Consider the following 144,179-nt stretch of genomic DNA (forward strand, 5'->3'; position numbering starts at 1 on the left):
TTGTGTTGTATTTTGTTGTGTTGTATTTTGTTTTGTTGTGTTGTATGGTGTTGTATTTTGTTGTGTTGTATTTTGTTTTGTTGTGTTGTATTTTGTTTTGTTGTGTTGTAGTGTTGTATTTAGTTGTATTGTGGTGTATTGTGTTGTATTTTGTGGTGTTGTATTTTTGTTGTATTGTGTTGTATTTTGTTTTGTTGTGTTGTATTTTGTTGTATTGTTTTGTGTTGTATTTTGTTGTGTTGTATTTTGTTTTGTTGTGTTGTATGGTGTTGTATTTTGTTGTGTTGTATTTTGTTTTGTTGTGTTGTATTTTGTTTTGTTGTGTTGTAGTGTTGTATTTAGTTGTATTGTGGTGTATTGTGTTGTATTTTGTGGTGTTGTATTTTTGTTGTATTGTGTTGTATTTTGTTTTGTTGTATTTTGTTGTATTTTGTTTTGTTGTATTTTGTTGTGTTGTATTGTGTCGTATTTTGTTGTGTTGTATTGTGTTGTATTTTGTTTTGTTGTATTTTGTTGTGTTGTATTGTGTCGTATTTTGTTGTGTTGTATTGTGTTGTATTTTGTTTTGTTGTATTTTGTTGTGTTGTATTGTGTTGTATTTTGTTTTGTTGTATTTTGTTGTGTTGTATTGTGTTGTATTTTGTTGTGCTGTATTGTGTTGTTGTTTTTTGTTGTATTGTGTTGTATTTTGGTGTGTTGTATTTTGTTTTGTTGTGTTTTGTTGTATTTTGTTTTGTTGTGTTGTAGTGTTGTATTTAGTTGTATTGTGTTGTATTGTGTTGTTTTTGTTGTATTGTGTTGCATTTTGTTGTGTTGTATTTTTTGTGTTGTATTGTGTTGTATTTTGTTGTGTTGTATTGTGTTGTATTTTGTTGTGCTGTATTGTGTTGTATTTTGTTGTGCTGTATTGTGTTGTATTTTGTTGTATTGTATTGTATTTTGTTGTCCTGTATTGTGTTGTATTTTGTTGTGCTGTATTGTGTTGTATTTTATTGTGTTGTGTTGTATTGTGTTGTATGGTGTTGTGTTGTATTGTGTTGTATTTTGTTGTGTTGTGTTCTATTTTGTTTTGTTGTGTTGTTGTATTTTGTAGTATTGTGTTGTATTTTGTTGTGTTTTATCGTATTGTGTTTTATGGTATTTTGTTTTGTTGTATTTTGTTGTATTGTATTGTGTTGTGCTGTATTGTGTTGTATTTTGTTGTGCTGTATTGTGTTGTTTTTTGTTGTGTTGTATTGTGTTGTGTTGTTTTTTGTTGTATTTTGTTTTGTTGTGTTGTATTTTGTTGTATTGTGTTGTATTTTGTTGTGTCGTATTGTTTTGTGCTTTTTGTTGTATTGTGTTGTATTTTGTTGTATTATGTTGTGTTGTTTTTTGTTGAAATGTGTTGTATTTTGTTTTCTTGTGTTGTGTTATGTTGTATTTTGTTGTGTTGTATTGTGTTGTTTTTTGTTGTATTGTGTTGTATTTTGATGTGTTGTGTTGTATTTTGTTGTATTGTGTTGTATTTTGTTTTGTTGTATTTTGTTGTATTTTGTTGTGTTGTATTGTTGTATTGTTTTGTGTTGTATATTGGCGTGTTGTATTTTGTTGTATTGTGTTGTATTTTGTTGTGTTGTATTTTGTTTTGTTCTATTGTATTGTGTTGTATTTTGTTGTATTGTATTTTTTGTTGTGTTGTATTGTGTTGTATTGTGTTGTGTTGTAATGTGTTGTGTTGTATTTTGTTGTATTGTATTGTATTTTGTGTTGTATTGTGTTGTATTTTTTGTATTGTGTTGTATTCTGTTGTGTTGTATTGTGTTGTATTTTGTTGTGTTGTATTGTGTTGTATTTTGTTGTATTGTGTTGTATTTTGTTGTATTGTGTTGTATTGTGTTCTATTTTGTTTTGTTGTGTTGTTGTATTTTGTTGTATTGTATTGTATTTTGTTGTCCTGTATTGTGTTGTATTTTGTTGTGTTGTATTGTGTTGTATTTTATTGTGTTGTGTTGTATTGTGTTGTATTTTGTTGTGTGGTATTGTGTTGTATTTTATTGTGTTGTGTTGTATTGTGTTGTATTTTGTTGTGTTGTATTGTGTTGTATTTTGTTGTGTTGTGTTCTATTTTGTTTTGTTGTGTTGTTGTATTTTGTTGTATTGTGTTGTATTTTGTTGTGTTTTATCGTATTGTGTTGCATGGTATTTTGTTTTGTTGTATTTTGTTGTATTGTATTGTATTTTGTTGTCCTGTATTGTGTTGTATTTTGTTGTGTTGTGTTGTATTTTGTTGTGCTGTGTTGTATTGTGTTGTATTTTGTTGTATTGTGTTGTATTTTGTTGTGTTTTATCGTATTGTGTTGTATTGTATTTTGTTTTGTTGTGTTGTATTTTGTTGGATTGTATTGTATTTTGTTGTCCTGTATTGTGTTGTGTTTTTGTTGTATTGTGTTGTATTTTGTTGTGTTGTATTGTGTTGCATTTTGTTGTGTTGTATTGTGTTGTATTTTATTGTGTTGTGTTGTATTTTTTGTGTTGTATTGTGTTGTATTTTGTTGTGTTGTATTGTGTTGTATTTTATTGTGTTGTGTTGTATTTTTTGTGTTGTATTGTGTTGTATTTTGTTGTGTTGTATTGTGTTGTATTTTGTTGTGCTGTATTGTGTTGTATTTTGTTGTGCTGTATTGTGTTGTATTTTATTGTGTTGTGTTGTATTTTTTGTGTTGTATTGTGTTGTATTTTGTTGTGTTGTATTGTGTTGTATTTTATTGTGTTGTGTTGTATTTTTTGTGTTGTATTGTGTTGTATTTTGTTGTGTTGTATTGTGTTGTATTTTGTTGTGTTGTATTGTGTTGTATTTTGTTGTGCTGTATTGTGTTGTATTTTGTTGTGCTGTATTGTGTTGTATTTTTGTTGTATTGTATTGTATTTTGTTGTCCTGTATTGTGTTGTATTTTGTTGTGTTGTATTGTGTTGTATTTTATTGTGTTGTGTTGTATTGTGTTGTATTTTGTTGTGTTGTATTGTGTTGTATTTTGTTGTGTTGTGTTCTATTTTGTTTTGTTGTGTTGTTGTATTTTGTAGTATTGTGTTGTATTTTGTTTTTTGTTGTGTTTTATCGTATTGTGTTTTATGGTATTTTGTTTTGTTGTATTTTGTTGTATTGTATTGTGTTGTATTTTGTTGTGCTGTATTGTGTTGTATTTTGTTGTGCTGTATTGTGTTGTGTTGTTTTTTGTTGTATTTTGTTTTGTTGTGTTGTATTGTTTTGTGCTTTTTGTTGTATTGTGTTGTATTTTGTTGTATTATGTTGTGTTGTTTTTTGTTGAAATGTGTTGTATTTTGTTTTCTTGTGTTGTGTTATGTTGTATTTTGTTGTGTTGTATTGTGTTGTGTTGTTTTTTGTTGTATTGTGTTGTATTTTGATGTGTTGTGTTGTATTTTGTTGTATTGTGTTGTATTTTGTTTTGTTGTATTTTGTTGTATTTTGTTGTGTTGTATTGTTGTATTGTTTTGTGTTGTATATTGGCGTGTTGTATTTTGTTGTATTGTGTTGTATTTTGTTGTATTGTGTTGTATTTTGTTGTGTTGTATTTTGTTGTATTGTATTCTGTTTTGTTGTGTTGTATTTTGTTGTATTTTGTTTTCTTGTGTTGTATTTTGTTTTGTTCTATTGTATTGTGTTGTATTTTGTTGTATTGTATTTTTTGTTGTGTTGTATTGTGTTGTAATGTGTTGTGTTGTATTTTGTTGTATTGTATTGTATTTTGTGTTGTATTGTGTTGTATTTTTTGTATTGTGTTGTATTCTGTTGTGTTGTATTGTGTTGTATTTTGTTGTGTTGTGTTGTATTTTGTTGTGCTGTGCTGTGTTGTATTGTGTTGTATTTTGTTGTATTGTGTTGTATTTTGTTGTATTGTGTTCTATTTTGTTTTGTTGTGTTGTTGTATTTTGTTGTATTGTCTTGTATTTTGTTGTGTTTTATCGTATTGTGTTGCATGGTATTTTGTTTAGTTGTATTTTGTTGTCCTGTATTGTGTTGTATTGTGTTGTATTTTGTTGTGTTGTATTGTGTTGTATTTTGTTGTGCTGTGTTGTATTGTGTTGTATTTTGTTGTATTGTGTTGTATTTTGTTGTGTTTTATCGTATTGTGTTGTATTGTATTTTGTTTTGTTGTGTTGTATTTTGTTATATTGTATTGTATTTAGTTGTCCTGTATTGTGTTCTATTGTGTTGTATTTTGTTGTGTTGTATTGTGTTGTCTTTTGTTGTATTTTGTTGTATTGTATTTTGTTGTGTTTTATTGTGTTCTATTTTGTTGTGTTGTATTGTGTTGTATTTTGTTGTGTTGTATTTTGTTGTGTTGTGTTTTGTTATGTTTTGTTATGTTGTGTTGTGTTTTGTTGTGTCGTGTTGTATTTTATAGTGTTGTATTCTGTTGTATTGTGTTGTATTTTGTTGTGTTGTGTTGTATTTTGTTGTTTTGTATTGTGTTGTATTTTGTTTTGTTGTGTTGTATTTTGTTGTGTTGTGTTGTATTTGTTGTATTTTATTGTGCTGTATTGTATTGTATTTTGTTGTCCTGTGTTGTATTTTGTAGTGTTGTATTGTGTTGTATTTTGTTTTGTTGTGTTGTATTTTGTTGTATTGTGTTGTATTTTGTTGTGTTGTATTTTGTTGTATTGTATTGTACTTTGTTGTCCTGTATTGTGTTGTATTTTGTTGTGTTGTATTGTGTTGTATTTTGTTGTGTTGCATTTTGTTGTGCTGTGTTGTATTTTGTTGTGTTGTATTTTGTTGTGCTGTGTTGTATTGTGTTGTGCTGTGTTCTATCATGTTGTATTTTGTTGTATTGTGTTGTATTTTGTTGTGTTTTATCGTATTGTGTTGTATTGTATTTTGTTTTGTTGTGTTGTATTTTGTTGTATTGTATTGTGTTGTATTTTGTTTTGTTGTATTGTATTTTGTTGTATTCTGTTGTATTGTGTTGTATTTTGTTGTGTTGTGTTGTATTTTGTTGTTTTGTATTGTGTTGTATTTTGTTTTGTTGTGTTGTATTTTGTTGTGTTGTGTTGTATTTGTTGTATTTTATTGTGCTGTATTGTATTGTATTTTGTTGTCCTGTGTTGTATTTTGTAGTGTTGTATTGTGTTGTATTTTGTTTTGTTGTGTTGTATTTTGTTGTATTGTGTTGTATTTTGTTGTGTTGTATTTTGTTGTATTGTATTGTACTTTGTTGTCCTGTATTGTGTTGTATTTTGTTGTGTTGTATTGTGTTGTATTTTGTTGTGTTGCATTTTGTTGTGCTGTGTTGTATTTTGTTGTGTTGTATTTTGTTGGGCTGTGTTGTATTGTGTTGTGCTGTGTTCTATCATGTTGTATTTTGTTGTATTGTGTTGTATTTTGTTGTGTTTTATCGTATTGTGTTGTATTGTATTTTGTTTTGTTGTGTTGTATTTTGTTGTATTGTATTGTATTTTGTTTTGTTGTATTTTGTTGTGTTGTATTGTTGTATTTTGTTGTGTTGTGTTGTATTTTGTTGTATTGTTTTGTGTTGTATATTGGTGTGTTGTATTTTGTTGTATTGTGTTGTATTGTGTTGTGTTGTATTTTGTTGTGTTGTATTTTGTTGTGTTGTATTCTGTTTTGTTGCGTTGTATTTTGTTTTGTTGTATTTTGTTTTCTTGTGTTGTATTTTGTTGTATTGTATTTTTTGTTGTGTTGTATTGTGTTGTGTTGTAATGTGTTGTGTTGTATTTTGTTGTATTGTATTGTATTTTGTGTTGTATTGTGTTGTATTTTTTGTATTGTGTTGTATTCTGTTGTGTTGTATTGTGTTGTATTTTATTGTGTTGTATTGTGTTGTATTTTGTTGTGTTGTGTTGTATTTTGTTGTGCTGTGCTGTGTTGTATTGTGTTGTATTTTGTTGTATTGTGTTGTATTTTGTTGTATTGTGTTCTATTTTGTTTTGTTGTGTTGTTGTATTTTGTTGTATTGTCTTGTATTTTGTTGTGTTTTATCGTATTGTGTTGTATGGTATTTTGTTTTGTTGTATTTTGTTGTATTGTATTGTATTTTGTTGTCCTGTATTGTGTTGTATTTTGTTGTGCTGTGTTGTATTGTGTTGTATTTTGTTGTATTGTATTGTATTTTGTTGTCCTGTATTGTGTTGTATTTTGTTGTGCTGTGTTGTATTGTGTTGTATTTTGTTGTGTTGTGTTGTATTTTGTTGTGTTGTATTTTGTTGTGTTGTGTTGTATTGTGTTTTGTTGTGTTGTGTTGTGTTTTGTTGTATTGTGTTTTGTTGTATTGTGTTATATTTTGTTGTGTTGTATTGTGTTGTGTTGTATTGTATTGTGTTGTGTTGTATTTTGTTGTTTTGTTGTGTTGTATTTTGTTGTGTTGTATTGTGTTGTGTTTTGTTGTGTTGTGTTGTATTGTGTTGTGTTGTGTTGTATTTTGTTGTTTTGTTGTGTTGTATTTTGTTGTGTTGTGTTGTATTTTGTTGTTTTGTTGTGTTGTATTGTGTTGTGTTGTATTTTGTTGTTTTGTTGTGTTGTATTTTGTTGTGTTGTGTTGTATTGTGTTGTATTTTGTTGTGTTGTGTTGTATTGTGTTGTGTTGTGTTGTATTTTGTTGTGTTGTGTTGTGTTGTGTTGTATTTTGTTGTGTTGTGTTGTATTGTGTTGTGTTGTGTTGTATTTTGTTGTGTTGTGTTGTATTGTGTTGTGTTTTGTTGTGTTGTGTGAGTGCTCGCTGTAAAATCTGTTCGCTTCAATCAACGCGTTGATTTCTGGCTGAGTCCCAAATAAAGTCTCTGTTCCGTATCCTCGTGCACTTCATCTCTCTCGCGCACTTGGTTCCTCTCGGGGCGGTTTAGTCTTCACCGTCTCGGACTTGAACGTTCTCGTGCTGTCACAATTGTGTGGATGGAACGCGCTCCTTTATAAGGCTAAATTCCAAATGCATTACTTATCCCTATGAAAGTGCACTACATAAATTATGGCATCCTGTCTTTTCTGCCCTATGTAGTGTACTCCTTCTTCGATTGGTTGTCATTTGGAACGTGGCCCAGCGCTTTGCATTGCTGTTGGAAAATGGCGGACAAAACGCCCGGCGGGACGCCGAAGGCCAGCTCAAAGGTGCGTTTATCACCATTTTCACTAAACTCACAGTAACTGTGTTACAGTTAGACAATGTGTGGGTTTAAAGCAGTAAACAAATGCCACTGTGGTGCTTTGGTTTTATTTAACTTTAGCTAACACAGCCTCTTAGTTAAAGGATAAAAATGACGTTGTTGTGGATAGCTGGTTAAAATTATCTTCCAAATACACAATATACTGTAAATAAAACCACACATTAGCATTATAGACTCTAACATTATACAAACGATAGCATAACAATTAAAAGGTTGTCTTAAAAGATCTATTTTAACTACAAAGCTGCACTGGAATTTGCCAGTTAGTTTGTTAGCATGCTAACGTTCCCCGTGTAGCTATGTTGCTAAATTTCACCTCCAATTTATTCATCTTTCTTTGAGTTATTACTCCTTTTAACTTATTTTACACAGTATTTACTTTATTTTAGGGCGTCCATGATTTAGGAAGTTACTAAAATAAGTTTGTAAATTTTACTGTCCATGTTTTAGCATAAACAGCATTGAATGTGCTAATTATTTATCTATCTTTGATTTTTATTTGGCAGTAAAAGTACATGTACATAAAACATACATTGCCGAGGATAGCACAATAAAGCACAAAACTTATTTCTATTGTGGTCCTCAAATTTCACATTTATTAAAAGTAAAGAATTTTGTGTAAATATGTGAAGTGAAAGTAGGGCTTTACTTTCTTCGTGTCGTGTTTACTCTGATTTTAGCATCCAGGCTGCAGCAGTGGGGAAGCGGTTCTCCTGTATTTCACTGACAACACTGTGTCTGTGTGTCTGTCTGTCTCCCCCAGACCTAGTTGACTGTGTTGTTTTTTTGTTTTTGTTTTTTCTCCTCAGGCTTTGTTGGAAAGTAAACTGAAGGCCTTCAGCATTGGGAAAATGGCTGTGGCTAAAAGAACTCTGAGTAAAAAGGAACAGGATGAGCTGAAGAAGAAGGTGTGTGTGCACGCCCGTGTGTGTGAGAGAGAGAGGGGGAAATTAAAAACTATTTATTCTTTCTGGCTTTCTTCCTCTGTGAATGTCTCTCTGTCCCACCTACAGTATGATTTTTATTAAAGTGTGTGTGATGAAATCTGTACTCCTGCTCACACTGTATTAACCCACCTGTCTCAGGTGATCAGCCCTCAGTACAGGTGTGAGTAAACTCTGTCTCCTGATCAGATCTCTTTGTACAGGATGTGTGAGACACGTGGACCTGTGACGTGTCTGTCGGATGAATGTTGTCTCTTAAGCTGGCTCATCTTCAGCTTGACGGTTTTCATGCTGAATACACTCTGGTCTAATTTTTTTTTTTATGTTGAATTATATTAATTCTGTTCGTACATGGCCTATACACACAACACACACACGCTCTGATGTGAACTGTGTGAGTGAAGTGGCTAATTGTAATGATGTTAATGTTGAGCGTGATCAGTGTAGGGTGTGTTGGATTCCCCCCGTGAGATAAAACTGTTAGAGGAAATGCGTCTTTTTATTAACATCTATATTGAAACAGCTGAGTGTGCAAATGGTCAGAAAGCAACAATTTTTCTGTGGAAAGCACATGGATTGTGAGATGAATAACTTCTGCACAGAGTGAGATGAGTTTATGAGAAAATGGTTTTACTCTGAGTGCTGAGTGTGTGTTTAGTGGTGTTGGGATTTGAAATGATGTCAAATTGCTTTGGTCAGCTTTATCAAAACTCCTGCTGAAATGTGATCATGTAATCACACGTCTGAGACACATGATCATATGGCATGTGAATGGTACTCCATCTCTGCTGTCATCACACGACCTGAGACACATGTCAATTGTGAGAGGGAGAGAGAGAGAGACTGACCTCTGTTTGATTATGTGGATTTTCTCCTGTTGTCACGTGTGTGGGCATGTGCATGTATTGAGAAGCGTATTATCTAGATTGTGTTGAATGTTTGGATCTGTAATAGTTGCTTTTTAAAAATGAGCAGTAAAGCATGCAAAAGCAGAAGGGAGCACATGGTGTTAAATTTCAGACTGTGACAACATATCAGGACGAATAAAATATCAGGTAAACATTCTGAATAAAGTCTCTGTCTTTCTGTCTGCTGAACAGGAGGATGAGAAAGCAGCAGCAGAAATCTATGAGGAATTCCTTGCTGCCTTTGAGGGAGGTGAAGGACGAGTGAAAACTTTTGTCCGAGGAGGAATTGCCAACGCTACTAAAGGTAATAAACACAAACTAACGCATGCCGACCCATGTCACAGCTGCCAGCATGTTTTGAAACCCTCCAGTGGCTCTAATGTTAATACAGTTCATCATTAAATTCAAGCTGTGCGGTGTCCATGTGTAACAGAATAAAGGACACATGGGCATTGAAGGTAAAAGCAAAGTGTGTGAGTGTGAAGCACACTGTACATGTTTTCATGCTTTTTTTTTTTTTAACAGAGGAAGCTGCAGCCGATGACAAAAGAGGAAAACTTTACAAACCTAAATCCAAAATTCCTGAAGCAAAAACTTTTTTACCTCTGGAAACTCCTCCCCAGTTTCTTGCTTTAGACAAACGTAATGTGAGTTTCACTCAGTTTCTGTCTTTTTTTTTTCTACTTTTCACTTCATGTGATTTGTACTGGAAAAAAGGTAATGATGTTCCTAAAATCTCGCAAGGCATTGAAGAAAGTGGAGAAGGAGAAGAAAAAGAGCAACCTGGAGCTTTTCAAAGAAGAGCTGAAGCAGTAAGTGTTGGTGTTTTACCTCAGTCTGTGTGCATTTTTATATATGAATGACACAAAATGTCCATTTGTTATATGTAACGGCACTCCGTTAGCTCTTCCTTGGTTACTGTACCATTTCTAGAGTCAGTCGAAACACTCTTTTTCCACGCGAGCAACGTGACATGACAACTTCCCTTGTCTTTCTAAAATGTTTACTTAAAAACAACAAGGTAAATCACAAGGTCTGGCGCACGGTCAAAAGACTGTGCTGCTTCCACTGTGTTCTGACTCGAAACTAAAGTATAGAGGGCTCCCGCGTGACGTCACCGTACCGCGTGATTTCGTTAGGGCGCCATATTGGAAGACCAAGTACATACATACATACATACAATACAAAACAAACTACGAGCGAGAGTGAAGTGATATTACAGCTGTTGTGAAGTGACACGATGAGTGAAGTGACACGATGGCTGATGATTCTGGTTATGTGAGTACATTACCAGCTGCAGAAAGAGCACGGTGTGTGGAGAAACTGGCTGTGATAGATGGGTTTGACCCATATGATAAGACTCGGGGCAAGGGAGAATGGAAACATAAGGAGGACCTGACACCAGTTCTGCCATCTGTTTGCTACCCAGACATTGTAAACTATTGCAATCTGTATTCATGCTGTTATGGATTTTTTTATTTCATAATTTATTTTTAATTTATTACTTATGTTTTTATTTTTATATATATATATATATATATATATATATATATATATATATATATATATATATATTTTTTTTTATATATTTGGACATGGGGAAAAACTATATTTAAAATCCAAAGAGGGATGGAGGAAGGAAAATTAAAACAAAAGAAATAAATGAAATATATAACATAAATGTGATAAAATTAAGGATGTTTTTATTCAGTAAACATTTAAAAAAATGTTCTACAACAATCTAGCCTAGTGACTTACCAGTAACAAAATGGTCTGAACATATTCTGTACTGTTGTAGACGAGAAGTATTCAGATCCGCTCTGCATAAAGCAGCTAAATCCTCTCTCTGTCTCCTGGCAGAAAGCTCCTTGGTTTGCTTGTGTCTCAATCACAGCTGGTGTTCTGTAGAAAGACTTCGTTTCACCTTTCCCATCAGCTTTGTTGGAACACCCTAACACAGCACAAAAGTTTACCATTGTAGGTTTTTGATGAACCAAGTGCCTCGTGGGTTCACGTACCGCGCGCTGCCGTTATTTCCCCCTAATCACGAGTTTGTTGGTCTTCCAATATGGCGCAGGGTTTGTTTACTTCCGGTTTCGGGTGACGTCAGTGCAAAGGGTCTATACACAGTCAGTTGCCATAGTTACCACTATAGTGATGTCACATCATAAGATTTAGAACATGGAACTCTTTTCTATGTTCTTAAGTTATCATCATTCATTTTTAACTGTTTTTAACTTAAATTATTATTGCTTAACTGGCCCTTACATTACCTGGCCCCTAATTGGTTAGGCAGGAAGACTAAGCAATTACAAACTTAAACATTCAAATTACTTTCAATATCTCTGAACAGTCCAACTGGCTTCTTATGATTTTTCCTTCTTTCACATCATCTCACTCAATCGTCTCTTCTGACGCTGCTTCTTCCAACAAGCACAGTTTGTTGACAGGTCTTTCCAAGATGTTGGTCTTGGTTTTTATCTTAACTCTTTGCACCATTCCGCTGGAATCCGGTAATGTTTCGACTACTTTTCCCATGAGCCAGGAATTGCGAGGAGAAGAGCTGTCCACTAATAACACGACATCTCCAGTAATAAAGTTTCTCCTTGGTCTCAACCATTTCTGCCGTTCTTGGAGGAGAGGAAGATACTCGCGCATCCATCTAGTCCAAAATAAATCTGCAAGATATTGGACTTGCTTCCATCGCTTTCTTGTATGTGTGTCATCTTTGTTGAAGATGCCTGGTGGCACGCTGGGTTGAGACTTCAGCAGCAATAAGTGATTAGGTGTTAGAGGCTCAAGGTCATTCACATCATCTGAGATACTTGTGAGCGGCCTGCCGTTGATGATACTCTCGACCTCATACATTTATTGTCTGAAGACAATCATCATTCACAGCTTGTTCTTTCAACAGGGAATTGAGGATTCTTCGCACTGTGCGAATCTGTCTTTCCCAGATCCCGCCCTGGTGGGAAGCTGCTGAACTGTTAAATATCCACTTTATTCCCTTTGGTTGCAAAGCTCTTTCAATCTTATTATCCAGGTGCTGTATGGCTTCTCTCATCTCCCTTTCAGCGCCCACAAAGTTTGTGCTGTTGTCAGAGCGCATGATGGTGACTTGACCCCTTCTGCTTACAAAACGTCAAATGGCATTAATACAGGAGTCTGTATCGAGGCTGTCTGCAACTTCAATATGCACAGCTCTGAGGGTGAGGCAGGTAAACATCACGCCATATCTCTTGACTGTACTCCGGCCCCGTTTGACATCAAATGGCCCACAGTAATCAACACCTGTGTTCGTAAAAGGTGGTTTGTTGGGCATAAGGCAGTCCTCAGGTATGTTGTCGGTGTGAACAGGTATGTTGTTGTGAGTGTACACCTTGGGTAACTGAATATACTTGTCTTCCAGTCCGCATACTTCCAGGTCTGATATCACATAACTGTTCATGAGTTTCTGTTCCCCAGGTTTGTTCTGACCCATGGTGCTGAGAAGTATTTGCGTTGGTTTCCCTTTAACGTTCAGTTTTCTTTGCAGGTCTCTAGTGCAGAATGTTGCTGTACTTCCTGGATCCATGAAAGCAAACGTTTCCACATACTTGTCACCCTTTTTTGACTTAATCTTCACTGGTACTATTGACAGCACACATTCAGGTTCTCCGGCCCCTGTGAGGCTACAAGATTCTTGAGCGATAGAAACCTGAGCACATGATACTTCTTCTTTGTGAGCACCACAAGCCTTCTCAGATGAAACAGAACTTACTTTATTTCCGTGGCCACCATCACTCTTGTCAGGTGAGACAGAAACTTCCCTTTTTGGTGTGTGTAGAATGTCTGGGTGCTTTAATGCACATTCTTTACACTCAATTCTTCTTTTGCAGAATTTGCTGAGATGGCCAGGGGTTAAGCATCCAAAACATAGGCCCTTTAGCTTCAAGAACTCCACGCGTTCTTTGTGTGGCTGCATTTTGATTTGGCTACATGTAGCTAGGGTGTGAGATTGCTGGCAGTACAAACATGGCTTCTCAAAGGCAATCCCTTTCTTGCTTGAGTTTGCTGGTTTCACATATGATCCTGGAGACCGTTGGTTTTCAGCTGAAACGTTTGTGGCAAAACTGCTTCCACGGATCTCTCTCTTTGCAGGATACCTTTCTTTGTGCTCAGTTTTTCCAGTTGTGACTGAACGGCTGTCTGGTATATTACCGAAGAGGGGATCAAGCATTATTTTAGCTTGGCAGCCTATGTAACTCAGTAAATCAGCAAACCTTGCTCTTATGCCTCTTCACTCTTTGATATCAAAAACTTCAGCACGCCAGCGTTCTTTCATTTTGTAAGGTAGTTTGGATACCACTGTTCGTAGGTTAGTAGGATTGTCTATCTCGTCTAAGAAGTCTATGTCCTCCATAGAGTTGCGACATCCAACCAAAAACATTGCGTAAGCACTCAATGCCTTTCCATCATCTGACTTGATCTGCGGCCATTTTAATGCCTTATCGATGTATGCACTGGCGATCTGTTGCTCATCCCCATAGCGTTTACAGTGGTGCTTGAAAGTTTGTGAACCCTTTAGAATAGTCTACATTTCTGCATAAATATGACCCAAAACATCATCAGATTTTCACACAAGTCCTAAAAGTAGAAAAAGAGAACCCAGTTAAACAAATGAGACAAAAATATTATACTTGGTCATTTATTTATTGAGGAAAATGATCCAATATTACATATCTGTGAGTGGCAAAAGTATGTGAACCTCTAGGATTAGCAGTTAATTTGAAGGTGAAATTAGTCAGGTGTTTTCAATCAATGGGATGACAATCAGGTGTGAGTGGGCACCCTGTTTTATTTAAAGAACAGGGATCTATCAAAGTCTGATCTTCACAACACGTTTGTGGAAGTGTATCATGGCACGAACAAAGGAGATTTCTGAGGACCTCAGAAAAAGCGTTGTTGATGCTCATCAGGCTGGAAAAGGTTCCAAAACCATCTCTAAAGAGTTTGGACTCCACCAATCCACAGACAGATTGTGTACAAATGGAGGAAATTCAAGACCATTGTTACCCTCCCCAGGAGTGGTTGACCAACAAAGATCACTCCAAGAGCAAGGTGTGTAATAGTTGGCGAGGTCACAAAGGACCCCAGGGTAACTTCTAAGCAACTGAAGGCCTGTCTCACATTGGCTAATGTTCATGAGTCCACCATCAGGAGAACACTGAACAACAATGGTGTGCATGGCAGGGTTGCAAGGAGAAAGCCACTGCTCTCCAAAAAGAACATTGCTGCTCATCTGCAGTTTGCTAAAGATCACGTGGACAAGCCAGAAGGCTATTGGAAAAATGTTTTATGGACAGATGAGACAAAAATAGAACTTTTTGGTTTAAATGAGAAGTGTTATGTTTGGAGAAAGGAAAACACTGCATTCCAGCATAAGAACCTTATCCCATCTGTGAAACATGGTGGTGTTAGCATCATGGTTTGGGCCTGTTTTGCTGCATCTGGGCCAGGACAGCTTGCCCTCATTGATGGGACAATGAACTCTGAATTATACCAGCGAATTCTAAAGGAAAATGTCAGGACATCTGTCCATGAACTGAATCTCAAGAGAAGGTGGGTCATGCAGCAAGACAACAACCCGAAGCACACAAGTCATTCTACCAAAGAATGGGTAAAGAAAAATAAAGTTAATGTTTTGGAATGGCCAATTCAAAGTCCTGACCTTAATCCAATCGAAATGTTGTGGAAGGACCTGAAGCGAGCAGTTCATATGAAGAAACCCACCAACATCCCAGAGTTGAAGCTGTTCTGTACGGAGGAACGGGCTAAAATTCCTCCAAGCCGGTGTGCAGGACTGATCAACAGTTACAAGAAACGTTTAGTTGCAGTTATTGCTGCACAAGGGGGTCACACCAGATACTGAAAGCAAAGGTTCACATACTTTTGCCACTCACAGATATGTAATATTGGATCATTTTCCTCAATAAATAAATGACCAAGTATAATATTTTTGTCTCATTTGTTTAACTGGGTTCTCTTTATCTACTTTTAGGACTTGTGTGAAAATCTGATGATGTTTTAGGTCATATTTACGCAGAAATATAGAAAATTCTAAAGGGTTCACAAACTTTCAAGCACCACTGTATGAAGCAGACACTTTGCTTCGTAGTAGCCTTTGCTGGGTGGCATGTGTGCACAGCTGCGGACTAACTCTTGGGGTTCACCGACTGTAAACTGTTCTAAAAAGTACAATTTGTCTTGATCATTGTCTGTCCTTTGTTCTACTGAGTGCTCAAATGCTCTTTTGAACGATTTGTATTGCAGTGCATCACCTCTGAAGACAGGAATTATCCTTCACGGGTAGCTGAGATTGCTTCTGTTTTTTAACTAGCAGTTCAGTAATTACATTCTGATTTTGCATGACCTTTATTACGTCCATCTCTGGTTGGCGCATTATAGTTCAAATCTTGTGGAACCACATTGCGCCGCGTTTGTGGTGGTGCATGAAAGTTCATGCTGCCTGGTTGAAGAGGAAAGCTGGTTCTTTCTTGCTTCACGTTCCCACCTCGTAGCTTTTGTGCTTGTCTGTGGCTACTCAAACCATCTTCTGAGTTCTCATATTCTTTGAGCACCTTTATTTTTGCACTACTTTCAATTAATGCAGCCTCCAGCTCAAGTTCTTCCTTTGTGACTTTAAGTCTGGTCATTTCAGTCTCCTTTTGAGCTTGAAATGCAGCCATTTCAAGCTGCTGCCTTTTCTTCTGTGCAGCCGCACGTTCAAGCAGGGCTGCATGTTCCACTTCTTGTTTAATGCGTGTTGCTGAGACTCGTGTTGTGGATGACGTGCGACTAACTTGAGATCCACATGGGCAGGTGTGCCCATCATCATTGACATCAACCTGAGAAATGCTGTCACTTGGTGTAACAGTATCTTGGAGGTCAATGTCCTCATCCTTCTCTCTTTGCAGTACGGATTCATGTACATCTGCAATCCATTTTTTAGTTTCTTTCATAAATTTTGTGACGGATGCCATTTTGGGTTCAAACCATTTTTCCTGGTCATATATTTTTTCATCTTCAGCCAAAAGATTTACGACTTCATTGTTGTGGCGACTAAGCCCCTGTAAATGAAGTGCAAAATCATTTTCCATCACTTCTTTGACTCTTTGTAAATTTTGAGCATCACTCTTCAATGTCTCCACATCCCTTATTTTACTTGTGAGAGCTCCTAAGTTGTGCTTCCTCAGTGCTATGTGCCTTTGTAATTTCTCCTGTAGTGCTTTCTCTGTCAGCTTGCGTGACCTTCCCTGTTCCACTGTATCCTCAAGACATCTTGGCTCCTTTTCATTAGCCATCTTATATTGCAGAGTAAAGGCTCAAGTAGTATGCAAAAGTTTAAAAGCACTTTCCTTCCAAGTCACTTTTCTTCATAAAACGAGTGCAATACAACCTTTCAAAATAATGCCAAACTCCACGTTGTTTGACTCAAGACTTGCATTACAATTCACAGAGGAAATCCCTAACTTGCATTTTTATTTGCAATCGTCCTTTAATTTCGGCTCGAGCTCCGTAATCATCCACTTCACGTCTGCTCGTCTTACTGCACTTGGATATTACGAGGATCTATCAGTACCTTGTCTTGGAGAATATTTCAAACAATGGTCCGTTTCTGCTTCAGCATCCTTGGGTGAGCTCTCTTTCTTTCCTTTCATGCAACAGGCCCCGTTCTCTCACGCATACACAGTGCAACTCCTGCTCCGCTCGTTAAGCTAGTCTTTTGAATAAATGTAATGGCACTCCGTTAGCTCTTCCTTGGTTACTGTACTGTTTCTAGAGTCAGTCAATAAAACCCACTCTTTTTCCACGCAAGCAACGAGACATGACAACTTCCCTTGTCTTTCTAAAATGTTTACTTAAAAACAACAAGGTAAATCACAAGGTCTGGCGCACGGTCAAAAGACTGTGTTGCTTCCACCGTGTTCTGACTCGAAACTAAGGCCCTGTTTACATTATTTCGAATCAGCGGACCATCAGATTAACGTTTTTAAAACGATTCGCGTACACACACAAATAGCAGGAAGTGAAGTCTGCGCCGTTTTTCAGCAGTCGCGTCACATGACCAACGTGGCATGACCAACGCCAGCGAATCAGGAAGGTGGATGTCAGTGACGTTGTCCAATGATGACGTCAGCTAGAGCTCAGCACTGCGTATCCTCGTTCCTCAATGTTTACACAGCACCGGATCAGATACGTACTGGGTTGAATACGTGGGCCCTGGCGGATTCAAATTGTTCCGCCTGTGGAGTCGTTTCCCGGCGTTTTAATGTGCATGGACAGTGCATCCGCAACGAAAATGATACGGATACGGTCTAATGTAAACACCACCTAAGGTATACACAGTCAGTGATGTCACATCATAAGATTTAGAACATGGAACTCTTTTCTATGTTCTAAACTCTTTTCTATGTTCTTAAAGTGCCATTCCACCATTGGATGTATTCTTTGGCATAAAATACAATATATTTTGACAACATATATAAATGGTATCACTAGATAGAGAAATCTTTTAGCTTCAAAATGATATATCAAACATAATTTTTTGACAACGACAAGTATATTAATTTTGCGACCAAAGTCACCTACCCTTTTAATTTCCGCGCGTGATGTCATCGGCAGGTTCCCCTTCTTGTGTACCGTGTGACGTGGCACATATCAGCAATGGCGGATAGAACGCGATAAAAATAATACCAATAAATCTAGCTAATACCAATAAATCTAGCTAACTGAAAGATTAACTCAATTTTTCGCAATTTTTTTTGGCCCCCATATACGAGGAGAAATGACTCTCTCACTTTGGGGGTTTCCTGGTCTAAAAATAGACCGACACGTGGTACACAAGAAGGGGAACCTGCCGATGACATCACGTTTCACTACCGCGCGGAAATTAAAAGGGTAGGTGACTTTGGTCGCAAAATTTAATATACTTGTCGTTGTCAAAAAATTATGTTTGATATATCATTTTGAAGCTAAAAGATTTCTCTGTCTAGTCATGTTGTCATAAAATATATTGTATTTTATGCCAAAGAATACATCCAATGGTGGAATGGCACTTTAAGTTATCATTCGTTTTTAACTTTAAATTATTGCTGCTTAACTGGCCCTTACAGTTATACCTGTACTTGCAGGATTCAGGAGGAGCGAGATGAGCGTCACAGGATGAAGGGGCGAGTCAGTAGATTTGAGCCTCTGCCTACTGTGGAAGGAAGACGATCTTGTGAGTTTTGTGTGTTTTGTATGTGCGCGTGCGCATGCGGGCAGCTATAGACTAAAGGTTAGAGAAGCAGCCTTGGGCCCGAAGGGTTGTTGGTTCAAGTCCCTGGACTGGCATGAGAATCCATGGCTGAAGTGTCTTTGAGCAAGGCACCTAACCCCCAACTGCTCCCCAGGTGCTGTGTGTGCGCGCGCGTATGCGTGCGTGCTTGTTGTACGTCGCTCTGAATAAGAGCGTCTGCCTGTAGTATGTGTGTGTGCACACCACGTTGATCAGTGATGGTGTTTGTGCCTTTTCAGTTTTAGATGAATCTGCTCCAGGCTCACATGATGTTGGAGATCCTACAACCACAAACCTGTACCTGGGCAACATAAACCCTCAGGTCATTTACAATTCTGATTTAATTTTATTAAAAGGAGTATATATGTTTCTAGTTTTATTTTGTGTTCGGTTAGATTTGGGTTTTGAAGATTAATTAAACTCTGTCCTTATACGACTGTGTCAAATCAGCGTTTGGTATTTTGCATTGTTTTATAAATTGGTGGCACAAACGTATAAAGATTTTAAAGTAGCAGTAGAAAGGGTCATTTGAGAGCAATGGACCGACAGCACATTTTTACATTTGCAACTACAAATTTAAATTCGGTTTCTCTAATTTATGTTGTACTTTGACTTGCCCTTAACAGTAACGTAAGCAGCAGCTGAGTTCAGTTTCAGTGTGTAGTGTCACTGGAACAAATGCACACACAGTTGTAATAATGAACACTGCGTGAAAGCTGACAGTGCTACATGACTGACACTGGAGTAATGAAGCTTCTTCAGGTTCTACTGCATGCTCACTTTACCACCAAATATCATGAGTGTCCCTTAGCACCGTCCACCATTCTGAATGATCTATTAATGCTCTTAAACTTCAGTAAGAGAGGAAAATTGTGTGTAAAGCATGAACAGTTGAGCATGGTCATGTGACCCTCAGTCAATGTGGTGTTTTTTTTTTTTTTTTCCTTCTTCCTCCTCTTTTGGGCCTTTTTATTTTAGACTCTGTTCTGTTTGTGTTGTAGATGAATGAGGAGATGTTGTGTCAGGAGTTTGGACGCTATGGGCCATTAGCAAGCGTGAAGATCATGTGGCCCCGGACTGATGAGGAGAGAGCCCGAGAGAGAAACTGTGGCTTTGTGGCCTTCATGACGAGGAGAGATGCAGAACGAGCGCTTAAACATTTAAATGGTGTGTGCATGTTAAACAACAGTGTAAAACTCTACAAATCTGTTTTTGTCACTCATTGCTTTCCATCACATTGCTCTTTGCCTTGCTGCTTTTTATCACATCAGTTTTCTCCACATGACGTTTACACTAGCGCTATTGTCATTGACTTATGGTAATGTTTTTTACGTTTGTTAGTGTTTTGTTTCAGATTGAGTTGTTAAAAGACCGCTCGGTTGACTTGCCTTCATGCCTGTGTGTGTGTGTGTGAGAGAGTCTGTTTCCCCTGAGCTGCAGCACATTGTATTAAACGGATTTCTGATAGTCTTTTCAGACGAGCGTATGGAAGACAAGTGTATGGAAGGGGGCATTTCAGCCCCCTGCAGTGTTTTAATGTTGGTTATGTCTTCCAGGAAAAATGATAATGAACTTTGAAATGAAGTTGGGATGGGGCAAAGGTGTGCCCATTCCCCCCCACCCCATCTACATCCCTCCATCCATGATGGAGCACACACTCCCTCCTCCACCCTCTGGTCTGCCCTTCAACGCTCAGCCCAAAGAGAGGCTGAAGAACCCCAACGCCCCCATGCCCCCTCCTCCCAAGAACAAAGACGAGTTTGAGAAGGTAACTCACTCCACACGGATGCCATGCAACCATAAAGCTGTAATTAGCTCTGTCAAGTTAGTTATGAGGAAAAGGGGTTCATTTATAACACTGGGATGAGTTCCTCACAGCTCCCTCACTTCATTCTGATCTCTGTGAGATTTAGCTGAGATTTGTGACTGAGGTCTGATCAGTATGGTTAATACTGAGTGTCTAAATACGATTAGCAGTAAAAAGCAGTAAACTCCCCAACACGTTTCTTCCGAGTGAAAGAAAATTGGATTCTCCTACTGACTTAATTCATCTGTCTGATTCCAGTCTGTGATGGAATTCACGAGGCTGCTGTGAGGAATAAAACCCTGTGACAGTGAAATTCCTATAACTGTAGAGTAGAATAAACACAATACGCTGATCCGGGTAAGTCATTTAGAATGAAAACTCACTCTTGCCATATTTGTAGGTCTTGATGTTATCTTCAGACCACGATGTTGTTGGTTTTGTTGTTAGAGATTAATTGCGTTAAGACTGTAGACAGTGTGGTGTAAAGTGTCAGTAGTTCAGTTATAAAGTTTTAAAACTGACCAGCGTAGACGTTTTATTGTTGTAGGTCAATGTTTCATATAGTATTATGCTTGTTTCCTTTTAACAATACTCACGTCTATTCTATGTTTATTATCTGATGTGACTTCATATCCAGACTCTGTCGCAAGCCATAGTCAAAGTGGTTATCCCAACAGAAAGGTACATGTTTCTCTTCTTCTCCAAGTTCTTATCCAATGTAGACAAAGTCTCTGTAGTTTAAACAATTGGACATGTGAGCACTACACAAGCTGTTCAGCTGAGCAACAGTTGAGGCAGTGCATGAAAACACACACACACACACACACACCCTCCAGAGTTGATGAAAGTGAACTTGAAATGCAGTAATAATAGTTTAGCTCCGTACCAGTTATAAAGTGTATTAAAGTTAAGTGTTTGGTCTTTGTGTGTATGTGTGCACATGAGCGTGTGTGTTTGTTTAGAAAAGTGTTTAAAAACAAAACCCAAAAGCATGTTATACACTTGCTGAATGTTTATAGCTTATGATTCAGATAGTTAAATTATGTATTTTGCGGATTAGACACATCTCCCCATAAGCAGAGGCAGAAAACACACAGACCTGAGGGTGATGTGATAATGGGATTGTTATTGATGTTATGAGGTTTACATGCGCACACGTATGTATACACAAACACACACACGTGCATACGCACACAATCAGAAATAAGTTGGGATGGTATGTTGAAATTAAAACTGAAAACAATGATTTGTAAATAAATCTTTGACATGCATTGCGCTCAATACAAGAGCACAGTTGATGTTTTACTTCATGAATTTAAATTTTTCTTTAATGGAAAAAAACACTTATTCCAGTTTTGATTCTTGCACCAGATTTTAAAAAGGGAGACCGTAGAGCAGTTCTCATTTTATAACGTTCCTGTTCCTTCTCCCAACACTTAAGATGTTTATGGACTGAAGACTCCAAGTGATGAAGTGTTTCAGGGGTTATTTTTGTCCCGTTCTTCCTGTAAACCGGTCTTAAGATGTGTAACAGTACGGGGTTGTCGCTGTCATATTTTTCATTTCTACATTCTCCACACATTCTCTATTGGGGACGGAGGGGACACGCCCTCCTCTTCCACAGCCACGCCTTTGTAATGTGAGCAGGATGTGGTTTTGCATCGTCTTGTTGAAATCTCCCTGGAAAAGACGTCGTCTTGAAGGCAGCAGATGTTGCTCCAAAATCTGTGTACTTTTCTGCATTAATGCTCCATCACAGAAGTGTAAGTTACCTTTGCCAAGGGCACTGACCCAACCCCATACCATGATACACGCTGACTTTTGGACTCGTTCCTGCTAACGGTCTGAATGGTCCTTTTCCTGTTTGGTCTGGAGCACACGGTGTCCATTTCTTCCAAAAAAGACCTGGAATACTGATTCGTCTGACCACAATACCCGTTCCCACTGTGTGATGGTCCATCCCAGACGCCTCCGAGCCCAGAGAAGTCGACGCTGCTTCTGGACACGGTTAACATAAGACTTCCCTTTTGCACAGGAAAGTTTTAACTGGTGTTTGTGGATGTAACTCCGTATTGTAGCTTGATAAAGGTTTTCCAAAATAATCTCGAGCCCATGTGGTTCTAACAGCTGTAGATGAATGAGTTCTTGATGCCATGCCATCTGAGGGATCGGAGATCATGGGGGTTCAGATTAGGCTTGAGCCCTTTACATACCGAAATTCTTCCAGATTTCTTGAATGGTTTAATGAGGATATATACCGTAGAGGGTGAAATATCCAAATCCCTTCCTATCATTGTTTCAGGAACATTGCTTTTAAAGGATATACGCAGAACCTTTATTTTTACATACATTTCTGAGTGGATAGTATCTTCATCCTTGACTCTTGTATGCTGCATAAATGGGAATTAAAAAAAATATTTTTGAGAGTTAAAATCGACCGCAAAGTTGTGATTGGAGCTGAGCCAGCCAGCCCTGAGTGCGTGACGTCACAGCGGTAACCGGTTTTAAGGCCAAAGCCTTTTACAGCTATAGACCAAAGTCATATAAATAATAATTTATGATGAAAGTAGGAAGTACTGTTACGACTTGCTCAACTAAGACTGATTTGACTCCATTGATTGTGGGTTGACTCTCATTAAAACAGGATGGGTGTTATAACTTATGCAATGTACATGCATGCAGGGGTGATAGCGTTCCGGCGCCGCGCCGGATTTCCGGCGTACCGTGGCTGGGGAAAAAAAAAAAAAATCTAGTTCGCCCATTGTCATTCTGAGATGCGCAGATAGACAGTAAAGGGAATTCGGAATTCCCTTTACTGTCTATCTGCGCATCTCAGAATGACAATGGGCAAACTAGATTTTTTTTTTTTCTTCCCCCAGCCACGGTACGCCGGAAATCCGGCGCGGCGCCGGAACGCTATCACCCCTGTGCATGCATTTTCACTGATAAAATGTAAATGGCTCATTAAATAATAAGATGAACTGAGACAATCACATTCTGAAGCAAATTAAATAATCGTATATCGCTAACTTAAACACACAATACTAGTTACATGTATTGAATCTAAATGCAGGAAAACGAGGTTTTTTTTTTTTGTTTTGTTTTTTTAATCCAAATGAGAGTCGGAGCTTACCCGTCTGTGTTCTCACTTCTTGAAGGCCGATCTTGTGGCTGATTGTTTCAAAAAAAAAAAAATCTGACTTTCAGTTGTTTGTTCAGTTCTCCAATCATTCGTTTCTTCCATGTAAGGGCAAGATGGCAGCAATATCCAGTTTAGAAATTAGACGGCTGCTTCAGTCATTCTCTCCATACTGAGTACTCCGCAATTACTGCTTGGCTGAGGCAATTACTAAAACCCGGGATGGAATGGGATGTCGCCGGTTTTAGCAACAACCGCGGGGATTGTGCCATTCTTGAGGTCTCGAGGCACTTATAAACGAAAGTGAGGCCATGGTTCTGCGTATATGCTTTAAACATTTCAATAATTTTCTCATGGACTTGTTGACAAACTGGAGAGCCTCAGCCCATCTTTACTCCTCAAAGACTCGGCCTTTCCTGGATACTGATTTTGTACCAAATCATGATTACAGTCACCTGTTGGCATCACCTGTTTCACATCATTATTTGTTTTACCTCGTTACTCGCCCTAAATTTCCCCACCCCAACTTTTTTTTGAACGTGTTGCAGGACTGAAGCTCAGGAATGGGTGGATATAAACAAAGGAAATGAAGTTGACCAACAAAACATGAAATATCTTGGGTTCATTCTGTCTGCAATGAAATACAAGTCAAAGTACATTTACAAATCACTGCTTTCTTTTTAGTTTGCTTTTTCCGCACTGTTCCAACTTTTTCTTATTTGTGATTGTAGGAGGAAGTTAATAAGCATCCAGTGTCTAATGTCCTTTACACATTCCTTAATTTTATTCAGCTGGTTTCTCTCGTCTGGTTTTGCTGAAACATACAACTGTGTCTCATCCAAACATACAACAGTGGAAGCTAATTCCATGCTTACAGATAATTTTACCCAGAGTAACATGTATTAGTTCATCTCAAACAATTACAATATTGTGAAAAAGTTGAATATTTTCCATCAGTTATTTAAGAAAGTGAAAATGTAATATAGTCAAGACTCACTACATGTAAACTAAAACTTTTCAAGCATTTGATTTTAATTTTGATAATTACGACCTACAGCAAAACAAATTTTTAAAAAATCTCAAAATATTAGCGTATTTTGTTTGAGTAAAACAGTATAAATCCCATGTATCTATTGGTCTAGTTCAGTACACACAACCACAATCATGGGGAGGACTGCTGACCTGACAGTTGTCCAGAAGGCGAACATCGACATCCCCTACAAAGTTAATAAAACAAAACCTAACCCCCCACCACCCCCGGGTTTTTTTTTTTAATAAATAAATAAGTGGGATGCATTGTCTAGGGCAGGGGTGTCCAAACTGATCCATAAAGGGCCGTGTGGCTGCAGGTTTTCATTCCAGCCATGCAGCAGCACACCTGACTTGGCTCAATCAATCAACTGAACTGTCCTCACACAGTCAAATACTTGCAGCCACACCCACCCTTGATTAAAGGGTGGGTGTGTCAGTTGATTGAATAAGCCAAATCAGGTGTGCTGCTGCATGGCTGGAATGAAAACCTGCAGCCACACGGCCCTTTATGGATCAGTTTGGACACCCCTGGTCTAGGGTATAGCAGAACATTGACTCTAAGTGTTCAGTTGCCACTTCAGTTTCTTTGTGGTCTGATGGTGATCCAATCAGGGTTCCCCCTGGGTTCTGAAAAATATTCACCACTTTTTTTTTTTTTTTTTTTCCTTGAAAGATAGTCAAAAAAGTATTCTTCACCTTTTCTTAGTTAGCGACTTATCAAAAGTGAACTTAATACAGTTTTATACAAACCAAACTGGCACAATTCAAATATTTGTACCGATACAGCTAGGCCTCTCCATTACAGATAAAATTTGGGCTCCACTCCAGCCTCTAAGAAGAAAGACTTGACTTTGGGCAGCCTGGGCACCATCAAGCTAAAATAAAAACCTATTTAGTTTGAGCTTACTGAAGGTTAATTTAACATGGAATTATTCTAGAGAGATATTAGGGCTCCCTTTAACCTTTTACTTCAACACAAAACTTGATTTACAATTGAACAGAGTCCAGAAGAATCTGGGAAGAGTGAAGGAATCTGAGTTTCCTGTTGATTTACAAACCGAGCACAGAATGACATGGTGTTCAAACAACAACAAATGTTTGACACGGACTCCACATGCCATGCCCCTGAAATGTAGCTCCCTTGTGAAGATCCTATTCTTGTCGAATAGGATCTTTTTTTTTTTTTTGGATAGCGTCATTGCTTATTCTGCATACGTGGGCTATATATTTCAAATGTTGTACTTGGCAAATGTCTGAAATTGACTGACTGGGTAATTTCATGCAACCAGGCATTAGTTATCTTATAGGCCCAATCAAGTTCCCCCTCTGAGGTTTTTGGCTCATTTCCCACCTTGTGTTTTCTAGATAGTGGTGGTACATTCTTACGAGCAAATCCACCTGCAACCATTTTCCTTAGAAAATTGTTCCAAACCACCTCAATCTTATTCAGTTCCACCTTGGTAAGATGCCATGCTTGCACACTATAAAGTAAGCGGACGGACACAGGCTGTCAGGATTTTCATTCGCATGTTAAGATAAATCTCACGATCAGTGAGGACGTGCTCAGGGACGGTCGGGGTTCTGTGTGTCTTACCGACCCCTGTATTACTGATGCTGTCCAATGTACTCAGGGGCAGTTAGGGTTCTGAGTGTGTTTTACCGACCCCTGTATTATTGACGCTGTCCGATATGCTTGGAGATGGTCGGGGTTCTGTGTGTCAAGTCAAATAAACTTGATTTGTGTGTCTTACTGACCCTGCATTACTGACGCTGTTTAACGTGCTCAGGGGCAGTCGGGGCTCTGAGTGTTTTTTACCGACCCCTGTATTACTGATGCTGTCAGATGTGCTCAGGGACGGTAGGGGCTCCTGTATTACCGATGCTGTCCGACATGCTCGGGGCGGTCGGGGCTGGGACTGTGTTTTACTGACCCCAGTATTACTGATGCTGTCCAATGTGCTCAGGGCTGTCGGGGCTCCGAGTGTCTCTCTCCCCGTGGCTGTTTGAGCCCTTAAATAATCTTCAGTGCTTGAAGAAGCCCGTCCAAAAAACTTTGCCAGCTTAGACTGTATCATTGTTTAGTTCACAGAGTTAATTACCCCACCACATCAGGCCAATTAAGATGCACTGCCATTGGTCAAAAACTCAGCGCTCATTTGGTCATTGTGTGGTTGATTTTTATTGGTCACAAGCATGTGTTTACACACCGGCTTCCTGCCGTCTCTTCACTGGGGTTGGATTTTGGCAAAAGGGGAGGGATTTGTATAAAAGGTGACTTGTGGTGGTGATAAAGATGAAAAAATATATTCATCACTGTGACAACTGCTAGTAATTTTGTTATCTGTTATCACCCAAATGAAGATGGGTTCCCTTTTGAGTCTGCTTCCTCTCGAGGTTTCTTCCTCATGTCGTCTGAGGGAGTTTTTCCTTGCCACCCTCGCTACAGGCTTGCTCATTGGGGATAGATTAGGGACAAAATTAGCTCAAGTTTAAAGTCATTCAAATTCTGTAAAGCTGCTTTGTGACTGTCTATTGTTAAAAGCGCTATTAAAAATAAGCTTAATTTTCTGTTCATCACTGACAAGCATGATGAGCGCCAGTGGGAACCCTATCCAATCAAAGGTGATATGTCTGGTAGACTATTGATGATAAATTTTGTGTAGTTGATGTGAATGTATGTTTGAGGTGATAATATGGCAAAGTGCATATATTATTGCCATGACATGCAGTACCAGTTAAGAGTGCGGACACACCTACTCATTCATCGGTGTTCATCACCTACTTGTTCATTCATGTGCACACGTACGTGCACTCATTGAGAAGTGTTTCAACACAGGCTTTGTGTCAGGGATGGCATGTTTATTCTCCGTAGTGTATATGCTATGGCATTTGATATAATCTCAGAAAAAGCAGTAAACACGCAGTGTCGGTGAGCTACAGTGTCTACTGGAGAACATACATTGTTGAATAACTAGTGGTACTGCACAGTGATGACAGACATACACGCGCACACACCCCTGCCTATGGCTGATGCTCACCTGAACCGCCGCAGTAGTGTGGGTAAAAAGTGCAGCACCCGATCCCATGTAGTGTCAGTGACCTTTGACCTTGGCCTTGGTGAGCAGCACCAGTTGAACTGCAGCAGCGAGGGACCAGGAAAACGTCACAGGACTGAGGATTGGGGAAAGTATACAGAATGACATTGGTATGATCGGCTCCAATGCTTTGTGACTGTGATTTTCTACATTCTGACCCAAAGCAATAAATCACCTTTACATGATGTGTTAGATTTAATGTCCTGCCCCTTTGGCCTGGTAATTAAACCATTAGCATGAACAGGTGACGTTAAAGGCAATGTGAGTGAGGGAGCAGTGCTGTTAGCAAATTGCCATTGTCCTCATCCTCACAGTGTGTGTGTTGTTACACTGCCAGTCAGTTTTAAACCTTACACACTGCACTGTTCACTATTCACTCACCACTCAATCTACACTAATATAGTAAAATGCGTGAGTGTGTGTGTGAGAGATATTTGAGATGATGTATTAATGTGAGTGAGAATCAGTGAGGGGTGTGTGTCAGAGATAAAGCAGTAGGGAATGTGTGGGTGTGTGTGTTTTGGTGATGGCTTTGAATCCATGTCTAATTGTGTTGCTTTTGTAGGAATTTGCTCTCTCTAATCCACCGGATGATAGAGTTTGTGGTGCGTGAAGGTCCTATGTTCGAGGCCATGATCATGAACAGAGAAATTAACAACCCCTTGTACAGGTGAGCTTTATTACATGTGTGCTGTTCACGAACCTCTATAAATCTGATAAAAATGTTTCATTCATTTTGAATTATATAGCTGTACATGGAGAGGGTCAAAATAAAACTGTCTTCCATGAATCAGTTATGAACCTCTCACAGCTGTGGCAATAAAAAGGCTTAAATCTTGAAAACATTTAAAATAAATTACCTGTGCATGTCAAGTCAGTGTATTTATATGCAATATAAATATATTTATATGTGCGCATGCAGGTTTTTATTTGAGAATCAAAGCCCGGCTCATGTGTATTACCGCTGGAAGTTGTACTCCATCCTACAGGTAAGTTTCAGCACGTGCACACACACCCTCTGTGCTGGGTTAGAAGCAGTAAGCTGAGACTGAACTCTAAAATTTCATGCGCAGGGAGATTCTCCAACAAAATGGAGGACGGAGGACTTCAGGTTGTTTAAGAACGGCTCGTTGTGGCGACCGCCTCCTCTGAACCCTTATCTGCATGGCACACCTCAGGAGGAGGAGATTGAGGAAGAGGAAGAGGAAGAAGGCATTAAGAAAGGATCTCTGAAAGACGAGTATGATACCTAATACACATGAAAGCAGGAAAAAATGGAAGGAAGAATTCTTCCATTAATAGTAATTTTTAGCACATGCACCTGTAAATCTGTGAGTAAAGCTTGTTTTTAATTCTGTGTACACGTGTGTTTACAGTGAGAGGGATAAACTCGAGGAGATTCTGCGAGGTCTCACCCCCAGGAGGAGTGACGTTGCTGAGGCCATGCTGTTCTGTCTCACTCATGCTGACGCTGCAGAAGAGATTGTCGAGTGCATCACAGAGTCTCTGTCCATCCTGAAAACACCACTTCCTAAAAAGGTCAGGACTCTTCACTTACCTGCATGGGGTTGATTGTGTGAACGTTACTGTATATGTACTGAATATAAAAGAAACATTTTGACAACACAAAGTAAAGATATTTAGTGGTGGTACTTTTTTGATTCATCATCGTCTCCTCCTGTCTCAAAAGACAGTGGACTGCACCGGAAATGTCAAATCACTGCATTGCAGCAGCGTCCACTGTGGCGCTAAAGTCCGATTCTTGAGTGGCAGTCTTTGCCACAGTTGCTGCATGTGTATGCTGTTGGTAGTGAGGGTGTGGAGGCTGCTCTCGCTCTTTGTCCTTCCCTTCTGTCGTGCCACAGCTGTTCTCTCCTGGCCTCAGCTCTCCTAACACCTGTCCAGACTAGGGATGTTAACCGATGACCGTTTGACCGGTGGTTGACTGAATCAACGTCAACCGGTTAATTTTTTTTTTTTGGTTGTCGGTGGAAAAAAAAAATCAATCGTTTTGAAGCTGCCGATTTTGGAGCGGAGAACCTGGAATTCTGTGTTTGTAAACGCTTGGGCATGCCATGCGGTGTAAGGACGACAGCTGACAAATCAGAAACACCCATTCAGTCATGTCCCGCCCCAGTTAAAGACAGCTGACAAATCAAAAACACCCATTCAGTCATGTCCCGCCCTCCCGCTGCCACTCGGCGAAAGAAAAAAGTGTAGACACAGGCTTTTTAGCTTACAAATTACTATTGTTTTTTTTGTTTTTGTTTTTTTTAAAATTATTATTAGAAGGCACATGGAGTTTAGTCCTGCCTTGGCCAGTGCATTCTGAAAGTATGTTTCGGTCTGTAGTCAACAATGCATGTTATTGCAGATCATATCTCTCCACACAAACTAAAAGCGCAGATGGCGACTTTTTCACGGCTTATTCATGGACTATAACGGCATTTGCTTATGTAGTAATTTTAATACAGAATTTACTCTGATGAAATTATTCAGACACTCCAACGCCCCCCCCCCCCAAAAAAAAATCGAATCTGCACGAGCCGTGAAAAAGGCGCGCCGTTTGCATCCCTGTTTAAACTCATAGGTTAACCGGCTAATGAGGCTCGGTGGTCGGTCAAGATTTTTTTTAGTTTTCGCCATCCCTAGTCCAGATGATACAATGTCAGTTGCTGCAATCAAATGCAGCTGTTTCCCATGAGTCGAGGTTTATTTCGGTGGACTTCATGCCCCTCTTGCGTATGTTCTTATAATGCACAGTTGGCCATCCAACGCATCTTGAGCCTGATGCAAGCTTGCTGTAGAGGACGTCCTTTGGGATGCGCCCATCCTCCGTGCGACTGACATGGCCGAGCCATCGCAGGCGTCTCTGGAACAGCAATACATACATGCTTGGAGTGTTTGCCCGCTTGAGGACATCCTTGTTGGGTGCTCTATCCTGCCAGGATATACCCAAGATGCGTTGCAGACAACGCAGATGGAAGCCTTTGAGGTGACGTTCCTGTCGGGTATAAGCCGTCCAGGTTTCTCTGCCATAGAATAGGGTGCTCAACACACAGGTGCTGTACACCAAGATCTTGGTGTTTGTGGTCAGCTTGTTGTTTTCCCACACCCTTTTGGACAGTCTTGATACTGCTTTGCCAATGCGCTTGCTGATCTCAGCTTCAAGGGATAGGTTGTTGGAGATTGTAGAACCAAGGTATGTGAAGTTCTTGACCACTTCCAAGGTGTAGTCCCCTATGGAGATGCCGGGCACGTTGCTGATATCTTGACCCATCGCGTTTGTTTTCTTCAGGCTGATTTTAAAGCCACATTCTTTGTAGGCATCAACAAGATGGTTGATGAGTCTCTGTAGTCACTTCCTGTGTGTGGGAGGCCAGGGCATCAGCAAAGGGCATTTCTTGGAGCATGACCTGGCGGACTTTGGACTTGGCTCGGAGGCTGAAGAGATTGAACAGCTTGCTGTCTGAACACGCTGCCATCTGGTGCACTAAAGGCATAAGACGGCAGCAGGGAGAAGATCCTGAAGAGGGTGGGGGCAAGGACACAGCCTAGCTTCACTCTGCTGTTGATGGGGAGGAAGAGGAACTGCTAAACAGCACTGTGCCCATCATGTCCTCATGGAATGGCAACATCACTTTCAGCAACTTCTGTGGGCATCTTATCTTCTCAAGGAGCTTGAAGAGGTCCTTTCTGCTCACAAGGTCAAACACCTTAGTCAAGTGTGTGTATATATAGTCAAGTTTATTTGTATAGCGCTTTTAACAATAAACATTGTCGCAAAGCAGCTTTACAGAATTTGAACGACTTAAAAACATGAGCTAATTTTATCCCTAATCTATCCCCAATGAGCAAGCCTGTGGCGACGGTGGCAAGGAAAAACTCCCTCAGATGACACGAGGAAGAAACCTTGAGAGGAACCAGACTCAAAAGGGAACCCATCCCAATTTGAGCAACAACAGACAGCAGGACTATAATAAGTTTTAACATGAAGTCAGTTTCGTTGATGATGTAACTCTTCATTGATGGAAACTTGAGTGCAAAACTGTTCATGACAACTGCAGTCCTAAAGTTAGCAAGTCAACTGTAGTCCTCAGCCATAAAAGCATTACTGTAAGTGTCCAGAGCGTCTTCCAGGTGTGACTTTCAACTGTCCTCATGGGGCCATCCTCCACAGGAGCGATGCAATGAGACTCCAACCAGACACAGGGCACCAGGATGGATCAAGCAGGTCTGAGGAGCAGAAGAGGTTCAGCATCTCGATCCCAGGACCGACATGTAACTCAGAGGGACAGATTGGGGGGGGGGGAGAGAAAACACAGGTTGTTGGGTATGCCCACTGTCACCTGAATAAGTGTAGGCAACAGGTGTCAATGTCAATTCCCTGCAGGCTACGAGAGCCAGTTGAGGTCTCCACCCTCTCCACCAAAAGATTTCCTGTTGACTCCATGTAACTCAGAGGAACAGATTTTGGGGGGAGAGGGAGAGAAAACGCAGGTTGTTAGGTATGCCCAATGTCACCTGAATAAGTAGGAACAGTATACACTTTGCGCTGAGTACAAGCAGGGACTCCGGCAACTAACTAGGACAGCATAACTAAAAGGGGAGAGCCAGAAGGTAACACAGGCATGAGGGGCCCCGGGACATAAAGCAGCAGCCACTACACCATCAACAAACTCGAGTGAGCAAGCAAGTGGGGACTGACAGCATCCGTACATCCCAGTTTACCAAAACACTCTGTCTGAGGACCCTCCAGATCTACACCTTTACCTCATAAACACCATTAACAAAAGGCTTGACTAAACAGATATGTTTTCAGCCTAGACTTAAACAGAGACTGTGTCTGATTCCTGAACACTACTTGGAAGGCTGTTCCATAACTGTGGGGCTTTGTAAGAAAAGGCTCCGCCCCCTGATGTAGCCTTCACTATACGAGGTACCAGCAGATAGCCTCCACCTTTTGATCCAAGTAGGTGTGGCAGGTCATAGAGGAGCAGAAGTTCACTCAGGTACTGTGGTGCGAGAACATTCAGTGCTTTAAAGGTCAATAGTAGTATTTTATAATCAGTACGAAATTTGATTGGGAGCCAATGCAGTGTGGATAAGACAGGGGTGATGGGGTCATATTTTCTTGTTTTAGTAAGGACTCTTGCTGCTGCATTTTGAACTAACTGGAGCTTGTTTATACACTTATTGGAACATCCAGACAGTAAGGCATTACAATAATCCAACCTGGAGGGAACGAAAGCATGAACTAGTTTTTCCGCGTCATGTAGTGACATTAAATTTCTTATTTTAGCAATATTTCTGAGATGAAAGAAAGCTATCCAGGTAATGTTATCAATGTGAGTTTCGAATGAAAGACTGGGGTCAATAATCACCCTGAGGTCTTTTACTGCTGCACGTGAAGAAACAGAAAGGCCATCCAGAGTTACTGTGGAATTAGAAAACTTACTTCTAGCTGCATGTGGTCCGAGTACAAGTACTTCAGTCTTGTCAGAGATAAGCAGAAGGAAATTAATAAGCATCCAGTGTCTAATGTCCTTCACACATTCCTCAATTCTATTAAGCTGGTGTCTCTCATCAGGTTTTGCAGAAACATACAACTGTGTGTCATCAGCATAACAACTAATACAATGTTTACGAATAATATCACCCAGAGGTAACATTTTATAAAGAAAAAAGCAGTGGACCCAAGACAGAACCTTGTGGAACACCAAACTTTACCTCAGTACGTCTAGAAATATCACCATTTATATCAACGTACTGATAGCGATCAGTTAAATAAGAGCTGAGCCAGGAGAGGGCCGTTCCCTTAACTCCCACAACATTTTCTAGTCTATCCAGAAGAATGGAATGATCAATGGTATCAAATGCTGCACTAAGGTCAAGCAACACAAGTAGCGAGACGCAGCCCTGATCAGATGCCAACAGTAGGTCATTTACTACTTTAACCAGAGCTGTCTCTGTGCTATGATGAGGTCTAAATCCTGACTGATACATTTCATGGATGTTATTCCTATGTAAATATGAGCATAACTGCTGTGCCACAGCTTTTTCTAGGATCTTGGAGATAAAGGGGAGGTTTGCTATTGGCCTATAATTGGACAGCTGACAGGGATCAAGGTCAGGTTTTTTAATCAGGGGTTTGATAACTGCTAGTTTAAAGGATTTGGGTACATAGCCAATCGTAAGAGAAGAATTTATTATTTTTAGAAGCGGCTCAATTACGTCAGGTATTATCTGTTTGAATAGACGTGTAGGTAAGGGATCTAGTACACAAGGTGAGGCTTTTGATGCGGAGATTAATGAAAGTAATTCAGTTTCTCTAAGGGGAGTAAAACATTCTAATTGCTGATCTGATACAGTTATATTGTTAACTACAGGGTCACTTACATTGTCTGACCTTAAATTAGTAGTTTGAATTTTTTGTCGGATAGTCTCAATTTTGTCATTAAAAAAATTCATGAAGTCGTTGCTACTACATACTGCAGGTGTGCATGTGTCTATAGTGGACTTATTCCTGGTTAATTTTGCTACAGTATTAAATAGAAATCTAGGATTATTTTTGTTCTATTAGGGAGGAGAGATATGTTGATCTCGCAGCACTAAGAGCTTTTCTATACTTCAGGAAGCTCTCCTTCCACGCTAATTTGAACGCTACCAATTTTGTTTGACGCCATTTACGTTCCAATTTTTGAGTGGTCTGTTTTAATGTGCGAGTGTCATCATTATACCAGGGTGCTAATTTTTTGTCTCTGACCATTTTCCTTTTAAGAGGAGCTACATTATCTAAGGTATGGCGGAATGTTGACTCTAAGCATTCAGTTGCCTGATCAAGTTCTGCAGGGGCTGACAGTGACCCAATCAAAGTTGATAACTCTGGGAGATCATTTATAAAGCTCTGTGCAGTAGTTGACGTGAATGTACGTTTAATACAGTAGCGTGGTGAGGTGCATATATTATTACTCAGACATAGTTTGAATGAGATGAGATAATGATCTGAGAACTTCAGACTGTGGAAGTGTGACTATATTGTCTACGTTTAACCTGAATGTGACCACCATTATGGGTCGGTCCTATGACATTCTGATTAATCCCTACTGAATCTAAAATGGACACAAACGCTGTTTTTAAAGGGTCTTCTGGGTTATCGAAGTGAATATTAAAATCTCCGACAACTAAAGCTTTGTCTAAGGAAATAACCAGATCTGAGATAAAATCTGCAAATTCAGAAAGAAACTCAGAATATGGCCCCGGGGGCCTGTAAATAATAAGCAATGGAATTAACTAGGTAGACTTATTTTTCGAGGCTACATACATTATATGAGTATGAAGAACTTCAAATGTATTAAGTTTATAACTAGGGGTGGGTATTGCCAAGGACCTCACGATACGATACGCATCACGATACGATATTGCGATATCAGAATTTTGCGATATATTGCGATATTCTACATAGTTCACTGAAAAATGTAAAATGCATTATGCATCTTAAAATCCGAGTTGTATGTACATCAGATGATGGTGATAATTCATGGGACAAACTGAGTCAAAACAATGTAATTCAAATTATCCATGCCATTTTATTGTAACTATACGAGCGCAAGTTACAACATATTTGCAGGAACAACACACTGTCTGGAACACACTGAAAAGTGCAGTGGGCATCTTAGTCTCCCTGAGCACAATTATGAAACAAAGTGCAGTGTGGGTCAGTGTCCACACACTGAAACTGAACTGAAACCTCAGTGAATCATGTTTCTTCTGAACTTAGAGTAAATACTCAAAATGAAATGCAGTGTCTCTCACACACTAAAATTGAAAATGCAAAATAAAGTGCAACTTCTTGCCTTTGGCCTTAAATGACAAAATTAAGTTCACAGTTACAGTAAGTCACACATCACTGAAGTAGACGGGAGGACTTTGGCGCTGTCCAGTGTAGTTTGCTTTGGGTCGGGTTTCGGTGGCTCCGGCTGAGCTAATATGTCGGGGTGGTGTCGTGCTAAGTAAGTTCGCAAGTTTGTTGTGTTACCTGAATATCTAATTGGAGCGAAACAGGTTTTGCAAAGTGCGTACTCTTTGTCCAGCTCACTTTTTTTTTTCTCCTTTCTTTTGGAATCCAAAGTACCTCCAAACATCTGCCTTAAAGTTCGGCGGCGTCTCTAGGTTTACGTTAACAGCCATGCTTGCTTGTTTTTTTTCCTCACTGCAACCGCTGGGGGAAAAAAGAGAAGACGACGAATGTCTTGCAGTGAGGTAGCGGCACAGCGACACCTTGCAGAACGGAGGTGCAGAAGTCGTACTGGATTTACAACCCGTCTGAAAAATGATTTATTTGAAAAAATATCGATATTCAAATTTTGAGTATCGATATTGAATCGGAAGACAAAGTATCGCGATATATCGCCGTATCAATATTTTTGCCCACCCCTATTTATAACCAGGTTTGTGTGTTACCTAGATCATCATTATAAATAACCGCGATGCCTCCTCCTCTGCCAGTTAGACGAGGCTGGTGTATATAACTGTATCCAGGAGGACTCACTTCATTTAATGCTATATATTCATTTGACTTAATCCATGTTTCAGTTAAACAAAGTACATTAAACTCCTGATCAGTAATGAGTTCATTAACCATTAGCGCTTTAGATGTAAGAGAGCTAATATTTAATAGCCCCACCTTTAGATCAAAGGTGCTGGCAGCAGCTGTACAGTCAGTATGATCTAATTTTATATTGATTAGGTTACTGGAACAAACTCTCTGAATATTTCTACCTTTTTGTTTAGCCCGGGGAACAGACACAGTCTTGATGTAGTGGACCCTGAGTGACAACTCTGTGCAGCTAGCAGACAGTCGGTTTAGCCTGTTTGTCTGCTCTGACTAACAGGCTAAATATAGGCGATGTACAAGGGCTGCTTCTGTTCCCAGCACTTCTCATGCAGACGTTAGGGTCTGTTTTGGTTAATAACCTGTCTTTTTAATAATTTTTTCACAGATTGCGAGGTTATATTTGGTGTCTGATGTGTTGTATAACTCCTCAGCAAAAGTTGCTAATGCCTCCTATTATCGAAAATTGTAAGTCCATTATGCAATTCTTTTTCTTTGTCTCTGAATTTGTAAGCACCCTGACATCATTAATTTGCCATTTTTCTTTACCAGCTTTGAGATTAAATTGTCTCAGATATTCTCTGATCTCAACGCCACCTTTAAGACGATACAGGGCCACTTACAGTCTGAGAATTTTAAGGTACACACTGGTCTTGTATTTAAATATGTGAAGCAGCTGTTTGTGAGAGTCAGAATTCCTAAATTTGTCATCTTTGTGTGTGTGTGGGAGACCTGCTGGAGCCTCTAACTGAAATGGAGGTTGTTTAATAATGGTCTTTCACTTTATTGTCCCAGCAAAGAGTGATGTCGTGTTTCCGAGCGTGGGAGGAGTGGGCCGTGTATCCTGATCCATTTCTCATCAAACTCCAGAACATTTTTCTGGGACTTGTCAGTCTCGATCCAGAAAAGGAGGCTGAAGTGTCCGAGGTGAGGATTTAACACCATGGCTGTGTTCCACTTCTGTTCTTTATGTGCTCTTGTCCACTTTCCCTCACTTTGACCTCTACTTGACCTGAAATGTGATTTAAAGCTTTGGTCTGATTTACATCAAAAAATGTCCCTGATGTGAGAAAATAACCCTACTAGACAATTAGAAATGGAGTGTGTCTGTCTGTCTGTCTGTCTGTCTCAGCCCACTGAGCAAGCTGAGGATTTGGATGGTGCCCCCATTGTGGAAGAGGAGTTGGATGGAGCTCCTTTAGAGGATGTTGATGGTACACCAATCGATGGAGCTCCACTAGATGGTGCTCCGCTGGATGACCTGGACGGTGTTCCAATAAAAGGATCAGAGGAAGAACTGGACGGCCTTCCTCGTGAGTCACTTACATTTTCACTCGCGCACACTAACCCTCTGTACGAACACACCTCAGGTGTTCAGGGTGAGAATGTCACAGATCATTGCCATAGTAACAAAAAACTGACTCCACCCCTTCAGCCATGTGTCAGGAATAACAAACAGATTTTGTGTCGTCAGCTTGTCTGGTATTTTTTTAAGGTATTTGTAGTAGTAATAATTTTATACAGATTGATGAGACTGGTGGGATTTAAACCCTGACAAACAGGTTGAAGTTAATCAGATACAGGTGAGGAATGTTTCAGTCTCAACACGTTCCACACAATAGTAATGTTAACTTTTTTTAGACAGATCACATCACATGGATTTAGATGAAAATGAACCTCTTGTGTAAAATGACTGACTGACTTGAACTTTGTGTAGTGGACGGGCCGAAACCTGGGTTTAAAATGGCTCCATCTAAGTGGGAGGAAGTGGACGGAGCTGCTCTCGAGGCTCAGGGTATTTTATAAAGGTTTATTTGACATTCTCTGTCAGCTGCTTTGTGATTTCTGTGTATCTTAAAGATTACTGATGTTTGATTCACAGCTGTAACTACATCAAAATGGGAAGTCTTTGATTTGCCTGAAGAGTCTGAGAAAAGTGGCGAGAGGTAAAAATGGATGCCATTTTCTTTTATTTTTAATTGCTAAAAATAAAATGGCTGTCAAATTTTGTCGTCTTGTTGATGAGTGTAAGTAACCAAACCACTGTACCTAACAGGAAAACACATGAGGCTGATGTGAAGGAGACTGTGAAGAGTTCCTTGTCAGAGCTGCAGTCTCACTCTCAGCCTGCAAAAGAGGAACATCAGGATCCTAAATCGGTCAAGCTCTCGGAGATGAGTGAAGAGAAACGCGCAAAACTGCGAGAGATTGAGGTGAATTTACTCCTCACACATACTCTGTGTATGGCCAGGAATTCTGTTAGATATTTAATAACACTTCTGTTTACAGCTCAAAGTGATGAAGTTTCAGGATGAGCTGGAATCTGGAAAACGGACCAAAAAATCCACCCAGAGCATTCAGGAACAGGTGGAGCTGTACAGGGACAAACTACTGCAGAGGGTCAGTCACACTGCTGATAGAGGACGTATTGTTCTGTACAGGGGGGTGTGGGTGGGGGTCTGGCTGGTCGTGCTGTGTTGTTACTTTTACCCCAGTGAAGTGTTTTATCATTATTATGCTGTAATGAAGTCCTGTGTGAATGGGAGAAAAACAGTAAAGTGGAAACGTTAATCTCTCCTCTGTCGACCCAGTAACGTTTACAGAAATCTTTTGCTCCGGAAATATCGGATTTACATGTTGTGCTGGCGGTGACGTACATGATGTGACGGCACTCGTACTGCCTCCGTGTAAAGCAAGCGGCAGCATCTCTAAACAACAAGCAAAGAAAACATCAGATGCAGTAGGAGTCACGTTCCCAGATCTAACGTGGACAAGCAAAACTGCGGATAGGAGCAAACCGTACATAAAGCTTGTTTTCCACAGACTTGCATACCTATGGTACAGTTTTATTTACATCACCAATTCCCAAAAAGTTGTGACGCTGTGTAAAATGCGAATGAAAATGTAATGTGAAGATTTGCAAATCATGAAAACCCTTTTTCATTGAAAATAGTGGAAAGACAGCATATCAAATGTTGAAACTGAGAAATTTTATTTATTTATTTTAAATATGTTCATTTTGGGGCAGCACGGTGGTGTAGTGGTTAGCGCTGTCGCCTCACAGCAAGAAGGTCTGGGTTCGAGCCCCGGGGCCGGCGAGGGCCTTTCTGTGCGGAGTTTGCATGTTCTCCCCGTGTCCGCGTGGGTTTCCTCCGGGTGCTCCGGTTTCCCCCACAGTCCAAAGACATGCAGGTTAGGTTAACTGGTGACTCTAAATTGAGCGTAGGTGTGAATGTGAGTGTGAATGGTTGTCTGTGTCTATGTGTCAGCCCTGTGATGACCTGGCGACTTGTCCAGGGTGAACCCCGCCTTTCACCCGTAGTCAGCTGGGATAGGATCCAGCTCGCCTGCGACCCTGTAGAACAGGATAAAGCGGCTAGAGATGATGTGAGATGTTCATTTTGAATTTGATGTCAGCAGCATATTTCAAAAAAACTTGGGGTGGGGTGTGTTTACCACTGCTGCTTCACCTCTACTTTTAACAACTCTGTAAACGTTTGGGAACTGAGGAGACCAATTGTTGTAGTTTTGAAAGTGAAATGTTGTCTCAGTCTTGGGTTTTTAATCCATCCCTTATTTTTAATTTGCTTTTTAAAAATTTCCCCCACTTTAAGGCAGTAGTATACATTCAAAGCTTACATATATTAGTGTGCATGTGTGGGGTTTTACACACACACAGTGCCTTGCAAAAGTATTCATACCCCTTGAACTTTTCACATTTTTCCACCTTACAACCACGAACTTAAGTATTTTTATTGAGGTTTTATGTGATAGACCAACACAGAGTAGCACATAATTGTGAAGTGAAACGAAAATGATAAATGGTCTTCAAAATTTTAAACAAATAAAAATCTGAAAAATGTGATGTGCATTAGTATTCAGCCCCCCTGCGTCAATACTTTGTAGAGCCACCTTTTGCTGCAATTACAGCTGCAAGTCTTTTGTGGTATGTCTCTACCAGCTTTGCACATCTAGACACTGAAATTTTTGCCCATTCTTCTTTGCAAAATAGTTCAAGCTCAGCCAGATTGGATGGAGAGCGTCTGTGAACAGCAATTTTCAAGTCTTGCCACAGATGCTCGATGGGATTTAGGTCTGGACTTTGACTGGGCCATTCTAACACATGAATATTATTTGATCTAAACCATTCCATTGTAGCTCTGGCTGTATGTTTAGGGTCATTGTCTTGCTGGAAGGTGAATCTCCTTCCCAGTCTCAAGTCTTTTGCAGCCTCCAACAGGTTTTCTTCCAGGATTGCCCTGTATTTAGCTCCATCCATCTTCCCATCAACTCTGACCAGCTTCCCTGTCCCTGCTGAAGAAAAGCATCCCCATAGCATGATGCTGCCACCACCGTGTTCCACAGTGGGGATGGTGTGTGCAGGGTGATGAGCAGTGTTAGTTTTCCGCCACACATAGCGCTTTGCATTTAGGCCAAAAAGTTCAACTGTGGTCTCATCTGACCAAAGCACCTTCTTCCACATGTTTGCTGTGCCCCCTACATGGCTTCTTATGCCTGTCTTTCAACAATGGCTTTCTTCTTGCCACTCTTCCAAAAAGGCCAGATTTGTGGAGTGTACGACTTTATAGTTGTCCTGTGCACAGATTCTCCCACCTGAGCTGTGGATTTCTGCAGCTCCTCCAGAGTGATCATGGGCCTCTTGGCTGCTTCTCTGACCAGTGCTCTCCTTGCTCGCTCTGTCAGTTTAGGTGGATGGCCATGTCTTGGTAGGTTTGCAGTTGTGCCATACTTTTTCCATTTTTGAAGGATGGATTGAACAGTGCTTCTTGAGATGTTCAGAGCTTGGGATATCTTTTTTTTTTTTATAACCTAACCCTGCTTTAAACTTCTCCAGAACTTTATCCCTGACCTGTCTGGTGAGTTCTTTGGTATTCATGATGCTGTTTGTTCTTTCGTGTTCTCTAACAAACCACTGAGGCCTTCACAGAACAAGTGTATTTATGCTGAGAGTAAATTACACACAGTAGGACTCTATTAACTAATTAGACGACTTCTGAAGGCAGTTGATTGCACTGGATTGTATTTTGAGGTATCAGAGTACAGGGGGCTGAATACTAATGCACACCACATTTTTCAGATTTTTATTTGTTTAAAATTTTGAAGACCATTTATCATTTTTGTTTCACTTTACAATTATGTGCTACTCTGTGTTGGTCTATCACATAACCTCAAACTTTTAAGTTCGTGGTTGTAAGGTGGAAAAATGTGAAAAAGTTCAAGGGGTGTGAATACTTTTTTTAAGGCTGTGTGTGTGTGTGTGTGTGTGTGTGTAGATCAGGGTTCCCGCGGGTCCTTAAGTCTTAAATACAACTTTCGGTTTTCAAGGCCTTAAAACGTCTTAAATTGTTTGGAATGACTGGAATTTTCGAAAGGGAGGTATTAAATTTAATATTGGACCGAACGAGTGAAATGTCTCCATCCGGTTTGGGTATTTTTTTTTTAACTGTAATTTTAAAAGTGACCAGCGCACCTTTTGGGGGCAGCATTGGTTCTGTGTGTTCTGTGCATTCCGTAGATCAAGAACTAACGTTAGGAGGCTACTGGAGGAAGTGCGGTGCGGTGGTTAAGAGTGAGAGATGCGCAGGTAGCTTACGTGGGCACTAGAAAGCGTTGATAATTATGGGAAGATGTCTGTTTAACGACAAGTGGTTGGGGGATGACAAATACCCTCAAAATAAGGAGAAGAATCGTTTGTGATAAAAAGCGCTGGATCGCACAAATGTGTTTAAAGACGGTAACGCAGCGCTGGGGACACGCCCACTGGGAAACTGGTTTTTCACCGACACGAGGCGCGCGCGCGCGCGTTAGAGGTCAAGCGCTCCGGAGTGAAACGCAGGGGGGTTCGCGCATGCGCACAAGAGTCAGGTGGAAAATGGGGCTTATAGGAAATACTACTACTAATGATTAGCATCATTTTTTTTTTACATAATTAACATTGTTTATTGTACTAAGTTAAATATAAATATATAAACAACCTTTATTTCAAAACTCAATTACAAAGAACTCCAGAAAATACAATAATTCTAAGTATAGTACAATATAAATAATTTGTACAAAAAGTTTGTTTTATTACTTATCGTCTACAACAGTGTTTTTAATATAATAAGAATATTAACCACTAATAATAATTAGTAGTAATAGTAATTATTGATTAATCATTACTACTTATGAATTAGTGATTAAGTACTAGGGATTATTAAATGTTATAAAATTAAGTTATTAAAAATTATTACAAATTATTAAAAAGTAGTAATTGGTAGAATACAAACAAATACTCATGGATTATAGATAACTTTTTTTTTTAAATGGTGAACATTGATATAAAATAACTGTACTACTAATAATAAACAATACTACTAGTAATACTTGTTAGTTATCAGTTCAGTTATCAATGTTCACTATTAAAAACAAATTATCTATAATCCATGAATAGTTTGTATCACTACTAATAATAACTACTTTTTTAATAATTTTAACTTAATCTTATAACTCAATTTTAGTGTTTTTATAATCACTAATTATTTATTAGTATAATTTAGTAGTTGATAATTACTAATTATTAAATTACATTTTGATAATCACTGCTTATTAATTAAGTAGTAATTAATACTGAATTATAATTGCTACTCAATTAATATAGCTAATAAGTAGTGATTATTAAAATGTTATAAAATTGAGTTATTATTATTATTATTATTATTAGTAGTAGTAGTAGTAGTAGTACAAACAATTATTCATGGATTATAGATAATAATTAATGATTATTTTTGAATAATGAACATTGATATAACAATTGCACTGATAATTAGTTTAGTTATTACAACACATTAATATTGATAATGGTTATGAAAGGTGACAGTAGTTTTTCTGTGTTTAATGTAACGCTCTGATGATTGTATGAATGCATAAACAGGTTTATGCTGTTACCTGCTATAATGCAGAAGATACTCGAGAACTTCCTCAGCCAGCTGTATACTGTACCACACTCACACTGATTTTGCTGTTGGACACAAAATCACACATCAAAGATAATCTTTGGGGATTGAAATAATGCCGGCTAAGGTTGTTCAGGTGGTTCTACTTGCTGTTTGTTTTCGTTTTTGAAATGATTCATGGTGTTTTCTCCAGTAAACCCCAGTCTTCTCCTCGCTGCTACAGTAGTTCTGCAGGCCCAAGACACACGACTTTGCTTCAGCTGTTTGCATGTCTAAGAGTTGCCATTGATGCACCCTGTTGTTCACCAATTGTGTGCATTCTTTTTAAAGTTAGTAAAAAAACTATTGCAGAAAACAGTTTTAAGTTGTCGTATTTATCATTTTCTTTGCCATGGTACAGTCTTAATTTTTCCATTTAGAGGTCTTGAAAAGGTCTTAAAAGTCTTTAAATTTGTACTTGAAAAATGTGCAGATACCCTGTATATTATGCACACACAGTGCCTTGTATTCATACCCCTTGAACTTTTAGATTAGATAAAACTTTATTGATCCCTTTGGGTGGGTTCCCTCAGGGAAATTAAGATTCCAGCAGCATCATTACAGATAAACAGAGAAAATAGAGAACTTGTAGATAAATTAAAATAAATTATTTACATATACAAATATAAAAAGAATAAGACATGGGGAAGGGGGGGGAAGGAGGGAAATAAAAAGAGAAAGGGGGGGGGGGGGCGGCGTCAGGAGAGATATTGCACATTGTCCGGTATTGCTTATTGTTAGGCAAGGCTACTGCTCCTTCCCATCCTCTGTCCTCCTGTTACCCCTCCTCCCCCCCAGAGAGGAGTTGTACAGTCTGATGGCGTGAGGGACAAAGGAGTTTGAGTCTGTTCATCCTGCACTTGGGAAGGAGCATTCTGTCACTGAACAGGCTCCTCTGGTTGCTGATGACTGTGTGCAGAGGGTAACTGGCATCGTCCATGATGTTCAATAGTTTGTCCACAGACCTCTTCTCTGCTACCGTCACCAGAGAGTCCAGCTTCACGCTGACCACAGAGCCGGCCCGCCTGATCAGTTTGTCCAGCCGGGATGTGTCCTCCTTGGATGTGCTGCCCCCACCCCCCCAGCACACCACGGTGTAAAACAGGACACCGGCAACCACAGACTGATAGAACATCCACAGGAGTTTCCTGCAGATGTTAAAGGACCGCAGCCTCCTAAGGAAGTATAGCCTGCTCTGTCCCTTCCTGTATAAGTGATTGGTGTTGCAAGTCCAGTCCAGCTTGCTGTCCAGCCACAGCCCGAGGTACTTGTAGGAATCCACAGCCTCCACTTCTACTCCCTCGAGCAGAACTGGTCGTCACCTTGGTCTGGACCTCCCAAAGTCAATGACCAGCTCCTTGGTCTTCGAGGTGCAGATGGTTCCTGTTGCACCACACAGCAAAGTACCTCACCAGGCTCCTATACTTCTCCTCTCTGTCGTCACTGATGCACCCAACGATGGCTGTGTCATTGGCAAACTTCTGAATGTGACACAGCTCTGAGTTGTAGTAGAAGTCCGTGGTGTACAGGATGAAGAGAAGAGGGGCCAGCACCATGCCCTGGGGTGCTCCAGTGCTGCTAATCACAGTGTCAGACGTAATGTCCTTCAGCTTGACGTACTGCGGCCTGTCAGTGAGGTAGCTGGAGATCCAGGTGACCAGGCAGGGGTCCACTCACATCCTGTTCAGTTTGTCCTGAAGCAATAGGGGCTGGATGGTGTTGAAGGCACTCGAGAAGTCCAAGAAGAGGATCCTTACTGTGCCATTTCCCTTATCCAGATGCGAGTGGGCTCGGTGTAGCAGGTAGAGGATGGCGTCTTCCACACCGACACCTGCCCGGTACGCAAACCGCAGACAGTCCTGGGCATGTTGTACCTGGGGTCTGAGGAGGCTGAGGAAGAGCCGCGCCAATGTCTTCATCAGATGTGAAATGAGCGCCACCAGTCGGGAGTTGTTCAGCTCGCTGGGCCGATTCTTTTTGGGAACTGGAACAATACATGAGGTCTTCCAGAGGGTGGGCACTCTCCCCAGCTGCAGGCTGAGGTTGAAGATGCGTTGGAGTGGTTCACCCAGTTCAGCAGCGCAGGTCTTCAGTAGTCGGGGACACACCTTGTCCGGGCCTGCTGCTTTCCTGGGGTGAAGCTTCCTCGGTTGACCTCTGACCTGGTCTGCAGTAATGCATGGAGGAGTCTGTGTTGGGGTGGGGGAGGAGGGGGCTGCTGTGATGACTGGGGGGAGGTGTGTTGAGGGAAGAAGGAGAGATGGCTGCAGAGAGGGTGGGGGGGGACATGGGCTGGTTGAACCGATTGAAAAAGTCATTCAACTCTGTCCCCTATATATACTGTGAGTTGGCCTAGTGGGGTTAGTGTGTCTGCCTCTTGACCAGGAGCTCGCGAGTTCTACTCATGGTCGGGTCATCCCAAAGACCATCATAAAAATGGTACCTACTGCCATCTGGCAAGGCACGCTGCAATACACATGCAGGTAGGGAAGTCAAACTCTTGTGACTTACCAGAGGACTATTGAAACGGAGATCGGTGCTGCACCCATACGCTAGAGGTCTGCGCGGGTCGGATTTTTCAGTCCCGCTCCCGCCCGCGCCCGCATTGTGCAGTCCCGCCCGCGCCCGCAAAGAATTATGATTTTCAGTCCCGCCCGCGCCTGCCATATTTTGTCCCACTCCTGCCCGCAAATCCCGCATGATGCAGACGTTCGCGTTATTTCTCAGGAAAGTTCTTGTCTTGACACAGCGTGATGGTGCCCCGCCCCCTACTTTGAGTGGATTTGAGCATAAATATCTACAGCTCACGTTCACGTTTATTTACCTTGTTTCTGAATTCAGCATGTAGTGTCTCTAATAATAATAATAATAATAATTATTGCTGTCAAGCGATTAAAATATTTAATCGCGAATCGCACATTTTTATCACATGAGAAACCATTGTAATTCTCTGATCAGCATAAAGTGAATGGGCTTGCTTTGTACCAATGGTGTTTTTTTTTTTTTTTTATTGCAAAGCAGAGCTAGTAAGAGAAGTGAATTGATTTACTGCTTGAGTTAGTCTACAACTCTAATCAGAGAGACGGGTTACACAGTGACGGTAGGCTTGACTCAATGCTATCCCAGAAATCCTTCCTGTAATATGCAAATTTGGCCGCCTCTGATTGGACAGCCAAATTTGCATATTACAGGAAGGATTTCTGGGATAGCATTGAGTCAAGCCTACCGTCATTGTGTAACCTGTCTCTCTGATTAGAGTTGTAGACTAACGCAAGCTGTAAATCACTTCACTCATGGTTCTCTTGCTAGCTGGGTGTGAACTGCGAGTCATTAGAGTGATCAAAGGATTTCCCGTTAGGGTGATCAATGGCAAATTTAAGATGCCATTCCTCACTCAATCTGGCAATCTGACTCTCTCTGCAAATTTAGGCATCTTAAAATGTTTTTATTAATGCCAAATAAAATATCCAGCACAAATTATATATGATAGACATAAATTAATAATTTATAAATTTTATTTCAAACACGTTTTTAGTTAGCGGGACTGTAGCTTATCACCGTTCCCGCCCGCGCCGCATATGTGCACTCCCGCTCCCGCCGCATATGTGCACTCCCGCCCGTGCGCGCATATGTGCACTTCCGGTCCCGCCCGCGCTCGCAATGAGCTTTCAAAATTTGTCCCGTGCCGCACTGCTTTCCGGCGGGTCCCGTGGGAGTGCAGGGCTCTACCATACGCCTCAAAGGAGCTGGTTAGTACTGGGATGGGAGACTGCTGGGGAAGGGACTTTGACTTGGCTTTGAGATAGATATAGATAAAAACCACACGTGTGTGTGTGTATGTATGTATGTGTGTGTGTGTGTGTGTGTGTATGTGTGTGTATATATATATATATATATATATATATATATATATATATATATATATATAATATGAGTGATTCCACGCTTATGGGTACTGAAATGGGGACATGAACTTATTTTTAAAAATTCACCTAAAACCATTTCTTATTTTACCATCAGGTCACAAGTCACAAAACATGTAATCTTTAATGAATGATGTGTTAAAAGATAACTTTAATTTTCTGAGATGTAATAAAAACATATTTATATGCCAAAGTCAGAATGTAACAGAAGTGTTGTGGACATATACACTCACCGGCCACTTTATTAGGTACACCATGCTAGTAACGGGTTGGACCCCCTTTTGCCTTCAGAACTGCTTCAGTTCTTCGTGGCATAGATTCAACAAGGTGCTGGAAGCATTCCTCAGAGAGTTTGGTCCATATTGACATGATGGCATCACACAGTTGGCGCAGATTTGTCGGCTGCACATCCATGATGCGAATCTCCCGTTCCACCACATCCCAAAGATGCTCTATTGGATTGAGATCTGGTGACTGTGGAGGCCATTTGAGTACAGTGAACTCATTGTCATGTTCAAGAAACCAGTCTGAGATGATTCCAGCTTTATGACATGGCGCATTATCCTGCTGAAAGTAGCCATCAGAAGTTGGGTACATTGTGGTCATAAAGGGATGGACATGGTCAGCAACAATACTCAGGTAGGCTGTGGCGTTGCAACGATGCTCAATTGGTACCAAGGGGCCCAAAGAGTGCCAAGAAAATATTCCCCACACCATTACACCACCACCACCAGCCTGAACCGTTGATACAAGGCAGGATGGATCCATGCTTTCATGTTGTTGACGCCAAATTCTGACCCTACCATTCGAATGTCGCAGCAGAAATCGAGACTCATCAGACCAGGCAACGTTTTTCCAACCTTCTATTGTCCAATTTCGATGAGCTTGTGCAAATTGTAGCCTCAGTTTCCTGTTCTTAGCTGAAAGGAGTGGCACCCGGCGTGGTCTTCTGCTGCTGTAGCTCATCTGCCTCAAAGTTCGACGTACTGTGCGTTCAGAGATGCTCTTCTGCCTACCTTGGTTGTAACGGGTGGTTATTTGAGTCACTGTTGCCTTTCTATCAGCTCGAACCAGTCTGGCCATTCTCCTCTGACCTCTGGCATCAACAAGGCATTTCCGCCCACAGAACTGCCGCTCACTGGATATTTTTTCTTTTTCGGACCATTCTCTGTAAACCCTAGAGATGGTTGTGCATGAAAATCCCAGTAGATCAGCAGTTTCTGAAATACTCAAACCAGCCCTTCTGGCACCAACAACCATGCCACGTTCAAAGTCACTCAAATCACCTTTCTTCCCCATACTGATGCTCGGTTTGAACTGCAGGAGATTGTCTTGACCATGTCTACATGCCTAAATGCACTGAGTTGCCGCCATGTGATTGGCTGATTAGAAATTAAGTGTTAACGAGCAGTTGGACAGGTGTACCTAATAAAGTGGCCGGTGAGTGTATATTCTCAATTTTAACAATGTAGAATTACTTTTTGAAACATAGGAAGGTGATGTTTTAGCAAATATAATTAATAAACATGTGTAGTAGAATAAACATACACATTCTTTCAATAAGATTAACATGGTATATAGCTAGATTGTAATTAATTTGTAACAGACGCGAGATGGACAATCGTAACAGAAGTAATGTAACAGACATCATTTTGGAACTCATAGGCTTGACTTTGGCATATAAATATGTTTTTATTACATCTCAGAAAATTAAAGTTATCTTTTAACATATCATTCATTAAAGATTACATGTTTTGTGACCTGATGGTAAAAAAAGAAATGGTTTTAGGTGAATTTTTAAAAATAAGTTCATGTCCCCATTTCAGTACCCATAAGCGTGGAATCAGTCATATATAAAATATAGTATAATATAAGCTTTGAATGTCTAGCTAATCAGCTTGCATGGTCTGAATCCCATTTCCGTCGCTCAGTTGTCAGCAGTGGAACACTGAAAACGTGCTTTATATCGTCACATTTATTGTTTTACAACAATGTTTTTGGCTCCGGCGAGCCGATCGGAATACAGGAAACCTATCCACGATTCTACGTCATGCTGACCTTTGACTCCGCCCATAAAATGGGCTGTGCCCTGAAGTGGAACTTGAGTGGCAATACAAAAGAATTTTAAAAACACTAAACTTGTAAAATTTGTGCGACGCAGTGAGAGAATGTAGGGGAGTCAAAATGCATTTGTGCTACATGTGTAATATTTCTAGCCGATGTTTATTTTTCGCTGCGGGTTCCCTTTAATAGGAAGTGGATAGGATCTCCGTAGACGGGCTCCTGATACAGGCAGGTGGGAATACGCAATATCCGTAACTTTTCTGTTATGGAAGACTGAGTGGGAATGTAAATAATACGTATGGGCGCTGTGTGAGATGGCTGCCTGTCCAGTAGCTCTGTAGTTTTTAGCTCTATAAACCTCTTTTTTTTTTTTTTTTCCCACCTTTTTTTTTTTTTTTACTTTTTTGCTCTTCTTACGAAGACATATGCCGCTTTTCCACTACAAACGCAGCTGAGTCGGGCTGAGCTGTGCCGTGCTGAGTCGAGCTGAGCGGGGCTGTTGGAGTTGCATTTCGACTACAACCGCGCTGAACCGTGCTGGCTGGAAGTGGGTGGACACATTGGGTGGAGTTAGCGAAAGTGGGTGGACGTCAGGTGATGTCGTTAAGCAGCGCAAACAGTGACATCAGTGAGCTTTTAAGCGGTAGTCTCACGACCCGAATAGTAAACAATAAACATGAAAGACATGGAGTCGTTAGTGTTGCTGGTCTTGGTGCTGTGGCTTGTTGTCACCGACAACGCGGACAGATACTGGCAAGAGCGTATAGATGAGGCGAGGCGCATAAGGCTTCAGAAATTCTCGTAATTCGTAATTCTTCTTCCGGGTTTGCGGTGTTTACAGATCCCAGCGCGCTTGCGGGGCGTGTGTGGGCATGTGAGGACACTCCTCCTCACCAATCAGTGCACAGGGGAGTGTCTGCTCACGCCCCCAGCCTCACTCGGCACGGTTTGGCTCGCTTCAGCCCCACTCTAAAACGGTGCGAGTTTTAGGGGCTAAGCAGGGCTGAAGCGAGCTGAGTCGTGCTGGTTTTTGGTAGTCGAAACGCGAGCCGTGTCGGGCTGAAGTGAGCTGAAAAAGGGTAGTGGAAAAGGGCCAATAGTGTGTTTAACTATATAACATGGATGTATTTAACTTTAACACGCAACCAGGAGCCAGTTTTCTCACTTATTCAAGAGAGGAGCTGCTGGCCCTGAAAACAATGGGACGAGCCGGGATACGACACCCCATCCCAGCGGAGCTGAGGAGGAAACCCAGGGGCTGCAAGGCTGGAGCTAAGCTAAAGGCTAGGCTAGCGGACAACCGGCAGCTCTACAAACCATCCATTCCCTCCGTTATCACGGGGAATGTGAACTTGCTGCTGAATAAAGTAGACGAGCTTTCTGCTCTGAACAACCAGCGGATTTACCGGGAGAGCAGCTTATTTATCTTTACGGAGACATGGCTAACGCCTTGTACCGGATGCTAGCGTGGACCTGCAGGGATTCACTGCTGTGAGAGCCGACAGAGACACTAACACATGCGGGAAAAGCAAAGGTGGGGGACTCATCATTTATGTCAACAACCGCTGGTGTAACCCGGGACATATCTCCGTAAAGACAGTTTTATGTTGCCTGGACTTGGAGCTGCTAGCCGTTAGCCTACGGCCATATTATCTGCCGAGGGAGTTCAGTCATGTGATCGCCATCTGTGTTTACATCCCTCCGAGGGCAGACGCAGCCGCTGCATGTGAAGGGATTCACTGTGTCACAGCAAGGCTGCAGACACAGCACCCTGAGGCATTTATCATTTCTGGGGACTTTAATCACGCTACTTTGGACTCTACTTTGGCTGCTTTTTACCAGGCTATGGATTGTCCAACAAGGAACAACAGGACAATTGACTTGCTGTATGCTCATTGCCCCTTTTCCACCAAAGCAGTTCCAGGGCTGGTTCGGGGCCAGTGCTTAGTTTGGAACCGGGTTTTCTGTTTGCACTGACAAAGAACTGGCTCTGGGGCCAGAAAAAACGGTTCCAGGCTAGCACCAACTCTCTGCTGGGCCAGAGGAAAGAACCGCTTACGTCAGCCGGGGGGGGGCGGAGTTGTTAAGACCAACAACAATAACGAGACCGCTAAAGATTGCCATTTTTAAGCAACGAGAAGCAGCAGCTGTACAAACGCGAAGTCATCCGTTATTATTATTGTTGCTGCTGCTTCTTCCGTGCTGTTTTTGCTTCGATATTCGCGCCAAGGTTTATGCAAACGTAGCGACGTAACTGACGTATACAGCGACGTAATGATGTGGCTTCCCTTAGTACCGCGAGCTATGGAAAAGCAAACTGGTTCTCAGCTGGCTCGCAAGTTGAACGAGTTGTGAACCAGCACCAGCACTGGCCCCGAACCAGCCCTGGAACTGATTTGGTGGAAAAGGGGTACATGTGAGGGATGTATACAGAGCCACACCCCTCCCCCCACTAGGGAAGTCTGACCACAACCTGGTTCTTCTACAGCCGAGGTACACCCCCCTGGTCCAAAGGCAGCCTGCAACAACTAGCTCCATCAGGAGGTGGTCCCCTGAAATGGAAGATGCCCTCAGAGACAGCTATGACATCACGGACTGGGATGTGCTGCTTAGCCCACACTGTGAGGACATAGAGGGGCTGGCACACTGTCTGACAGATTACCTCAACTTCTGTGCAGACGTGGTCTCCCCCGCTAAGGTGGGGTTTACATTAGACCGTATCAGCGGATCATCAGATTAACGTTTTTAAAACGATTAGTGTGCACAGCAACACCAATACACGATTCGCGTGCACACAGCAACACCAATACACGGATACGCTCGGCTCCACAGGCATCCTGCGCTCCAAATCACTCCGCTCTGAACAGCGAGTGCCCTCTGGAGGGTGCGCACTCCGGCCCTGCACAGCTCACAGCGCGCGAGTGGAGTGCACAAGCTGTGATTTGGGACTGAGCCGCTGTGTGTGTGATCCCAGCGCATAGCACTTACCACTTGCAAGTGGAAGGATGGCAAGCCTAAAGACAATCATAACTACACAATGGGCAGTATTTGCATCAGTATTTTCAGTATTTTCATACTTTTATACTCTTTAATGAAAGGTGATACAAGGCGGAAGTCCGCGCCGTTTTTCAGCAGTCGCGTCACATGACCAACGCCAGCGAATCAAGAAGGTGGATGTCACAGTGACGTTGTCCAATGACGACGCCAGCTAGAGCTCAGCACAGCGTATCCGCGTATTCTCAATGTTTACACAGCACCGGACCAGACACGATCTGGATTGAATACGTGGACGCTGGCGGATTCCCGTTTTCCGGCGTTTCCAGGCGTTTTAATGTAAACGGACAGTGCATCCGCGAAGAAAACGAGACAGATACGGTCTAATGTAAACTTGGCCTAAGACTGTACGGTGTTACCCTAATAACAAGCCATGGGTAACACACGAAGTCAAAGCTGTCCTCAACAGGAAAAAAGCCGCCTTCAGGAGCAGGGATAGGGAGGCGATGAAAGCAGCACAGCAGGAGGTGAAACGCTGCATGAGGGAAGCTAAGGACAGCTACAGGAGAAAGGTGGAGCAGAAGCTGAAGGAGAACAGCATGAGGAAGGTCTGGGAAGGTGTGAAAACCATCACAGGCCACAATACAAAGACCAGAGTCGTTGAGGGGACAGTGGAGAGGGCGAATGAGTTGAATGATTTTTTTCAATCGGTTCAACCAGCCCACGTCCCCCCACCCTCTCCCTCACTGCAGCCATCTCTCCTTCTTCCCTCAACACACCTCCCCCCAGTCATCACAGCAGCCCCCTCCTCCCCCACCTCAACACAGACTCCTCCATGCATTACTGCAGACCAGGTCAGAGGTCAACCGAGGAAGCTTCACCCCAGGAAAGCAGCAGGCCCGGACAAGGTGTGTCTCCAACTACTGAGGACCTGCGCTGCTGAACTGGGTGAACCACTCCAACGCATCTTCAACCTCAGCCTGCAGCTGGGGAGAGTGCCAACCCTCTGGAAGACCTCATGTATCGTTCCAGTTCCCAAAAAGAATCGGCCCAGCGAGCTGAACGACTTCCGACCGGTGGCTCTCACTTCACATCTGATGAAGACGTTGGAGTGGCTCTTCCTCAGCCTCCTCAGACCCCAGGTACAACATGCCCAGGACTGTCTGCAGTTTGCGTACCGGGCAGGTGTTGGTGTGGAAGATGCCATCCTCTACCTGCTACACCGAGCCCACTCGCATCTGGATAAGGGAAATGGCACAGTGAGGATCCTCCTCTTGGACTTCTCGAGTGCCTTCAACACCATCCAGCCCCTATTGCTTCAGGACAAACTGAACAGGATGTGAGTGGACCCCTGCCTGGTCACCTGGATCTCCAGCTACCTCACTGACAGGCCCCAGTACATCAGGCTGAAGGACATCACGTCTGACACTGTAATTAGCAGCACTGGAGCACCCCAGGGCACGGTGCTGGCCCCTCTTCTCTTTACCCTGTACACCACGGACTTCTGCTACAACTCGGAGCTGTGTCACATTCAGAAGTTTGCCGATGACACAGACATCGTTGGGTGTATCAGTGACGACAGAGAGGAGGAGTATAGGAGCCTGGTGAGGGACTTTGCTGTGTGGTGCAACAGGAACTATCTGCAGCTCAACACATTGAAGACCAAGGAGCTGGTCATTGACTTTGGGAGGTCCAGACCAAGGTCACGACCAGTTCTGGTTGAAGTGGAGGCTGTGGATTCCTACAAGTACCTCGGGCTGTGGCTGGACAGCAAGCTGGACTGGACTTGCAACACCAATCACTTATACAGGAAGGGACAGAGCAGGCTATACTTCCTTAGGAGGCTGCGGTCCTTTAACATCTGCAGGAAACTCCTGTGGATTTTCTATCAATCTGTGGTTGCCAATGTCCTGTTTTACACCATGGTGTGCTGGGGGGGCAGCACATCCAAGAAGGACACATCCAGGCTGGACAAACTGATCAGGCGAGCCGGCTCTGTGGTCAGCATGAAGCAGGACTCTCTGGTGACGGTGTCAGAGAAGAGGACTATGGACAAACTGTTGAACATCATGGACGATGCCAGTCACCCTCTGCACACCATCCTCAGCAACCAGAGGAGCCTGTTCAGTGACAGAATGCTCCTTCCCAAGTGCAGGACGAACAGACTCAAAAACTCCTTTGTCCCTCACACCATCAGACTGTACAACTCCTCTCTGGGGGGGTAACAGGAGGACAGAGGACGGGAAGGAGCAGTAGCTTAGCCTAACAATAAGCAGTAGAGATCTTGCATGTGACATCATAGCCGATCCAGATTGTAACAGACGCCATCTTGTTGGTCAAACACCATATTTCCGCCTTCTACTTCTACTTCTGGTTCTGCTTCTATCTTTTCTTCTGGAAAACCCTACTATATACAATTCTACTACAACGGCTGCGGCTACAAACTCTCCCTACCTGTGCACGTTTTTTATGTTTTTGTGTGTATTTTTGCATGTTGTTTGTCTGTACCAGACTTCAATATCCACTGCAACCGTATGGACTTACTGGACATTGGTTTCCAGCAGAAAATGACGGTTTGTAGCGATTTCCATCGCATGTACAGCGTTCCGGATGAGATAGCGAGACCAGCGGGGTCTCCGTGGATTGTTATCGGGTCTGGCAGGCGAAGGAGGCGGCGTCGGGAGAGGAAGCAAAAGCGAGGCTGCAGGCAGAGCCGGCTTGTTGACTAAGCTCAGAAAACAGCCACTCAAATCTCCACTGCCAAGCCTCTACCTCTCCAACGCCAGATCCATGGTAAACAAGACGGGCGATTTGGAATTACAGCTGGAATTACCTTATTCTATTCTATAATCAGCTGGTCAGTGCTATACTCGATACTTAAGTGACTTACCCGTCCAATGAGGATTATTTTCTTGTTTACAAGATGCCACATCTGAGGGTGGCTGACAAATCCTGAATTTCTGTAAAGATAACTGTCCAGAGATTTATAAGCACGCAGTGCTTCACCACTGAACAGCGAGGGAAAGTTAATGAGGTAATTATACACGTCTGGGTATTCCACCTCTGGCAGTTCAATATCCACTGACACGGTCGTGAAAACTACGTCCGGTAATCGATAAGGGTCACTAATCTGTAGGTCGTTTTTTTTAGACATGTATCTAATTATCTGTTCATTAGAAAAATGAGCCGTGTAGTCCGTCGGTTGAAATTGATCCATTTTGTATGAGTGCTAGCCTGGGCCCGCCCATCCTAAGCGTGACGCAACACGAGGGCCTGTTGCGAGCTTAGTCTGGCCAGGCAAGCTATCTACAGCTCTTCCAAGCTCCCGAAAAATTGGGAACCAATCAACTTTGAGCATCTCCAACGGCCCTGGGTAGAGGCGTGTTCAAGGCACTGACGTAGTAGAACTGCGACTGGAAGCCATAGATTGTTTACAGAATCTATGCCGGAAGCGCTTCATTCACGCTTCCGCATCTATTACGCATAGATGCTGTATTGAAAGCATTCAACGGGAAGTTCTCATTGAAAATGGAGCAAAGAGCAGCCCTGGAGGTATTTATTGAAAGGAAGGACGTTTTCGCCTTGCTCCCGACCGGCTTCGGTAAGAGTTTAATCTACCAGTTAGCCCCGTCGCGTCACATACGTCAGAGGAAAGAGTGATGTGATTGGTTTAAGCTTCGTCACCGCCTTTTCTGGCTTCGACCAGTAGCAAACTGAGGCATTTCAGGGAGGCGGGTCAACCACGGGCTCTGGGAAACGGTTGGGCTTAATATCTTGGCCAGACCAATAGCTCGTAGAGCTTTGTCGCGTTAGCCAGACTATACGAATGCAGCAGTATTCAGCTGTGTTTTTTACCGACAAGATGGCGGCTGTTTACATTCCGGTCACGTGACTGCATGTGCAATGTAAAGTGCAATATCTTTCCTGCTTCCTCACAGACAGACAGACACACACACCGTAACCCCACTTTCCCCCCCTTCCTTTCTTCCCCATATATTATTCTTTGATATTTGTATATGTAAATAATTTATTTTAATTTATCTAGAAGTTTTTCTCCATTTCTTTTCTCTGTTTATCTGTAATGATGCTGCTGGAATCTTAATTTCCCTGAGGGAACCCACGCAAAGGGATCAGTAAAGTTTTATCTAATCTAAACTTATCTATTCTGTGTTGTTTTTACTTCCATATAATAACGGACTTCGTTTGCGAAAGGGGCTTTTGTGTGAATATGACATTGTCACCCAAATTAGTTGGACAGAGTGTAATTTCACTGCAGCTTTATTTCTGCACAGAGCAGCATGTCACTCGCTTGCGTGCGTGCACACAGACTTGCTCTGTTTTCTGACTCTCCCCTTGTGTATTTTTATAAAATTGTGGTATAAACAAACCTGTGTCCTGGCTGAGCTGCTAAACAACATACATTACCAGCTTGGCGAATAAATTTAGGCTGAGAGTCAGTCATGAAATTTTATTTCATTTTTTGAACCACGAGACTGCTTTGAACGTGCTGAAGTTTCTCTGTTGTATAACTTTTTAGGAAAAGGAAAAAGAAGTGGAGAAAGATCGAGAGAAGGAAAAAGAGAAAAAGGACAAAGACAAATCTGACGTAACTCATAAAGAGAAGGAAAAAGAGGACTCCTCATCCAACAAAAAAGAAAAGTAAGTTACACACACCGCAGTGTCCCGGGAATCAATAGCTGTGTTTACATGCACACAGAGTTTGTTTTTTGCCTCAGAATGAGTTCATTCTGATCAGCGATTCCGAGCGTACCATTTACAATGCAAGCCAGCAGATAGATGTGCACGTTTATTTGTGTATAATTGAAATAGAATTTCTGACATGCACACAATCTTGTATATTTGGCTTACTCTGCTGCGTAAAGATACATGATGAGTATTTTAGTTTCTTTTATCGAGTTTATTCAAGCAACAATTGGAAAGAAACAGTCTCCTTGTAGAAGTGCTGAACAGGAGAAGGCAAGTGCACAATGGTTTGTTTAGAAATGCTGTGCACAGGCTGATACTTTTGCTGCCTATTCCTAATTACTAGAACATTTATCTTGGCACTTATGTTTACACAAAGATATGAAATTTATCTTCGAGTGGTGGCTCTGGACTCTTACAGTAATACATTTATGGCTGAGGACTACAGTTGACTTGCTAACTTTAGGACTGCAGTTGTCATGAACAGTTTTGCACTCAAGTCTCCATCAATGAACAGTTTATAACATCAACAAAACAGACTTTCTGTTAAACTATAATGAATTTCCTGGTGACACAGTTGTACTTTGATTCTATAGGACACAGTTATAGAAGTAAGTTATTTATAATCACGCTATCTGTTATCACCCAGATGAGGATGGGTTCCCTTTAGAGTCTGGTTCCTTTCAAGGTTTCTTCCTTGTGACGTCTGAGGGAGTTTTACCTCACCACCATCACCTCAGGCTTGCTCATTGGGGATAAATTAGGGATAAAATTAGCTCATGTTTAAAGTCATTCAAATTCCGTAAAGCTGCATTGCGACAATGTCTGTTGTTAAAAGTGCTATACAAATAAACTTGACTAAAGTATAGCGGAACATTGACTCTAATATGTTAAAAGCCTTTAATTTTCTGTAAAGCTGATTTGCGACAATGTCTGTTAAGTGTGATACAAATAAACCTGACTATATTTCACGAGTGAGTGAAGCGAACAAGTGAAATTTTTGAACACAATATCTTGACGCCACTGTGTAATGTTCTTTATATTATATGGACACATCCACACACAAAAAATACACAAGCTAATCAAAAGAATTTTAATTTTGAACCGGTTCGCCATTTTAACAACGCGTGTCTAGTCACCTGGAAAACACTGGGAGTGACGTCATCAGCGTGAAATGTGTCACTCAGATCCGTGATGTATTTCATATGAAAAATGCGAGTATTTCAACACGAGAGGATAAACTTCATATCTTTTTTAAATTTTTTTTTATTTTTTATAAAAACCTTTATTATTCGTCACATACACACTTCAAGCACAGTGAAATTCATCCTCTGCATTTAACCCATCTGAAGCAGTGAACACGCGCGCGCACACTCAGAGCAGTGGGCAGCCACACCAGAGCGCCCGGGCAGCAGTCAGGGGTTCGGTACCTCACTCAAGGGCACCTCAGCCCAAGGCCGCCCCACGTCAACCTAACTGTATGTCTTTGGATTGTGGGGGAAACCGGAGCACCCAGAGGAAACCCACGCAGACACGGGGAGAACATGCAAACTCCACACAGAGAGGCCCTCGCTGGCCACTGGGTTCGAACCCGGAACCTTCTTGCTGTGAGGCGACCGTGCTAACCACTACACCACCGTGCCGCATCTTCAAGCGAACATGTGATTTTCTTTTTATTATAATGGCACATTCACAAACAAAAAGTCCCCAAGTTTATCAAAACAATTCATCGATTTCCTCATGAGTGAAGATTTTGGAAAATGTTACTCAGTATCCTGAATGGAACTCTGTATGAAAAATACGAGTTATGAATTTCCCAGTAAAACACTCGTGTCTTTATTATAAAGACACATACGCGCGCACACATGATAAAATACAATAATTAAGTGATAATTTTATTGCTGACAATAATACACACACAGAGCAACCCTGCTATAACAAACTCCTTGGTGGACATCTGAAAAGTTTGTAACACTGAAATAGTCCCACTCGTCACACCACTCGCTCATGTTATATGCGAAACTTTCATCACATTCTCCTGATCACGAATTTCCCCTCCCGAGTCACTATCGCAGTTCACTGATTGAGTTCAAGGATGATGGACAGGGGCGATGATTTCTTCGTCTGTTATGGAAATGACCGAGGTTACCGGTGTATCGTTGTCAGTGTCCACCCACTGACTCGCAACATTTTCTAAATTTTCACCATTCTCTTCATTCACGTGTTATAAATCACTGATTTTATGTCATGCCGCAGGGCGGGGGGTATAAACACACCGCTGGTGCACTTTAACTAGGTGTTAAGTTTAACAGTATCAGCAGTCATTTCATCCTTTTATCAATTTTTTGATCTCCGTTCTCTAATTGTTAGTGATCAACACCTAAGTGAGGCTCGGTAAGCCTTTGTTTTATGCCGTTAACACGTATTGTTAATTTGACTGTGGACTTGATTACTTATTGTTTATCTCTGGTGGGAAGCGGAGTGCATGGCTCAGTGTGTAAACAGGCAAATGACTGATGTAACTGCAGGAAGTGTGTTTGTTTATAAACAGGCAGGCAAACGGTTCAAAACATAAGACAAAGGCAGGGTTGTGAAATGGGCAATGGTCACACAAGGCAAAAACAGAATGGTGAAGGCAAAGACGAAAGGCAGAGTCAAAATACACAGGACAAAATCGGAACCAGAAATACAATACACAGATACAAAGCTTGGTACAATGTGTATACTCCACCCAGCCTGTGTGTTGAGTCCTTATAATCGTGCGCTCTAATCTGGAACAGGTGCAGAGTAATTAGTCCTAATGACGAGGCACGTGGGCATGACACAGTGATCGTTTTTTTGAAGCCTCAGACTCAGTCATTAAAGGTGGTGGACACGAATTTAGTTGATTATCTACAAAAGTTCGTAGGAAGTGAGTGAGTTTGTATAGTATATATTAAGAGTAATTCTATTTTACTTTTTTAATTGAGCATTAGTCAATGCAAACATTTGTCTTGCAAAAATGGACAGTCTTCGTACAATTGTATATTTCTTGAAACAGTGTGTGATGTACACACTTACTGCGATATGACAAATGAAGCACACGGTCACTGCTGTGTGAAGGCATACAGAAAAGGCACAGAAGGTTACAAGGGCAGGAGACAATCTGTTTGAGCATTTACTTGGCCAGTATTAACTCTTGATTGGTTTATGAAAAGGTCTAAGCTACTCCACTGCAACCAATTGAAATTTCAATCAGTTTGGTCTTTTTTTTTTTTTTTTTAAATGTTTTTTTATTTTTAATTCTGATTGAGGTGTTTATAGGACACACTTTTATTTAGTTTTGAGCTTTTGAACTGATTATAATTGGAAAATAAAGTTCCATGTAAACAACCAGCATCTGAAGCTGAAAAGTGATTAAAATAAAATCCTTGTGGTTGATTAGGAAGCGCAGACATAGTCCATCTCCCAGTCCAAGTCGCAGCAGCGCCCGCCGTGTCCGATCTCCATCACCACGCTCTGAGCGCTCCGAACGCTCTCACAGAGACAGCTCACGCTCCACCTACAGAGACTCGCCCAGAGACAGCAGCCGAAAATCTTCCAAACGGTCAGCTTCACCTCCACTTCTCTGCCTCCACCCATCTGTTCCTCCCTCTGCCTCCACCTGCCTGTCTGCTTTCATCTCTAATGCTATCTTTCAGTGTCTTTACCTCTGGCTTCACCCTTCTCTATCTCCACCCCTCTGCTTCTGTTTGTCCATTTCCTTCTCTGTCCCCCTCTCTCATCTCCATTTTTAACTCTATCTACACCTTTCTTTTTCTCTTTTTTTTTTTCCTCCTCTAACTCCACCTGTATTTTCTCTCTCTCTCTCTCATATATATATTCGGCTGGATGTTCAGCTGTAGTGTCAGTGACACATTAACACTCAGTTCAACACTGGATATAGAAACTTTTTATACACCATGAGAAAGGGTTTTACTCTGATACAGAAATGCAACATCTAAAGTAAACCTTCAGCATCCAGTAACAATGTATACAAATATATATGTTAAATATAGTGGTGTATTCTATAGCTGATTATCAACACACCCTTATGGTGGAATGGTACAGTCCATTAGCTTTATTCATGTGTTTGTAATTCTAGCAGTTTTGTGTTTGCTGTGTATTCATCTCTCTCTCCTCTCTTTATTGTGCAGATCGCCTTCTCCCTCTGCCACGCCCAAACGCTCCCGTAGGTCCAGGTCACGAACACCGAAAAAATCCTCCAAAAAATCCCGTTCCCGTTCTCGCTCACCGCACCGCTCTCACAAAAAATCCAAAAAGAGCAAACACTGAGAAATGTCTTCATCTCTTCTGTGCCTCTGTTTCATCTCATCAGTGCGTGTAGGAAGCGTCCATGTTTCACCTCTTCCTCCATGAGGCTCGATTCCACATGCACGCCTGCAGTTCTGTGAGATCGGGGCTCTTCACTGGGGTTTATACCAGTGAGTTCTGCTCAAATGCTCTCGGAACGATGTGGTATTTTTGCTAGTGGTTTTTAGGTCCCTGCAAAAATGACGTAAATAAAAATAGTGTATGTTTCAGTTGTATAGATGTTTTGATTTTCAATAAAGACACAGCGTATGTGAACTTTTTTCTGAGACATGTAGATTTGTGTTTTTGTATAAAACAGATTTTTTTTCTTTTCTCATATCTGATCACATTTACTGTGATATTGTTACAGTGGACACTAAAGTGGTTTTCTTTATTGTCAAAGTTTGAAGGAGAAAAAGATCCCCTTGTGAAGGACGGCTGCCTCGAACAGTGTTCGATTTGGACCCGAGTGCATCGCTGGCCTGTGAAGCCAGTCCCATAATTCTGTTCACCTGATGTCTAAAGTGTGATAGCTGCTGAATTTTCTTTTAGTGAAAGGAACAGTTTGGGTAAAAATTAAATGTGTTCCAGTGATTCACGAATGCATATTTAGTGTATTATACTAAACTGGTGGCTGTAAGTGCGGGTTACTTTTTGGCTAAACGATCCATGTAGCTGCAGTGCACACTGAACTGAGCAAGCTTCTCGCACTGAACATATCTTCTCTGAGGCAGACAGTTGGGGTAAAGGGGAACACTTCACTTTTTGTTGAACTCTTCCTTCAACAGACTATGAACATTATTTTTTTAAGAATAGGACCTGGATATTGCAATTTTTAGTGAAAGTTAGTTTGAAAGTGGCATGCTAGGAAGAATTTTTTTGTAAAAGTACAAAATTCCTACAGCATGTTGTTTTAAAGCCTGGTGAGGACATGGTGTGGTTAAAAAAAAAAAAGTTAAATTTAGCTGATTTCAGGTGGATATTTATTAAGGCCCCGCCCATTAACTGAGGGTTTAGGTTAAACCATTACATTCACATGTACAGTGAAACCAGACAATACCTCTGAGAATTGTGATTATTGTAATTTTGATATAGATGGTTTGATTTCCACTTCTGTTACAATAAAAAAAATTGATATTTTATATATATATATAATCATATCAATCACAGACGCGCTGGTTTTCTTTTCCAGACTCAGCTATGAGAAATTTGGCATTACTGGAGAATGGAATCTTGTTTGAATATTCAAAATGGACATTGGAGTGTAACTAATTTATATATTTCTTTTAGGCTATAGCCTCCTTACTTATTTATTCCGTGTCTTGTCAATAAAGAGATTAATTGTAGTTCCTTTAATTAATTGAGAGATCAATGCTCCCTGCGGTAACGCTAAAAGTCATCTGACCACGGACCCGGAAGTTACGCGTTTTCTCGCGATACTACATCGCCGTGCATCAACAGGAAGTGGAGTGGTAGTGTTTTCTCTGTTTGTTTTCCGGGTTAGCTGAAGCGGATTGGAGATGAAGTCTTTCTGGTTCTTTCTGAGTTTCTTATTTTCACTGTTTTTGTGTGGCTCGGCTTCCGATGGAGTTTTAGGCAGCACAGCTTCCTGTCACAAAACCTGTCGAATGACTTATAGCCTGCACACTTACCCGCGCGTGAGTCCTCTTAGCATTAGCCAGGAATTAGCACAGCTGTGTTCCTGCGCAGTGAAATTAAAGCTTCCTGTTGTCTTAGCTTATTTTAACGTTTTGATATAAATGTGTTGAATTGGAAATGATAAATAATTGAAGATGAATAAAATCTCCGGTTCGTCTGAATAATTCGTGATAAATCAGGTTTCCCCCTGGGTTCTGAAAAATATTCTCCACTCTTTTCCCTTGAAGGATAGTCAAAGTAGTGTTCTTCACTTAGTCTGCATTTTTTCTTAGTTAGCGACTTATCAAAGTGAACTTAATACAGTTTTATACCAACCAAACTGGCACAATTCAAATATTTGTACAGATACAGCTAGGCCTCTCGGTTACAGGTAAAATTTAGGCTCCACTCCAGACTCCGGTAAGACTTGACTTTGGGCTCCTGTGCGCCATCAAGCTAAAATAAACCTCTTTAGTTTGAGCTTCCTTCAGGTTATTTTAACATGGAATTATTCTAAAGAGGTATTAAGATTCCCTGTAGCCTTTACTTCAACACAAAACTTGATTTACAATTGAACAGAGTCGAGAAGAATCTGGGAACAAACAGCACTGAAGGAATCCGAATTTCCTGTTGATTTCTGAACCGAACACAGAATGACCCCGGGGTTTATCATCCGTTAGCAGCTAAAAGCCCAGGGGCTGAGTCTGGATTGCCTGAGGCTTGTATTTTTTTTTTAAGGGAGATTGGCATCGATAGGTTGGGGAGGTTATATCTAACTTTACAAGATAAAATTATCACACACACAAAGGTTGTGACTTCTTTTATTGCTGATTTTTGCACTGCTCTTTTTAAATTTATGGAGTTCATTTCAGTTTCTGTCTGTTTGTTATTAAGTTATCAACAGCCATAATGTCTCAGGAAACTGAAGCATGTGTCATTTGGCTACTAAATGTCAATAGTATCAGTTTAATAAAAAAAAATCTCATTTTTCACTCGCGTATCTCTCCTTTAGGATCACAAAGAAATTCTAAGCTACTTTATTATATTACAACATTGAAAATCCCAGATGACATACAAGTCAGTTGTTTTCTGTTAATCTCTTACTCATTTTGAGGGTGAAAATACTGGGGTGTATAGACCCTTTTCACTCACGTGACCTTCGTAAACGCGACCGCCATTTTGGACATGAAGAAATAACGGTTTATGGCACAGACCCTTTCGGTTCTCGCTCATCTAGCTGCTACAATGACTGCTTAGACTGCAACAATAATACCTAACACGCATTTAAGTATCCGTCGTAAAGACGTGAAACTCGTCGAGTGACGAGTGTGTTCATTGATAAGCTAACACAATCTAAAAGTAGACATACCATCACACTGCCCTGGCGCTGTGTACAGTTTACCTTCTATGGTTTGTGCACTCTCTATTTGCCATTACTTTCTCCAACCCAGTGTTCGAACTATGCCGATATTTTCGGGGGGTCCCTTTTTTTCCCTTGGGGGGTGTGTGTGCTTGTGCTTGTCTCAGAGTGCAGCTCTCCAAACACATGAGAAGCCTATCTTATGCACACATCACGCGGACTCCACACACGCATCGCGTCTGAAGTCATAACTCATCAGGGGAAATCGTGTCCGTATTGGCATGTTCAAAAAACAACCTCGCGTCAACAATGATACCACACGCAAGAAAAAAAAAAAACAGTCAGGCTACTCAACACATCTGATCCACAGCAGCACCAAAGCATCACTGGAAACCACGTCAACAACCAATCTTCCATTTCAACACGCGTCAACAAACAAATGGCACCACAAACATGAACGAATCGGTCAGGCTACCGATTCCAAACCTACAGCAGACGAATAATTAAATGCATCTTACCTTAAAGCAGAATCGACCACAAAGGAAGTGTGTTGGCACTGTTGGCACACTTCCTTTCTACTAGTTTGTGTCCCCAACCTGGCAGCAGCAGTCGTTGTCATATCGGTTTATTTTATCTTTGATGTAAACACAACACTTCGGATATGCAAATGCTTCCCGTTACACACGATTGCTATGTCAATAAACATCGTTTTGCCAATATTTTAGAGACCATCCATCTTCTCCGTCGGTCAGCATCTGTCGGGATCCGATAAAATGATAAATCTTGCCTTATGTGTTGATGGTTACTACATCCAGGTGCACAACAATATAATGGCATGATGGAAGTCTTGCTGAAAGTAAAAACTTTCTTTGATGGCTATATTCCTTTCGATGCTTCGCCGTCGTTCCTCGTTGTTAGCTGTGGTAGACTACTGGTAGTTCATGTCCAAAATGGCGGCCGCGTTTGTCGTGACATCACGTGAAAAGGGTCTATAGCCCCGAGTGATGGAGCCTAATGATGCCACAGTGTTTGCCACAGGAACTCAACATGCCACGTTGCCTGAAATATATATGCGGCAAGCCCTTAAGTCGCTTGCTGGCTGACGGCACTTTCATGCTGGTGTGTTTTACCAACCCCTGTATTACCGACGATGTCCAATGTACTCGGGGACGGTAGGGGCTCTGATTGTGTCTCTCCCGTGGCTGTTTAAGCCCTTAAATAAGTAATCTTCAGTGCTTGAAGAAGCCCATCCAAAAAACTTTGCCAGCTTAGACTGCGCCATTGTTTAGTTCATGCGGAGATAATTACCTCACCACACCAGGCCGATTAAGACACACTGCGATTGGTCAAAAGCTCAGCACTCATTTGGTCGTTGTGTGTGGTCGATTTTTTTTTTTTTCACAAGCATGTGCTGTTTACACACTGGCTTCCTGCCGTCTATTTACTGGGGTTGGATTTTGGCAAGTGGATGGATTTATATAAAAGATGACTTGTGACAATGATAAAGATGAAAAATACATTCATCGCTGTGATGACTGCCAGTAATTTTCCCTTTGTCACTGATGGATTATGTTCGTCAATGACGAGCACCAGTGGGAACCCTGATAAAGTTTTGGTATTTTCGCCAATTAAGTTGCTGAGTTGTCCTGCGAAAGTTGTATTTTTGGTGAAATGTTGATGAATGGATGTGTGTTACTTTTAGGAAGTGGAGCTGTTCGCCTGCCAGAGAGGATGCAGACTTTTCTCCATTTGCCAGTTTGTCGGTGACGGTGAAAATCTGAATCAGACCAAATCAGAGTGCGATTCTGGTACAGATTAATAACTTCATTTTAGTTGTTGGGTCTGATAACTGTGTTACATGTCCGCATGTTCACATTAAAAGCAATTTTCTTTTGTCCACAGCTTGTAATGAAGCGTATGATGGAGTGGATGAGCAGTTTGCCTGCAGTCTCGGCTGTCAGAGTCAACTTCCCTTCGCAGAGCAGAGACAAGAGCAGGTCCAAAGGAAATACAAATGCACACCAAATGCAAACAACACTTTACTGCATTAAAGTGGAGTTTCATAGTATAATAAAACCCAGAGTGAGTTACAGGGGAAATAAATCAACTGTAAGAGACAGAAAATGTACTTTAATATCATAACTGCAGTAGGAAGTGAAACAGTGACTGTCTCTTTTATCTTTACATTTAAAGTGAGGAACTAAAGCTTCACATCTGTGTGAACTCAATAATAATCATACAGTAATTGTAAATGTGTGTAGCTTTCTCACATCACATTTCAAACCACTTTTATTTTTGACTGAATTTTTGAGCTTTTTCTTTGAAGCTGTTGGCCATGATGCCCCGAATCCACCTCCTTTACCCTCTGACCCTGGTGAGGGGATTCTGGGAGGATGTGATGAACCAAGCGCATGAATTCATCACCTCATCCTGGACATTTTACCTGCAAGCAGATGATGGGAAAGTTGTTGTTTTCCAGGTAAAACGTCATTCTATCATAAATCAGTAATTATTAGTCATTATACACACACACTCTTCCAGTATTAAGTTGTATAACACTGAACTGTACAAAACACATCAAACAGACAGCAATACTGCACACACAGTGACCTGAGGGGAGACGAAATGTTCAGGAGAACAGATTTTACAGTGAATAAACTGATTCAAACACTTGCACAAAACTCAGAAATACAACATGATTCTTCTCCTGCACTATACAGCTTTATAACACTGTACAAGATGTAATTTGGCACAAATGTCATTGAAAATCCTACAGAGGAGCTAGTAGAAGTTAGCATTGTTGTTGGAATTTGCCCCCCCCCCCAGGGTTTCAGTGTGATTCAGTGGTGTGTGGTGTTGCTTTAATAAGAAGAAACTTTTATTTGTCACTTGCACACTCAAATGCAGTGAGATTCATCCTCTGCATTTAACCCATCTGAAGCAGTGACGACACACACTACAGCGCCCAGGGAGCAGTTAGGGGTTAGACACCTTGCTCAAGGGCACTTCAGCCCAAGGACGCCCCACATTAACCTAACCGCTAGCCTGGGCCCGCCCATCCTAAGCGTGATGCAACACGAGGGCCTGTTGCGAGCTTAGTCTGGCCAGGCAAGCTATCTACAGCTCTTCCAAGCTCCCGAAAAATTGGGAGCCAATCAACTTTGAGCATCTCCAACGGCCCTGGGTAGAGGCGTGTTCAAGGCAGTGACGTAGTAGAACTGCGACCGGAAGCCATAGATTGTTTACAGAATCTATGCCGGAAGCGCTTCATTCACTAGAAACATTACGAACATGGAGCAAGTTCTCATTGAAAACGGAGCAAAGAGCAGCCCTGGAGGTATTTATTGAAAGGAAGGACGTTTTCGCCTTGCTCCCGACCGGCTTCGGTAAGAGTTTAATCTACCAGTTAGCCCCGTCACGTCACGTACGTCAGAGGAAAGAGTGATGTGATTGGTTTAAGCTTCGTCACCGCCTTTTCTGGCTTCGACCAGTAGCAAACTGAGGCATTTCAGGGAGGCGGGTCAACCACGCACTTTGGGAAACGGTTGGGCTTAATATCTTTGCCAGACCAAATGCTCGCAGAGCTTTGAAGTCGCGTTAGCCAGACTACCTAACCGCATGTCTTTAGACTGTGGAGGAAACCGGAGCACCCAGAGGAAACCCACACAGAAAGGCTCCCCATCGGCCACTGGGCTTGAACCCAGAACCTTCTTACTGTGAGGCGACAGTGCTAACCACTACACCACCGTGCCAGAATGGACTTCCACACAGAATTTCAGGCCTCACACAGGAATTAACCTCACAACCAATCGGAGGGTGCTGAAGTGGAAATTAGTGTAGGTGCACACATTATTGAGATTTGATACCTTATACTAGGAATGGGAGCCACTTCATGAAAAAAATCCCAAATGAGGGGCTTGAGAAATATGGCTTCAAAAGAGTAATTGCATTAACAGATAAAGTACGACAATAACATAGCAAGGCATAGATTTGAGTTTGTAAATGCACATCATCATTGCGTTATATCAAGACTCATAGGCCCAAGGCATTTCTACATTCAAATGACAGTATACACCAGACATCAGTCCAGGTGAGCCATACCACAGACTTTTAGAATTAACAGACATCCACTTAAATGCAAACAACTGTACCAACAAAACATGGGTGCGTAGTACAGACCTCCCCGCCCTAATGAGCGACAAAGAAGAATGGAGAAGACGTGTCGAGGCTTAGCCGAGCTAGCTCAACATAGTAAGTAAGTAGTACAGTACTGAATAGCATTATAACATAAGTGCATGGTTATCAAGGCAAATGATTTGTCTATTGAAACTGTCTCAGACGCCTCGGTGTTCAGTCTGTGTGAGCCATACCTCACCAAGAGCTACATTTAAGTGCGTCATATGGTCATTATTAAGTGAATATCAAAATGTAATATTCAAACTGCCAAATACAACCTTTTCAAAAATCACTCATTACTAATTTAACATACCTGCTACCTCACCAGTGTAGTCTGCTGAGCCAAAATTTGCCATCTAATGAGAGAAATGCCATTTTTTCGATTTAGAAAGATCAGTGAAGATGTGCATGAACGTTGTCAGTGCAGTACTTGTACGATGGCACAGATGGTGGGCTGTGAGGGATGTGCAGTTATTAGTTTTAATGGCTTTCATATGTGAGAATGACTATCTGCATGTGTAAGTTGAGCCAAACATTTTGTGGATAAAAAGCACAAGACTAACTGAATGAGGGAGCTTCTCGGTGCACACTTTGACTGAATTTGTTGTCAAACACAGGCCTCACAAAAATGGATATAAACACATGCTTCTCTGTTGAAATGTCTGAATCTACTTTTAATTTTTAAAGTAGAGAGATACATTTGTCTAACTAACCAGGCTCAAGTGCTTGCAAGAACAGGAACACCGGTACCAAGAAGTGCGTGGAGATGCAAAAGAGGCACCAAGGATGACTTTTTACATTGATTGGTCCTGGACAAATAGGACCAATAGGACAGTTGTGACTGTGAGGTGGAACAACTGGGTTGGGAAATGATTGTGATACAGGATCTTACAAAAAAAAATATTTATTTATTTTATACATGGTCTATCCATTATCCATAACTGCTTATCCTGTGCAGGGTGGTGGGCGGGCTGGATCCTATCCCAGCTGACTATGGGTGAGAGGCAGGGTACACCCTACACAAGTCGCCAGGTCATAACAGGGCTGACACACAGAGAGAGACAACCATTCACACTCACATTCACACCTACGCTCAATTTAGAGTCACCAGTTAACCTAACCTGCATGTCTTTGGACTGTGGGGGAAACCGGAGCACCCGGAGGAAACCCACGCGGACACGGGGAGAACATGCAAACTCCGCACAGAAAGGCCCCTGTTGGCCACGGGGCTCGAACCCAGAACCTCCTTGCTGTGAGGCAACAGTGCTAACCACTACACCACCGTGCCACCCTGTGCTCACTCTAGGACCCAAATTGTTTTAGCGAAAAGTGCTAAAGACTCAAATTTTTCTTTAGCAATTTGCAATTTCGCTTAGCAAGAAATGCTAAAAGAACAATTTTCTTTTTAGCAAAGTAATTTTTTTAGCAAGATATGTTATACTTCTAAATGTTTCTTGCACTGACATATTGAAAAATGAATTGTTATGTGTGTTTAGGGGGAGGGGGGTGTCTTTATGGGTAGGATGAAGGGAGCTCAGGGAGTTAAAATCAATGGTTGTTTCTTATAAATTAATCTCATAACCCAAATATAATGATATTCACCATTAATTTCTCAAATGAAACACTTGCAGTCAAAACTTTGAACCATGTGCGTCAAAACGCTCTGAAAACAAGGTACACTTGGTCGATATATCCTGGTTCACCTGTGAGTTCTTCCAAAGTTCTGTCAGGGTTGATATTATGTAGAAAATACGTGGTTATATCATGTTTTTATCCCTAACTGAGAAAGCTAACAGAATATTCTAATATGTTATCTCACTTTTTAGATAAGTTTTTGTCATACATAAAGTCGGATAATTTATTTTAAACAAACCTCGCTATAATCTTGTTCACTAATGAGCGAGAATTGCCGACATTATCAGCGCAACTTGGAAATTGATCATTTTATATGTAAGGTCCGATGCTATTGGAAGACATAATTTGCGGTCAACCAATAAGAAGCTTCGAAACTCGGGGGCGTTGGTTATAAATCAAAACATCGAAGATGGACACAAAAGGTACTGTTTATCTTGAGAAATCACAATTGTTTGATGGATTTTGCTTAGACTTTAAATGACTTTCGCATAAAATGCGAATACAGATGATTTTCTTTTCGCAAATTGGAACAAAACTTTGCAATTTGTGGACGTGCGAGCGGCTAGCATGAGCCCAGCCACCCCTTTTTTAAACTAATCAGTATTTTATAAAGCAATAAGTAGTCAACTCAAAGTGCCAATACAAGTTACCTTGTCGTTTGGACTTGGCCCCAGGGCCACCAGTTGAAAAGTCTTATATAAATTGAAACACTTGGTACGTTCATGTTACAAAACTCATTATATTTAAGCACTCAGAATATAGGAGTGTGTGTTTTTTTTTTAAATTTGTTCGTTTGTTTTTTAAATACTTAGGTGGCACGGTGGTGTAGTGGTTAGCACGGTCGCCTCACAGCAAGAAGGTTCCGGGTTCAAACCCAGTGGCCGGTGAGGGCCTTTCTGTGTGGAGTTTGCATGTTCTCCCTGTGTCTGCGTGGGTTTCCTCCGGGTGCTCCGGTTTCCCCCCACAATCCAAAGACATACAGTTAGGTTGACGTGGGGCGGCCTTGGGCTGAGGTGCCCTTGAGCGAGGTACCGAACCCCTGACTGCTCCCCGGGCGCTCTGGTATGGCTGCCCGCTGCTCTGGGTGTGTGTTCACTGCTTCAGATGGGTTAAATGCAGAGGATGAATTTCACTGTGCTTGAAGTGTGCATGTGATGAATAAAGGGTTCTTCTCTCTTTAATCCTATGAACCCTAGTGTATTTTCAGGGTAATTTAATGCTGTATTTGTTGTTTCAGAACAGTCTAGTCTCTTCCTCATTTGATATGATAATACTTGCACTTTTTTATGTTAACCTTTATATGAGAGAAAAGAGATTTGTGTTATGAAATTTTTACATGTACCCGTATCTCATAAAATGCTGGCAGTAGAGATCTTTTTACAGTTGTGTCAGGAGATTGTCTGGAATTGATCATATCAGAGTCATGTTGGTAGGAAACTCTATGGCTTAGAAATGCATTTTAAAAAAAGTGCTTAGTGCCTGGGTTGGTCATTGTTTTATTTTCTGTGAATTCAGAACTGGATTACTCAGCACTTTGTCACACAGAGAAACATCCCTCATTGGAAAGGCTTCTGTTTATGTATGTTAATAATCGCAATGTGAAGTGATAGATTTTGTAACTTACGCAGCTGAGAAGCAGGAGTGTGAAAATGGGTGAAGAAATTTGTAAAGATTTTACTTTACAGAAGTTTAATCTGTATTCATAATGCAGGGTTAGATCTTAACACTAGCCCGCTAGCCCGTGGCTAGTGCAGATAGCCACGGGCTAGTGCAAAATCTCTGCTACTAGCCCGTGTTGGCTAGTGCAATAACTTGACATGGGTGTGGCCATCTTGAATCACGCAAAATCTGGCACAAAATCTTTTAGCTCATTCTATTTATTGTACATGGTGTAATGCATTGTTGCTGAACATTACTGTCACAGTTCGTTGACACAGGTTGTAACTGTGTACCATGACGAGTGCCTAATTTGCCAGACCTACCACAAGGTGGCACCACCATTCAGCACATTTAATATTCTGTAAGAGTAGGTGGCAGGGCAGTGGGGGCTGATGTCAGCCATGTTTGAAAAGTTTTGAGATGTGAGTAAGAGGAGATTTGCACTGAATTTGCAAGACAGCATAGTTTTTAACTGGCCTATCCATATGGCCAGTGATTCTGAGTGAATGAAGCATAACCTTGTGAGTATGAAAATTCAAGATGACTCCAAATCAGTCAGTTTTTAGAATTGAAACACGTCACATTGTGCTTGTATGGCAAGGCATTAATGCCATAACATACAATTTAAAGCAATGTATTGTTATCAGTAGTTTATCATTTTGTATTTTGAAGAGTGCATTCACAATGTTTGCTCACTTGTAATTTCATTAATTTGCAGGAATGGAACAGAATTTTAAAAAATTTGTGGCTGTTAAATTTTAGTTATTTTATTTTATTACCTATAAATTGTCAGTATATTATGAGCATAGAGGTAAATATCAAAGTTGATATGCCTGAAATAGAGACATGTTAAGGCCAGCTTTCTTTACCAGATTTTTTGTTGTTAATTTACTGCAGTTTTGGTTCCAGGTCCACCACTAGCCAATGCGCATAGAGCAAATAAAGTCTGAATAAAGCAGAATTGTGTTGTCATCCTTTACACACAACAGTTGTTGTGTGTAGAGAATGTGACAATTCTTTCAATTGTCACAGGAATTGGGCTTAAAATAGCGGGCTAGTGCAACACTCTGCGGGCTAGTGCAATTTGCAAGCCACTAGCCCGGCTGGCTAGTGCAGAAAAACCTTAAGATCTAACCCTGATAATGTGATTACTTCCATATGAGTGATTCCACGCTTATGGGTACTGAAATGGGGACATGAACTTATTTTTAAAAATTCACCTAAAACCATTTCTTTTTTTTACCATCAGGTCACAAAACATGTAATCTTTAATGAATGATATGTTAAAAGATAACTTTAATTTTCTGAGATGTAATAAAAACATATTTATATGCCAAAGTCAGAACGTAACAGAAGTGTTGTGGACATATATATTCTCAATTTTAACAATGTAGAATTACTTTTTGAAACATAGGAAGGTGATGTTTTAGCAAATATAATTAATAAACGTGTAGTAGAATAAACGTACACATTCTTTCAATAAGATTAACATGGTATATAGCTAGATTGTAATTAATTTGTAACAGACGCGAGATGGACAATCGTAACAGAAGTAATGTAACAGACATCATTTTGGAACTCATAGGCTTGACTTTGGCATATAAATATGTTTTTATTACATCTCAGAAAATTAGTTATCTTTTAACATATTCATTAAAGATTACATGTTTTGTGACCTGATGGTAAAAAAAGAAATGGTTTTAGGTGAATTTTTAAAAATAAGTTCATGTCCCTATTTCAGTACCCATAAGCGTGGAATCACTCATATGTACAAATACTGCACAAATGATGTGACTAGCATCATGACAAAGCTCCAGTTCTGCTCTTCCTTGTGTTGTCTCTGATCTCTGCAATGATGAGTTCATGAATAATTCATACGAGAGTAATGGGTGTGGAGATGGACACAGGGCTGTATACAGATTGGAACTATGATTTAAATGTGACGTAAATTTAAAATGCTTTTTTCTTGCGAATACTTTGTCATACAGACATGCAGTTAGCGTCATTGGAAAGGTCAAGTCACCTCTCTGCTGAAAATACTTCATGAGTAATTCAACCGGGAAGAAGGAATGTCAATTTGGATATAGTTTGGGTCAGTGGTGTTCAAAGGGTTAAAATTCAGAATGTGTTCTTGTATAATAAGTTTAGAACAAACATTGTGACAATGTTTTATTTATATCGTGGTGCTCTCATAACCCAATGTCACAATTACAATAAAATGCCATTATCCTGGGTTAGTTTATTTCACCACTCCCAAAAGCCCAGTGTGTCTTCAACGTTAATCCAAAGGGAGCATCAGTGACGTGTAGTTCTCTTGAGTAATTACATTTATTCATGTTGTTTTTATAGACAGGACCACAGGTTCAGTTTGTGTCTCAGTTTGATCTGCAGAGGGAGGAGCTGAAGGAGGAGCCTCTGAGTTCAGGTATGAATATATTACCATAAAGAGCCTATTCTACGTATATTTTCCTCACACTCTGTCCCCACCCTTTTTCAACTCCATGTAAATTAATTTCCATCAGAGATTATAAAAATGTTTGTCGTATGCCTGAGAATGTAGTGAAATTATAAACATTAGTGCACACCAGAGTTGTTCAATAAGGAACCAAATGCATGTCAAGTCTCAAGCCTTTCAGTCAGCAGAACTTTACTGGAGTATATGGGAACTGGAACTGAGAAGTAACGATAAAGAACAGTGGTGTTCACAGTAAAGGAGGGAAAACACATGACCAGTTGTGTTGCAACTATATTTTTAGAAACGTTTTAATAATGCCTTCATAGAAGAAAAGACTTAAAAATAAGACACTTGCAGTATTCAGAATTCTGTTGTTTTGATACTACACATTTTTACACAAAGGAACATGTAGGTCCAACTTGACAGTCCTGATGTGGTCTTGATTCTTTTCAAACTGTTTTCTCTCAACCAAAAGTAAAAATGGTAAACCAGTGAAACTCAGAAGACCAGTGTGAGGCTGTGGTGAGCACAGAGCCCTCCCCAAACCTGACAGCTGAAGGCTGGAAAAAGACCAGGGCACGTTTTTCTGATCTTCAACTGTTTTAGTGAGTCTGTGCCCACTGTCGTCTCTGATTCCTCTTCAGGGCTGACGGAAGTCGAGTCAATTTATTCATACTGTGCTTTTAACAATGAACAATGTTGCAAAGCAGCTTCACAGAAAAATAAAGATTTTAAACATATGAACTGACAAATTTATTGCAGAAGAGAAACAGAAGCAGAACCTGATGCGGTATTCTGCTGTTGTAGCCCAGTCACCTTAAAGTTTGATGTGTTGTGTTCTGAGATGCTTTTTTTGCTCACCACAGTTTTAAAGAGTCAAGCCAGTTTATTTGTATCGTGCTTTTAACAGCAGACTGTCGCAAAGCAGTTTTACAGAAAAATTAAGACTTTACACGTGAGCTAATTTTATCCTGATAAATTTATTTATCCCTGATGATCAACCCTGAGGTGACGCTGGTGAGGAAAAACTCCTTCAGACGACACGAGGAAGAAACCTTGAGAGGAACCAGACTCTAAAGTGAACCCATCCCCATCTGGGTGATAACAGATAGCGTGATTATAAATAACTCACTTCTATAACTTTGTCCTATAGAGTCACAAAGTATGACTGTGTCACCAGGAAATTCATTATAGTTTAACAGGAAGTCTGTTTTGTTGAAGTTATAAACTGTTCATTAATGCAGTCCTAAAGTTATCATGGGTATTGTAGTCCTAAACCATCGTAGCAAAACTGTAAGTGTCCAGAGCGTCTTCTAAGTGTGTCTTTAGACTGTCCATATGGGACTGTCCTCCACAGGAGCAATGTGATGAGAGCCTCAGCTAGATGTAGGGCATCAGGATGGATCGGGCAGGTCTGAGGAGCAGAAGGGGTCAGCATCACTGGGGTCTCAGGATTAGAGTGATTTTTACGAGTTACTGTATCCCTTCTGTTGGCTTGAAACGATCTGGCCAACTTTCCTCTGATCTCTCTCTTCAAAAAGGTGTTTTCACCAACAGAATTGTTGCTGACTTAATTTTAATGTTTTTCACACCATTCTGTGTAAACTCTAGACCAGTGGTTCCCAAACTTTCTCTGCTGGGCCCCCCTTTTGTAGATAAGAAATACCCCCCCCCGACAAAAAGAGAAAAAAAAAGATAAACAGGACACACATGCATATATTTTGTTTTCAGACTCAACTGCAGTTTATTAATACAAACTTCAACCTTTTTTGAACAAATAAAAGTAAACTGCCATAAACTACAGGTTGCAATATAATTATAACTGTTTTCAAGCACCTTAACTGTGTAACAGGTTTCTTTTTTTAATATTCAACATTATCAATGCAGTTTTCAAACATTGCCTCTCTGCAAAAATGGGTTTTAAAACATGACCAACTCCCTGAGAAGAAAAAAACAAAAACCTAAAGATTTGTTGTGCAAAAATGACACCTTTAATCCTCACATCTTTTTAGTGACTGGTGTGGGCCTGCTTCATGCTGCAGATCTTCTCAAATCTGGGTTGCAGTTTTGAGATTGCCACTCTGAGTTCATTTTCAATGTCCAGCTTTGATCTGTATTTTGTCTTGATTGAGGCCACAGCAGAAAAACCTATCTCACATAGGTAGGATGTGGCAAAAGGAAGCAGTATGGCCAGGGCTCTCTTACCTAGCAGTGGGTAATCTTTCTCCACTCCAATCCAAAATGCAGCCAGTGTCTTTGACTGAAACTGCAGCCTCATTGTTGAATCAGAGGTGACATCAATGAACTGTTCCTCCTCTGATGTGCTGGAGTCGGCAGGTGGTGTTGCACTGAAGGGGTCACGGATCCAGTCATATTCTTTGGGATCCTGCATCAGGAAATATTTCTGGAAATGGTTCTGAAGGGCAGAGATGTGTGCTTTCGTGCATGGGATCACTGTGTTCTGCAGTTTGTTGTTTTCAGTGAATGATTTCAGGTTCTCAAATGAGTCCACATTTCCAACCTTCACTCGCTGCAGCCACATCTCAAGTTTTCTACTGAATGATGTGATTTTATCTGCCAGATGTGGGAGGTGTGTATTTGTGCCCTGCAACTGCAAATTCACTTCATTGAGTTTCAGAAACATGTCACTGAGGTATGCAAGTTTCATGAGGAACTTGTTACAGTAAAATTTGTGGGCAAGATCATTGCCCTCTTCCTTCAAAAAGATACGGATTTCATCTCGCAGTTCAAATACCCTGGACAGCACCTTCCCACGTGACAGCCATCGGGACTCGCTGTGAAACAGAACAGCGGTGTGGTCGGAGCCCATTTCCTTGCACAGTGCCGAAAAAATCCGGGCTTTGACAGGTCGTGTTTTGATGTACTTGACGGTGGCAATAACGTCGGTCATTACATCATTCAGCTCGGGACTCAGCTGTTTAGATGCCAGTGCTTCGCGGTGTATCATGCAGTGCGTCCACTGCACATTGGGGGAGACGTGCTTGATGAGCGCTTGCAGCCCTGCCCGTTTTCCAGCCATAGCCTGCGCCCCGTCAGTGCAGATCCCCACACAGTCCTCCCATTTCAGGTTGGCCTCTTTCAAGTAAGTGTCAATGATTTTAAACAGTTCTTCTGCTGTGGCTCTGCCAATAACTTTTTTGCAGAAAAGCAATTCCTCCCTCATGTCATCTCCATCTATGAATCTGACGTAAGTAATTAATAAACAGTCTTTGTTACTGTCAGTGGCTTCATCCATCTGAAGAGAAAAGCTGCTGTCACGCACTTTGTCATTAAGCTGCTCCTCTATGTCCTTTGACATGTCATAAATGCGTCTGCCAATGGTGGTGTTGGACAGAGGAATAGCCCTTAGTTTGCTGGCTGCAGTGTCATCAAGCATAGTTGATACCATGTCCATAGCACAGGGAAGTACTAATTCCTCCGCTATTGTGTGCGGCTTTTTACACTGTGCCACTCGGTAGGCAACTTTATATGAGGCGAGTTGAGCATTTGCCAGCACGGATGCAGCTTTAGTAAATAGGGACTGTTGCGCATGGCAGTTTGAGTTTTTGTCTGAAAAACTCAACTGGCTTGTCTTTGTGCTCTGGATGTTTTGTCTCCAAGTGGCGTCTTAGCTTGTTCGGCTTCAAGCTGTCACAAGCTAGCACTTTAAGACAGACAACACATTGCGGTCTCTCCTCATTACCCACCGTTGTACAGGTGAAGCCAAAGACAAGATATGTGTCATCATATTTTCTGGTCTTTGCCTTGGAATGAACTTGCTTTGGAAGCACATTTGGCGATGCTTCATCCTCTGATTTGCGTTTACGTGGGAGCCCCGCGTCCCCCGCCAAAAACTTCTCCATGTTATGCTAGCAGTGTAATTTATTGATTGATTCATTCATTCATTCCATCCGCGCCCTGCGTCCCCCCACTTTGGGAACCACTGCTCTAGACTGTGGTGGTTGAAAATTGCAGGAGATCAGCAGTTTCTGGAAAAACTCAACCCAGCCCATCTGACCTCAGCGATCATGCCGTGGTCCAATTCACTGAGAGAATAATTCCCATTCTGATGTTTGATGTGAACATTAACTGAAGCTGCTGGCCCGTATCTGCATGGTTGCAAGGCACGCTGTCACCCAAAACTAAATAAATGACACAAAGCAGCTCCATATGTGCAAATAATTCTTTTTGTGGCTACAGCCTCATATAGAGGCGGTAGACACTATGTCATCGTGTTGTAAGAATGAGTGTAACAATTGTGCACTGCGCATGCACATCACCAGAACGATGAATCATGACGCTTACGACGGCTCAGTTAGATCGTATTCGTTATTCACAGCAGTTCTGCGCACGCTCGGAGCAGTAAACACACCTGACTGATAAAATGCTGCAGGAGAGAAAATGATTTAATCCTTTATGCAGTTATTCCATTCTGTAACAGAATAAACATTCACACAGAAGGGGGTTTTGTCTATAAGTATAATAATGTTCTATTTTCGGTGCTGTTCTGTGGTTATTTATTGCACGGAGGATCAATAGGACTATAAAATAGCAGGATCAGGACCTTTCAGGAAGCTGGGTGCTGTATGAGGTGTTCAAAGATCACAAGATCTGTTTAGTTCACAAAATGTGTATCTCTGTTTCATGTTATGATGAACAAATGTGTCAGAGTTTTGTTGTGGCTACTTCAGAATAAAAGTTAAAAGTATAATTAGTCAGACTTCTATTTGCTTTAATTTTATTTAATTTATTTTAGAGTCTTTACACTACACTTGTGAAACAAAATGTGCTCATTAGTATTAAATAATGCTTCTAAGACAATTCATGAACAAGTGCTTTCTTACTATTTTGAAAATATAGTTCACAGCACTGTATTTTGAACAAAACGCAGTCAACAAAATTGGTAACCAAAATACTACAAGCCCTTGGTAATGCTTGGTGATGCTTGCAAGAGATGAGGCTAGTGTGGTTCTTCTTTAGTTTGGTTACCCTCTCTTTACCTGTTCAGCATTTAGCAAATTGTTAACGTTTCCTTTGTCTCATTATTTGTTTGAGTTCAAATGTTTTAAAAAGTTATTTCCAGATGTTTGAAGCAAGGATTCTGTATTATCCATGTCCTTAAATATGTAACTATCCATGACTGGTTGAAGTTGAAATAAATCACCAATAGCAATGATACTAACACCACCAAAGGGTAATGAACTACCTTTAATATCCTTTAGTCTATTGTTAATTTGTACATTGAACATAGTATTACCCACCATAGATACAGTTGCAATCAGAAATATTCAACCCCCTCACCTCAAAAGACATTATAGTGATGTGGATGAAATATAATGACAATAAATGAAAAAAAAAACTCAAACAACAAAAAAAATGTATTGTTGCATATTTGAGTTATTTTGACAACAGAAGTTGACTTAACTTTGAAGTTCAAATGAAAATGTAAATCTTTTAACACGTGCACTATTATTCAACCCCCAGCTGCAGTACTTTGTGGAGCATCCTTTAGCTTTTATAACTTCTAACAAACGTTTTCGGTAAGTGCTGACAAGCTTCTTACACCTCTCAATTGGAATCTTCGCCCATTCTTCACGTGCAAAAGCCTCTAGCTCAGTGATGATTGATGGTTTCCGTGTTGCAACTGTCTTCTTTAAATCCCACCAAAGATTTTCAATCGGATTTAAATCTGGTGACTGAGAAGGCCACTCCAGGATCAGATTTAAATCCAGTATTTTCCCCAGAAAAAAATTAAAGCCCTAAATTCTGGCATGATAAAACACAGACAATTGAGCGCCAGTGGCACGAAGTGAAACTAGGGGGGTCCGGGGGCATGCCCCCCCGGAAAAGTTTTTGAAAATAGATGCTCTCGGGTGCATTTTCAGGGTCTCTGAGAGGTTTTAGGTCCATGATGATTATAGGATAGATTTTAACAGTGTTTCAATGATTTCTGACCTAAATAGTATTAATGTAAACACATTTGAAATTTCACCTTAAAGTTCAACATGCAAGTTAAACTGTTTTGTTATAGGCAAGGCAAGTTTATTTATATAGCACATTTCATACACAGTGGCAGTTCAATGTGCTTTACAGAAGTAAAAGCAAAACAGTAAACAATAGAAAATAAAATTACATAAAATAAATGGGGAAGAAAATAAGAATTAAACAATAGTAGAAATAAAATAATAAAATGAGATAAAAATTCAATTAAAAAAAACAGAAGAATAAAATAGAATAAAAGTTAAGTAAAATTTAAAACATGATTATAGATTACTTAGGTATACGATAGATTTGAAAATCTGCGGGGATCCCTTAATATTATCTATGATCAAGTAGTGTTGTAACAAAAATGTGCATGAAAATATGAACAGTGGTTTGCTCCATCTTATGCAATCCAATGAAGAGAATCGATCATCATGACCTCCTGTTGATCACAAAGGGATCTGAACCTAAGAACTGCCACCTTAAAATAAGTTGCTGTATTACTATAACTGTAATGATTTAGAATGTTTCTGATGCAATTACCGTAATATATGTATAACTAAGATGCACTGAAAAGAAAAGTCAGGCAACTGCATATTATAAAGTTTAAATTTTGGCACTTTATTAAATGGACTAGATTAAGATTAAAACATATTTAAAGGAAAAGAAAACTTAATTCATGCATTTAAGTTTGCAGAAAGATTATGTATTTATAAAAACATTAATGAAGAGATTGTGTTAATAAGTGTCAAATGTAGCATAATTTCGAATAATAATGATAAGCATTTGGCAGTGTGATGTCACTGTGAGCCTTTAACAAAAGAATAATCCAGAGCCACCTTTTGTTAAATGGATCCCAGTGACATCACACTGCCAAAAATGCTTATGATGATTATTTGAAATTATGCTGCATTTGACACATTTGGACAACTTCACTTCGTGAGAGTGTTTATAAGTACATAATCTTTCTGCAAACCCAAACTAATGAATTAAGTTTTCTACTCCTTTAAAGCAGATTAATTCTCCTTGGCTTTTGCTTGGCCCAATGTTGGGCAACCCTCTCATAGTCTGTCTCGCTGTCATCCATACTGATGTGGATTAAATTGTCCAGTGAGTCTTCTCCTAGATTATTAAAGTCAGTCGGCTTTGTCCGTCTGGTGGGGGACAACATCGGCAGACATTGAGATCGCTTATAATGAATCGGAAACTTCCAGGATGTTTGACGTTTTCTTTCGATATTTTTATTGGACGGTTTGAACACGTGACCTTGATGTAGCCAACAGATTACAGTTTGTTTACATCATACCACACGGACATATTACTTTGACAGAATCAACACAAACATTGGGAAAAAAGACCGCTTGTTTAACACAAATATCAATCAGTATGTAAATGGATCTGTTATTTGCTCTCCTATGCATCTAGTTACTTGCCAGTAGGAAATTTTAATGTATCGGTATAAATCTAAGCGTATCGGATTTTAACTAAAGCGACTAAGCGTATCGGCAGGCAGAGCAAGCGTATCGGGCCCGATACGCTAAAATGCTTTGGGGAAACCCATGCAAATCTGGTGACTGAGAAGGCCACTCCTGGGATCAGTGTCTTGCTGGAAGGTCCATTGATCACCAAGGTTTAATTTGTCAACAGAAGGCATCGCGTTCCTCTTTAAATTGGCCTGGTATTTCAGGGAATCCATGATGCCAGGTACACGATCAAGATTGCACAGGAAAACAGCCCCACATCATCAATGGCCCACCTCCATGCTTGACTGTGGGGATGGTATTCTTCTGATCCTAAGCCTGGCCTTTTGCATGCCAGATATACCGCTGGTCCATATTTTTTTTTTTAAACCTTTATTCGTCACATGCACACTTGAAACACAGTGAAATTCATCCTCTGCATTTAACCCATCTGAAGCAGTGAACACACGCACACAGAGCAGTGGGCAGCCACACCAGAGCGCCCGGGGAGCAGTCAGGGGTTCGGTACCTCGCTCAAGGGCACCTCAGCCCAAGGCCGCCCCACATCAACCTAACTGCATGTCTTTGGATTGTGGGGGAAACCCACGCAGACACGGGGTGCACATGCAAACTCCACAAAGAAAGGCCCTCGCCGGCCGCTGGGTTCGAACCCGGAACCTTCTTGCTGTGAGGTGACTGTGCTAACCACTACACCACTGTGCCGCCATATGTCCAAACAGTTCTAGTTTGGTTTCATCAGTCCATAGAACTGTCTCCCAAAACTCTATAGTCTTATCCAAATTACTCTTGGCATATTCTAGTTGACTTTTGATGTTCCTTGTGGTCAAGAGTGGAGTGCGTCTTGGAGCCCGGCCATGAAATCCTTGTTTATTCAGTGCACGTCTTACACTGAAGCACTTGTACTAGCCTTCTTCATGTCATCCTGTAGGTGTCTTGCACTCACGTTTTTTTTTTCATTGTCCTAAGTGGCTAAGGGCCATTGATGAAATTTTGGGCTTTCTTCCACAGCCAGGCAGGTTTGCAGCTGTTCCATAAGTTTTAAACTTCCTTATAATGCTCCCAATGGTGTCTCTTGGAAAGTTAATTTTTTTGGAAATCATCTTATACCCAAGGCCCTTTAGGTGTAATGAAATAATCTCCTCTCTCAGCTTTTGTGGAAGCTCCTTTGTCTTTCCCATTATTGCAACTGACCTTGAGTACAACCCCGATTCCAAAAAAGTTGGGACAAAGTACAAATTGTAAATAAAAACAGAATGCAATGATGTGGAAGTTTCAAAATTCCATATTTTTTCAGAATAGAACATAGATGACATATCTGTGAAGATACTCAGTCGTCCAGGTACATAGTAATCTGTGGTTGGTAGAAGAGAGCAACTGGACTTGCTTGAAAAGTCTTGAAGACGTTTCGCCTCTCGTCCGAAAGGCATCATCAGTTCTGTCTGTCTATAGGGAGTATCAAGTATTTATCCTCTCATGGATCATAATAGAATCCAAATCAGAATGCTGATGGCTGCATTGAAGGTGGCTGATAGATGTCATAGACACCCACCTCTGTTCAGTGATGGTCGTTCCAGGCTGACAAAATTGAACGATCCTCTCTGGCTAAGATGTCTGCCAGTTTTCTGGAAGTCCTCTCATACTCCCGCACTAGTCGAAGGGAACTCATCCCAAAGTGTGTAGAAACATATCTGTGAAGATACTCAGTCGTCCAGGTACATAGTAATCTGTGGTTGGTAGAAGAGAGCAACTGGACTTGCTTGAAAAGTCTTGAAGACGTTTGAAGAGAGGCGAAACGTCTTCAAGACTTTTCAAGCAAGTCCAGTTGCTCTCTTCTACCAACCACAGATTAACATAGATGACATATCAAATGTTTAAACTGAGAAAATGTATCATTTCAAGAGAAAAATTAGGTGATTTTAAATTTCATGACAACACATCTCAAAGTTGGGACAAGGCCATGTTTCCCACTGTGAGACATCCCCTTTTCTCTTTACAACAGTCTGTAAACGTCTGGGGACTGAGGAGACAAGTTGCTCAAGTTTAGGGATAGGAATGTTAACCCATTCTTGTCTAATGTAGGATTCTAGTTGCTCAACTGTCTTGGGTCTTTTTTGTCGTATCTTCTGTTTTATGATGCGCCAAATGTTTTCTATGGGTGAAAGATGTGGACTGCAGGCTGGCCAGTTCAGTACCCGGACCCTTCTTCTACGCAGCCATGATGCTGTAATTGATGCAGTATGTGGTTTGGCATTGTCATGTTGGAAAATGCAAGGTCTTCCCTGAAAGAGACGTCGTCTGGATGGGAGCATATGTTGCTCTAGAACCTGGATATACCTTTCAGCATTGATGGTGTCTTTCCAGATGTATAAGCTGCCCATGCCACACGCACTAATGCAACCCCATACCATCAGAGATGCAGGCTTCTGAACTGAGCGCTGATAACAACTTGGGTCGTCCTTCTCCTCTTTAGTCCGAATGACACAGCGTCCCTGATTTCCATAGGCAAGGCAAGTTTATTTATATAGCACATTTCATACACAATGGCAGTTCAATGTGCTTTACAGAAGTAAAAACAAAAACAGTAAACAATAGAGAAATAAAATTACATAAAATAATTTTATTTTTATTCTAAATTAATTAAAAGAATTAAAAGAAATTAAAAGAAAATAATAAGAATTAAACAATAGTAATAATAAAATGTAGTAGTTCAAATAGGATGAGAAAGAAAAAAAACCCAGCAGAATAGAATAAAGAATAAAATAGGATAAAGTTAAAGTAAATTTAAAACATGCAGAGAAGTAAAGATTATAAAGAATGTAAAGAAGACAATATTAATTATTTAACAGAAAGCATCTGAAAACAGCTTGGTCTTTAGTCTAGATTTAAAGCTGCCAACAGCAGGAGCATTTTTAATGTCCTCTGGCAGTTGGTTCCATAGCTGTACTGCATAGTAGCTAAAAGCTGCTTCACCACACTTTGTTTTAACAACTGGTTTTAATAGTAAATTTTTCTGTTTTGATCTGGTAGATCTGATTGGGTTAGGCCGCTGCAACATATCAGAGAGGTAATTGGGCCCTGTACCATTTAGAGGTTTGTATACCAGCAGCAATACTTTAAAGTCAATTCTGTAGCTTACTGGAAGCCAGTGAAGGGACCTTAGAATTGGAGTAATGTGCTCTGTTCTTTTTGTTCGTGTGAGAACCCTCGCCGCTGCATTTTGAACCAGCTGAAGTCGTTTGATGGTCTTTTTTGGCAGGCCTGTGAAAAGGCCATTGCAGTAATCAACCCTACTAGAGATGAAGGCATGTATTAGTTTTTCCAGATCATGTTTTGACATAAGTCCTCTTAGTTTGGAAATGTTTTTTAGGTGATAAAATGCCGTTTTAGTGATTTGCTTTCATGTGACTGTCAAAGTTTAGCTCGCTGTCAATGAAAACACCAAGATTTTTAACCATTTCTTTAGTTTTAATCCCTTTTGTGTCAAGAATAGTGGTAATCCTGAGTCTTTCATCTTTTTTCCAAATAGAATTACTTCTGTTTTATCTGTGTTCAGCTGAAGAAAATTTTGTGACATCCAGCTATTGATTTGATCGATACACTGGTAGAGACATTCAAGGGGGGCATAATCATTAGGTGATAGAGCAAAATAAATTTGGGTATCATCTGCATAGCAGTGATACAAAATTGAATTTTTATTGATAATTTGCCCAAGTGGGAGCATATAAAGGTTGAAAAGTAATGGTCCAAGAATCGACCCCTGGGGGACACCACAGGTCAAGGACATTGACGTTGAGGAACAATTTCCCAGGGTAACAAAGAAGCTTCTATCTTTTAAGTATGATTTTAACCAATTGATAACTTTACCAGTCAATCCAACCCAGTGTTCAAGTCGATATAGCAGTATGTTGTGATCAACAGTATCAAAAGCTGCACTGAGGTCCAGTAATACCAGGACCGATGTTTTGCCTGCATCAGTATTAAGACGTATGTCATTTATAACTTTAATCAGCGCTGTTTCAGTGCTATGATTGGCACGAAATCCTGACTGAAAATTATCAAAACGGCTGTTTGATATCAAGAAGGCAGTTAATTGATTGAAGACAATTTTTTCCAGGATTTTCCCGATGAATGGTAGATTTGATATTGGCCTGTAGTTATTTAACACTGAAGGATCCAGATTATTTTTTTTAAGAAGGGACTTTACAACAGCTTTTTTTAGGGACACAGGAACAACGCCAGTCTCCAAGGATGTATTTATAATTTGAAGCACATCTGTAATTATAAGATGAAGAACAGACTTAAAAAAGTTGGTGGGCAGAATGTCCAGTTCAGATGTTGAGGAACTGAGATTTTGTACAGTTTTTTCAAGAGTCTCATAATCAATTAAACAAAATTCTGACATTGTGTTGAAGTTATCTATCTGTGTCATTGGTGATTGCAGTTTTTCAATTTTTTGCAACTGAGATATATTATGAGAAATATTCTGCCGTATTTTATCAATTTTACCTTTGAAAAAGGATGCAAACTCATTGCATTTATTAACTGAGAGAAGTTCAGGTGCTAATTGTGGTGGGGGATTAGTTAGCTTCTCTACTGTTGAAAATAGCACACGGGCATTGTTCATATTCCTGCTGATGATGTTGGAGAAGAAAGACTGTCTTGCTTTACGAATTTCATAATTATAATTACAAAGCATCTCCTTATGGATTTGATAATGGATGTGAAGTTTAGATTTGCGCCATTTTCTTTCAGTCTTTCTACATTCTCTCTTTAGCAGTTTAACAGCTGGGTACTGCTTCCGTGGTGCTTTCTGCTTATCATTGACTCTTTTTATTTTGAATGGAGCAATATCATCCATAATTTGGGTCATATTTAAATTAAAAAATTCCAGTAAATCATCTACAGAGTCTGACATTTTTGTTGAGTTCTGAGAGAGAGCTTGCTCAAAAAGAGCACGTGTTGTCTTTTATGACTCTCCTACCTATAGTCGTTGAGCTATTCTGAATGTGAGGAGACATAGAAACATCAAAGAAAACACAGAAATGATCGGATAAGGCCAGGTCAACAACAGTATTAGACACAGTAAGACCCTTTGTGATGACGAGGTCAAGAGTATGACCACGAGAGTGGGTCGGCCCCTGTACATGTTGTACTAGGTTAAAGTTATCAATAATTGCAAGTAGTTCTTTGGCATAAATGTTATCAGTATTATCTACATGCAAGTTAAAATCCCCAGATATAATAAGACAGTCAAACTCTAAGCAAATGACTGATAACAGTTCACCAAACTCTTCAAGAAAGACTTTGGCTGAATGTCTCGGAGGCCTATAAATAGTTAATAATAATATGTTAGGAGAGCATGTAACAAGTGCACATAAGTGTTCAAAGGACATAAAATCACCAAGTGAGGATTGTTTACATTGAAAAGAGACTTTGAATATATTTGCGATCCCTCCACCTTTCCCTTGTCAGGTAACATTCAAAAAATTTAAATTTTGGGGGAGCTGCTTCAATAAGGGTGGTAGCACTATTTGCTTGATCCAGCCAAGTTTCAGTTAGAAGCAAAAAATCAAGATTGTGTTTGCAAATAAGATCATTAATTAAAAATGACTTGTTTAAAAGTGATCTAACATTCAGAAGAGCTAGCTTTACAGAAAGTCTAGAAGTAATATCTGCTTGTGCACTCTGATGTTGTTTTAAAACAGGAAGGAGATTAGATTGGTTCACCCCCAGGGTTAAATGTGCTCTGTTTTCTATTTCTTATCAACACAGGAATAGAGAATGGCATAGGCACATTGGGTCCCAGCTGGTTTTCAAAACTACACCCATTTGCAGGGACCCCGAGTACATCAAACAAGACTTTCTAAATGTTCCATTTGGTTTGAGGGTGAAAGGATTGGAGATGACTTAAAAAAAAAAATAATAAAAATAAAAATAGTGGAAATTAAATTAAAATTAAATTAAAAGCTTATAAAGATGAAAAATAAAATGAAAAAAATAGTGGAAATTAAATGAGAAAGTAAAGTATAGAAATAAAGATCAAGAAAGCAGGAGCAAAGCAAAGAAGCGTCCTCCTCGCTTGAGTAGGAGGAGCATAATTAAAAAAAAATTTCAGCAAAGTTTCAGCAAAATTATCACCAGCTCTGGTGTTATAATATGTAATTGCTGCCTGATATTTAGTAACACGTGATTTACCTGCACCTCCACTGAGGAAACGGTAAAATGACTCATCAGATGTCTTTATAAGATGTAATAGTGGTGTTTGAAAGTTTGTGTACCCTTTAGAATTTTCTATATTTCTGCATAAATATGACCTAAAACAACATCACATTTTCACACAAGTCCTAAAAGTAGATAAAGAGAACCCAGTTAAACAAATGAGACAAAATATTATACTTGGTCATGTATTTATTGAGGAAAATGATCCAATATTACATATCTGTGAGTGGCAAAAGTATGTGAAACTCTAGGATTAGCAGTTAATTTGAAGGTGAAATTAGAGTCAGGTGTTTTCAATCAATGGGATGACAATCAGGTGTGAGTGGGCACCCTGTTTTATTTAAAGAACAGGGATCTATCAAAGTCTGATCTTCACAACATGTTTGTGGAAGTGTATCATGGCATGAACAAGGAGGATTTCCAAGGACCTCAGAAAAAGTGCTGTTGATGCTCATCAGACTGGAAAAGGTTACAAAACCATCTCTGAAGAGTTTGGACTCCACGAATCCACAGTCAGACAGATTGTGTACAAATGGAGGAAATTCAAGACCATTGTTCCCCTCCCCAGGAGTGGTCGACCAACAAAGATCAATCCAAGAGCAAGGCGTGTAATAGTTGGCAAGGTCACAAAGGACCCCAGGGTAACTTCTAAGCAACTGTAGGCCTCTCTCACATTGGCTAATGTTCATGAGTCCACTATCAGGAGAACACTGAACAACAATGGTGTGCATGGCAGAGTTGCAAAGAGAAAGCCACTGCTCTCCAAAAAGAACATTGCTGCTCGTCTGCAGTTTGCTAAAGATCACGTGGACAAGCCAGAAGGCTATTGGAAAAATGTTTTGTGGACGGATGAGACCAAAATAGAACTTTTTGTTTTAAATGAGAAGCGTTATGTTTGGAGAAAGGAAAACACTGTGTTCCAGCATAAGAACCTTATCCCATCTGTGAAACATGGTGGTGGTAGTATCATGGTTTGGGCCTGTCTTGCTGTATCTGGGCCAGGACAGCTTGCCATCATTGATGCAACAATGAATTCTGAATTATTCCAGCGAATTCTAAAGACAAATGTCAGGACATCTGTCCATGAAGTGAATCTCGAGAAGGTGGGTCATGCAGCAAGACAACGACCCTAAGCACACAAGTCGTTCTACCAAAGAATGGTTAAAGAAGAAGAAAGTTTAATGTTTTGGAATGGCCAAGTCAAAGTCCTGACCTTAATCCAATGGAAATGTTGTGGAAGGACCTGAAGCAAGCAGTTCATGTGAGGAAACCCACCAACATCCCAGAGTTGAAGCTGTTCTGTACGGAGGAACGGGCTAAAATTCCTCCAAGCCGGTGTGCAGGACTGATCAACAGTTACCGGAAACGTTTAGTTGCAGTTATTGCTGCACAAGGCGGTCACACGAAAGCAAAGGTTCATGTACTTTTGCCACTTACAGATATGTAATATTGGATCATTTTTCCTCAATAAATAAATGGCCAAGTATATATTTTTTTCTCATTTGTTTAACTGGGTTCTCTTTGTCTACATTTAGGACTTGTGTGAAAATCTGATGTTGTTTTAGGTCATTTATGCAGAAATATGGAAAATTCTAAAGGGTTCACAAACTTTCAAGCACCACTGTACATGATAGAATTCCTTTTGTTCCTGATTTAACATTTGTACCATATGTCTGTATTCATTATCTTGTAATTCATTCATGATCAGTGGGTCAGTGTTTAAATCAACTGCTGGTATTTGTATATCATCTAATAGATTATAGTTTTCATTAAAGCCAGGACGTAAGTCTTGATCACCTTCAGCTTGGTCTTGATGTTCAATACTTTGTGTACAAGGTGCTAGAGAATCAAAACTATATTCTGCTATATTTATTTGCTGAAATCTTCATTGCACACAGCATATTCTTTTTGTTCTTTGATTGCATTAGTAAGTAGCATATAATGTTCTTGATATGAACAATTTCCAATTAAGTCCTTTTCCTCATTTCTTCATGGAGTAAAGAGCATTATTAACTCACAGTAATGTTTTTCTGGATCAGATTCTTTATTGAACCATACACTTATGATTTTAGCCTTATTTCTTTTCTTGGTTCTGCTAGAAGTAGCTTTGCAAAATTTGTCATCTTTTTGATTATCGCCAATAATGGTCTCTAATGGTAGACCATCAGCATCCACCTCATTTGTTTTTTTTTACATATGGTTTTTCACCATTAGCATACCAGGCAGCCCAGTCTGCAGTTGTTAGATGTTCCAGTTTAGCTGGATGCCTACAATATCTTTTTATCAAACCACTTGTATGTATCTCTTCACAGTCATCATCCAGGTCTTTAATATCATCCATTGGTTTTAAAAGTTCTACCCTTTCATCAGGAGGTGAAGTATTTATGAATATAATCTGCCTAGATGCTTTTCTCATAGGTAACTGTAATACAATGTAAACTGCTTCTTGGGCACTTATTTCAACATTAACATATTTACTTCCAATATCTCTGACTTGTTTATTGTTATGATTTCCTTGCTTCAGTACAAGCCTCTTGTAACAGTTCACTCATGCTTCTTTTTTTTTTGTCCTTTTGATGTATTCTTCTTCTTTTGGCTGCTCCTGATTAGGGGTCGCCACAGCGGATCTTTCGTGTCCATTGCTCCCTGTCTTCTGCATCCTTCTCTACTACATCTGCCACTTTCACGTCCTCTCTCACCACATCTATGTATCTCCTCTTTGGCCTTCCTCGTTTTCATGTGCTTGGCAGCTCCATCCTCAACATTCTCCTTCCCACATGCTCTGCATCTCTTCTCAGGATGTGCCCATACCATTTCAGTCTCATCTCTCTTAGCTTAATTCCCAAGCTCTCCACATGTGCTGTCCCTCTGATGTGCTCGTTCCTTATCCTGTCCAACCTTGTCACTCCCATCGCAAACCTCAACATCCTCAAATCCGCCACCTCCAACTTTGCCTCCTGTCTCTTCGTTTAAGGGTACGGTCTCCAATCCATAACATCACAGCTGGTCTCACTACTGTCTTATATGGTACATCTTGCTTTTCACTTTTGCTGGGACTTTCCTATCACAAGTGACTCCCGAAATCCTTCTCCACCTGCTCCACCCTGCCTGCACTCTCTTTCTCACCTCACTATCGCAGCCCCCATTTTCCTGCACAGTTGACCCCAGGTACTTGAATTCACCAACTTTCTTTATGTCTATTCCTTGCATCTTCACTACACTCTCATCCCCATTCTCATTGATGCACATGTATTCTGTTTTGCTCCTGCTCACCTTCATTCCTCTTCGTTCCAATGCATACCTCCATCTCTCAAAGGACTCAAAGCAGATCCTTGATGGAGTCCCACCTTCACCTTGAACCATTCAGTCGTTCCAACTGCACATCTCACTGCTGTTTCACTGTTCTCATACATGTCTTGCACCACTCTGATATACTTCTCATTCACTCCACTCTTTCTCATACAATACCATAACTCATCTCTTGGCACTCTATCATATGCCTTCTCCAGGTCTACAAACACACAATGTAACTTTCTCTGGCCTTCTCTGTACTTCTCCATTAACATTTCTTAAAGCAAAAATTGCATCCGATGTGCTCTTCCTTGGCATAAACCCATACTGTTGTTCACAGATTGCTACCTCTCTTCTCAATCTCGCCTCCAATACCCTTTCCCATAACTTCATGGTGTGGCTCATCAATTTTATCCCTCTAACTACTGCAGCTCTGTACATCTCCCTTATTCTTGTATATTGGGACTAGCACACTCTCCATTCATTTGGCATTTTCTCATTCTCTAGGATCTTATTAAACAATCTCGTTAGGAACTCCACAGCCATCTCACCCAAACACCTCCAAGCCTCAGTTGGGATACCATCTGGTCCGACTGCTTTCCCAGTCTTCATTCTTTTCATGGCTGCCCTCACCTCATCCTGACTAACCAACTATACTTCCTGATTTGCTGTCTCCAATGAATCTGACCTTTTCTCTCTTGGATTCTCCTCATTTAATATATCCTCAAAGTACTCTTTTCACCTTCTTAATACACTCTCTTTGTTTGTCAGCACATTTCCATTTACATCTTTCATCACTCTCACCTGCTGTACATCCCTCGCTTCTCTGTTTCTCTGCCTAGCTAGTCTGTACAGGTCTTTCTCCCCTTCTTTTGTCTCCAGTCTTTCGTGCAACTCCTGGTATGCATCTGCTTTCACCTTCGCTACTGCTCTATTTGCCTTCTGTCTCGTTTCTCTGTGTAACCGCCTGCTTTCCTCATCTCTCTGATCGTCCCAATTCTTCTTTGCTAGCCTCTTCTCTTTTATAATTTCCTGCACTTCTTTGTTCCACCAGCATGTCTCCTTGTCTTCCTTCCTCCTTCCCAATGACCACCCTAGCACCTTCCTTGCTGCCTCTCTTACTAGTACAGCAGTAGTATTCCAATCTTCTGGCAGACTTCCATTACCACTCGGTGCTCATCTCATTTCTTCCTTAAACTCCTTCTGATGTTCAACCTCTTTTACTTTCCACCACTTAATCTTCGGCTCCACTATTTCACGCTTACTCTTTTTCCACTTTCAAGCTCATCCAGCACACGACCGCTCGATGTTGTCTAGCTACACTCTCCCCTGCCATCACTTTACAGTCTCCAATCTCCTTCAAGTTACCCCTTCTGCAGAGTATGTAGTCCACCTGTGTAGATCTTTCTCCACTCTTAAACGTCACCCTGTGCTGCTCGCCCTTCTCGAAATATGTATTGACTATTCCCAAATTCATCCTCTTTGAAAAATCAACCACCATTTGCCCTTCCACATTTCTCTCTTTTACACCATATCTGCCCATCACGTCCTCATCTCCTCTGTTTCCCTCGCCAACATGTCCATTGAAATCTGCTCCTATCAGCACGCGCTCCTCCCTTAGTATACTTTCTACCACTTCATCCATCTTTTCGCAGAAAGACTCTCTCTTCATTCTCACATCCAACCTATGGGGCATACACTCACACAAGATTGATTACCACTCCTTGCATCTCCAACTTCATGCCTATCATTCTATCTGACACCCTTTTCACATCAATCACACTGTCGACCAACTCTCCCCTCAAAACAATACCAACACCATTTCTCTTTCCATCCACTCCATAATAAAACAACTTGCATCCATCTCCAGTGTTCTTGGCCTTGTTTCCTTTCCACCTTGTCTCCTGCACACACACAATGTCCAACTTCCTTCTTTCCATCATACCTGCTAACTCTCTTGCTCTGCCAGTCAGTGTTCCCACATTCAGTGTTCCTACCCTCAATTCTAAGCTCCTTCCCTTCCATCTTTCATGCTCTGTCCTAACACACATGAAAAATATCTCTCTTTTTCCTTCTCCGTTTTGGCACAACAGTAGCATACTTTCCACCGGCACCCTGTTGACCAACAGTACCGTAGGCGGTTGTTGTTAACCTGGGCCCCGACCGATCCAGTATGGTATTCTTTTCAGTCGGCATGTTAGATTTGGCACAGTTTTACGCCAGATGCCCTTCCTGAGACAACCCTCTCCAATTTATCTGGGCTTGGGACCGGCACCAAGAGTACGCTTATGCACCCCCAGTGGCTGGATTGTCTTTTGATATATAATTCACTATACATACAGCACATGCATAAACATGTAAAACATATTGGATGTCCATGTTGGCTCTCCATGCACGGAGACCAGCAGGATTGTAATTGTTAATCCTCGATTCATTTGGATTCCTTTTTAAAAACACAGTAGCTGTATTAAGTGATGAACTTGTGGCTAATAAATAGTTTTCTTCTGTGATCTTGAGATTCAGCAGTAATTAATCATAGAAAATATTTTCTCCTTCATATCATCTAGATACTTTCTGATGGACTTCCAGTTTTCTTTGTGCATTTTTCTTTCATTCTGTGGCATATCAGTATCTAAAGGATAGAGTATCATAGTCTGCTTCATAGGAGGCTGTGGATATTTGAATCTACATTGACTGTATCCTTATGACATGTATGTGAATGTCTATTGACTAGATTCAGTAATTCAGGATTATCTACTGGTTTATGACAAGTAATTATGTTAGTATATGATGTCACTTGTGCATCACTGTCTATTCTAAAACTTGGTCTATCTTCAAGCCATATTGGTATGGCATGTGTATATGAGGCGACCCTCTTTGTTGATATTCAAGTCTGTAAAACCAGTCAGATATTTTTCCAAAAGGTTTAGCAGAACTCAATAGAAAGTTTGTAAGGCATTAATTAACTTGATAATCAGAATGTCTGGCACATGTTACAGGGTCACTTTATTAATCAGCATCTTTCTTCCCAGTTTAGATTCTCTAGTTCTTCATCAGTATATTGCTTATGATCAACAAGTTGACCAAGTATTCTTAAAAGATACACCCATTGTGTTTCTGCTGAAAAGAAACTACAAAATAGTATAGCTGGACCCAGTTGTCTTATTGCAGACAAGTCTTCTTTGGCTTTTTCAAAATATGGAGGTGAACCCAGTAATGCTTGTAAAAATTTAAATCCCTCATCATGACACATTAATCTGTCTAATGCACCTTGTTGTCCTGCACTGAAATTTTTATTATTTCTCTTACACTTTCTAAGAGCAATGTGTGATTTCCCTAAAATAATTTCATTTGTAACAACTTTTGTTTTTGTAGAAAATAATTTTCAACACACATAGCAGCTCTTCTATCAGAGCATCTTAATTCTGATTTACATATATCACTGTAGTTTACCCTTCTTTGCGTATTCTTCAGTCGTGGTTGACCAAGAAATATTCCAGGATATGTTAATTCTTCACAAAATTTCTCTCTGAATATACTGAGTGGTCCATTACCTTCAGCTGGGGCAACATTATGGTGTCTTTCATTGTCCTCTAAAAAGTCAGTTGCTGTTAACATGGTATCAGTAACACCTGCAGGTATTTCTGCTTCATCTTCACTCCATTCGTCCTTGGTAATGCTTGGTGATGCTTGCAAGAGATGAGCCTAATATAATTGATAACGTATGCTATATTTACTGTATGGACATGGTATCAGAAAACAGTTTTATTTATAAGCAGTAGCCACATGTACCCATAGGTACCCATACCTATTTTTCTTTGTCTTTCACATACACCTGTCTGGGTAATCATGGAAAGACTTATTGTTTACAAGTTACTACTGAGGAGTCCAAGTCAAGTTGGAAGTCTGTCTTTATACAGCTGAAGTGTGATTTTGGACTTGAGTCACAAACTCGGGTGCCCATCTCTGGCGTGCATGCTTTCTGAAATTGTGTGCCTGTTCCTGAGTTCATAGTAACGTTAATGATAACCTGATCACACAGCTGATTTAAAGCTGCATGTTGTGCTTCATTTTTCCAGATCCTGAGATTAATGAGCCAGTTTACAGGGAGTACAGTAGGAGCTTTGGCCAGGAGAGACTCGGTGTCGTGGCCCACGATCAAAGCAGCTGGCAGGATGACTACAGCATCTTCAGCTGTCTCTCCAGGTGTGTGTTTGAGATCAGCAAACATCTGTAGGACACACTTTTCTATAAACATTGGGGGGAAGAGGAAGAAATCACTTGAGACTCAGACTCCGGTAGGGGCGTGGCCTAAGGTTTGAAGACAGAGCTTGGATATTTTTATGTATTTATGTTTTATACAGTGTTATGTACAAGCTAAGATGAAATTTCTTTAAAAGCAATTGTAATGATGTACATGTGCCCTTTGTGCACATTAGACCACTCTGTTTCTTAAAGCCTTACATTGGCTTTTGAGGTGTTACAGACTTTAATGTTGAAGCACGTATCTATAAATCACTACACGGTTTAGGGACGATGTATCTGTCTGATGTGCTTGGACAGTATGAGCCGAGCAGGACGTTCAGATTATTAGGAACTTGTCTGTTTATCATACCAAAAATAAACACTGAACATGCAGAAGCAGCATTTCGACTTTTTTTTTTTAAGTTTGTACATTGTTTTTCAAAGCTTTAATTTTTATTTAAAATAAATTTCCTTTTTGACTTGACTTTTCTCTTTATTTTCCAGTCTTTCTGCTTTTAACTGAGAGAAGCAGCACTAGACAGTTTTATTTCTCTAATTGTTGATAGAAACATTACCTCCACCTGCACTCTGTTTGCCAAACTAACAAACTCTCAGTACAGCGAGCCTCTGAACGCCCCTCTAGAGAGAAATGGAAAGAGTTTGCATGATTTATGGGATATCTACTGTTGGCTCCTTTGATCTCGAAAGATCATGGTGATCTGCGCCAGGGGTCATCCATCAGTTATCGAGTTGCAGCGCCTAGTATGACTGTATAGGCTGATGCGTGAGTCGCACGGTCTGCTACAGTTGCTGCAGGTGAAGTTGCTTGGTCGGGTGTCTGTTGGTGCCGACTGCAGTCTCCGCTGTCGTCGGAGACTCCTCTCCCCCCACTGGGTCTCTCTCCTTTCCTCGGCTTCCCCAACGACAGCCTTGGTGGTGGACTGCCAGCCGGCGCGGTCTGAGGCCGCCGTCTCCAGGTCAGCGGGGTTGAAGCCGCCTGCCCTCAGGTCGCGCTTGCACACGTCCTTGTAGCATAGTGCGGGTCATCCTGTGGGTCTGGAGCCTGTGACCAGCTCACCATACAGCACGTCCTTTGGGATGCGACCGTCGTCCATGCGGCTGACGTGGCCTAGCCAGCGCAGGCGTCTCTGGGTCAGCATGGCAAACATGCTGGGCGTCCCTGCCTTGGCCAGGACATTGGTGTTGGTGACACGGTCCTGCCAGGTGATGCCCAGAAGTCTTCTGAGACAGCGCATGTGGAAGGCATTCAGTCTGCGTTCTTGGTGGGAGTAGAGGGTCCATGCTTCGCTTCCATAGAGGAGAGTGCTCAGCACGCAGGCCTGATACACTCTTATTTTGGTGTTGGTCGTGAGCATGGTGTTGTCCCAGACTCTCTTCACAAGACGGGCCATTACTGTTACTGCTTTGCCGATCCGCACGCTCAGCTCGGTATCGAGAGACTCTGCTGACGTCCTGGCCCATGATGTTGGTCTTCAGGCTTATAGTGAGCCCGAACTCGTTGCAGGTGTTTGTGAAGCGGGTGATGAGTCGCTGTAGCGCTTCCTCGGTGTGGGCGGTGAGGGTGGCATCGTCTGTGAAGAGCATCTGTCTGATGAGAACCTTCCGCACCTTCGTCTTTGCTCGGAGGCGTGCCAGGTTAAAGAGGCCCCCGTCACTCCTGGTGTGGAGGAAGATGCCGTCTTCAGACTGTCGGAAGGCGTGGTGCAACAGCAGGGAGGAGAACACGCTGAAGAGAGTCGGAGCGAGACCGCACCCCTGCTTGACACCGCTCTTGATTGGGAAGGGGTCCGAGGATGATCCATCATACTGAACAGTGCCGCTCATGTTGTCATGGAAGGACGTGATCATTCTCAGGAGCTTGGGGGGACATCCAATCCGGTGTAGGAAGGTGAAGAGTCCTTTTTTGCTGACCAAGTCGAACACCTTGGTCAGGTCGATGAAGGCGATGAGCAAGGGTCATCTCTGCTCATGGCACTTCTCCTGTAGCTGTCTCAGGGAGAAAACTATGTCAATGGTCGATCTGGCCGCTCTAAAGCCGCACTGTGCCTCTGGGTACACCCGCTCGGCGAGGAGCTGCAGTCTGTTGAGGACAACGCAGGTGAAGGTTTTGCTGACGATGCTGAGGAGCGAGATACCACAATAGTTGTTGCAATCGCTGTGGTCCCCTTTGTTCTTGTACAGCGTGATGATCTTGGTATCACGCATGTCCTGGGGTACTGTCCCTTCCTCCCAGCACTGTAGCAGAAGCTCGTGTAGGTGGCCCAAGAGGGAGCTTTCCTTGCTGGCTTTGATGACTTCAGGCAGGATGCCATCACTACCTGGAGCTTTACCACAGGCTAGCGAGTCGATGGCCTTGTTGAGCTCCTTGATGGTGGGTGGGGTGTCCAGCTCCTCCATGATGGACAGTGGGGTGGTCTCTTCGATGGCCGTGCATGTGATGGTGTTCTCCCTGGAGTAGAGCTCCTGGTAATGCTCTGCCCACCTCTCCATCTGTTTGCTGCAGTCAGTGATGACTTGCCCAGAGGCAGATTTGAGGGGAGCAGTTTTGATTGTGCTTGGGCTGAAAGCTTTCTTCATGCCATCGTGCATGGCTTGGACGTTAACAAGGTCTGCCCATCCCTGGATGTCCTGGCACAACTTCAGCCAGTACTGGTTGGCGCATCTCCTGGTGATCCGCTGGACGTTGCTTCAGACTGTGCGTAAAGCAGCAAGCATCTTCGCTGAAGGCTCTCTGTTGTAAGCGAGGAGAGCGACTCGCTTGGCGGCAATGGCAGGCTCCATCTCGACAATCCCTGCCTCAAACCAGTCCTCGTGCTTCCTCTCTTCCCGAAGGTGTCCGTGGCAGACCGGTACACAGCGTCACGGATGTAGTTCCACCGCGATGTGGCACTGTCGGTGGGGCAATCCTCGAGGGCACTGTCAGTGACTCTGGCGAAGCGCTCACACAGTTCAGGCATTGACGTCCTGGCTGTATTGATACGGGGACGACCCTTCTGCTTGGAGCGGTGGATTCGTCTGGGGGCAAAGATGTACCTTGCTGACAACCAGGGAGTGGTCGGTGTTGCAGTTGGCACTGTGGTAGCTATGTGTGATGAGCACCTGGTTCAGTAGGGATCTTCTGGTGATGAAGTCCAATTGGTGCCAGTGACGGGACCTGGGGTGCCTCCAGGACTCCCTGTGGTGAGGCTTGGTGGAGAAGGTGGTGTTGGTGAGGCAGAGGTCGTGGTAGGAGCAGAGCTCAAGTAGTCGCTGGCCGTTCTCGTTGAGCTTGCCGATGCCAAAGTGACCAGTGCAGCAGGGCCAGGAGCTGTGGTCTGCACCCACTCGGGAATTGAAGTCACCAAGCAGGAACAGGTGCTCATTTATGGGAATCTTTTGAATCCTGGCCTTGAGCTCCTTGTAGAATGCGTCCTTAGCCTCTGCTGTAGAGCAGTGTGTGGGGGCGTAGACGCTAAGGATGTTCGCTGGTCCAGAGGAGGTTGTGAGGCGGAGGGAGAGGATTCCAGCTGATCCTGCAGAAGGTGGTTCGATTGAGGACAGGAGCGAGTTTCGCACTGCGAAATCTACACCGTAGAGTCGGTGCTCGTGTGGCTCCTGCCCCTGCCAGACGAATGTGTAGTTCTTCTCCTTGAGGCTGCCATTGGAGGGGAGCCTCATCTCCTGCAGCGCAGCAATGTCGATGTTGAGTCTCTGTAGCTCCCGATCGATGATTGCTGTTTTCCTGGCATCGTTAATTTGCTGGAGGTCGTCAGAGAGGCCAGGACACATTGTTCTGACGTTCCAGGTTGCCAGCCTCAAAGTTGGTGTCTTTGTCTTGTTTTCTTTCTTGCTTGGTGCAGTGATTACAGTCCGTCTTTCGGCTTTTGGCCTACTCTCCAAGCACCCGTTGAAGTGGGTGAACTGTGGCAGGGCAACACCTTACTGGCTGGGGGCTGCCCAGCTTGAGGCGGGCGGTAGCTGGCCAGTGGGATGCAATGATCCCTCCCACCGTCGGAAGACAACCCATAGCGCTGTGAGTTTACGCCAATCTGCTCTAGGCTTTGAACTCGTAACTGCTGTCTTCTCGTGTTGTTGCTGCCGCTGGTAGTGGCACTGGAGTGACCTCTCCAGGGTGCAGGCCTGGGCGATGATATGGAGATCCTGGGATGCCCAGTTGTCAGGATCCCCCTCTCGGCTTTGTTGGCAGTCTCCAACGGAAAGGACAAGCCAACACGGCTGGCGCCAGCACAGCTGCAGGAGTTGCCAGATGGTGACGCAGTGCGATGACCATCTGCCTTCGGGGCTCCACTCCCGAATTTTTCTGTCGGGGTTGTCTCCCTTAGCCTTGTTCACTCCGGTGACAACCACAAGGCAGTGGTGCTATTTGCCCATGGCTGGGGGTTTGGTTTGTGGGCACCAGGGCATGTTCCACCATAGAGATGGGCCATGCATGCCACACATCAAGGGGGCCAGACCTCCCTACTCGGGATAGTAGGGATGTCTACTATCACCTACAAGTAACATGATTATGTTACAGTATCCTATGAAAATTTAGATTCAGTACCTTAAATCTACAGCATTTTGATACACAGCTATCCAAACTTCTCATCTCATTATCTCTAGCCGCTTTATCCTTCTACAGGGTCGCAGGCAAGCTGGAGCCTATCCCAGCTGATTACGGGTGAAAGGCGGGGTACACCCTGGACAAGTCGCCAGGTCATCACAGGGCTGACACATAGACACAGACAACCATTCACACTCACATTCACACCTACGGTCAATTTAGAGTCACCAGTTAACCTAACCTGCACGTTTTTGGACTGTGGGGGAAACCGGAGCACCCGGAGGAAACCCACGCGGACACGGGGAGAACATGCAAACTCCACACAGAAAGGCCCTCGCCGGCCCCAGGGCTCGAACCCAGGACCTTCTTGCTGTGAGGCGACAGCGCTAACCACTACACCACCGTGCCGCCGCTATCCAAACTTTTGAAAAATAATTTTTAGCTCCTGATTTGCAGTAAATAATTAACGGTCCACTCCTATCAGGCATTTGCCCAAAAATCATTAAAAGCAGCTGCCATTCTTTAAAAAAAAAGGCGGGGGGGGGGTCTGGACACCGCTTTATGAAACAGTTGTTGAATTTAAATGGACAAGTTCCAGTCAGGTTTCTGACCCGACCACAGGTGTTTAAATACACCTGAACGCTGACTGGTATCCCGAGATCTTAGATCTAGTGCTGCATTTGGTGCTGTACATGACAAAATGCATCGAGACAGGCTGGAACATTGGGTAGGACTGTGAAACGATCTTAAAATTATTCAGATTAAGACCTTAGGGATCATTTGTCAGGCCACATAGTTTTGTTCAGTCTGGACATGCTCTCATTAGTCAAGTCAAGTCAACTTTATTGTCAAATATGCTATACATGCTCGACATACACCACAGATGAAGTTTCAGTCCTCTCTGACCCACGGTGCAAACAGGCAATGCAATAAATAAAAATAGAATAATTGGAAAAAAAACAATATAACCAGTATAAACACTCTAGATAGGAACTAGACATGGACTAAGCACTCAGACAAACAATATAAACAGTATAAACACTAGATAAGAAGAACTAGACATAGACTAACACTCACAGTATAAACAGTGTAAACACTAGACAAGAACTAGACAAAGACTAAACACTCAGACAATATAAAACAATATAAACACTCTAGATATGAACTAGACGTAGACTAAACACTCATACGTGTGTGTGTGTGTGTATATATATATATATATATATAAAACGCACATAAATTGGTTCAAATAAACAAACCGTCAAGGGCACTTGAGGTGTAGCAGGTAAACATTGAAATAAGCAGTATAAACAAACTAGCAGCTGTTAAGATGAGGTAGTGCAGAATAGTGCAAATGAGCAAGGTAAAGTGAGATGTGCGGTCCCTGAGTCTCGTCTCGTTGTCTTCCGCTTTATCCGGGACTGGGTCGCGGAGGCAGCAGTCTAAGCATGGAAGCCCAAACTTCCCTTTCCCCAGACACCTCGGCCAGCTCCTCGGGAAGAACACCGAGGCGTTCCCAGGCCAGCCGAGAGACATAGTCCCTCCAGCGTGTCCTGGGTCTTCCCCGGGGCCTCCTCCCGGGGGGACATGCCTGGAACACCTCCCCAGGGAGGCGTCCAGGAGGCATCCGAAAAAGATGCCCGAGCCACCTCAGCTGATTCCTCTCGATGTGGAGGAGCAGCGGCTCTACTCCAAGCTCCTCCCGAGTGACTGTGCTTCTCACCCTATTTCTAAGGGAGCGCCCAGCCACCCTGCGAAGGAAACTCATTTCGGCCGCTTGTATCCGCGATCTTGTTCTTTCGGTCATTACCCAAAGCTCATGACTATAGGTGAGAGTCGGAACGTAGATCGACCGGTAAATTGAGAGCTTCACCTTTTGGCTCAGCTCCTTCACCACGACGGACCGGTAAAGCGACTGCATCACTGCGGAGGCTGCACCGATCCGCCTGTCGATCTCACGCTCCATCCTTCCCTCACTCGTGAACAAGATCCTGAGATATTTAAACTCCTCCACTTGAGGCAGGACTTCTCCACCAACCTGAAGAGGGCAAGCCACCCTTTTCCGGTCGAGAACCATGGCCTCGGACTTGGAGGTGCTGATTCTCATCCCAGCCGCTTCACACTCGACTGCAAACTGCCCCAGTGCATGCTGAAGGTCCTGGTTTGAAGAAGCCAACAGGACATCATCATCTGCAAAAAGCAGAGATGAAATCCTGTGGTTCCCAAACAGGATTCTTTCCGGCCCCTGGCTACGCCTAGAAATTCTGTCCATAAAAATTATGAACAGAACAGGTGACCAAGGGCAGCCCTGCCAGAGTCCAACATGCACTGGGAACAGGTCTGACTTACTGCCGGCAATGCGAACCAGACTCTTGCTCCGTTCGTACAGGGACCGGACAGCCCTTAGCAAAGAGCCCCGAACCCCATACTCCCGAAGCACCCCCCACAGAATACCACAGGGGACACGGTCGAATGCCTTCTCCAGATCCACAAAGCACATGTGGACTGGTTGGGCAAACTCCCATGAACCCTCGAGCACCCTATGAAGGGTATAGAGCTGGTCCAGTGTTCCGCGACCAGGACGAAAACCGCATTGTTCCTCCTGGATCCGAGGTTCGACTATCGGTCGAATTCTCCTCTCCAGTACCCTGGAGTAAACCTTCCCTGGGAGGCTGAGAAGTGTGATTCCCCTATAATTGGAGCATACTCTCCGGTCCCCTTTTTTAAAAAGAGGGACCACCACCCCAGTCTGCCACTCCAGAGGCACTGTCCCCGACCGCCAAGCGATGTTGCAGAGGCGTGTCAACCAAGACAGCCCCACAACATCCAGAGACTTGAGATACTCAGGGCAGATCTCATCCACCCCCGGTGCCTTGCCACCGAGGAGCTTGCAAACCACCTCAGTGACTTCGGCTTGGGTAATGGACGAGTCCACCTCTGAGTCATCAGCCTCAGTCTCCTCAATGACGGTGGGATTGAGGAGATCCTCAAAGTATTCCTTCCACCGCCCGACAATGTCCTCAGTCGAGGTCAACAGCTCCCCACCCGCACTGTAAACAGTGTTGGCAGAGTACTGCTTCCCCCTCCTGAGGCGCCGGACAGTTTGCCAGAATTTCTTCGAGGCCGACCGATAGTCCTTCTCCATGGCCTCCCCGAACTCCTCCCAGTTCCGAGTTTTTGCCTCTGCAACTGCCCGAGCTGCAGCACGCCTGGCCTGCCGATACCCGTCAGCTGCCTCAGGAGTCCTGGAGGTCAACATGGTCCGATTAGGACTCCTCCTTTAGCTTGACGGCATCCCTTACTTCTGGTGTCCACCACCGGGTTCGGGGATTGCCGCCATGACAGGCACCGGAGACCTTGCGGCCACAGCTCCGAACAGCTGCGTCCACAATGGAGGTAGAGAATATGGTCCACTCAGACTCAATGTCCCCATCTCCCTCGGAAGCTGGGAAAAGCTCTCCCAGAGGTGGGAGTTAAAGACCTCCCCGACAGAGTGCTCGGCCAGACGTTCCCAGCAGACCCTCACCAATCGTTTGGGCCTGCCAGGTCTGTCCAGCTTCCTCCTCCGCCAGCTGATCCAACTCACCACCAGGTGGTGATCAGTTGACAGCTCAGCCCCTCTTCACCCGAGTGTCCAAGACATAGGGCCGGAGATCAGATGAAACGACAACAAAGTCTATCATCGACCTCCGACCTAAGGTGTCCTGGTGCCACGTGCGCTTATGGACACCCCTATGCTCAAACATGGTGTTTGTTATGGACAAACCGTGACTAGCACAGAAGTCCAATAACAAAACACCACTCGGGTTCAGATCGGGGAGGCCGTTCCTCCCAACCACACCCCTCCAGGTGTCACTGTCGTCGCCCACGTGAGCATTGAAGTCCCCCAGTAGCACAATGGAGTCCCCAGTCTGAGCACCCCTCAGTACCTCTCCCAGGGACTCCAAGAAGGCCGGATACTCTACACTGCTATTCGGCCCGTAGGCACAAACAACAGCAAGAGCCCTCTCCTCAATCCGAAGGCGCAGAGAGGCGACCCTCTCGTTCACTGGGGTAAACTCCAACACATGGCGGCTGAGCTGGGGAGCTATAAGCAAGCCCACACCAGCCCGCCGCCGCTCACCATGGGTGACTCCAGAGAAGTGGAGAGTCCAGCCCCTCTCGAGGAGCTGGGTTCCAGAGCCCAAGCTGTGCGTGGAGGTGAGCCCGACTATCTCTAGCAGGTACCTCTCAACCTCCCGCACAAGCTCAGGCTCTTTCCCCCCCAGCGAAGTGACATTCCATGTCCCAACAGCTAGCCGCTGTGTCCGGGGATCAGGTTGTCGAGGCCCCTGCCTTCGACTGCCACCCAATCCACACTGCACCAGCCCCCTACTGCTACCTCTGTGAGTGGTGAACCCACAGGAGGTTGGGCCCACGTCACCTCTTCGGGCTGAGCCTGGCCGGGCCCCATGGGCAAAGGCCCAGCCACCAAGCGCTCGCATGCGAGCCCCAACCCCGGGCTTGGCTCCAGGGTGGGGCCCCGGCTGCACCATACCGGGCGACGTCACGGTCCTTGGTTGTTTCTCCATAAGGGTTTTGGTGAACTGCTCTTGGTCTGGCTTGTCACCTAGGACCTGTCTGCCTTGGGAAACCCTGACAGGGGCATAATGCCCCTGACAACATAGCTCCTAGGATCATTCAAGCACACAAACCCCTCCACCACAATAAGGTGGCAGTTCTAGGAGGGGCGGTCCCTGAGTTCAGTGCATTAATGAACGATGAAATGTGTGTGTGTGTTGGGGGGGGAACTGTGAGGGTGACATGTCAGATGCTGAAGGGAGAGCAGGGGGGTGTGCGAGCAGAATCTGTGGCAGGGGGGAGGAGGGGCAGAACAGGGAGGGAGTTGAGCCTCCTGACCGCCTGGTGAAAGAAACTGTTCTTGAGCCTGCTGGTTTTGGCCCGGGGACTCCACAGTCTCCTCCCCGACGGCAGTAGGCTGAAGAGGCTGTGAGATGGGTGGGTGGGGTCACCTGCAATCCTGATGGCTTTGTGGGTGAGGCGGGAGTTATAAATATCCATTAGAGAAGGGAGAGAGACACCAATGATCCTCTCAGCTGCTCTCACGATGCGCTGCAGAGATTTGCAGCAGGACACAGTGCAGGCGCCGTACCACACGGTGATGCAGCTGGTCAGAATGTTCTCGATGGTGCCTCTGTAGAAAGCATGCATGATGGGGGCCGGGGCTCTTGCTCTCCTCAGTTTGTGGAGGAAGTACAGATGCTGTTGGGCTTTTTTGGCCAGTGATGCGGTGTTGTTGCTCCAGGACAGGTCTTCAGAGATGTGCACACCCAGAAACTTGGTGCTGCTCACCCTCTCCACTGCAGCACCGTCGATAGATAGTGGAGCATGCTGGGTGTGCGCTCTCCTGAAGTCCACAACAATCTCCTTCGTCTTCTCCACGTTCAGACGGCGATTGTTGTCCTTGCACCACATGGCCAAGCAGCTCACCTCACTCCTGTAGATTGTCTCATCGCCATTGTTGATGAGACCCACCACAGTCGTGTCATCCGCAGACTTGATGAAGAGATTTGAGCTGGATGTTGGTGTGCAGTCGTGGGTCAGCAGAGTGAAGAGGAGGGGGCTTAGCACACATCCTTGGGGGGCCCCCGTGTTTAGTGTGATTGTGCTGGAGGAGTTGCTGCTGACCCATACAGTCTGTGGTCTCCCTGTCAGGAAGTCCAGAAGCCAGTTGCACAGGGAGGTGTTGAGTCCCAGCTGGTCCAGTTTATGAATGAGCTGCTGAGGAATGATTGTGTTGAATGCTGAGCTAAAGTCTATGAACAGCATTCTGACATACGAGTCTTTTTTTCTCCAGGTGGGTGAGGGCTGAGTGGAGGGCAGTGGAGGTGGCGTTGAACGGTTGGACTGATATGCAAACTGGAAAGGGTCCAGGGCGGGGGGGGAGGGCAGACTTGATATGCCGCATGACTAGCCGCTGGAAGCACTTTATGAGGATGGGAGTGAGTGCGACAGGGCGGTAGTCATTGAAGCAGGATGGAGACGGCTTCTTCGGGACCGGGATGATGGTGGTGGTTTTGAGGCACGTGGGGACAACAGCCTGGCTCAACGAGATGTTGAAGATGTCTGTAAAGACATCTGTGAGCTCCTCGGCACAGTCTCTCAGGACACGACCAGGAATGTTATCAGGACCCGGGGCTTTCCGTGCATTTGTCATCCTGAGAACTCTCCTCATGCTGTCTGGGGACAGCATCAACACCTGGTCGCCAGGAGGTGGTGGGGTCTTCTGTGCCGTGGTGCTGTTGTCTGCCTTAAAGCGAGCGAAGAAGTCGTTCAACTGATTCAGCAGAGACGTGGAGTTGTCACAGGTCTGCGGCGAGGGCTTGTAGTCTGTGATGGTCTGAATCCCCCGCCACAGGTTCCTGGTGTCTCTGCTGTCGTTGAAATAGTCAGCAATGTGCCTGGAATACTGTCTCTTGGTCACCCTGATGCCTCGTGACAGATTGGCCCTATCTGTCCTCAGGCCCGCCTCGTCCCCAGCTCTGAAGGCGGCGTTCCGAGCCCACAGGAGCCTATGGACTTCCCCTGTCAGCCATGGCTTCTGATTGGCCCGAATGGAAATGGTTCTGGTGACCGTAACGTCGTCCATGCACTTCCTCATGTAGGCAGTGACGGTCTCCGTGTACTCTTGGAGATCTGTGATGTTGTTGTAGGTGGCCGCCTGTCTGAACATGCTCCAGTCAGTGGTGGAAAAACAGTCCTGGAGTGCCTCTGAGGACCCCTCTGGCCACACGCGTATCTGTTTTGTAGCTGGTTTGGTGACTTTAACCAGCGGTCTGTATGCTGGCATTAACATAACAGTGGAGTGATCTGAGGCCCTGAGGTGGGGGAGGAGTAGGGCTTTGTAGGCATCTTTATGCATGGTGTAAACATTGTCCAGAGTATTGTTTCACATGTGGGAAAGTTGACATGTCCATAGAGTTTTGGAAACACGCTTTTGGAGTTTGCATGATTGAAATCTCCAGCCAGGATGAGGAAAGCATCTGGGTGGGCTGTCTGCTGCTCACTGATCTGCTGATAGAGTTCATTCAGTGCTTCACTCCTGTTGTTATTGGAGCCAGGAGGGATGTATAATGCTACCAGCAATATGGCTGTAAATTCCCTCGGCAGGTAGAATGGCCGGCACTTAATAATCATAAACTCCACCAGTGGTGAGCAGTGTTTGCAGACCACGACAGCATCACGGCACCAGGCATCACTGATGTAAACACAGAGTCCTCCGCCACGAGTCCCCCCCCCCCCGACTAGCGCTCTGTCTGACCGGTAGCATGTTAGCCAGGCTAGCTGAATGGCACAGTCCGGGACGCTGTCGTTAAGCCATGTTTCCACAAACACAAGGACACAGTACTCACTCACAGACTTAAAAGATGAGCAGAGCAGGCGGACATAATCTAGCTTGTTGTCCAGCGAGCGTACGTTGGCCAGAGTGATGGTAGGGATAGCCGGCCGGTGAGGGCTAGCCTAGCTCGGATACCTCCGCGCTTGCCTCTCTTCTGCTTCCGCATGTTCCGCCTGTGGCGCTTCCACTGCGGGCTGGATGCAGGAGTGGGGGTCGGTGATTGCGCAGGCCTCCGGAACAAACCGTAGCTGCATAGCACTTCCGCGTCCGCTGGATTTATATCCGCGAATATAGTTCTGCGGATGTCGAGCAGAAACTCACGGGAGTATGTGCGCCTTGAGACTGATGGACGCGACAAAGACGAACAGATACACACAGTTTTAAAACACAAAAAACACGAAAACACCGTTCTGTCGGGACAGAGAAGATCTGCTGTGTGCGCGCGCGCCACCATCTTGGAAGGTCAAATCCTACAAGAGTACAGAATTGCATATCATAGTTATGTTGATGAGACCCAGGTATACTTTCTCTCTGACCAAATGATTGCAGCCAGATACAGTGGTGCTTGAAAGTTTGTGAACCCTTTAGAATTTTCTATATTTCTGCTAAAACAGAATCAGATTTTCACACAAGGCCTAAAAGTAGATAAAGAGAACCAAGATAAACAAATGAGACAAAAATAATAATATACTTGACCATTTATTTATTGAGGAAAATGATCCAATATTACATATCTGTGAGTGGCAAAAGCATGTGAACCTTTGCTTTCAGTATCTGGTGTAACCCCCTTGTGCAGCAGTAACTGCAACTAAACGTTTCCAGTAACTGTTGCTCAGTCCTGCACACCGGCTTGGAGGAATTTTAGCCCATTCCTCCTAACATGCCTGAATGACTATCGCCTAATTGCACTCACTTCAGTTTTGAGAGGATAGTCATGTCACACATCAAAAAGGACATCCCAGACACAATAGACCCCCTTCAGTTTGTATTTCGTCAGAACCGTTCAACTGACGATGCCGTCAATGCAGCCATCCACACAGCTCTGTCACACCTGGAACACAAGGACACCTATGTTTGAATGCTGTTTGTGGACTACAGTTCAGCCTTCAACACTGTCATCCCCAGCAGACTGACTGAGAAGCTCTCCACCCTTGGACTGACATCCTCCCTCTGCTGCTGGGTCCTGGACTTCCTCACAAACAGACCCCAGGCTGTCAGAGTCGGTACCAGAACATCCAGCACCAAGATAGTGAGCACAGGGACCCCCCCCCAAGGCTGTGTGCTTAGTCCATTCCTGTACACCCTCTTCACCTACGACTGCACCCCCTCCCAGAGTAACACTTCCATTATCAAGTTCACTGACGACACCACTGTCATTGGGCTGATCACCGGCGGAGATGAGAGAGCCTAAAGGGAGGAGGTGGCTCGGCTGGTCTCCTGCTGCCAGGAAAATAACCTCTCCTTGAATGCTGAGAAGACCAAGGAGATGATTATTGACCCGAGGAAGAGGAGGAGAGACCAGCACGCCTCACTGCACATCAACATGTGAGTTCCGAGGAATTTAAATGTTTTCACCCTGTCCACCTATGTCCAGGTGGAGAGGGTGAAAACATTTAAATTCCTCGGAACTCACATCAGTGAGGATCTCACCTGGGGACACAACACACAGCAGACCATCAAGAAGGCTCAACAGAGACTCTTCTTCCTGAGGAAGCTGAGGAAATTTGGACTGTCCACCAAACTCCTCAGCAACTTCTACAAGTGCACAGTGGAGAGTGTCCTGACAAATTCCATCACTGTGTGGTACGGGAACTGCACAACTCAGGACAGAAAGGCTCTCCAGCGTGTCATTTAAAATGGCACAGTTCATCTGTGGAGCTGTCCTCCCCCCACTGCAGGACATTTACAACACCCGGGTCACAAAAAGGGCACAGAGCATCATCAGGGACCAAACACACCCACAACACAGATTATTCACACTCCTACTATCTGGCAGATGCTACAAGAGTATGAAAGCAAGGACTAGTAGACTGACAAACAGTTTTTGCCATCAGGCTTTTGAACCACGGATTATAATCACCATCTACCTCTATATTTGCAATTTTGCAAGAGACATTGCACGTTATATCTACCTCCACGTTTGCATATTGGTTTTTTTTTATTGTTTTTCATTTATTTTCATTCTACTTTTATATTTTGCATTGCATATGCACTTTATATTTTATATTTCATATTTTATATATATTTATTTTTATATTAATAGGCATTGTTTTGGTTGGGTAGTTGCAAAATAAGAATTTCATTACCCAATAATAAACCGCTGTGTCTGTTATTGTGTATATAACAAATAAGCATCTTGAATCTTGTACAGAACAGCTTCAACTCTGGGATGTTGGTGGGTTTCTTCACATGAACCGCTTGCTTCAAGTCCTTCCACAACATTTCCATTGGATTAAGGTCAGGACTTTGACTTGGCCATTCCAAAACATATTAACTTTATTCTTCTTTAACCATTCTTTGGTAAAATGACTTGTGTGCTTAGGGTCGTTGTCTTGCTGCATGACCCACCTTCTCTTGAGATTCAGTTCATGGACAGATGTCCTGACATTTGCCTTTAGAATTCGCTGGTATAATTCAGAATTCATTGTTGCATCAGTGATGGCAAGCCTTCCTGGCCCAGATGCAGCAAAACAGGCCCAAACCGTGATACTACCACCACCATGTTTCACAGATGGGATAAGGTTCTTATGCTGGAATGCAGTGTTTTCCTTTCTCCAAACAATACACTTCTCATTTAAACCAAAAAGTTCTATTTCGGTCTCATCCATCCACAAAACATTTTTTCAATAGCCTTCTGGCTTGTCCATGTGATCTTTAGCAAACTGCAGACAAGCAGCAATGTTCTGTTTGGAGAGCAGTGGCTTTCTCCTTGCAACCCTGCCATGCACACCATTTGTTGTTCAGTGTTCTCCTGATGGTGGACTCATGAACATTAACATTAGCCAATGTGAGTGAGGCCTTCAGTTGCTTAGAAGTTACCCTTTTGACCTCACCAACTATTACACGCCTTGCTCTTGGATTGATCTTTGTTGGTCGACCACTCCTGGGGAGGGTAACGGTGGTCTTCAGTTTCCTCCATTTGTACACAATCTGTCTGACTGTGGATTGGTGGAGTCCAAACTCTAGAGATGGCTTTGTAACCTTTTCCAGCCTGATGAGCAACAACAACGCTTTTTCTGAAGTCCTCGGAAATCTCCCTTGTTTGTGCCATGATACACTTCCACATAAGGTATTAGGCAGAGACCCGTCCACCCGTAAATTTGACGGGCAATTGCCGATTTCAACGGGCAAGTATACACACAGACGGATACTGAAACGGACGATAATGCCGAAAATTTTCGCACATGAATACTCCCACATGTCATCCGATAAATCCAGTTATGTTCCGCCCACACACGGACTGGCCATCGGGAGTAGCGGGAGTTTTCCCGGTGGGCTGGTGGTTCAGTGTGGGCCGGCGGAGAAAAAAAAACAAAAAACAGTTGCGCGCTGGCCTTTAATATGATAAGCAATGTTAACAGTTTCTTTAACAAACAGTTAACATTGCTTATTACAGTTGCGCGCTGGCCTTTAATATGATAAGCAATGTTAACAGTTTGTTAAAGAAACTGTTAACATTGCTTATCATATTAAAGGCCAGCGCGCAACTGTTTTTTTTTTTTTTCTCCGCTGGCCCACACTGAACCACCGGCCCACCGGGAAAACTCCCGCTACTCCCGATGGCCAGTCCGTGTGTGGTTCCGCCATCATTTACAAATCGTAAGAAACACAGTTTAATACGAAAAATACTGAAAACTTGAAATGAAAAATCAGAATATTTCATCGTTTCCGCCATTTTGGCCCGCACTGAATCTTGTAACATGCGGACTGAATAAATCACGAATTCTGATTGGTCGAAAATTGCCAAACACCCTGCGTTGTAGTTTCCTCTTTCTTGGCGGGAGAACCGCATTTTTTTTTGCTGACTCACTCTTCTGGATCAAGATGAATCCCAACAAACGCCCCAAATTGAATGTGACAAAAACTGATTCGTTTTTCCACAAAAAGACAGAAAAGGTATGTGTGATACATTGATTAACAAGGGGGTTTCATTGGGGTATGGTAAAATAGAATACTGTTGGGTTTTTTTTTTTATTAAATACTGTAACTAGATCAAAAGATTATATACAATTCATTGTTGTTTATTTTCTTTTCACTTTTGTTACCAAATCAAACACCATACATACATCTGATACATTCAGGAGTGAAACTGAAAAAAATACAAAGTAAAAATATGCAATATTTCTGATCAAAAATTACACGCCATTTCACCCTGAAAATGTCCTAGAATGCAGGAAATGAAGTCTAAATTTCAAAAATTTTCTGGGGGGGCATGCCCCCAGACCCCCCTAGAGGGACTTCGCGCCTGCGGCGCTCGTCTTCGCACCTGCGGCACTTATCAGGATTATATAAAATATTATTTTTGACTGGTAAATTTCTTTTTCTGCCTAATACCCTACTTCCACAAACATGTTGTGAAGATCAGACTTTGATAGAACCCTGTTCTTTAAATAAAACAGGGTGCCCACTCACACCTGATTGTCATCCCATTGATCAAAATACCTGACTCTAATTTCACCTTCAAATTAACTGCAAATCCTAGAGGTTCACATACTTTTGCCACTCACAGATATGTAATATTGGATTGTTTTCCTTAATAAATACATGACAAAGTATAATTTGTCTCATTTGTTTAACTGGGTTCTCTTTATCTACTTTTAGGACTTGTGTGAAAATGTGATGTTTTAGGTCATATTTATGCAGAAATATAGAAAATTCTAAAGGGTTCACAAATTTTCAAGCACCACTGTCGACTCATTGTGTTGGTGTTTGGAGCACACAAATAATCGGATGAGGCAGTCTTAAAGAACTGTTGTTTTTGCAACAAAGGCGACTGTTTGTGTGTGCACGCCTTGGATCTAGGGCTCTAAAGTCCAAAGTACAAGTCCAAGATCTTGGCATTCTATTAGATTCAGATATCACTTTCCCGAAGCTTATCAAAACAATCACAAATCAACCATCTGTCATCTTAAAATCATAGTTGGATCTAAAGGTTTATTGCCCCAACAAGACTGAGCGAAACAACACTTTCATCTCCAGCACAGTAAATCTCTGTAACTGTTAAACAGGTAGAACTCCTGCAGCGTGCTGGTGTGAGAGTTTTAACCCTCTGGGGTTGGAGGGTATTTTCAAACTCGTGCCTTTTTTTTTTTTTTTTTTTAGCATTACGCTTTTAATTCCTTTTTAATTGATCTGGTTTAATTGACAATTTTTTAATTTAATGTTAATGAGACTTTATTTTCAGACGGTTAATAACCAGTTCAGCTTGAGCTAATCTTACACTGGGCCTTCTGTCTGTCTGTGCTTGGGACTGGCACTAAGGCTACATCCACACGACAACGGCAACAAGATTTTTTTTTTTTAAATATCGCGTCCACATGGGCAACGGATCAGTAAAAATCAGGTACATATGGCAACGCAACGCTTGCTGAAAACGATGCAATACACATGCCACACCTCTACGTGCGCTGTAAGACGGTCCCATCGGAGACACCAGAACAATAGAAGTAGTAGACGCATGCGCATAAACCCCTTCTTCTGTAGCATCAGCCACATAAAGTTTTGATTATTAATCAGCAGCGTAAAACGAAAGACGCGGAAAGAGGAATGAATAGGGGTAGATGGAAGCTGGTATGCCAACATTCTGATATCCTCCAGAATTCTTTAATGCTCCGGAATAAATTGAATGCTACACGTTGATGGATTACCTTGTTCTTCTACGCCCTTTTTGAGGAATGTATTGTCGGACTTAAACCAACATCTGAAGAGGTGAGATCGCTCCTTTTTTTTTCCTATTTTTGCTGGCGGGATTGTTTTTGTTTTTGGAAAGTGCACGGGCGGTGCACGGTTTGGTACTGCTTCCGCAGTGTTTGGACTAAAGACTCTGCCCTAAGGGCTATTCTCTCTCTCTCTCTCTCTCTCTCTCTCTCTCTCACTTTGCACCATTACACAATAAATATTCACAGTGAAAATATTTTGTAAGCGCGTTTCATGAACCAAGTTATAGGATTTGTTGACAACTCGCATCGAGTTCGTTACACTTCTACCCGGCGTGAAGCACTGACAGTCATGTGGTTGTGACGTCATCGTAAACAAATCCGTTCTACTCATCCAGACGACTTCGCAACGGGGCCGTTGCCAGATTTTTCCACTCTGGAACCCGTTCTCAAAAGATTTCGTTTTGGGGCACCCAAAACGCTGGTGCCGTGTGGACGCCAGGCCGAAACGATAAACAATTTTATAAGATTCACCTGAATCCGTTGCCGTGTGGACAGGGCCTAGGGTTAGGGTTAGGGTTATTTTACAGAATCTGCATATCTTTGGACTGTGGGGGAAAACGGAGTACCCAGAGGAAACTCTCACAGACACGGGGAGAACATGCAAACTGCACACAGAAAGGCCCCTGTCAGTTGTGGCATTCGAACCCGGAACCTTCTTGCTGTGATGCGATGGTGCTAACCACTACACCACCGTGCTGGCCAATGTTCTTATCTTTTTATTCATATTATTCTCTTTACTCCAATGTAAAGTACTTTTGAATTTCCTCTGTGTATGAAATTTCCTACGTAAATAAACTTGTTCTGTGCTAAACAGGAGGTTACTAGCTTCATTTGCTTGTTGACCCCATTAGCCTTATTGCTTCAGTGCAAGCATCCTGACAGAACAGCTATATTTGGGGTTGGGGATGTTTGTTTAATGACAATTTTTTTCTTTCATGCTCATAAGTCAGTGTTGAACTTTTAATTTATTGATCCAGTAGTGGGTTCTTCATGGTGGTGCAGTGATCATCACTGTCCCCTCACAGCAAGAAAGGTCTGGGTTTGAACTTGACGGTTGATAGGAGTCTTTCTGTGTGGAATCAAGTCTATTTCTATAGCACTCTTAACAATAGACACAATGGAAACTTGAGTGCAAAACTGTTCATGACAACTGTAGTCCTCAGCCATAAAAGCATTACTGTAAGTGTCTAGAGCATCTTCTAAGTGTGACTTTCAACTGTCCATATGGGGCTGTCCTCCACAGGAGTGACATAATGAGACTCCAACCAGACACAGGGCATCAGGATGGATCAGGCAGGTCCGAGGAGCAAAAGAGGTCAGCATTTCAATCTCAGGATTGACGTAACTCAGAGGAACAGATGGGGGGGGGGAACACAGGTCGTTGGGTATGCCCAATGTCACCTGAATAAGTAGGAACAGTATACATTTTGCTCTGAGTACAAGCAGGGACTCCGGCAAAACTAACTATGAAAGGCATAACTAAAATGGGAGAGCCAGAAGGTAACACAGGCATGAGGGAGCCCTGGGACATAAAGCAGCAGCCACTACACTGTCAACAAACTTGAGTGAGCAAGTGAGTGGGGAACTGACAGCATCCATACATCCCAGTTTACCAAAACACACTGTTTCAGGATCCTCCAGATCTATACCTTTACTTCATAAACACCATTAACACAAGGCTTGACTAAACAGATCTGTTTTCAGCCTAGACTTAAACGCTGAGACTGTGTCTGATTCCTGAACACTACTTGGAAGGCTGTTCCATAACTGTGGGGCTTTGTCAGAAAAGGCTCTGTCCCCTGATGTAGCCTTCACTATACGAGGTACCAGCAGATAGCCTGCACCTTATGATCTAAGTAGACGTGACGAGTCATAAAGGACCAGAAGTTTGCTCAGGTACTGTGGTGTGAGACCATTCAGTGCTTTAAAGGTCAATAGTAGTATTTTATAAAGAATATGAAATTTGATCCAAGTGCTACGGCTGCACCTTTTGATCTAAGTAGGCGTGGCAGGTCATAAAGTGGAGGTTGTGTGTTCTCCCCGTGCTGGGAGAGATTCCTCCTACAGTCTAAATTTAGGTGGATTCGGTCAGCTGACTCATCTGACTCGCTCATGGGTGTAAATGAGTGTGTGAATGGTTGTTCATCTCAGTGTTTGTCCTGTGATAGACTGAAGACGTGCCCAGAGTGAACCCCGCTTCTTGCACAGTCAGTTTGTCTCGCGCTTTTAGCAACAGACATTGTCACAGAGTAGCTTTGCAGAAAAATAAAGATTTTAAACATACGAGGGTAAGTCAAAAAGTTCTAAGACAGATGTTGTAATTTCAAAAGGTGTGAAAGACATCCCTCAGAATTCTACAAAGGACCTCTTCGATGGAAACACCGCTTGCAGAAGTGTTTAGACTTAAATGGAGGATATGTAGAGAAATAGCTTTTATTTTAATAAAGAAAACATTTTTTCAGTTTGTCTTAGAACTTTTTGACTTGCCCTCGTATGAACTAATAAATTTATCCCTAGTGAGGAAGCCTCAGGTGACAGTGGCAAGGGGGGGGAGGCAGTTGGGGTTGGCGCCAGCTTCCCCCATGACCCTGACGGATAAGTGGTGTACATAATGGATGGGTTCTGAAGTGGAACAAAAGTTTTTCATACATTAAAAACTAGTTATTACAGTTTTAATGTGTGTGGGTTTTTTTGTTGTGTTTTTAGGAGCCCATGGTTGCCTGGCTGGATTCTGACTACTACTCTGTTTCTCTCGGTTCTGGTTCTCATTTGGATCTGCTGTGCTACGATGGCCACTGCTGCAGATCATTATGTCCCATCTGAGGTATATAAACCCTAACCCCTATTCCTGAAACCTAACCCTCAAATCCCTAACTTCTCCCAATTGAGCGACACAGACCTAAACTCTAATCTCTGATTCCTCACCTGTCGCACACAAATATCAGTGCTCATAATTGTTGCACACAAACACTGCTCATAGATGGTGGCTCCTAAACAATACTGCTCACAGACAGTGGTACGCAAGCAACCTCACTCCTAAATACTGCTCATAGACAGTGGCACACAAGCAACCTTGCTTCTAAACACTGCTCATAGACAGTGGCACACAAGCAACCTCGCTCCTAAACAACACTGCTCATAGACAGTGGCACACAAGCAACCTCGCTCCTAAACACTGCTCATAGACAGTGGCACACAAGCAACCTCGCTCCTAAACACTGCTCATAGACAGTGGCTAACAAGCAGCCTCGTTCATAAATGACACTGCTCATAGACGGTGGTTCACAAACAACCTCACTTATAAGCAACACTGCTCATAGACAGTGGCTTATAAACAACCTTCGCAACTCGGAGCTTCAGCTCCCTCCATATGTTTTCTATGGGATTTAGGTCCGGAGACTGGCTAGGCCACTCCATGACCTTAATGTGTTTCTTCTTGAGCCACTCCTTTGTTGCCTTGGCTGTATGTTTTGGGTCATTGTCGTGCTGGAAGACCCATCCATGACCCATTTTCAGTGTCCTGGCAGAGGGAAGGAGGTTGTCACTCAGGATTTTATGGTACATGGCCGTGTCCATTCTTCCGTTGATGCGATGAAGTAGTCCTGTGCCCTTAGCAGAGAAACACCCCCAAAGCATAATGTTTTCACCTCCATGCTTGACAGTGGGGATGGTGTTCTTCGGGTCATAGTCAGCATTTTTCTTCCTCCAAACACAGCGAGTTGAGTTAATGCCAAAGAGCTCGATTTTGGTCTCATCTGACCACAGCACCTTCTCCCAATCACTCTCAGAATCATTCAGGTGTTTGTTGGCAAACCTCAGACGGGCCTGCACATGTGCCTTCTTGAGCAGGGGGACCTTGCGGGCACTGCAGGATTTTAATCCATTACGGCGTAATGTGTTACCAATAGTTTTCTTGGTGACTATGGTCCCAGCTGCCTTAAGATCATTAACAAGCTCCTCCTGTGTAGTTCTAGGCTAATCTTTCACCTTTCTTGTGATCATTGATACCCCACGAGGTGAGATCTTGCGTGGGGCCCCAGACCGAGGTTGAGTGATGGTCATTTTGTATTTCTTATATTTTCGAACTATTGCACCAACAGTTGTCTCCTTCTCACCCAGCTTCTTGCTTATGGTTTTGTAGCCCAGTCCAGCCTTGTGCAGCTCTACAATCTTGTCCCTGACATCCTTAGACAGCTCTTTGGTCTTGCCCATGTTGGAGAGGTTAGAGTCTGACTGATTGATTGATTGATTCTGTGGACAGGTGTCTTTTATACAGGTGTCAATTGAAGACAGCTGTCTTTAATGCAGGTAACGAGTTGATTAGGAGTGTCTAACTGGTCTGTGGGAGCCAGAATTCTTAATGGTTGGTAGGGGATCAAATACTTATTTCACTCAACGAAATGCAGATCTATTTATATATTTTATAAAATGTGATTTTCTGGATTTTCTTTTTGATATTCTATCTCTCACTGTTAAAATAAACCTACTCTTAAAATTATAGACTGTTCATATCATTGCCAGTGGGCAAACTTACAAAATCAGCAAGGGATCAAATAAATATTTCCTCCACTGTACTTGTAGCTTTAGTATAAAATTTTATATATTAGATCTTTTGCTGATTTGAGATGAAGGGGCATTGAAGAAGTCCCACACAGTGGTCCACACTAAGGGCAGATTTTAACTGAATAACTTGAATACTGAACCTCAGTGCCATAAAGAGTCTTGCAATAATGTTGATCTTTATAATTGCTTCTATTCAAGTTTGAAGTGACACATTGAGTGTGTCTGTTTTATCCCTACAGAAGCTCAGTATTTATGGAGACTTTGAGTACATGAAGGAGCAGAACCTGAAGCCATACCCACAATCCTCTCTGCGGGTTGTCAGCTCTTTGGTGAAGGAGGATGAGGCTGAAGTGCTTCCACCTAAACTCAAAGTGGATCTGACAAATGTTTAAATTCAAAGCAAGTCTGGCTGAAGTGTAAATGTTTATGGTTTAAGGAGAATGCATTAAAGGCAGTGTGTGCTTCATATTTTAATTTTACACCTCCTTTAGTTAATAGTAACTATTTCTTCAGTGTGTATGTGTGAGAGAGAGAGAGAGAGAGTGTGTATATGTTGTGATTTTTATATGGTATTAAAATGGCCACAGAGTCATGCACTGCTGGAAGTTTTACGATGTTTTTTTTTCCTTTATGATGTTTAGTTAAGGTCCAGGTGGGTGTGATTTTATAGCTTGTAGGTTCAGGTTTCTGTCTTCTACTGGCATGGATCTGCCAAAATGTTTTTAAAAAGAGCAGTGCATGTTAATAGAGAAGTGTGAGAAACCTTATCAGCAATTTTGTTAGACTCCTTGACAAAATGAAGTGAGGAAATCACCACAGTGTGTGGAAAAGTGCTAACAATGATGCTAAATAGATGTGGTGTTGGGTACTGTGCTCAGTAACGACCTTCACTAAAAATCCATACAGGTTGCTGGACAGTTTCAATATAATCATCAGTCAAAATGAATAAGTAATTTAAAAAGATGAAAGATTTAAGTTTGGGTTTGACTTTTTAAAATTATTACAGTAAAACATGTAAAATTAAAACATGCAATGAAGGTTTGTGTGTTATTTTCTGTGTGTGCGTGGGGGTGGATGTACATGGGTATGTGCAGATTAACAGCTCAGAGGTTGTTGTGCTAAAAGGTCATAGATCCTCCAAATCCACCAACCCTCACCCCACCAAAAATTTTCAGGTTATGGAACTCATGTTTTACACTACTGAAATTTTACTGAGTTTTTGTGATGGGACTTTGTGGATCTTTAACAATTTTCCTGAGATAAACTGATTTGCAATTTTATGAGTGTCTCTGATTTGAAACTTGTGTAAATATTACAGGAATAGCCCTTTTCCATTTCTGATGGATATATATTTTTTTTATCTATTACAACCCCTGGCAAAAAGTATGGAATCACCAGTCTTGAATGAGCACTCATTCACACGTTTTATTCTGTAGAAGAAACTCGGATCACAAACATGATACAATAATAAAGTCATTCCAAAGTGCACCTTCTTGGCCTTCAGAAACACTAAAAGAAATGAAGAAAAAGCATTGTGGAAGTCAGTAAATGTTACTTTTATAGACCAAGCACAGGGAAAAAATATGGAATCACTCAATTCTGAGGAAAAAAATATGGAATCATGAAAAACAGACAAACAAAAGAACATTCAAAACACATCACTAGTACTTAGTTGCACCACCTCTGGCTTTTATAACGGCTTGCAGTCTCTTAGGCATGGACTTGATGAGTGACAAACAGTATTCATCAATCTGTTGCCAACTCTCTTTGATTGCAGTTGCCAGATCAGCTTTGCAGGCCGGAGCCTTGTCGTGGACCATTTTTTTCAAGTTCCACCACAAGTTTTCTATTGGGTTGGGATCTGGACTATTTGCAGGCCATGACATTGACTGGATGTGTCTTTCACCAAGGAATGCTTTCACAGTTTTTGCTCTATGGCACGATGCATTGTCATCTTGGAAAATTATTTCATCATCCCCAAACATCTTTTCAATTGAAGGGATAAGAAAACTGTCCAAAATGTCAATGTAAACCTGTGCATTTATTGAAGAAGTAACCACAGCCATCTCCCCAGTGCCTTTGCCTGACATGCAGCCCCATATCATCAAGGATTGTGGAAATTTGGATGTTTTCTTCAGGCAGTCCTCTTCATAAATCTCACTGGAACGGCACCAAACAAAAGTTCCAGCATCATCACCTTGTCCAATGCAGATTCGTGATTCATCACTGAAGATAACTTTCATCCAGTCATCCACAGTCCATGATTGCTTCTCCTTAGCCCATTGTAGTCTTGTTCTTTTCTGTTTAGGTGTCAATGATGGTTTTCTTTTAGCTTTCCTATATGAAAATCCCATTTCCTTTAGGCGATTTCTCACGGTTCAGTCACATACTTGTACACTGACTCCAGCTTCCTCCCATTTATGCTTCATTTGTTTTGTTGTACTTTTTCGGTTTTCAAGACATATGGCCTTAAGTTTTTTGTCTTGACGCTTTGATGTCTTCCTTGGTCTATCAGTACGCTTGGCTTTAAAAACCTTCCCATGCTGTTTGTACTTGGTCCATATCTTAGATACAGCTGACTGTGAACAGCCCACATCTTTGGCAACCATGCGTGAAGAGTTACCTTCTTTAAGAAGTTTGACAATCCTCTCTTTTGTTTCAAGAGACATCTCTCTTGTTGGAGCCATGATTCTTGCCAATCCACTTGGTCCAGCAGCCCTCCAAGGTGTGATAACTGCGCTGTTTCTAACTGCAGACTAACGAGCAGATCTAATCTGAGGCAGGTGTCAATTTAGGGAAAGGAAATTGACTGGGTGAGTCCTTATTTTCTACCTGAAAATTGAGTGATTCCATATTTTTTTCCTCAGAATTGAGTGATTCCATATTTTTTTTCCCTGTGCTTGGTCTATAAAAGTAACATTTGCTGACTATCGCAATGCATTTTCTTCGTTTATTTTAGTGTTTCTGAAGGCCAAGAAGTTGCACTTTGGAATGACTTTATTATTGTATCATGTTTGTGATCTCAGTTTGTTCTACAGAATAAAACGTCTGAATGAGTGCTCATCCAAGACTGGTGATGCCATACTTTTTGCCAGGGGTTGTATAGATAGATAGATAAACTACTTCGGGATATTAGTAACCCAAGTTGACTATTGTAATCTCTTGCTGTTTGGGGTGTGGGATTTATTTCTGAATACAGAAGCTTGCATTTATACTCGTATTGTTGATAGAAAAGGCGCTGCAATGCAAGACTCTCATAGTCCCAGTTTGAATAGTGTGAATGATCATCTTTAAGTTGAACTGGGGTGGGAAGGTAACAAACTTTTTCTCCTCTGATCATTAAGATTGATAATGGTCTTTGATCCTGAAACCCAGCTCAGCTTTCTCAGCATAAAGTATCACATGCCTATTCCCAAAGCAAGGAGAAAATCATGACTAGGCCAGAGGCTCTCAGTCTGCGCTGTGGACAAAGTGGTCCATCTCAGAGAGACTACACTAAATAAGCTAAAAGCACAAGTGCCTGTAATTTTGGTTGTAGTAATAAGGTTGAAAGGTGGATAATCTTTCATATTGTTTATTAGAGGAATTTTTAGTTGGCCCAAAGCAGACTCTCATGTCCTTCATTTTGTCTGGAAATGCAGAGATTGTTCAAAGAACCCATCCATTTCTGGGTAGTTAACGTTAGAAATCATTGCATTATACTGGAGATGATGAGTAAAAACAACCAGTAGGAAGTGTTGAAAGGATGTATAAATTGTGTGTCAGTATGCTTGATGCAAATCACAGTTATTATTGGCTCTGAATTTATATAATGTAACTTTGAGTGGCTTGTGCTTCCATTTGGATAATAAACTAATAGCGCACAAACTAAAGTATTTTTCCAAGTCTTTATTAACTTGAATAATCAGTCAGTGCATGCTGGACAAAGTAAGCAATCCATTGAATTTAATAACTTGTAAAGGGAAGTTCTAGGGAAGTGAAGGAGGTCTGAGAAGGTGTGATTGACCAGCACTCTCTGTGACCTGTTGATTAGTCCAGATGGTCCTCAACCAGGGTTTGGGAATGGGATGAGGGGAAGGTCAGACGGAGGATTTGGTTTTCGTGGTTTAGATTAAGTTTAAGGGTTAGTGTTAGCGTTAGGTTTAGGGGTTCGGGTGGGGGTTAGGTCCTAGGGTCAAGGTCAAGTTTAGGTATAGAGGTTGGGGTTAGGTTCAGGGATTGTGGCAAAAAGCCCTTAAAAACAAATCTAATTGACTGGATATCCCCACTTAGCTTAATTGTCTGCTTACACTCAGAGGCTTCTAATTCTTTATACAATACCTTAACCACTTTACTAGCAATGGTTGCAGTTTTAACCTCAAAACTTTCTAATTCTTAACCCATGACCTTTACCACATAACCAGCCATGATTGCGTTCTTAATCTCAGAATCTTTTGCTTAACCCAAAACGTTAACCACTTGACCAGCAGCAATTTGTAATTTGAAAAAAAAAAAAAACCACACACGTATATACATACATACATACATACATACATACATACAGTGGTGCTTGAAAGTTTGTGAACCCTTTGGAATTTTCTATATTTCTGCATAAATATGACCTAAAACAACAACAGATTTTCACACAAGTCCTAAAAGTAGATAAAGAGAACCCAGTTAGACAAATGAGACAAAAATATTATATTTGGTCATTTATTTATTGAGGAAAATGATCCAATATTGCATATCTGTGAGTGACAAAAGTATGTGAAACTCTAGGATTAGCAGTTAATTTGAAGGTGAAATTAGAGTCAGGTGTTTTCAATCGATGGGATGACAATCAGGTGTAAGTGGGCACCCTGTTTTATTTAAAGAACAGGGATCTATCAAAGTCCGATCTTCACAACACGTTTGTGGAAGTGCATCATGGCACGAACAAAGGAGATTTCTGAGGACCTCAGAAAAAGTGTTGTTGATGCTCATCAGGCTGGAAAAGGTTACAAAACCATCTCTAAAGAGTTTGGACTCCACCAATCCACAGTCAGACAGATTGTGTACAAATGGAGGAAATTCAAGACCATTGTTACCCTCCCAGGAGTGGTCGACCAACAAAGATCACTCCAAGAGCAAGGCATGTAATAGTCGGTGAGGTCACAAAGGGTTACACAAAGCTCCTGCAAAATACTTTAAAATATAATACACTACGAATCTCTTTATACTCTAACAGTGACAATTTATATTTTAAATGAACCAACAATAATACCACGATGTCACACAAGACTTCCAAAGAGCCTAAAGAAGGTAGGGCGTCGAGAAACACGACCTCAGACGTGGATGCTAATACCAAAACCATGGAGGCGCTAGCTAAGTCAGTCAGTGCTATACAAGCGTCAATTAACTCCTTTCGCGAAGAAAGTCGGTCGTCTATCGCTTCTCTTCAGTCAACTCTGAATACAAAGAATTACAGATGTGGAGGATGGACTGAACGAGTTTGATAAAAGACTGACTGAGGTGGAGCAGTGCCAAGCCAATATGGCAGCAGAAAATGCTACATTAAAAGAAGATCATGTATCTGGAAAATTATACAAGGCGACAGAATATCCGTATCGTGGGCATACCGGAAAACACAGAGGGGCCGCAGCCAACGGAATTTATTTCCAATCTGCTTTTTGAGCTGTTTCGCCAGGACTTTTCTAAACCCCCAAAGGTGGACAGAGCCCACAGAAATGTAGCCCAAAAACCGGCAGGGAATGAACGACCACGGCCATTCATAGCAAAGCTGCAGCACTTTCAGGTCAAAGAAAAAATTCTACGCCTTGCGAGAGAGAAGGAGACGCTTAACTACAACGGAAAAAGAATTCACATTTTCCCCGACTTCAGCGCCGAGGTCAACAAACGACGAGCTGCGTTTTCTGAGTGCAACCAGAAGCTCCATGCCGCCCATGTCAGGTTCGGTTTATGCTACCTAGCCACATTACACTTCAGCCACGGCCAAACGCCCTTGAAGTTCACAAATCCAGTGGAGGCGCTCGCGTACATCACCAATAACATTACCAATACAGCGCACTCTCCGTCTCCCGACGATGAGTGAAGTGACGGTCTAATCCAATAATAGACTATTTTCAGGTGGTGTATCCATTTACAAACGGACATTGTCTGTGAGTACTGATACTGTTGGGCGCTATTTTCACTACTAGAAATGAAAGGTTTTATGAGTCGCCCCCTTTTTTTTTCTGTTCTTTCACGGCGGCCATCATGTTGGTTTTTTCTTGTTTATTATTACTGTATTGGATTGTGACGCGTCTTAGATGACTTACTCACTATGGAGGTCTGTAGTGTTTAAAAATAAAGGCACTAGTTAAGCAGCAGGAAGGTGCAAACTAGAGTTTGCGAAAGTTCAATGTGTGTAAGGGGGGGGTTGCCATCTTCAGGCATTGGGGTTATTATTGTATGTTATATGTACTGTCTGTGTCTTTTACTTGTTGTGTGCATTCTGGCATATACCTATTCATTGTTGTATAAATAGGATAGACAACATATTTGATATGCATAGTCCAAATGGCTAATAGGTCGGTGAATATTATAAGTTGGAACGTAAAGGGTCTCAATCAGGGTGTGAAGAGGAAAAAGGTCCTCTCTCACTTACAGCATCTAGGAGCTGGCATTGCAATGTTACAGGAAACCCACCTTATTAAAGCAGATCATTTTAGGATTCATAAAGACTGGGTAGGACAGGTGTTCCATTCCAAATTTGACTACAAAAGTAGAGGAACAGCTATTCTCATTCATAAAAATGTTACATTTACTGGCTCAAACATAATCTTTGACCCAAATGGGAGATGTGTCATTGTTGTGGGACAACTCTTTCAACTACAAGTAATACTCGTGAATATTTATGCTCCTAATTTTGATGATGATGTGTTTTTCAAAAGGATGTTGCACTCTATCCCGAATCTAGATAGTCATCATCTGATTCTAGGTGGGGATTATAATCTTGTGATGGACTCAGATTTGGACCGCTCCTCTCACTCTGTGCCAAAGTCAATGAAGTCAGTGCAGGTAATACAGGCTTTTATTGACTCACACAAGCTGATAGATCCATGGAGGTTTAAAAATCCAATTAAGAGGGAATTCTCCTTCTTTTCTAACATGCACAATACATTTTCTAGAATAGATTTCTTTCTGGCTGATCCCCTCTTACTAAACGTGATAACCCAATGTACATATAATTCAATCATTATCTCCGACCACGCCCCTATGAGTATTACTCTGACTCTTCCAACCCAGAAAACAAGATGTGCATGGCGGTTTGATCCCCTTCTACTAGCCGATACTGACTTTGTACATTTTATTTCCATGCAGATAGATTTTTTCATGCAAATGAATAGGACTGATGGCATGTCTTTTTCAACTCTTTGGGAAGCTCTTAAATGTTACCTTAGAGGACAGATAATTGCTTATAGTGCACACTCTAAAAAAGTCCACCACGGTAAAGTTATGGATGTCTCTTCCAGGATAAAGGCATTAGATAGCCTCTTGTCTACTTCTCCTACCCCTGACTTGGTTAAGAAGAGAATAGAGTTACAGACTGAAGCCGATCTTTTAGCCACTGTCCATGCAGAGAGGCTAATATTAAAGTCCCGCAGTCGATTTTATGAAGAGGGGGACAGACCCTCCAAACTTCTGGCCAGTCAACTTCGCCAAAGAAGTGCATCTCACGTTATACCACAGATTAGATTATCTGACGGCTCATTAAGCGAAGATCATCAAAATATTAATAGCCATTTTAAGGAGTTCTACTCCAAACTGTATTGTTCAGATATACAACCAGATCAACACCAATTTGACACTTTCTTTTCTAAATTTAAGATTCCTACAATTGCATCAGACATTAAAGCAGACTTGGAACAATCTCTCACATTGGAGGAAATTATTGGTGCGATAAAAGGCCTTCAGAGTGGAAAAGCTCCAGGCCCTGATGGGTTCTCCACCGAATTTTATAAGACTTTCAAAGATCAGTTGGCCCCTATTCTCCTATCAGTTTATGAGGAAGCTCTGGAAAATAACAGTCTTCCCCCAACACTCCGACAGTCAACTATTACACTACTATTAAAGAAAAATAAAGACCCACTTGATGCTTCATCCTATAGACCTATCAGTCTGATAAACTGTGATGGGAAAATATTTTCAAAAGCTCTTGCATTTCGCCTTGAGCGTATTCTTCCCTATGTCATTTCAGATGATCAAACTGGATTCGTCCAAGGCAGACAGTCTTATTTCAATCTGAGACGACTGTTCAATATAATCTACACAAAATCTAATACCTTATCTCCAGAAGCAGTCATATCACTCGACGCGGAGAAGGCGTTCGACAGAATCCACTTAGAATACCTTTTTTATACCCTGGAGCAATTTGGATTTGGTCCTCAATTCATAAAATTAATTAAACTAATATATACCAACTCAATAGCCTCAGTGCGTACAAACTCAATCTCATCTCAATATTTTCCTCTCCAAAGAGGGACCAAACAGGGGGACCCACTCAGTCCATTACTCTTTGTTCTTGCCATAGAGCCCCTCTCTATTGCTTTACGAAGCAGCTCTGGCATTGAAGGTATAATACGTGGCGGCTTAACACACACTGTCTCACTGTTCGCAGATGATTTATTATTATATATAACCAACCCCATTTCTACCATACCAGAAGTTCTTAATGTCCTAGCAGACTTTGGTAACATATCAGGATACAAACTCAATTATGAAAAAAGTGAGTACTTTCCTATCACCGCCAATGCCAGGACAATCCCCAATCTACCATTTAAACCTTCATTAGATTCAATCACCTATTTAGGGGTTAAGGTAACCAAATCATTCTATGACTTATTTAAGAACAATTTTACTCCTTTGTTAGAACAATCAAAAAAAGACATCAAGCGGTGGTCAAACTTACCTTTATCGTTTATTGGGAGAGTAAATTCTGTGAAGATGAATATGGTGCCTAAATATCTGTATTTGTTTCAAGCTATACCTCTATTCATACCACAGTCATTTTTTAAGGCATTTAACCAGATGATTTCTTCCTTTATTTGGAATAATAAAACCGCCCGCATCAGAAAGGAATTCATTGAAAGACCAAAAATGGAAGGTGGGCTCTCCCTTCCAAACCTCCGCTCATACTACTGGGCCGCCAATCTCAATGCCATCTCCCTATGGCTAAGGGATTGGAATGACACTGCTCCAGCATGGCTCCAGATTGAACGGTCGACAAGCAATCCATATTCACTCCCTGCCCTACTTTGTTCATCCTTGCCACCACTTGTGAAAAATATCAAAGGAAACATAATTGTTACTCAGTCTCTACGTATTCTGAAACAATTTAAGACATGCTTGGGCATTCAGCAGATCTCCATACATTCACCTATAGTGAATAACCATCTCTTTCTGCCATCTTTATTAGACAAGGGCTTTCAAGCCTGGTATGAAAGGGGTATACATTGCATTGGGGACTTGTACATTGATAATACATTTGCCAGCTTCGAACAACTATCGCAGAAATTTCATCTGAACAATACTCATTTATTCGATATTTACAAATTAGGGATTTTGTACATAAAAAAATGACTATCTTTCCCAATAGCCCTCCCCTGTCATGCCTAGATTCTTTATTGAAAGGCAATTTTCTAAGCAAGGGTAGGGTTTCTATGTTTTACGCACACATAATGGCCAGATATAGCCCTACTATTTCACATATCCGAGAACAATGGGAAATGATATGGGGATCTCACTTTCTGATGAGGAATGGGAATTGGCCCTCACAAGGGTCCATTCTTCCTCCATATGTTCCAGACATGCCCTAATACAGTTTAAGGTTTTACATTGACTACACTTCTCTAAAGCTAAGCTTGCAAGAATATTCCCTAACACAAGTTCCATCTGTGGCAAATGCAAACAAACAACTGCAACCTTACGGTATATCATATGTTTTGGTCTTGTTCAAAACTTACCCCTTTTTGGTCATCTTTTTTTGATACCATGTCTCAAATATATGGTTTTGATATTCAGCCTTCTCCCTGTGTTGCAATTTTTGGCATAATTCCTGACTCAGACCAATGTAGTTTCCCAACCTACCTTCAGAGGGCGTTTGCCTTTTCCTCTTTACTGGCGGAGATGGTTAATTCTATTTAAATGGAAGGACACAACTTCTCCAACTCGTAGCCACTGGATCAGAGATATGATGCAGAATATAAAACTTGAGAAAATGAGATGCACGCTAAATGGCTCCCTTCAGACTTTCTATAAAACCTGGGACCCTTTCATAAGCTATGTGAACTCATTGCCTTGCCTGGACCTTTGAAATGACCTTGTGACCTTTGAAAATCCTGATCTATCCTATTCTATGTATGAACAGTGAATGCACTTTTGCTTGTCTGTTTATTTTTGTCTCCAGTTTTTGTTTTGTTCTGTTTGTCTTTGAATTGTTTGGTTTGTAACCGTAGGTAACAGGTATCCTTTCAGAAATGTTTTGTTTGTTTGATCATTGAGAAAATCTTAATAAATAAACAATTAAAAAAATTATGCTCGATATTGATTTAGTTTTTTTATTTCCTTCTGCTTAACTCTGACAAGACTGAAGTACTTGTACTAGGACCACACGCAGCTAGAAGTAAGTTTTCTGATTACACAGTAACTCTGGATGGCCTTTCTGTTTCTTCACGTGTAGCAGTAAAAGACCTCGGGGTGATTATTGACCCCAGTCTTTCATTCGAAACTCATTGATAACATTACCCAGATAGCTTTCTTTCATCTCAGAAATATTGCTAAGATAAGAAATTTAATGTCATTGCATGACGCGGAAAAACTAGTCCATGCTTTCGTTACCTCCAGGTTGGATTATTGTAATGCCTTACTGTCTGGATGTTCCAATAAGTGCATAAACAAGCTCCAGTTAATTCAAAATACAGCAGCAAGAGTCCTTACTAGAACCACATCACCCCTGTCTTATCCACACTGCATTGGCTCCCAATCAAATTTCATATTGTTTATAAAATACTACTATTGACCTTTAAAGCACTAAATGGTCTTGCACCACAGTAACTGAGTGAACTTCTGGTCCTTTATGACTCATCACGTCTACTTAGATCAAAAGGTGCAGGCTATCTGCTGTTACTTCGTATAGTGAAGGCTACATCAGGGGGCGGAGCCTTTTCTGACAAAGCCCCACAGTTATGGAACAGCCTTCCAAGTAGTGTTTGGGAATCAGACACAGTCTCAGCGTTTAAGTCTCGGCTGAAAACATATCTGTTTAGTCAAGCCTTTTGTTAATAGTGTTTGAGGTAAAGGAATAGATCTGGAGGATCCTCAGACATAGTGTTTTGGTAAACTGGGATGTGTGGATGCTGTCAGTCCCCCACTCGCTTGCTCACTCGAGTTTGTTGACAGTGTAGTGACTGGCTGCTTTATGTCCCAGGGCTCCTTCATGCCTGTGTTACCTTCTCCCATTTTAGTTATGCCTTTCATAGTTAATTTTGCCGGAGTCCCTGCTTGCATTCAGCGCAAAATGTATACTGTTCCTACTTATTCAGGTGACATTGGGCATATCTAACAACCTGTGTTCCCCCCCCCCCCAATCTGTCCCTCTGAGTTACATGTCAATCCCGAGATCGAGATGCTGACCTCTCCTGCTCCTCGGACCTGCCTGATCCATCCTGATGCCCTACGTCTGGTTGGAGTCTCATCACATCGCTCCTGTGGAGGACGGCCCTATATGGACCATTGAAAGTCACACTTGGAGGATGCTCTAGACACTTACAGTAATGCTTTTATGGCTGAGGACTACAGTTGACTTGCTAACTTTAGGACTGCAATTGTCATGAACAGTTTTGTACTCAAGTTTCCATCAATGAAGAGTTTATAACATCAACGAAACTGACTTCATGTTAAAACTGTTAATGTTATAGTCATGCTGTCTGTTGCCCAAATGAGGATGGGTTCCCTTTTGAGTCTGGTTCCTGTCAAGCTTTCTTCCTCATGTTGTCTGAGGGAGTTTTTCCTTGCCACTGTCGCCACAGGCTTGCTCATTGGGGATAGATTAGGGATAAAATTAGCTCATGTTTTAATTCATTCAAATTCTGTAAAGCTGCTTTGTGCAATGTCTATTGTTAAACGCGCTATACAGATAAATTTGTCTTGACTTGCCTTGACATTCTTGGGGATTCGTACGCCATCCCCTGTGTTGTGCATTAGTGAAATAGGCCAGTTCTAATACGAATCAAGCCTTCTATTGCAACGTTTCGGTTATACTAAACCTTCATCAGGCTGAGGCTTGTCAAAGGTCGAGAGCAAAATACTTTTGTTTGAGAGTTTTATGACTCAAAATAAACTAAATCTTATTTGCTGTTACATGAGGCTCTTTATTATTGTAAATACCCATGGCCATCTAGTATTGTGTGGTATTTACCATCCAAATTTGGCAGAATACCACTATCATATTGCTAACAGACAAGGAAAAATAATTATTTTTAACCTCTTCCCTGTGCAAGAAAGGAGAGGAAAGTAAAAATTAGAATAGTATTGTGTGATATTCTTCACCCACTACATACCACTAAAATACCACTACACTACCCAGTATCCCCCCCATGTGAGCTTAAATTGCCAGAAGGCAAGGAAAACCAAGAAATTCCTTTTTAACTTGTTCTCTCTGCCAGGAGGGGAGGGGAAAATAGCAATTGTGCTGAATCTTTGTCCTTATATGGCTGTCCCTCTTTTTCTCCACCCCAGGGCATGAAACATTTACACCTGCCTGCCCCTCCTGTTTGGGAATAAAATTGCAGCATACATGTGCCTAAGTTTCTTCCTTTCCTGAGGCCATGAAACCTTTGTCTCTGCCTCCTCCTTCTGTTTGGGAACCAATTTGCAGCATAAATGTGCCTAAGTTTCTTCCTTTTGGGGAGCAGGGGGGAACGATAACTCTTGGACCATGAATTAGTAACCGACCATAGTGGTTTGTGTCTCAATGTTGTGGATGCTTTTTTTTTTTTTTTCAATGAAATGAAATCAAAATGGGGCTGTAAATTTTGATTTTAATATCAGAACCAGTGATAGTCCAGACTGCAGGCAAGGGGAGGCAGACTGGACTTGGACAGCACTGGCGTATTAGGGTGAAAAATTTCTGTTGCCCCAGCATAAACTGGGGTCCTGCGTTGTGCATGGGCCTGTCCAAAGTCCATCTACTCACCCACTCACCACTGCCCAGACACCACATTCCCCAGAAAACCTTATCGTTCTGTCCCGTGATGTTGGTCGGAGGGGTTGGTGATCAGTCCAGGTGGTCCTCAACCAGGGTTTGGGAATGGGATGAGGGGAAGGTCAAGATCCAGGATTTGGTTTTAGTGGTTGAGATTAGGTTTAAGGGTTAGTGTAAGCATTAGGTTTGGGGGTTGGGGTTAGAGTTAGGTTTAGGGGTTAGGGTTAGGATTTCCCAAAAAAAACACGTCCTGGTCTAGGCCAGGGCCATGTTGTGCCCTGTCCTTCCCAAGCCCCATCCTCGACACTCCACAAGTGCCTGGTAAGTACCCCCATGTTATATTTAGGGTTTTTTTTTCATTATTGTTTGGGGCTAGCTTTCAGGTTAGGGGCTAAGGCTAGGGTCAAGTTGGGTTTGGGGTTGGGTTAGGGTGAAGAATTTCCATTGCCCTAGCATAAGCCAGGGCCTGTATTGTGTACGGGCCTGTCCAAAGTCCATCTACTCACCCATTCCCCACCACTCAGACACCACATTCCCCAGCAAACATGATCATTCTGTCCCTTAATCTTGGATGTTGGTCGAAGTGGTTGGTGATCAGTCCAGGTGGTCCTCAACCAGGGTTTGGGAATGGGATGAGAGGAAGGTCAAGATCCAGGATTTGGTTTTAGTGGTTGAGATTAGGTTTAAGGGTTAGTGTTAGTATTAGGTTTAGGTATTAGGGTTAGGGGTTGGTCTTAGGGTTAGGATTTCCCAAAAAAAACCATCCTGGTCTAGGCCAGGACTATGTTGTGCCCTGTCCTTCCCAAGCCCCATCCTCGACACTCCACAAGTGCCTGGTAAGTACCCCGATGATGTATATATATTTTTTTTCATTATTGTTTGGGGCTAGCTTTCGGGTTAGGGGCTAAAGCTTGGGTCAAGTTGAGTTTGGGGTTAGGTTGGGGTTAGGGTGAAGAATTTCCATTGCCCTAGCATAAGCCAGGGCCTGCATTGTGCACGGGCCTGTCCAAAGTCCATCTACTCACCCATTCCCCACCACTCAGACACCATATTCCCCAGCAAACATGATCATTCTGTCCCTTAATCTTGGATGTTGGTCGAAGTGGTTGGTGATCAGTCCAGGTGGTCCTCAACCAGGGTTTGGGAATGGGATGAGAGGAAGGTCAAGATCCAGGATTTGGTTTTAGTGGTTGAGATTATGTTTAAGGGTTAGTGTTAGTATTAGGTTTAGGTGTTAGGGTTAAGGTTAGGTTCAGGGGTTGTGGCGAAAAGCCCTTAAAACAAATCTAATTGACTGGATACCCCCATTAGGCTTAATTGGTTGCTTACACTCTTTATACAGTACCTTAACCACTTTACTAGCAATGATTGCAGTTTTAACCTCAAAACCTTCTAATTCTTAACCCATGACCTTCACCACATAACCAGCCATGATTGCTTTCTTAAACTCAAAATCTTCTGCTTCTTAACCCAAAACCTTAACCACTTGACCAGCAATGATTGTGATTTTCGACCTCAGAATCCTCTGTTTCCCAAGCCAACCCCTTGACCAGCAGTGATTACAATTTATAAATAAATAAATGTAAATAGTTGCCTCTGGTGGGTCCAGAGTTGGGCTTTACAATCAGAAGAATAATACCTGAATCGGGAAAATTCAATGTCAAAAAATCATGCTCTATATCGATTTAGTTTTTTGTGACATTCTTGAGGATTTGTACGCCATCCCTGATGTTGTGCATAGACCATTTCTAATATGAATCAAGCCTTTTGTTGCAACATTTTGGTTAAAATAAACCATCAGGCCGAGGCTTGTCAAAGTTCGAGAGCAAAATACTTTTGTTTGAGAGTTTTATGACTCAAAATAAGCTAAATCTTATTTGCTGTTACATGAGGCTGCTTATTATTGTAAATACCCATGGCCACCTAGTCTTGTGTGGTATTTGCCACCCAAATGTGGCAGAATACCACGATCATTATGCTAACAGGCAAGGAAAAATAATTCTTTTTAACCTCTTCCCTGTGCAAGAAAGGAGAGGAAAGTAAAAATTAGAATAGTATTATGTGGTATTCCTCATGCAAATGTGACAAAATACCACTACAATACCCAATATATATCCCCTGTACTCGAGCTGAGGGGGGATGGGGGGATGCCATCCCCCCTGGAATAAAAAAATGGTCAAAATCATCCCCCCTCTAAAACGGGCATCCCCCCTCCCTTCCCTTGAGCAATTTTATCAATAAATGTGGACATTACTTCTATTTAACATTGGAATTAGAAATGCCATTCCACGTAGCTTTGCTGAAACTGAGCATACAATAAGCTACCACGAGAGAGGGCACGTGCAAGCGAAGTGTTTGAGGAGGTGACATTCAGCTGGGGTTACGTTATTTTTTATTTCATTCGGCGTCAGTGACAGCAGCGGATTGCAGCATCATGGCCAAGCGGAGTGGACAGCAAGACCTAAGCAAGTTCGGATTTAAGATCGCAAGAAAAAACATTTCAGGAGGCAAGTCAAGAGTTATGAATATCAGTCACACTTTCTGTGAGCCCACCATCATGCTGTAAAGTTACCGATATGTAGCCTAATTTGTAGGCGGCGGATAACAACACAGCTATCATAATGAATGTTAGTTTGGAGTCTAGCCAGCTATCGATAGCTTACTCAGGTTCATGTTAGCTTTGATTTCTTGTATAAGGCCATTAATTTAATCAGCCTGGACGTTCATTTGTTATTCTTCACCCACAGAAAGGGGGAGAAGTTGAGACAAAGCAAAACAAAAAAACCTGAGCCTCTGGAATCTCTCCCAGCCTACCAGCCGCCTCCAGCATCAGCGCCTCTCCTCGCTTCTCTGTCACACACGAGAGCCGGTCTTGCATATGGTGACGGAAGAGACACCCTCCTGGACCTGACCACATGCTCACCAGTGGGTCCACAAGGCCGTAACCTAAAGTCTGAAGTCCTTCATCTTCCAATGGTGGAAGTGGCTGGAGCTGACAGTGTGCTTCTAGTCCACAGACCCTGGACGACAGCCAGTATCAAGGAAAGCATGGCTTCTCTTCCCAATGTGAGAGAGGTAGGAGGAAAGAGATTTGGTAATGAGCTGTTGATATTTTGCAGAGAATTCCGACCAACCACCCGTGAACTTTGCCGCCTACTCATGACCAAGATGGGTATAGATTGGAACAAAGTTTCCAGAGAGTGGCCAGAAGCCGACCAGCAGATGGCAATGGTGAGTATAGAAATACCCTCACTGCTCTCTGTGCTCGTCTGATCGAAGCTTTTCCCTTGAACATAGACATGACTAAGATCAGTATGTGTAAGCAAGATGGTGGTGAAGTGGTGTCAGTGTTTCTCGCTTGTCTCACTGCCGCACATGAGAAACACAATGGCCTGACCAGGCCCATGAACCTGGTTGCAGTGGAGGGCACTCCTGAGCCTCACCAAGATCGAGCAGTAAGCTGTGCATGCAGAAAGGCTGCTGAAAAAGAAGGAGAAGACAAAGTCAACAAAAAGAGATCAAGACCTACATGCTGCCACTCTCACTCTTCTCCAGGCTGTTCAGCCTGGACAAAGAGGAATAGGCAGAGGTCGAGGTAGGGGCCGAGGCAGGATGACCTGGGGTGACCCGTCCTGGATAAAAGGCGCAACCTGCTACAACTGCAATCAGAAGGGACACATTGCTCGAGATTGTCTCCACAGTAGCAGCCAGAGGCCCCGTGAGGAGTACAGCAAAGCAGACTGACGGGTGGACTCCGGGAATGGGCCCCACACAGAGAACAGGGGAGGTAACACATACACACACACACACACCTGATGATATACATACACATAGACAGGAACATTCATATAACGTTAAGCATATTAGTAGCAGCACCTGCATGCAACAGCAAGACTACACAGAAACGCAAAGTTGCATTAAGTTTGTTAAAATACACAACTACTCCCTTCTCTAAACTCCTTTGTATGCCCCTCACTGTATGTGGGCATGTGTTGACTTTTTTAAGAGATTCTGAAGTGGGACACTCAGTCATACAAGATGGGGTACTTCCAGTAGACCCACCGCTCAGCTCAAATTCTATTCAGACGATGGGCATCTCAGGACGACTTGTAACCGAAACTTTCTCAGTCAACCTCCCGTGTAAAAGCGAGGGAGGAATAGTTACATCCCACTCATTTCTCATCTCACATACATGTCCAGTAAATTTGTGAGCACGTGATTTAATGTGCAAATTAGGAGTAAATCTCACATCCACTCCAGATGGACTAACTATTGAAGTAAGTGAAATGTGCGGTGTGCAGTATGGTTTTGGAAGCCCCCTGTATGTGTATGTCTGGTGGCTCTGCTCAGATCAACTTGCACAAACTTCCAAACACCTTGTACAGCTTGCACACTTGAACACCTCATCAGCTGACACAGATTATATGAAAGAGGAAGATTTGCATTGCACAGCACATGTTCACCAATGGCAAGATGTAGAGTTTGAAAAGACTTGGTTTGCAGACCCCCATGCACGTGAAAGATTGACTCTCAAAACTACATATTGGTCTAAACATTATTGCGCTGTGCAGGTCCATTTTACTCGTTGTCCGAACAGCTGCATCAATGTTCATCACAGTGTTCTCAAACATGTTATACGCGGCCTCGTGTCGGAGGACTCTGAGGTCGGCTGCTGCCAGCATGATTTCTTTGACATTGTTAATTCTATACCCCATGTCTCATTAGCAAAGCCACGAGCTGCCCATTGGAAAGACATGGGGAAATGGGTCAAGAAGTGCGCAGCCAATGGCAATGAATGGTCCCAAACAGAGAACCCTAGTGTGGTGTTTTGCCAAAAGCTTGGGGTCTACAAACAAAGTCATGCTATGTGTGTGCATGTTAAGCGCAGCGTAATATTAGCCACTGATGACCAGGGTCCTGGGGACCCCGGCCATAGTGGCCTGTTTGTCTCTGTTTCCACAGGGATAACTCCAGCAGAGGTGCACCCCAAATTGGCAGGAGTTCCAAATTCCATTTGGGCGAAGGGTAAACATGATGTAGGCCTAATAAAGAATGCTGAACCAGTGGTGATCACCCCCAAATCAGATTTCAGGCCTAGACAAACCCAGTACCCACTCAAACCAGAAGCAATCGCAGGTATAAGACTGGTCTTTGATTCATTGCTGAAGGCAGGTTTAATTGTCCCTTGCCAGGACTCTCCAGTGCGCACTCCTATTTTCCCAGTTAAGAAGGCATGAAAACCATCCCAGCCCGATGAGTGGAGGTTTGTCCAAGATCTGCAAGCAGTCAATGCTGCGGTTGTTCCACATGCACCAGACGTCCCTAAAGAGCGCTCTGCGGACCACACCCACTCTGGGATTGCCTGACCCCAATAAACCATTTGTTCAAACTGTAGATGAAAAGAAGGGTTTCATGACCTCTGTTTTTTTTGCAGAAACACGGGGATAGATTAAGACCTGTAGCCTACTTCTCCAGCAAATTGGACGCAGTGGTGGCTGGACTTCCTGTTTGCCTGCGTGTAGTTGCTGCAGCTGAAAAGGTGGTAACTGCTTCCAGAAATATTGTGGGGTATTCTAACCTCACCCTTTTGGTCCCTGTGACAGTTCGTGTAAGTGGGTGGAGCACAGAAGGACGGCAGGACAGAACTGAGTTCTCAAAACTCTTTATTTTTAGCTTTTCAGCTTTTCACACTCTCCCAGCCACACACTCAGACACACGCACACACATCAGCCGTCTAGGTGTGGAGAGAGCTCCCTCTGCTCTCGCTCTCTCCCCTTAAATAGGGCGCGGTCACTGGGAAGACACACAAACATTAATTAACGACAGGTGTAGTGATTCTGCCACTTACCTTCCCTAACTCCGCCCTCCTGTCACAGGCCGGCGCTTGACCACGCCCCCGCTGCCACATACCCCCACCGCCCAACTCAGGCCGGGCAGCCGTCCGGCCTGCAGCCGACCCCCCCCCTTGACGGGAGAGAAAGTCCACCACAACCATCTGTACCCCCGGCCTGTGGATCACCTTGAAATTAAAGGGTTGGAGTGCCAGATACCAACGGGTGATCCGCGCGTTGGCATTCTTCATGCGGTGGAGCCACTGGAGGGGCGCATGGTCCGAACAGAGGGTAAAAGGGCGCCCCAGCAGGTAGTAGCGGAGGGCGAGGACTGCCCACTTGATCGCGAGGCACTCCTTTTCTATCGTGCTGTAGCGCCCCTCGCGTACCGACAGCTTTCTGCTGATGTACAGCACGGGACGATCCTCCCCCTCCACCTCCTGGGACAACATGGCCCCCAGCCCTCTGTCCGACGCATCCGTCTGTAACATAAAAGGGAGAGAAAAGTCAGGGGAGTGTAATAGTGGCCCCCTGCACAGTGCAGCCTTTACCTCAGAGAAAGCCCGCTGGCATTGCTCTGTCCACTGGACCGGATCTGGTGCCCCCTTTTTAGTGAGATCAGTCAGCGGGCTGGTGACGTCTGAATAATTAGGTATAAACCTATGATAGTAGCCAGCCAGCCCCAGGAACTGTCTCACCCCCTTTTTGGTCTTGGGCCTCGGGCAGGTTGCAATTGCTGCTGTCTTGTTAATTTGGGAACGCACCTGCCCGTTGCCCAAGTGGAAGCCCAGATACCGTACTTCCACCCGCCCAATCGCACACTTCTTTGGGTTGGCTGTGAGACCCGCCCGCCTCAGCGACTTAAGGACGGCCCTCAGGTGTTGTAAGTGCCGCTGCCAGTCATCTCATCTCATCTCATCTCATTATCTCTAGCCGCTTTATCCTTCTACAGGGTCGCAGGCAAGCTGGAGCCTATCCCAGCTGACTACGGGCGAAAGGCGGGGTACACCCTGGACAAGTCGCCAGGTCATCACAGGGCTGACACATAGACACAGACAACCATTCACACTCACATTCACACCTACGGTCAATTTAGAGTCGCTGCCAGTCATTACTATAAATAATGATATCGTCAAGGTATGCGGCCGCATAGGTGGCGTGGGGGCGGAGGACCCTGTCCATCAGCCGCTGAAACGTAGCAGGCGCCCCAAACAGCCCAAAAGGAAGTGTGACGAATTGGTGTAAGCCGAACGGTGTGGAAAAAGCCGTCTTTTCCCGGGATAATGGAGTCAAGAGGATCTGCCAATAACCCTTTATTAAATCCAGTGTCGAGTAAAAACGAGCCGTGCCTAGCCGATCGAGCAACTCATCAATACGAGGCATTGGGTACGCATCGAATTTAGACACCGCGTTGACTTTTCTATAGTCGACACAGAACCAGACCGACCCATCGGCCTTGGGTACCAAGACCACCGGGCTGCTCCAGTCACTGTGGGACTCCTCGACGATGCCCATTTCGAGCATGGCCTCGAGTTCTTCCCGAACCACTTTTTTCTTGTGCTTGGGTAACCTGTAAGGGCGGCTACGCACTACCACCCCCGGGGGCATCTCAATGTGGTGCTCTATGAGGTTGGTGCAGCCGGGCAGCGGTGAGAACACGTCCGAAAACTCGGTCTGCAACTGGGCAACCTCCTCGAGTTGGGTCGGGGAGAAGTGGTCTCCACAGGGGACCGGAGAGGTACGCGATGCCAATGTTCCCTTTTGCACCTCCGGCCCCAGCTCCGCCTTCCCCGGAACCACTGACACCAACGCCACGGGGACCTCCTCGTTCCAGAGTTTGAGCAGGTTGAGGTGGTAAATCTGGAGCGCCCCACCCCTATCCGTTCGCCTCACCTCATAGTCAACGTCCCCGACTCGCCGTGTGACCTCAAAGGGTCCTTGCCACTTGGCGACTAATTTGGAGCTCGATGTAGGCAACAGTACGAGTACTTTCTCTCCCGGTGCGAACTCTCTAAGGCGCGTACCCTTGTCATACAGGCGGGTCTGTCGTCCTTGGGCCTGCCGCAAATTCTCCTGAGTTAGGTGCGTGAGTGTGTGGAGTTTTGCACGCAGGTCCATAACGTATTGGATTTCGTTTTTACTTGGTGAAGGTCCCTCCTCCCAATTTTCCCGCAGCACATCTAGGATGCTGCGTGGCTTACGCCCATATAACAATTCAAACGGGGAGAACCCCGTGGAGGCTTGGGGGACCTCTCACACTGCAAAGAGCAAGGGTTCGAGCCATCTATCCCAATTACGTGCATCCTCACTTACGAATTTTTTAATTATGTTCTTGAGGGTGCGATTGAACCGTTCAACTAAACCGTCCGTTTGTGGGTGATACACGCTGGTGCGGATCAGCTTAATACCCAACAACCCATACAGTTCGTTCAGTGTACGTGACATAAACGAGGTGCCTTGGTCAGTCAGAATCTCTTTCGGGATTCCAACTCGGGAGATAATGCGGAAGAGTGCCTCCGCAATACTGCGTGCTGAGATACTGCGAAGAGGCACTGCTTCCGGGTATCGCGTTGCATAGTCCACTAGAACTAATATAAAGCGGTACCCTCGTGTTGACCGATCTAATGGCCCGACGAGATCCATCCCAATTCTTTCGAACGGGGTCTTGATTAACAGTAGAGGGTGCAAAGGCGCTTTTGGAATGGCCGCTGGGTTTACTAACTGGCATTCGCGGCATGCCGTACACCACCTACAGACATCGCCGCGAATCCCTGGCCAATAGAACTGGGCCATTATTCGGGCTAGTGTTTTATCCTGCCCTAAGTGTCCAGCTATGGGATTAAAGTGAGCCACCTGGAATACCAATTCCCGGCGGCTCTTCGGAATTAAAAGCTGCGTGACTCGCTCTTTAGTTTGAGTGTCCTGCGTCACTCGGTATAACCTATCCTTCATAATCGCGAAGTAGGGGAAGGATGGGGTGGCGTTCGGCTGGAGCGTTTGACCATCGATTACTCTCACTTGGTCAAACGCATGCCGCAGAGTCTCGTCTCGCGACTGCTCTAACGGGAAATCCGCGAGGGATTCCCCGAGAGAGGGAGGAGGAGCCGGCGGCTCCTCACTCTGACGCGGAGATGACGTAGACGGCTCTGTGACAGCTGCTCCCACCAATGCGACACCGGGACCTCCCCCTGTTAAATGACAGGACCCACTCTTCACTAAATGTGTCATTAAATCCCGAAATCCCGGCCAATCAGTCCCCAAAATTAGAGAGTGGGTAAGGCGAGGATTAACTGCCGCCTTCACTACAAATTTTTCCCCTTGAAAAAAAATGTGGACTGACACTAAAGGGTAGTTGTGAACATCCCCGTGCACACACAACACCTTCACCAATTGTGCTCCCCCCAATGCCTCGTCCTGCACCAGGCTTTGGTGGATTGAGGTCTGATTACAGCCAGAATCCACCAACGCCTGATATGTATCCCCTTAGATACGCTCCGGCCCAATCGAGGGCGGCTCCCGGCGCGTCGGGGATCCGAACCACCGCGCCCACCTCCGTTACTGAGCACTGCTGTTGGAGGTGGCCCGGCTCCCCGCCGCGCCAGTGAACCAGCTCGGGCTTCCTCTCTGCACTAGTGCTCTGGGGCTCACTCACCTGAGGGGGGAGAGAGACGGACACAGAAGGGAGACACGAGAGGGCACCACGGGTGCGGCCGGCTGGCTGAGGTGGTGCCGGCCCCTGCCTCCGCGGTGGGGGAATAGGGCGAGGAGGAGACACAGGAGGAGGGGAGAAAGAGAGAAAGAAGAGAAGAGGTCTCTCGCAGTCAAGCAACCGAAAACAATACTCACTCCCAAAGCTTTTTAGCAGCAGCTTGGATTTCAGAAATCGCTGCTCATTCTCAGCTCGAAAGCGAATCAAGCGGCGTGTTTCCTCTGGATAACAACTTAAAACACGTAAATAATGGAGAAAATACATTTATGACAATCTTTCGCCGCGGGAACCGCCATCTTTCTGAAATCCGCATGAAATCTCGCTGAAATCCGCATGGCATTGTGGGAAATCACTCAAACCCCTTCGTTCGGAGTCAGCTCCAGGAAAATCTCCTTTTGGAGGGGTACAGAAGCCCTACCCCTTCCCCTACCCCTCCGTGTTAACTGGGATTGGGATACCCCTACCCCTTCACGTGAACGCGCAAAATGGAGGGGAAGGGCCAAGGGGTTGGTCCAAGGGGTGAAATGGGATTCGGCCTTAATTAACAGACTTACCTTCGTAATTATCGAGTTTATGTGAGTGTCCCAATAACAGTTACTATGTAAATTTAAGCCAGGGTGCTTGTGATTATTTACTTTTATTTATTTTCCTACTAAACTGTATGGATTTAGCTTTATTTGGATTGAATGAAACCGTCCACCTCTTGGCCCAACTAGATATCCTTGAAAGATAGACCTAGGAACACTGTCATTCCATTTGTAAAACGTGATATCATTGATAACATTAGCTTAAAGTATGTCATTCCACTTAGAAACACTGTCATTCCATTTGTAAAAGGTGATATCACTGATAACATAACCTAAAAGTACGTCATTCAACCTAAAACTAAAAACACTGTTATTCAATTTTTTAGAGGTGATGTCACTGATAACATTGCCTCAAAGTATGTTATTCCACCTAAAAACACTGTATTTCCATTTGTAAAAGGTGATATCACTGATAACATTAGCTAAAAGTATGTCATTCAACCTAATAACACTGTCATTCCATTTGTAAAAGGTATCATCACTGATAACATAACCTAAAGGTGTTATTCCACCTAGAAACACTGTCATTCCATTTGTTGAAGGTGATATCACTGATAACATAACCTAAAGGTGTTATTCCACCTAGAAACACTGTCATTCCACTTGTTAAAGGTGATATCACTGACAACATTAGCTCAAAGTATGCCATTCCACCTAAATTCACTATCATTCCATTTGTTAAAGGTGATATCACTGATAACATTGCCTCAAAGTATGTCATTCCAACTAAATTCACTATCATTCCATTTGTAAAAGGTGATCACTGATAACATTAGCTTAAAGTAAGTCATTCCACCTGGAAACACTGTCATTCCATTTGTGAAAGGTGATATCACTGATAACATAACCTGAAATTTAATTTCACCTAAATTCACTGTCATTTAATTTGTAAAAGGTGATATCACTGATAACATAACCTAAAGGTATGTCATTCCACCTATAAACACTGTCATTCCATTTGTAACAGGTGATATCACTGATAACATTAGCTTAAAGTATGTCATTCCACCTAAAAAAACAATGTCATTCCATTTCTAAAAGGTGATATCACTGATAACATAACCTAAAGGTATGTTATTCCACCTAGAAAAACTATCATTCCATTTGTAACAGGTGAGATCACTGATAACATTAGCTTAAAGTATGTCATTCCACCTAAATTCACTAACATTCCATTGGTAAAAGGTCATATCACTGATAACATTAGCTTAAAGTACGTCATTCCACCTAGAAACAATGTCATTCCATTTGTTAAAGGCAATATCACTGATAACATAACCTAAAGGTATGTCATTCCACCTAGAAACACTTTCATTCCATTTGTTAAAGGTGATATCACTGATAACATTGCCTCAAAGTATGTCATTCCACCTAGAAGCACTGTCATTCCATTTGTAAAAGGTGATATCACTGATAACATAACCTAAAAGTATGTCATTCCACCTAAAAACACTGGCATTCCATTTGTTAAAGGTGATATCACTGATAACATTAGCTTAAAGTATGTTATTCCACCTGGAAACACTGTCATTCCATTTGTTAAACGTGATATCACTGATAACATAACCTAAAAGTATGTCATTCCACTTAGAAACACTGTCATTCCATTTGTAAAAGATGATATCACTGATAACATTAGCTTAAAGTAAGTCATTCCACCTGGAAACACTGTCATTCCATTTGTTAAACGTGATATCACTGATAACCTTGCCTCAAAGTATGTCATTCCACCTAGAAACACTGTCATTCCATTTGTAAATGGTGATATCACTGATAACATAACCTAAAAGTACGTCATTCCACCTAAATTCACTATCATTCCATTTGTAAAAGGTGATATCACTGATAACATAACCTAAAAGTATGTCATTCCACCTAGAAACACTGTCATTCCATTTGTTAAAGGTGATATTACTGATAACATTGCCTCAAAGTATGTCATTCCACCTAGAAACACTGTCATTCCATTTGTAAAAGGTGATATCACTGATAACATTAGCTAAAAGTATGTCATTCAACCTAAAAACACTGTCATTCAATTTGTAAAAGGTGATATCACTGATAACATTGCCTAAAAGTATGTCATTCTACCTGAAAACACTGTCATTCCTTTTGTAAAAGGTGATATCACTGATAACATAACCTAAAGGTTTGTCATTCCACCTAAAAACATTGTCATTCCATTTGTTAAAGGTGATATCGCTGATAACATTGCCTAAAGGTATGTCATTCCACTTAGAAACACTGTCATTCCATTGTTAAAGGTGATATCACTGATAACATTAGCTAAAGTATGTCATTCAACCTAAAAACACTGTCATTCAATTTGTAAAAGGTGATATCACTGATAACATTGCCTAAAAGTATGTCATTCTACCTGAAAACACTGTAATTCCATTTGTTAAAGGTGATATCACTGATAACATTAGCTCAAAGTATGCCATTCCACCTAAATTCACTATCATTCCATTTGTTAAAGGTGATATCACTGATAACATTGCCTCAAAGTATGTCATTCCAACTAAATTCACTATCATTCCATTTGTAAAAGGTGATCACTGATAACATTAGCTTAAAGTAAGTCATTCCACCTGGAAACACTGTCATTCCATTTGTGAAAGGTGATATCACTGATAACATAACCTGAAATTTAATTTCACCTAAATTCACTGTCATTTAATTTGTAAAAGGTGATATCACTGATAACATAACCTAAAGGTATGTCATTCCACCTATAAACACTGTCATTCCATTTGTAACAGGTGATATCACTGATAACATTAGCTTAAAGTATGTCATTCCACCTAAAAAAACAATGTCATTCCATTTCTAAAAGGTGATATCACTGATAACATAACCTAAAGGTATGTTATTCCACCTAGAAAAACTATCATTCCATTTGTAACAGGTGAGATCACTGATAACATTAGCTTAAAGTATGTCATTCCACCTAAATTCACTAACATTCCATTGGTAAAAGGTCATATCACTGATAACATTAGCTTAAAGTACGTCATTCCACCTAGAAACAATGTCATTCCATTTGTTAAAGGCAATATCACTGATAACATAACCTAAAGGTATGTCATTCCACCTAGAAACACTTTCATTCCATTTGTTAAAGGTGATATCACTGATAACATTGCCTCAAAGTATGTCATTCCACCTAGAAGCA

At 42.3% G+C, this 144,179-nt stretch overlaps 2 protein-coding genes across 2 annotated transcripts; both read left to right on the forward strand.

Annotated features, from left to right (window-relative positions):
- Positions 1-7,029: 7,029 nt before the first annotated feature.
- Positions 7,030-61,336, forward strand: u2surp (U2 snRNP-associated SURP domain containing). The gene is made up of 25 exons (XM_060897976.1): positions 7,030-7,123; positions 7,989-8,087; positions 9,224-9,335; positions 9,557-9,678; positions 9,776-9,843; positions 18,205-18,293; positions 18,590-18,672; positions 19,352-19,517; positions 19,907-20,118; positions 20,795-20,838; positions 27,989-28,093; positions 28,346-28,412; positions 28,497-28,663; positions 28,800-28,962; positions 36,426-36,505; positions 36,590-36,677; positions 36,833-36,964; positions 37,170-37,350; positions 37,755-37,832; positions 37,920-37,983; positions 38,094-38,250; positions 38,327-38,437; positions 56,551-56,672; positions 60,142-60,303; positions 60,893-61,336. The coding sequence occupies exons 1-25, from the start codon at positions 7,079-7,081 to the stop codon at positions 61,029-61,031; spliced, it is 2,856 nt and encodes a 951-aa protein (XP_060753959.1). The 5' UTR covers positions 7,030-7,078; the 3' UTR covers positions 61,032-61,336.
- Positions 61,337-62,494: 1,158 nt separating this feature from the next.
- Positions 62,495-118,935, forward strand: tmem59 (transmembrane protein 59). The gene is made up of 8 exons (XM_060897977.1): positions 62,495-62,707; positions 65,750-65,855; positions 65,950-66,044; positions 66,374-66,526; positions 73,867-73,942; positions 95,025-95,151; positions 115,799-115,916; positions 117,895-118,935. The coding sequence occupies exons 1-8, from the start codon at positions 62,570-62,572 to the stop codon at positions 118,045-118,047; spliced, it is 966 nt and encodes a 321-aa protein (XP_060753960.1). The 5' UTR covers positions 62,495-62,569; the 3' UTR covers positions 118,048-118,935.
- Positions 118,936-144,179: the final 25,244 nt, after the last annotated feature.

This window comes from Neoarius graeffei, chromosome 17, assembly GCF_027579695.1.
Source record: "Neoarius graeffei isolate fNeoGra1 chromosome 17, fNeoGra1.pri, whole genome shotgun sequence".
Classification (NCBI taxonomy): Eukaryota; Metazoa; Chordata; class Actinopteri; order Siluriformes; family Ariidae; genus Neoarius; species Neoarius graeffei.

Coding starts and splice junctions, on each gene's coding strand:
- u2surp (XM_060897976.1), top strand. CDS start 7,079: ATGGCGGACAAAACGCCCGGCGGGACGCCGAAGGCCAGCTCAAAG. Junction 8,088..9,223: donor AGGATGAGCTGAAGAAGAAG/GTGTGTGTGCAC, acceptor TCTGCTGAACAG/GAGGATGAGAAAGCAGCAGC. Junction 18,294..18,589: donor TGTGGAAGGAAGACGATCTT/GTGAGTTTTGTG, acceptor GTGCCTTTTCAG/TTTTAGATGAATCTGCTCCA.
- tmem59 (XM_060897977.1), top strand. CDS start 62,570: ATGAAGTCTTTCTGGTTCTTTCTGAGTTTCTTATTTTCACTGTTTTTG. Junction 62,708..65,749: donor GCCTGCACACTTACCCGCGC/GTGAGTCCTCTT, acceptor TGTTACTTTTAG/GAAGTGGAGCTGTTCGCCTG. Junction 115,917..117,894: donor ATCATTATGTCCCATCTGAG/GTATATAAACCC, acceptor TTATCCCTACAG/AAGCTCAGTATTTATGGAGA.